The following is a 144,179-nucleotide window of genomic DNA, read 5'->3' as shown; positions in this document are numbered from 1 at the left end:
AATATCCACCAGATATAACACTGGAAAATTCTGCTTCCCTTTGACAGGCAATACTGAAAACATCTGCTGGTGTAAGCAAATTGGCTGAGGAAACTGCATGCTCCCACTTTAGGAATGTTTTCTATTCATTTTTCATCTCTCTAGTGCATAGATCCATCACTTGTATTGCTGACACATATTAGAACAGGAATTGTAACACTAAAGTGCTGGAATTATCCAAAAGATGAAGGCACAATTTTGCTACGTCAAGAGTTTGCAAATGGGTGATAGAGGCTCTTTGCTGTTTGAAATGGCAAACTGTAGTGAACCTAACACAATTTTAAATATTCTAAAATGAAAACTTCCTTTGCTTCAGCACAAGAAATCTTAGCCATAGCTAAGATTCTCCTCAATAAAGATACCTTCCAAATTATGTTTGGCTCTTTCTTGAGATACAATATACAATGCAGGCCATAGCCATAGAAACATAAATATTTTGCTTCCCTTTTATGCAACTATTCAATGGAAGGAAAAAAGAAATCAAACTAGTGATGAAGAGCTGGTGTATATGTATGACCTCACTTCTGGGTGACCATCAGGCCACGCTTGTGTTCACCAGCAACAGGAGAGACTGTAGCTAGAAAGCAGGGACTGCCTTTGATGGTGCACAATAGTGACCTTCTTTAAACCATTCAGAATTATAAGCTGTACAACAGGAATTAGCCTTGTATCTCAACCATTTGTGTGAGCCTGGGAAAAAGCTCTTTCTGGTGTCAGTGATTAAAACAAATGAGATGATATATCCAAAATACTGCTGCCAGCTGACTGTTAAAAAAACCAAGCTTTATCATGAAGATCAGATTTTGGAAGATCAAACCTGTGGATGTACACATTCTTCACATCACTGCAAGAGCAAGTCAAATGTCAAGAAAGGCCACACAAAATCAGTCAAGATGCTCACTTTGCCTGGCACCCTGATTGTAACAGGGGACAAATCAAGGATGCCTGTGGAGCAGTTCAATAAAAAACAAGTATGTAGTGATGTTTTCCTATAATAGTCTTTCAGCTGTCTACAATTCTTGCTGAAAGATTTGCTTCAGGAGAAAAGTCTGGAGATTTAATAACCCTTGATGGGTTTTCCTTCAATGAATGTCAGCCTTTGGCAACACAACATCTTGCACAGAAGAATTCCTTGAAATGAGTACACATCATGGAAAAAAATGCTGCAGAATTAGATCACTTACATTAGACACACATACATTAGAACTACCTGTGTGAAAATCACATCCTTTCATCTTTATTGAACCTGCTGACTGTCACCTTTCTTTGAGATTCCTTGCTTCTTCCACTTAAAAAGGGGAGGAAAAAATTGTTCCTTCCTACATTTGAAGAAAACATTGTCTGGTTCAGAATGAGGATGTACCTAGAACAGCACCCAGTCTTCTGTGTGTGTGACAAAGAACAGGAACAAGGCAAACTTATATACTACTTCCCCTTAGTGTTCTGCCACCTTGCAATTATTTTTAGCATAGACAATTTTGTTTGCTTATTCTAAATTATTTTTGGCCCCTTGAACCAGAACAGAAAATCATGGTGCACATGACAGACAGTATGCATCTTTCTGGCATTTACATTGGTGAAAGATTTTCTTTGATTTCCAAACTTGGTGTGAGTACAGTCAATTTGTAATCACCTCTTCCAGGCTGTAGACCTTTGACACAAATCCAGGTCATTTCTGGCAGGCTGGAGAGTCCCAGCCTCCACATTCAATCCATGTAGGGAAGCCAGGTTGCTCACCTTGCTCATTTTTAGCTGTAAACCGTATTGGAATCAATAACAACTGAGCAGGGGCCCTCAAAGTCACACAGAATGTAAAAAGCTCTGGATTTACCCAGTGGTGCAGTAACTTGGGGTTTTTGTCTTCTCCTGAACCCCTAGGTCTTCATACAATGAACTTTTGTGTTTGAGAGGCAGCTGTGAGCTCAGAGGGCCCCATCTTAAGGGTGAAGGTAAAACTGCCAAATACAGAGTCTTCTGATGCACATCATTTTGCATCCATCTCTGCTAAATTTCATGTGTCATTTAATTACTGTTATTCATACTCACATGGTGCTTTTGCAGCTCTTCAAAGTCAAACCTCGTCTTCGCTGTTTTGCAGAATGGCAAAGTATTCTGCATATCATCTTCAAATTTTATCGCCTGACTTTTTACCTTCCTTTCTAGACTGTTTTATTATGTGGAACCACTAAGTCCCAGTAAAGGCTTCTAGAGCACACAGGTAGCAGCCACTTTTTGCCCTTAAAAAAATTATTTTCCTCTACACTTTCTCCTCATTATTAATACAAGGACCTTCCCTTCTAGGCACCAGCTGCTCAATTGTTTGAAAGGTTTACATTCAGATTCTTCAATATTATTTAGACATCATCAGATATGCTGAACCCAGACCTCCTTCATTCTCATAACTTTTCATTCAGAGGAACCCAATATGCTTTTAGTGATACAATTTACCGCTGTGAAATTTCTTCCTCACTACAAAAATTCTTCCCCACACTGTCTGGTTTATGCATGTGTCCACTAATTCTCTATGGTTCTTTAAGAGCATTACTAGTAATTTGCCCAGTATACATGCCAGGTTTCCAAATTAGTGGCTTAATTTTTCACATTAACTCTCTTCCATTCATTTGGTAGTAAGACAGCTCTAAATGCAGTGTTATACATTACAGTGAGAAATGCAGCACTTTCTGCCTGGAGCTTCATGGGTGCACTTTGGATAAAAACCATCAAGTAATGGGGACTCATCAAGGTTAATACTTTCTGCTTGTTCCAAGACACTTTTAGTTAAAATTGAGATGTCCATTGATATGTTCTCTGCAAGAAGAGGTATCCAGACTCTTCTTCAATGGATAGATCCAAAAAGCATGAATACTTTTTTTTTCCTGTCTGTGGCTTTTTCTTCCCTGCATTTTTCACACTCCAGTCATTGAGCTACTGAAACAAACCCCTGTCAGGCTTTCTGACGTGGTTTTAGGATTTATTAATTAATTTTAGTAAATAACTCCCTGGATTATTTGAATTTGGAAGGGGGATTTAGGAGGAAGTTTTTTGGCCTGCCTTGCTACACTTTTGACCTTAATTACAGCAAACAGATCTTCCCACTCACCCTGTTTGGGCACAACTTCAGCTGCTCAAAGGAAGTCTTCTTGTCTGTAACAGCATTCCTTTCAATGGTGTCTATGTATGCTGCCCTCCTTCTGTGCTTTCTCAAATCTGTTTTGATTAACAGAAGGTATTTGTTTTCTTCCTCTGCTGTAGAGGTACTAAAGTTGTGTGCAGAGATTCAACGCCCTTGTAAACACTTAATAAACACACTCTATATGGCTCCCTTTTGCAAAATTTAAAAGCTGTAAGGTGTTTGTTGCTTCTCTGAGTGTTGTTGCTTCTTTTGATCCTGAAAATGCTGTGAATTCATGTACATCAGGGTCACGATGACCACATGGCACTTCCATAGTAAGTGGCTAAATGCTAATATTGTTCCTTCATGAAGTCCCAGGTAACCTACTCCAGCTGAGGCAGAGTGACTGGACTAGACAATATCCAGAGGTGCCTACAACTGTGATATTATTACAATATCTGTGACATTATTAAGTAATATTATTTATTAACAATAATACATCCAAAAATAATGAAATATGGTGATTTAACCATGATGTTGTTGGCTAAGAACAGTACAATAATTGAAATAAAGTTAAATATAGTGCTACTACTAATAGCAATTGTAATGAAAAGAGAGATGGCAAAAAATGAGAGAAAATAATACAGAATGCATTTACTTACTGCCCATTGGACAATGCCCAAGCGTTGCCCTGTGCAGCCATTGGCCCCTACTCTCTCCCCCCAGCTGGAATTCCATCTCTGTCTCTTCTTGGCCTTGCACAATGTGCCAGGAGCCTTTTAGACAGCGCAGCCAGAGAAATCCTGATACTCATCTTCCTGCTGAGCAAAAGTCACAAGTACCAACACCTCTTCAGTATTTCCTAGAAGCTGGTTCAGATGCACTTTGAGGTTCACTTGGCAAGGAAGCCACTGCTATGAATTCAGTTATTTATATGGGTGATGATCAAACTGGCCACTGCTACAGCTTTTCCTCCCTTCCATGGGCATCTCTACCTCCAGAGAGTTAACCTTATGCAAGCAGCTTAATTCTGATATATAAGACATGGGGGAGGGAAGGGAGTGATGGCAGCTGCTTCATTCTGATTAGTAAGGGAAATACAGAAATATCAGGGCACCCCTGGGAAAAATTCATCTACTTGTGGTTTCCACTGTAAGGTAGAAATATGTCAGTATTAAGTTACTCCTGAAACAGTTATTTAAGGACTTAATAAAGGACTTAATTTCTCAAATTAAAGATCAGGGGATTAATTTTAGCCTGAAAATAATATGTCTGATGCAGGAGAATCTGTTTTTATTGAAACCAGTAGGCCACCTAGTAGGCCACACTTGGGTCATACTGGAAATGAAATGCCTTCCTAAGTGACATTAAAACTCCGTGGCAAAAGAGGGGAAGATTTTAAGACTGAAGATTTAACTGAAAGGCTGTAAGGGGGCTTCTTGAAGCACAGGAAGAGCTAAAAGGAATAAAGGGAAAATGGTAGTTTTGGTGGTTTTTTTCATTTTTATAGCACAAGATGACAGACTCAGACATGTTTAGTACTTGTCAGACTGTGACTGGAAGGGCTCAGAAGATGGGCAGAGATGTCTCCATCTCTCCCAGTGGCATCACTAATCAATAGATAAAGACAGGCTGAAGAGCAAAACACACAGATTAACACTAAAACCTGAACTGACAGAGACAAGGAATTGTCTTGTGGGAATTCCAGTTTGTTCATATCCACGATGCCTGCTTATACTTGGAAAAGTATTAATAAAGTGGGGACAGCAATAGAATGAGGTGGATTGTTGCTAACATAGCTGTGAAAGAATATTGATAATGCAAATGCTTGTTTCTCTCCCAGGAGCTGGGCTGGCAAAGCTGGGTTTGAAGGAACCTTGAATACTATCATTTGAAATAGTGCTGAGAGAGACTGAGGCCTTTGGTGACCGGACATTCATTTGGAGCACAAATCAGGTCCTTTGAAGGTTGTCTTGGGCTTGAGCATCCAATTGCTGCATGGCTAAAATTCAGTCCACCAGGAGGACAAGACCCAAGGTATGCAATTTGCTGAGGGTGACTTTCTAAATCAAGAAACAAAGGAAATAATAGTTTTGTTAACAGACTTCATCCAGTTGTAGAAAGGATATCAAAGAAAGTCTGCAACAGATAGATAGGGCTGGGTACACCAGGAGAATAGAGTGAGAAAAGAAATATCCTCAGCTTCTGAGGCAGGGGAAGACTGTCACCAGGGTCACCAGTGTACTTTGTCTACTGAAGGCTGTCCCTGGGATCTCCTCAAACAGAGGTGAGGAGGATCTAGCAGCAATTACCAACAACTCTGTGTATCTAAGATTTGAGATGAACAGTGAACACTAGTAGCATTTGCAGTAGAAAAAATGCTAACCTTAGATGTTATTTCTGGAAATCCCCCCACGAATAAATCTCATAAATGGATATTTCTAGGAAGACCATGAGTCTGTGGAACAGCTATTTCAACACATGCAGGCTAAAATAAGAAGAATTAAATTATACATGCCCAGAGATGTTCTCAGACGTCAGAAGTGTTCCCAGATAGTCTACATTTCTAAAGGGTTAAAACAATCTGGTACTGGGAATGCCAGCCTGGAGTCTTCCAATTTCCATGTATGTTTTGGAAGTTACTGGGGTCACTACGATGGGTCATTTGGAAAACACAGGGTCATAAACTCTGAAGCAGTCAGGTTTGCAATGTGTGTGTAGGCCATTCAGCTCAGTGTTAGAGGACGGTTCAGCACACTTATTAGTTTAGCCAGAGTCATGGGAATTGCAATAGGTCTGGGAAGTGAGGTGAAAAATAGGAATGACTATAATGTATCAGAGCAGACTCATCTTCCCTGCTAATTCAGAGATTCAGGACAAGAGTTAAGGCATGATCTTGTTGGGAAACAGGAGATTTCTGAGTAAATAAAATATGAGTTTATAAGAAACCAGACAGATCTGAATTGAGGGAGAGGATCCTTGGCTGGAAAAACAATTTAGAGTGGCTCCCAAAGCAGGGAAAAGACATTGAAAAATATACTAACAATTGCCTACCATGCAAAGGCACCAACACTAATTGTAATGAACTGAGCATTCCTACTTTTAATATAATATCTTGTCCATGGAGTAGATTACAAGGAGATTTTACAAAACCACTGCCACTTGGCAGGCATACATACTGATTCAGCAGTTACAGGACTTGAAACATTTCCCATTAAAGGCAAAAGAGAGAAAAACCTACGTGGAGATGTCAAGAAGAAGAGAGACTTTGCCAGAGGAGTTGCTTTTTTGGGAGACATTACTAAATTGTACCTCAGATCCATGATGATGAATGAATTAGCCAGTGAGCCCCTAATCCCCTTTCCCTCAGTGCAACAAACCTGCAGAGAACACTGGGGCTATGAATTTTTTTATTCCACTGCAGCAGAGAAAACAGCATTAGAATAAGCATAGACAATATTCCAGTTAATTTAAAGGATGCCTGTTTTTAGTTTGTTTCTGGTGATGCACAAACACTTGTCTATTGGCATAGAGTGCTGCTTGAAGTCTGGTTAAAGAATTATTTGCCTGAGCCAAGGTAATCCATGGAGCTGGGGTGTGCAAAGCCTTGCAGAAGTACTAGCAAAATGTGCACAAAGGAAAATGATGACTAGTCTTACAACCCACCCATCTATGTCTCTTCTGTCCAAAGACCAGGTATTCTAATAATGTAACCTTGACTCTAGAGCAAGTCTTGAACTGATGCTTTGATGTCTCGTCTTTGTGACTGCACCTCTGACAGGTGATACAATGATATTTCACTAAGCAGGGTACGTGCACAAAATTCACTTGATGCAGATGGCTTTCTTATATAAACTGTTGTAAAATTCCCAAAATAAGCTGAAGGAACAGCCTGAGTTATTGTAGAGTGCATCTGACTGAGGAGCTGGACTACCTATGCTAAACCAAATCTTTCTCTACTGAAATTCACTTGGATATATTTCTGTTTTAAGACTGGTTGTTCTTGGCAACTTATTAGCAAAAGCAACAAAAAGCTTTCAGAAAATGGCCTAAGGACTTTGATCTAAGCAGTCAGCAATCTAAAACTATAAATGCCTAGTGCATGCATGGACTAATAGGAAAGAGTCTTTTTAACTGCAAAATTACCTATGCAGCAAGAAAGATTCTTTGAAGTGAATCAATATGCATTCATTTCTGATACACATTAAAATTATGGCTTCATCAGTGAGAAAATCATGACAGTGAATAAAAGGAAAGGTTATTAATTTTGAAGTAAGTTTGGGCTATTGTCTCATTATGATTGTATGCCAGAAGAAAGTAATGTTCGAGGCACTTTGTAGATCTAGCCTTTCCAGCCTACCTGTGGAAGGAACTCATTCTAAGCAACCATCTTCATAAAGGTACAGAAAATAAGTCTACAAAATACCAAGGAACAGCTAAATTGTATCTATTTAGGGAAATATCTATAAGACATTTCACTTAGAGCTCTTCCTTCCCACACTCTGGTATATTGGTAACTGCACTGCCTACCCAAAGCGTCCAGGAAGATGAAGATTGCAAAATACAGAAGTGTTACTTAAGGTACAGTGACACTGATTCTCAAATGCAGTATTTTCTTTTCAATTGTATGTGTTCCTGGTTACTAGCTATGGGTGAATTATACGGCACCTAAAATAGTCCCTCTGGTACTGTTCTATTGCAAGTAATGGTTGTACTGTGCCCAGCACGTCAGCTCCCAAGCCAAGGCTTGAGGACAATGTCATAAAATGCACCAAGTTCATTTTGTGCTTGATCTCTTTCCTTGCCAGGTGCTAATGAAGAGTGATGGGCTTTGCTGGGTTTATTGTGGCTGAGAGATGATATGTCAGGAATGATCTGAGAGGTGACAAATCCCTGACTGTCAGAAGGGACAGTGTCTTCAAGGATCCCAGGGGTGCTGCAGCCCCTGAACCAAATACCCCAGCAGAGCTAGAGTGCTCCAAAGAAACTAGATGATGGAAGTTGCATGTCAAAGGGCCAAATGTGGATGCTCACCTCCTGAACACAGTGCTCCTTGTATTTCAGGTCGCCTGTTCAATAGTATCTCCATGTAAACAGAGGGAAAAAAATATGAAAAACAAGCCTGAACAAATAACTGAAAGCAGAGTTGTAATCTCAGAAGACATATTTTAATGTATCTGCAGTTTTATGAACCACCAAAACAAGTACAGGCAGACACTGCATTAAGAAGTACTTCAACACCCTCTACAGGAACCAGAAATGAAAAAGAAAGTAATTTATACCTGTAGCCAATTCTGACAAAATTTAACAAAAATACGAAAATTATTTTAGATTACTCAGCCAATCTTGGAACTCTCATTTTCCTGACCAGGTTAATAATTGTGTTATATCCTAGAAGCTATTACATGTCTTGTTTATATCTCAGAAAAGACATTGCCTTGAAGGATACAAACCTTCCTCACCTTGTCACTTGTCACTTTCTTCTTTCTTGGTTTTAGGAATGGTTGTTACCACCATGCACTTCCTGAAGAACTTTAAAATGTTAATGTTTGAAAGTAAATCTAGTCTGATCAGTCCATGCTATATCTAGAAGCCAAATGTGCCTCTTGGTCAGCATCTACTAACAACATTGTAGAGAGTTTCTGTGTAAAATTCTAAGCCCTAACTTACTTTGGAAGGATTTACTGGGAAGGATTTACTTCATTCGTATTAGCTCCTATTGTGCCTCAGCATATGAAAATATTATTTTCACCAAGGTGGCTTCCTCCTGTCACAGAACAAGGGAGAACAAGATCAGGTGGCCGTGAGATAACACAGACACACAGATAAACCACCAGCACGCTGAGGCCCTCTTCTGGCATGGGGTAAGGTCCTGAAGGCCTTCTTCCACAGAAGAAGCTTACATGCCTCAGACAAAAGCAGCACAACTCAGGAGCACCCATGGACATGGCAGACCACATGCCTAGGCCATGGGAGAGGGGGAACAACTGGGCTCAGGGCTTTATACTCGGGTGTGAAGAAGGAGTGGTTTGGGATTTGAGAGCTTTAATGCAACAAGTCAGGATGCAAGGCACACAGAGTAACAAAAATACACATTTCATTTCCACTTCCCCTGCCAGGCTTAACACATTTGTTTTCCTTCCTCACCCCCAGACACTGCAGGGCTCTCAGGGGCAGTGCCCTGAAGAAGCCCTGCAGAAGCCACACAAGCCTGGGCTGCAGCCTGACACACTGAGTGCCCAAGGGAAGCTTGCCCAGGGCACTCAGGCAGGAGACAGGCAGCAGCAAGAGAGCTCCTGATGGCCACAGCCCCACAGCTCTCCCTGCACCCCTAGTCTGCAGCACAGTGAGGCTCCCCAGAGAAAGATGCACAATGCCCTGTGTGCCCAGGTAGAACCTGTGGGAGAAGTCAGATGCATGAACCCTCAACCCACATTCCAGGGGAGATCACCAAGGTAAAATCAGGGTGTCAGCTCTGTTGTTTGGGTTTTCTATCTCCATCAGTTTTTAAATCAGGCCATGTGCTGCAATGCTGTGTGCCCTGAAGGCCCGTCAGTCTGTGCTGTGTCTGTCAAAATGTTGGGAGGGTGATGACACACGTTCAAGCCAGGACAGGCTGTGGCTGCAAACAGCAGCTACTCAAGCATGAAATCTCTTCAGGCACATACCTGTTGTGAGGTAAATTTGAGTCCCTTGGCCGCGGGGCAGCACTGAGGCAGGAGATACCATTAAGGGGTGGTGCAAGGTCTGAGCAAGGCCAGATGTGCCAGCTGTGTCCTACTGGGCAAGTCTGTCCTTGACAGCAGAAGAGAGGAGCTCGGTTATTCTGGAATGTGACAGCACTTGGACAGCAGTCCTGCAATGATGCAGGATTTGGTCTGGGGTGCTGCTGACGGGGTGGTACCAGTGTAAATATAGGCAGAGTGCCAGAACATGCAGCCACAGTGCCCACAGGCTTAAACACCTCACACAAAATTGGATAATTTGTTAGCCACAAGCCTCTTGCTCCTTCTTGTACCTGACTTTATTAGCCTCTTCTAACAGATTTGATGTGATTCAAGACATGGGATGGCAAAGCCTCTATTAGCCAGAGCAGTTCACAGTGAAGCTTCAGTTCATCTTTGAAAAGGTCAGACTTCTCACTTGCGTGTTTGGAAAAAGGAACAATTGTGTTATAGAAGAACTAAAAATACCTAAAAACTGACTTGGAATTACTTCTCAAAGAGGTGTCAATCTGCTTGCTAAGTGAATTTGTCTGAATAGGGAGAATTGGTGTGAATAGGGAGAGCAGAATTTCAGGCATGCTGGTTCTTGCAGTCTCTTAATGGATGCCTATTTGTCATATAATTTTGCCATTTGCTATTTGATTAAGGGGTTTTAAACTTTTCCAGTAATCTGAATTATGTGTGATCTGTGGGTGTGAGCATTCTTTGATCTCCATTTATATCTACAGAGTTAGCAAAAGTCCCTGCCAGATCCTGTTAAAGGGAGAAAGCAAGTTCTTACGTGTAGAGTGGTTCATATGACACTTTGCAATCATGTGGATTAAAAACAGTGCTTTTCTTTTTACTCAAGTGGCTTTAGAATTAAAATTCCTCAATTAAGCCTTTTTCAGTCTGAACTCAAAACTTGCTTTTATATACACTTGTGTTTTCTCTCTCTTCCATGCATGTCAAAAGAGAGACCAGGGAGTTTTGGTCTTTCTTATGGTTGAAGCATGAGGGCTATTTTTAGGAACAGCACAGTGTCACTGCAGGATGGCAGAGGACTGTCATCTTTGTGCTTATGATGCACAGAGAACATTCCAAGAGGTGCACGTGCAGTTCTGTTTGCAGGTTCTGCAGCTGATGGCTGACATCCACACTAATACTGAAAGTTTGTTTTTGGAAGAAACAAAAAAAACACCACAGGAGAGAGAAGAGAGAAAGTGAAAAGTGTCTGAGTGAACAGTCAGAGCAGGAAGGGCAGTGATGGGGACCCAGATGAGAATCCTCCTTTGGTAGCCCCCTAGCTGCAAGCATTGCATGTAAATTACTGGACAATGTTCATTAAGTGTGTAAACTACTTCTATCTACTTTACTAAAAACTATGTTTTAGATTTCTGTGATTCAAACTACAAAATGACATATAAGGAAAAAGGGGAAATAAGGTGGCAGACTCCTGCCAGTGGTAATTGTCCCCTGCAAAAATGCATTATAACCATGCCTGAGTTTGCGGGTACAAAACCATGAAAAGAGCATGAAAAACAACACGAGGATGAGCCCAACAAGGAAAAGGCACCACTTCAGAAGCTCTGAAACCTGCTACCACAACAGAGCACAGGATTTATGTGCCTCATGCTGTGGTGAGAGGCTGTAGAGCTGGGAGTAAAATGCAGGATGCAGGGCTGCAAATAGCAGCTCCTCAGCACTACCAAGGCAGTGGGATTGAGGTATTGAAGGTGCAGAGCAGCACCCATTCTAGGAGCTGGGCAGAAAAGCACCAGGTCCAGGCACAGACACCTGCTACAGCAGGGCTCCCTCTTCCCTGTGCCACCCAGGCAGCTGCTGGCTGCTGGAACAAATCTCAGCCTCAAAGCCGTGAGTCACAGACAGGTGTTTTCTGTTCAAGATTTCCAATGGGGAATGAAATCCTGAAGGAAATCAAAATGATAAAAATTGTTTTTAACCTTCAGGCATGCCACAAAATCCTCCTTCTTCTTTCAACATTCCTACTAGAAAAGCCAGAAAATCCCAGTTCCACTGAGGGCATTTGGGGTTTTGGATGATACATGCTGTAGAAAACCTTGTGAGTGACAGGCATGGATTTTGACTAGCAGAGCAAAATAATAAAAAATCTGTTAGGCAGGGTGGGTAGACAAAGAAAAAGTTGTTCCAGACTTTAGAAAGCAACAACACCCTTATTAAAAAAACCCATTAGTTTAAGGAATAGCTCTTTATACCTAACAGCTCCTTTTCTTGGGCCTTTGTATGATTCATCTAAAGATAAAATGCATCATCTTTCCTTGAAACAAGTGTGGAAAATCACATTTCTTTATAACCAGAGACATTCACCCTGCAGGAAGAACCAATTTAAATGCTTTACCCCCAATTAGGTGGTAAAGCATTTAAAAGTACAGTGATACAGAGAATACAAACTGAACTGCATCAGTTTCATGTGCAAGGATACCACAAACCCCCTGATTTCTTCCTTACACATGAACTGTGATGTCTCAGCACAAACAACCTCCATTCTGCTCTTAGAGAGTGTCTGTTCCTATGGGGCTGCTCTCCTCAGGGCCCAGGAGCATGGACAATTTGGACTAATATCATTAATCTTCTTTCATATTTGTTAAATGGCACGGTCCATTTAATAAGGCATAAAACAGGTGTAAAAGAAATACTAAAAACATGAACACCTGCAGAAAATGTTCTGTACCATAAAGTCAAGACTGTGTGGAAAATAACAGCCACTGGCAAAAGTTAGCAGAACAGGATGCAAACCTGGGTCTTGGCAAATACCTATTTCAGTTCTTTACATAAGCAGTCATTAAAATAAAAACATAAAAATAAGATGCATGGGGAGCAAGGAGCCATCTCAGTAATGAGACACTGGCGCCATCTAGAAGAGGAATAAAACACACATCTAAAAAAAGTGAAGTGGAGCATAAAAAGCAGCTCAGCCTGGTTTACAGAGTATAAAAGGCATTTCCCACCCACAGTATTTTTATGAATGACAAGGACACATTTCAGTGAAAAATGTTCTCCACTTTTCCCACTCTCAGTGATTCTAAAAATACTTAAAAGTGTCTTAATCCTGTTTTTACACATATTTTTCATATGACTTAGACCCTGGATGTTTCTGCCCCATGAAGCAGAAATTTTAAAGGAATTCTTGGTCAGCTCCTACCCCCATTTTCCTGTCACTGGGAGGGCCACAGCAAGGCTGAGAGAAGCACTGTGAATTGCAGCGGTCTGTGTGACTGTGGCTTGCTGCTGGGGAAGCTTAGGGAGGAGTGAGGGAAGGAATGATGGCTTTTTTCTTTCTTTGCCACAGCAGACAATTTAGAACCGATGAGGAACCATTTCCAGATGGGAGAGCAAAGGTGGGAAACAGAATTGGTTTTGCTGGTGTGTTGAAAATCAACTCTTCGTGCTGTCCTTATTGAACACTGGTATTCACAAACATTTTGGACATTATTGAACCTTGTGACACAAGAGTCACCACTCAGATATAGAATGGATAAGTGGAGTCTCTGCCCTCCTTTTATGAGGGAGATATTGGGCAACATTCCTGCAACAAGGAGATACAGTAGATGCAGCTTGTCCTCTCTGCTAATAGAGCCATGCAGGAGAAAGACCAGACCAGATGAGCCATAGCACAGCTCAAACTGATCACCAGAAGCCAGAGGTTCAGCTATCCAAGATGTCCTATTAAGTGGGAATTCCCATCTGCAACTGCCATGTATTGAAAGCACCTACCTGAGTTTTTACACACACATCTCTAATTTTGCAATCCTGTCTTCTTCTTCATGTGTTGTTGTACTAAAGACAGGAACTGACTGCTCTTCTTAGCTCCACTTGCCATGAAGAAACTGTTCTGTCCTTTCACTTATAAAGGACAAATCAAGGGCCTTAGCAGATGCCCTCTTTCAGGTTTAAATTCCATCTGACATCCACCTGGGTTCAAATGACTTTGGGTTTGATTCTGTTTCTTTTGTGTGCTTGAGTCAACAAATTTCATAACTGTGATACAAAGTCTCTAGCATGTTTCCACGAGACTAGACAGGCCATAATTTCTGAGTTCAAAACCTGCCTATACACCCATGTTGCTCAGAGAGTGTATTCAATCCATAAATTAGCTAAAAAAAAAGGAGAAAGAAAACATAAAAGTATTATAATCTGTGGTTCCAGTACAGAACATTTAGACAAGAGGCTACTAAACAAGGAGAGCTGTAAGTGCCCATTTACCAGATTTATGTGTGATTTATGTGTCTGGTGCATTCATTCCCTCAGCAAAACCCAGGGCAGAAGCCCTTAACAAGGTTCATAGTACTGGGTCAAAGAGGTTCACAGACTCAGCACTAGAAACACCAGGGACAGTTTCACCAGCAGCATAGGAGTAGCTGAAGGAAAGCATGCGGGTATGATGCATGTGCCTCTGTGGCTGCCAGATAACTGGCTGGGCAGGGCTGTGGTTCTGAGCTGCACACTCTGGCCAGGTCAGCTGGTCACTGCTCCAGGGCTGCTCGAGAGGCCGAGGGGGCTGAGACCCTGCTCAAGGTGCTCAAGAGAAGTATCAACCCTCTGTCTTTGGAACAGCAGCTCTCAGGAGACATGTGTAAGGTCACTGAGAGCATTCAAGATCCTAATATAGCCATAATGACATAGACATAAATTAGCTGATGCTTGAACTGTGGGAAACAGCCACAAAATAGCCAGAAAATTGCATGATTTGGGCAATGGCTGAGGAATGCTTTTGGAAATGCCCCCCAAGTTCATTGCCCCTACATCTGCTCTTTCTCTTCTCTCTTTTCTTCTTTCTCTTCTGAAAAGCAGCTTGTGATCATGAAAAGCAAAATAAGCTAATATAAAGTAATTCTTTGTGATTTTATTGTAATAGATAGTAACAATTATAAATGTTAACTCTACCTCCTGATTTCTGTTTAACTAAGCTTCTAACTACAGTGTTACACTCTTGGAATGAGTTCTCCAAATCATTCCCAGCTAAAATAAGTTCTGTTGGCACTATGTCCAAACTCAATCTAATCAGATGTAATTCTCTGTGTTTAATTCCAAGAAAACTGAGATTAAATTAAAATCCAAAAGTGGACTCCAGACTTTCCGGTCTCTGAATTTTCAAAACATGCAGACTTGGATCAAGATGTTGATATGGAAAACCTGAAATGTAGGAAAGTTTTCAGTCATGTTTGATTCTGCCTCTGAAATTTGAAGGCTGACAAGCTCTTTTCCCCTGTGGTAAACCTAAAGTAATAGCAGTCATGACATGGCACAAAGTCCATAGGGCCAATATTTTAATGAGGTCAGGCTTTTCTTTGGATAAGAAACCTACAAGCAAAGCCAAAATATGACAAGAAAAACTGTGAGTGGAAGATAATTTATCTGAACCAGAGTCTCAACTCAGTGCTGGAGCTGACCTATGGACTGCTGGATATTCTGTATTTCAGATGTAGCTTCAGACCAGAGCCAAGGTGGTTACTTAATGCCAAGACAATTTTTTAAAGAAGGTTCTTGTAAAGAGCTATTCCTGGACCCTTCCACTGTACTGAGGTAGCAGAGGAAGTTTCCTAATGTGGCTCAGGGGAATGAAAACCCAGACTGAGGTAGCTGGAGAAGTGAAGAGGGCCAAGAGGAAGGCAGACCTGGAGCAGGAAGACCTGAACTAACAGAAATTGTAAGACAACTGATGAATGAGGTAAGGGAAGGAGGAGAAAGCCATGCAGTTCAGCTGACAAAAAGATGCTGTAGAGAAGCAAGCTCTCTTTCCAGAAGACAGCATCCTGAATGATGCTGAGCAGATTGTCTACTCAAGACCCCTCACAGTGGCTCACAAAGTGCATTTTTCTGGGCTTGCCCTGAATCCTGTGAGGTGATCTGGACTTCACATATCGACACAGAGCTACAGCCAAAGGCAATGAGAACTCGCTCTTAATTTATATATAATGCATAGTACATGAAAGCCAAAATTAACAGGGTTTTTTATTGTTATTCAGAATATCAGCTCTCAACAGACAAATAGGGTTTTGTCATCCCCTCATTTTACAGGACCTTGAAAAAATGTTATAATTTGGAAAGCACTGAGATACTGAACCAATATGTATCATGGCAAATCACATAGGGAAATTAACCATTGTTTGGAGAAAATGAACAGAACATTTTCTGTAAACAAGGCTTATGGAACAGCTTTTTTTCACCTAAATAAATGCTGATTTAAAGTGCATGATACAAGCACTTATTCACCTTAAGCTCCCTGCTGCAGAAAGGTGAGAAAGAAAAGCTTCCAGAAAGTAACTCAAAACCTATGCTGAATGAAAAACGCTGAGGAAGCACTCGTGTCTCCACTGACTCCAGAGGGAGCTTTGGACTACTGTCCTCTAATTCCATTGCCAGTAAACTAGGTCAAAGGCTGAAGGCTAAAGCAGGGTAAAATAAACTGAGGAGCAGCTCTTGAACAATCAGCACTCTTCCTCTTTGTGCAGATCAAGGCAGAAATTCTTTGGAGGAAAAGTAACAGCTAAAGCCCACATTATAACATGTCTGTACAATGGGGGAAAATTAAGGCTGCCTGTGCATTTTTTTCCTGGCGTTTCCTAATGTTTTAGAGATTGGGTCCAAAGCATTCATGCTCTTTTAGCACAGCTTGGTGTGCCAGATATGCAGGTAGCTCTCATGCATTCAGGCTGTCTCTGTTGCCAGCTCTAAATACATCAGTCTCAACTTATTGGCCAAAATGGTAACCAAAGACCAGTCATAATTTTTGGCCTTTTTAATTCTAGCTACCTTTTAATTTTTCAGTTTTCAGTTGGATATGGGTTTTCTTTAAACTTCAGGATTGCTCTGTGAATGTTTGAGCTGGGTTTTAGATTACACAATCTATTATTTTAAACACAATATGCTGAGGTATATTTAGGAGTAGCATTAGGTAATAAAAACATGGCTGAATGAAGAGGATTTTTTAAAGAAAATAACAATATCTCAGTGATGACTGTATTCTAGTTTTCCTTAGTTTTTTGTGAGAGGAAGAAATGTGGCTTTGACAGCCCCCTCTTCTGTACCTGTGTTAAAGGCAGCTGAGATAGTCCCTTTGTGAGGCTGAGAAAGAGGTTTCAAACAAGTGCCCTAATTCAAGTACAGATGTTTCCAGAGAGGATGTAGAGTTCATGTCTAAAAAGCAGTGTTGAGCAGCTTTAAAGGGAGCTTTCCCAGGAGCCACAGAAAATTTCAGCCTGCAGCAGCACCACCAGCAAAATGCCTTTGACCAGAACTGCTGGTGAGCTGCCACTTCTCATCCTCCCCTTTTCCTGCAGCTCTGGGTGGAAAAGTCACATCACTGCATATCAGGAACATACCCAATTGCATACGGAAACATTATTTATAGAGTAAAATTATGTAAGTATCACTGTCTTTGGGTTGAATTGCATACAGTATCATTCTTCCTGTATTTCTCCCTACTAAGGGAATTAGCTACTGCAATGTTTTACACACTTGAGTAGGAATATTTGAGTTAAACCTTTGGTTACTACTGTCGTGTTAGGAAAACAGCCATGTTATAGCAAGCTACTTTGGTGAAGTTTCACAGGAATAAAAGATATTTTAGGAAAGGAGGTTTTACTTCCATTTCCAACATCTCCCACCAGATATAAGCAAACAGAGTGACAAATTATAGCTATTGACACATGACAGCACGCACAGGCTGGTACAGCAAACAGTGCTGTGCGTCACAAAGCAAACACAGCTGTACGGTGTTATGCTATCTACCTGCCCTGCTCCTTCTTGTGCTCTTCCAGGAACACAATGGGAATTATCAAATTACAGGCAATCCAGAATAAAATCTAGAACCAATTATAAGCCTCAGTAAAACTAATGGTGACCTCTTCCTTTACTTATTTTCTGAATCTACATCCATCTATGGTCTGTCGGAATTTTTTTCCATGGTCTAATTATTGGCTGATTTGTGGCCAGGAGTCAAACGTCAAAACCATTTTGCTTCAACTCAGTAATTTCTCCCTCTGCACTAGCTCTAAGTGTTGGCACTGCTCTCTTGTTTTCAGTTATTTCAGACTGAATATCTTATTACATCCATGATCTGATTCAATTCATGCAGCATTGGCTAGGGTCACGGGAAATGTTCAATGTGCCTTTTAATTCTGAGTGGCAATTCCAATCTAAACACTGTCTTACTGTAAATCCCAAGCAAGCTGGAAGACACTATTATGGTAATATGAAAAATTAAAATTTGGTTTTAAGGTGCCACTATTTCTGAAGTAGAATTCCTATTAGTGCCAAATTGTACACAGGTTACAATTTGTGTAGTTTTACTTATATCCCATGCTTTCTTTCCAGTAAAAGGAAGTGAGCAGGCATGTCTGAGGCAGTGCATTTATTTCAGTTCAGACATTCAAAAAGGAATCAGGCCCCAACATCACTGCCCCTCTCTAATGACTCACAACCAGCTCAGATGCAGGCATTGACACAACACAGTCCAATCTGCTCAGAAGGATTCTACACACAAAAGCTTTAACTTAAAAAGTCAGTCTATCAAAAGCTTACATCTGCATGAAAATAAGAGCTTGATTGTGCTTATACAACCTGCAGAGAGCACAGGTAGAGTGTGGGTGCAGAGCCCAAGGAACAGGAATGGGTTGCTGTCAGCAGAACTGCTCCTGACTGCAAGGACATGATGGCTCCCTCTTTTCTCCTACATGTCACAGTTGCTTAGATCCCATGAATTGTGCTTTTCCATCCCACCCTACCTGTTTGTTCAGAAACACAGCTGCTGGACCTAGCACCTTGGGCATAAATGCCACCAAACCCAATGTTTGTAATTATTTTTCACTGGCATGTGTCCTGTGAGACCAGAGATGATGAAATACCATGTGTCTGATGTACTTTGCTATGGACAAATGCATACATATTATGTGATTTGCCCTAAGAGAGAACAGGCTCGCAACAAAATTGAAAGCAACAACTTCCTGATTCCTTGGTTCACTTCCAACACATCTAAAATTAGTCTGCAGATTGTCTTAATTTGCAGTAATCAGCCAATGTCAGCTGTACATTGCAGGAGTGGGACATAATTCTGCCACTCCTTGAAATAAAACTGCCAGCACAAAGAGGAGTTGAATTAGGAAGCTTTCTCCATAATCTTCCCTCTGTTTAAACAAGCTAATCCACACTAACTCTCTCTCCAAATATTGCCTCAAACTTTCTTTTCCAATCCAGATGTAAATTTTGAGGTCAGAAACTCATTAATCACACTGTCTGCCTTGGTTCACTGCGAGTCTGGGTGTCCATCAGTCCAACCAAAATGATCTGCCTTACAATGTGTGGTTCAAAACACAATTCTGTGATGGCTGAAGTAATTACAATCTACGAAACTGTCAGAAAAAAATAGCTTGTTTCCATTTTTGGGAAAATAGACAAGTTTTTAAAGTTTAAAAGCACTGTAAGCACTCCCAGAAAAAAACAATAGGAAAATGGTATTTAGACTTCAAAATCCAGCAGCACTTTATTGGAAGATTGTCTTGATCCCACCAGCCCCAGCCACCATCACTGGAGGTATTTAAAAGGTGTGTAGGTGTGGCACATAGGGACAGGGTTTAGTGATAGACTTGGCAGCGCTGTGTTAATGGCTGGACTCAATGTCCTCAGAGATCTTTTCCAACCTAAACAATTCTATGATTCTTTGATTCTATGCTACTCAGCAAATTACACAATCCACCCCCACACCAGGTCATGAACTTTTAAGAGATAGGTTTCGGGGCCTATATGTGATAAGGAAAAAACCCATATTAATTATTAATATTATTTTTCTCTTTCAGTTGCCTCAAGATGCCACAAAGTAGGAATTTCAAAATATCTCATTTTCACAGGCAAGGTGGGTTAAAATCTGTTGTGTGATAGAGTGTTAAAAACTTTACAGGGTTAAGGGTTTTACCCAGTTAGCACAAAATCACATGAGTGCCAAATGCATCATGACCTCTTCCTAACAAAGTGATAATTCCCTCTTACAATGAGATCCCAGCTGGAGTTAGAGCCCACAGAGGAGGTGCTGTCTGCCCCTTCTAGGGCTGTGGGTAGCTGACCCCATGCTTTGCCAAGGAGAAGCTCCCATGACCAGGCTCACATGGATCCTTCCATAAGCAGGATATCCAGGGAGGTGGTTGTGATAAGAGTTCCAGCACTGAGCTCCATCACCCAGTATGTGAACTTCCAGAGAGGTTTTTTTCTTCAGACAGCAACAGGTTTCTGCACAGGGCAGACCAAGCCCAGGAGTTCCTCCTATCAGGTGCAAATAATGAAACAGAAACAAATGCATTTTGTAGTATATGGTAGAGATAATTCATGCTATTTATGTATAAAATATTGTAAGATCCAAGCTATGTCTTTTGACCACCCCAGCCAGGAGCAGAGTCTTATTCTTATTCAACTAGTTCCCGGACAACGTTAAGATAATATCGGGTCTCTTAAAGTAAGAATGGAATCTTCCTGAGCGATGATCACTGACTTCCCTGGAACGTCTGGGCCACTCAAGAGTGGTTTCGCACCTCAAAGATTGCATCTACTGCAGTGATCCCCGGCACCACCCTGTTACATGTGAATGCCGACTTCTCCGGAGGGCTCTGACGACATCTAGACACCTGGACTGGACTTTTGTCTAACCCTGCACATGCATGGCCCCGGTTCTGCATGTGAAGGGACACAAAGGAACATTCGGTCATCTCTGCCTCAGGCGGAATAAACTGTATAAAGAGCTCGCTGCACAGAGCAGCCGGCGTGAGCATGGGAGACTCTGACACTCGGGGGTCAGACCTGTGTGTTCACTCAGCGCCGATCCCGGGGTCGACGCTGCCCTTGGCTGTGGTGGCTTTTTTTTTCTGATCGAAATTCTGTTTTGCTGACAATCTAATAAATCATTGCTAAATTTTCTTATAAATTTGGGTCCCGGTTTGATCATTTATAACAATTTGTACAAAAAGGAGTTTTCATTTCAGATAACTGGCATTTTGTGTTGATAGTCGCCTTGGTGAAAAGATCTTGGCCATGTCTAATCTACATAGAAAACTTTGTTGAATATTCTTTGCTTCTGGTTTGTGTCTCTTTCCGTTTCTTGCGCACATGCACTTGTAAAACATCAAGCTCAGAGGCCACAATCCCATCTGAGGCTTCCACAATTAGTGAGTAAATGTAACACTTAATTGCAGTGTATCCACAGTGTATGTAATTCTCTGGCACAGAAATAGCAGCCCTGATTCTGAGTTCAAGGAGTTCATGTTAAAACTTTGAGATCACAGATCACTTTTCCTGGAATTTTACTTACTTTTCTTGAAAACACCCTGAAAAGCTTATTCTGAGGCACTGAACCAAGGTCAAATGGACTCTGTTTTCAGTCTGTTTGTGTATTTGCACAAGTTTAGAAAGCTCTTATCAGTTCATTTAAACAGGGTAAAGAAAAACAAACCAGAGGGCAAAAAAGGCCCCTTCAAAGAACCTGATTCATGCAAGACACAAGTAATACATAAATCAGATTTCTTGATTTGGTTTGCCTCCTTTTATGTGCACTTAAGTGCAACTACAGTAGCCCAAATTCCCCCCAAGTCCCCTTGGAATCTCTAAGGACCACAAAAATAATTGCATACTAGGACCAAAGCAGTGCCATGACCTAGGTCTGCTTGTTCGTCCACCAAAGCAGCAGAGCCCTTTGTCCAGCTCTCTTTCCTCTTCTGAGCTGTCAGTCTTCACAGATCTGCTAGGAATGTAATTCTGAAAACCTCTCTCCCTCTGTTTCGTTTGGTTGAAACAGGACAAGAAATGTAAAAGTCATTTGTCAAGGGGATGGGATGGGGAGAGGTCAGCAAATGAAGTGGTCATATGGACTTCTATTTTTTTAGAAAAGCTGGTTTAAAACTCCAGGAAAAATTTACACAGTGAGGAACATCCACAAATTAGGAAAAGAGAGAAATAGTACTAGGATTATTATTAGCATGACCAAAAAAGAGAGAGCTAGTCAGTGACAAGAATAGATATCAATAATTAAACCTTCAGGTTTAGAAATTTTCAGAAAGCAGTTTGCATTTTAAGTAACCCAGTACATAGTGAAACTAAAAATATCCAATATCTAATACTTTTTATGTCAATGTTCTAAAGAGGTATCAAGATTTTTTTAAAATTATGTTGTTTAATATCTTCATTGCAATTTAAATGCCCAGAGAAGTTATCAATTTAAAATTAAGCCTGTGGGCTCAAAGATTATGTTCAGCTTTTCCTGATGGAATGACAGAACAGATATTTTTGATTTTTTTGCAAATCAGAGTAAAAAAAGGGTGACTTAAAATGATTTGTCCTCAACTGAAAGCATCAGATATCGTTTGTAGTTCACTACAGCGTTGCACACACTGCCAAAGAGACAACCTCAAGTTCTAAATATCAGAAGATTTTCCAAAATCTTCAGTGCATTTCAGCAGGTTGTCATGCTATTGCCTTGTAAACAGCCATGTTCCCGTGAAGCCTAGTAGCCAGTGATGGATTTACCCCATCAAACAAGGACTCCTTGCCAGTCACCATCCCAAATTCCAACTATTTTAGCAGAGAGAAAGAGTCACTACCAGGATTTAATTCACCTTGTCCTACAGGAGAAATCTAAAATAAAGTAAATCACCCCTCAAAATGGGGATTGTTCCTCACTGATTAGAAGGGATCCATGGGTGATTGTATAGATCTACCCTGTGGATATCTAAAGGTAGGAAAGATGCTCCTACCCACGATGCCTACTTGTGTAGGGGCTGGATCTGGCCTCACCGAGGAACACAAACATTGCTCTCAGCCCATATCACCCTGAACTCTAGCCCCTGCTCAAGAGATCATGGCATTTAACAGCATGAAGGAAGGAATACTTTCGATTCATTAACAAGGGAAGTCATTTACACTTCTGTGAGGCCTCTTATTTTTGGAGAATCGAGCCAGATTCCTCCTGATATCCCACATTATAAAAATACTCACTTTTAGCCTGGCATTCTTCACATAGACTAGTTTCTATCCCTATTTATTTGCTTATGTATTTTTTGCCTGTCTCTGAAACATTTTCCTATAGAGTAGATGGCAAATCCTGCATGTGCTGGGAAGATTGAGGTACAACTTTAACAGCACTTTTTGGTTCATATTTTAATTCCTAATTACCTTGCTTCATAGAACTCCATCCCATCAAGATTCCTGATGCTCGAGCAGAGCAATGAACAAACTGAAGCTTCAAATATAATTTAAAGCTTCTTTAATTTAGGCTGTGATACTGAAGTTAAGCTGCATCCCTAATTTAGTACTCACAAAGGCAAACCAGTATTAGTTCGGTTTTTTGCTTCAGTGTAACTGATTTTTCTCAGTTAAATTTCAGGTTTGATTAGCCATTTGGTTCAAGGAAACAGGTAAAAGAAGTTAAAGTTTGCTTTTAGAAGATTGGGTAGAGGACAGAAGAAGACTTTTTAGATAGGATTGTAACCATACGTCTTCCTTAGAAAGAAATTCCACTAAGGGGGAATAAAAGCCAAAGAAAGATTCTGAAGAACAATTCCCTATACATGAAGCCCCTGTGGGGGACGAAATTGCACTAAAGGAATACTTTTGATAAACTGGAGCTGGGAGAAATGTCTCTTGAAATTTTGAATAGTTCCATCCCAGGATTCTCTATATGAAGCTTGCACCCAATGAAAAAATATCTATTTTGACCAAACCCCATTAGCCTTATTTTGCTTCTTTTTCTGTCCATTGAACCGTGCTAATCTGTACCCTGCATGTTCTGTCACTGGTCAGGCAATATGCTTAAAAGTCTCCAGCCTTGCTTCAGTCCCCTGGCAGCAAGTCAACCAGTCAGCTGGCAAAGCTGGATAATTACTGCTTAGCCCTAAACAGCTTAAAGTTTGTTTGCATGGACCTGTGTCCTGGCAACACCAAAGCATTGAACCAGAGGGCAAATTTTCCTTCCCCTGAACAAGTTCTGTAGGGAAGGAACATGGGGGACTTTCAAACAGATGCTAAATGGTGGTTACCAGGAAGGACTACCAGGGACGGAGATATGTGGACTATGTTTTATGGTTGATTTGCTGTCATTATAAGGTAAAAGAGACCACTGGGGTTCTTCCTTTCTTTTAGGGAAAACTGCAGGTGGTTCCACTGGCCTAAAGGGTTTTTTGGAAACTGCCTTTGTGGAAGTACTTAAAAGACCTGAAAAGTAGGCTGTGGTAGAGACAAGACAAACACAGACATCAGGTTACACATTCTAAGTAAAGCTGGTGTTTTCTTTGTTTATTCAGTACAATTTGCTCATGATAACTTCTGTCTTTTGAGATTCTCCTGATTGTTATTGTTGTTTTTCATGGCTGAAGCAGCTTGACCGCTCCATCTGGAAGAAATAACACACAGGTGAGGATGATAAGGAATGTAATTAAGTAAGACTGAGCCACATTCAGCACTGTTCCTTGTCTGGCTGCTCCATGGTGTCCATGTAGAGTGTGTAGGATGGGACACTGGAGCATCACCAGCAGCTGCAGAATGGCCACCCTTCGTGTCACAGTCATGCCTGAAGTTAGGTGAACCTAGAACCGCGGAATGGAAGCCCTAAAGTACTTCCTTGGTCACTAAACCATCTTGAAAATGTTGGCAGTCAGGTTATACAATCCTGCTCGTGGTCTGAAGCAAAGCATTAAAACAATCTTCAGTATTCGACCCAAGTACCCTCCAGTTTCAGTTGTGCTGCTTGCAGCCACATAACTCCAGTAGCACTCAAGCAATTGCATTTGTATTGCAAACTGATAAGCACTGGGGTGATTCAAAGCTGTGTTAAACATGATGGATGCAGGGAGAGAAGTAGCAAGACACTCTGGAGTCCAGTGTGAGCATCACCAAAATAATGAAGGAAGTTGCATTCTACCTCATTATTCAGCACTGGTCTGCAAAAGCAAACTTGAACTACTTTGGGACCAGATTTGCTGCTTGGTCACAAAAAACTGTGGAAGTCTTCTGAGGCAGCCTAAACTGTATGTCCAGAGAAAAATGTATCACTTTGTCAGGGGATTCTCCAAGAATTTTTCATCCCTACAGACCAGCCTTGCTGTGCCTGACCTCTACAAACCATTTTGGTGTCACATGGCTGTGTGACAAACCACTCTATGTTCTTTCCTGGAGGAACACTGGCCCTGCTGTCAGCCAGAGAGATGGGAAGTATAAGCAGCCTTAAACTGGGATGAGAGAAGTGTAGATGTTCAGGGAGAGGTTTAAGAAACGCTTTAAGCTTTGGGTTTGCAGCAGAAACATAAAGAGATCTTTGGGTTTTTTTTTAAGACTGAGAGGCTGTGGTTTGGTGTGCACCCTCAAACCTTGAGCATTAAGTACCAGAAATGCATTGTGCCTAAGCGTCTTAATCCAAATTTATTCTTAAACAATATTCTACCTGTTATAAATGATCAAATCCATAGCCATTTTATAAAAAAAAAAAAAGAAAAATTTATTAGATCAAATGACAAAAATATAAATTTCAAAATCTTACCACAGCCAAGTCAGCTATCAGTCCCGGGAGCAGCAGCTGGGTGCTTTGGGTTCAGGCTGGCACAAGGACAGCTTTTCCCCCAAATGCACACCTAGTGCTCACTGGGGCCAGCTTATATACAGTTTATTTAGCCCAGGGCAAGGATGACCACATATTTCTTTGTGTTTCTTTACATGCAAAGTTAGGTCTATACATGTGTAGAAGTATACAAAGGCAGAAGTCTGAATTCAGATGAACGTATGAGCACCCAGGCCTGAAAGATGTATTCATATGGAATAGGCAATGTCCGTTCTTGGGAGCTGTCTCCAGGTGTAGGGTCTTATGGATTCCTTTCCAAATAGTCTATTCCAGGAATGCTCAGATAGCATCTCTTCTTCTGCCTAGTGTTACAGGAAATCTCTGATGCCCCAAGCCGATCTCTTCATATGGATTTTCTGGTCTGGGGAGCTGCAGGCTTTGCCAGGAAATCTCTGGTGCCCCGGGCGGGCTCCTTCATATGTATTTCTGGTCTGGGAAGCTGCAGTCTTTATCATTGGAATGTGAAATGAATGCCTTCCCTGGTCTGAGCAGTTCCTCACATAGAGTTTGATTCCTACATATTATATATCTATTTCTATCGTTAAAGCATGAATTAACCTATTATATATAACACTACCTATGTCCCCTGCAATGTTACGGGCCACAACTCTGAGGAGATCAGAACTTATTATCTGGAAATAAATGGCACCCAGCATCTCGGGGATCTGATTAGTTATTTAGAGAAGCTTTTTACTTGAAATTTTTATGTGGTTGTAATAATACTTAATATGCAATATTCCAGTGCAAACTTCTCTTTCAGCAACAATACCAATCACAGCTTGCAATGTTACTGTGTTTGTCCATAACAGCACATTTCTTTTTCCTAATTCAGGTGGGGGTTTTTTGGAAAGGTGTGTATGGGGCAGTTGAATTTTTATGGATAAGCAGTTCCCAAACAAATAAACAAAAAAATTTTGAAAATGTGCTAAGAGCAAGTCTGTTCTCTAGTTACTGATGCACTCCCTTAAATCTGTCTAGCAAAATAGATGGCATCTTAATATTTTTTTGTTTACTTAGCAAATCCTGCAATGCTGATGTAATCTTTATTCTCTTGGCTGGTTAAACTATCGTGGCAGAAACATAAAACTGTAGTGCTTCCATTAATGATGCATGGGAAGGTGTGACAAGCACTTCACTTGGAGAACCTCAGAGGACTTAGGTACTGAAGCTGGGACATGGATGGAATGTCAGTTCCTGATTCCACATTGTTATGAAACCTGCCAAAAAGCCATTGCCCAGCCTCAGACATGAATGTCCTGGGGAAGTGAGCACAGCTGGATACCGGCCCTGTTGAAAGGTCTGGGTTCTCATTTGTTTTTTCATCCTGACCAGCATTCATAGGGACAAGGAGAGACTGGTGTGCTGGGCACAGTTCCATATGGTCATTTCAGGGATTCTTTGGGTTTTCTTGGTCCATCTTATCCCAAAGGGAAGGAGCAATGGACATGAAAGATGAATGAAATCTGGCTCCCTAACATCAGGAAAGAGGTGTCCAGCCTGTACTACCCTGCAATGCTCACAGTCAGACCTCCTTCTCTCACGTGCAATCACACAGGCCAGGTCTGGAATCTGCATTGGCCCAGATGTCAGTTCAAAGAAAGCCACTGGATATACAGGCATACAGATCTGGAAATGGCATTTGGACTCAGGTTGGGAAATACAGTCAAGTCCTTGAGAAACTAGGCCTTTGTGCATTTTCACAAGTTATCAAAATTCAAATATTCATTCTTCTCCTTGCCTGGGGAAAGAGAAGGCTCCTCAGGGAGGAAACTGGTCGCATTAGAGAGTTTCTCTTGCTGAATAAACAAAGTGCCAGCCTCTCCTGGCTGGTGGTCATTGTCCAGGGGAGCCTTTCTCCTCAAATCCTTTCCATCTGCTACAAGGATGGTGTCCAGAAAAGCCTGGTGGCTCTGGCTCGAGCAAGCAGCTAAACTGGGGCACAGCTCTGCTGCTTATCCTCTTTCCTCCAAATGAGAACTTTACACTTTTCTACTTGATCTTGCTTCAGCTCATCCACCCAGACCATGGGACTTGCTGGGAAAGAGCAAATCAAGATGTGATCCAGCTGTATCCTGATGTCCCTGGAGATTGCTGTTCCTATCTGATGGCGCTAAGTAACTTAAGGGCTAACATAAACCATTATGGTGTACCCAGTTACCTGGCAGCTGGAGTCCTACCATCCAGTTACATGTTAGCTTTTATACACATATTTTTAAAATTTAGTTTAGTTTTGCTTGTTTGTTTGTTTAATCTGCCCCCATTACATTATTTCATGAGCTGTGGCCTAAAGTGTGTTCTGTCATTAAAGTCCTCCTTCACATGAACAGAATACCTCTAGTGATGGTAGGCCTGATTTACAGTTAAGAAAGGTGTGGGCATGGAGCAGTGACAAGAACAAGTCTGCCCTTTGAAAATGGAGTCAGCGGAATGCATACCTATAAGGTGAACTGCTGAAATAGATACATGCAGGAGTTCTTAAGGATTTCAGTGCTAAGGTGGTTCCACTGTCCAACTCCAAGCCTTTTTACAAATTAATATGTAGAACCAAAATCTACATAACAAAGCAGTGCACCAAATGTTGATAACCCTTCTCTGAAGTTAGAAAACAAAGGAAAGACTGAACAGGCTGTACTTAAGGCATTGAACTTTCCCCCAGGAGGCCTTATTACATTCCTGGCTGCACCTGAAACCCTCTATGATTTTGATCAATGCATCTCCTAGTTTAGTCTCTGTATGGGATTTGAAAAGGAAGAGAGAGGAAATAGTTCACAGCAAGGATGTTTAACATTGTAGGATCTTAATGTTTCAGACAGAAGAAATACTAATCCACTGATGGAAGGTAAGTTACTTAACTCAGGGTGATTAGACTTCTTCCTGAGAATGCCAATCCATACATGTTCCTTGGATAGCCAGGACCAGTTGGGACCCTTCTGTCTTTATCTCAAAACAATGCAAGAGAGAAACCACTGACCAGAAGTAAAATTGTGGTGAATGCAAAACCATGTGACCTCCACGACTGAAAGAAGTGGAATTGACCATCACTTGTATTCCTTGAACATTGGCCTAGGAGATTTGTGTGCCTCAAACTTGAATCCAAGACTTGTTTATACCATACACCAGCGCTGATGCATGATGCCCAGACCCAGAGGAAGTAGCAAAGAGGAGTGACATCTGAAATGGTAATTCTGTTTTGGTGCTTAATTACAGGTCTGGGCTAAGCACTCTACTGAAAATGCGATTTACATACCAAAAGCACTTCCTGGAGTCCTGCATCTATTGTTCTAAGGGTCAGAGCCCTGCTTTGGCCATTTAATGACCAGGCCAGAGGTGAGATTCAATTGAAGCAATTTCACCCCATTTGTGAGATTTTCAAGAAGAAAAAGGAAAGGTAGGGGGGTTGAGGAAAGAGAAGGGAAGGAAAACCGTTGAACATGTGGTGTATAAATGAGCAGGAGTAATAAAAGAGAAAAACCATAGCCCTTAAAGGCAGAAAAGTTAAGTTGAACAAAAAAGATATGTAATTCACTTTCCATGCAAATCAAGAATTTGAGATTAACTATTCTGTTCCATTGCTAAACTGTAAAGCATGATTTGTATATATTACTCCAATAAATTAATTTTATTTACATTAAAGTTTTTTGACATTAAAATTAGGACAAAATTATCATTTTGGCAAGGCTTCTTTATTCTTCCAGTTTCTCTCGCAAAAGTAAAAGCTCCCCTGAATGGCAGAATTTCCATCACGTTTTTTAGAACCACCTTCATTTTTCCATTGGAAGAGAAACTGACAGGGTGACTGATGAATTGTCACACACCATGACTTGCACTTAGAGAAACATATGAAAAAGCTGTGAAGCACAGTGTGAGCGATTTCCTAGGCTACAAAAAAGAACATTGAACCTTGTGGTGATCCAAAGATTCCTGTCACTGGGAAAGATTAAAGGTTTCAGGAATATTTCAAATGAAGCTGAGAACTCAAATTGTCCGTGTCCAGTTTATAGCTCCAGCTTTTTCCCCTGAGCAACTTGTTAATTTTCCTTTCCCCATGTATTTCAAGAACAAATTGTTACACATCACTTTGGGGAAAACGAAACATGATCACTTCCTCAAGTAGACCCAGATTTGTTGCTTAATTGATTAATATTAATTTCAAATTCTCAGTTTATTTTTTGATGTTGCTGTTTAATAAACACGACCATCTATTTCCCTTATGTGTGGTGCTCTGTAAATCATCTGTAGAGCTGCTATATCACAGATTAGTGTAGCATTTTAAGTGTATCAAGATCTATATATGGAGTAGACTTCATAATGAGCATATGGTAGAATACTACAATGCTGCTAATGGCAATAAAATACATTTATACAGAACATATAGTATGCTTTCTTTTCAAAGCTATTAGTTTCTGTATGCTGTAATATAGTAGTATATAAGACACCTTCAATGTTAGATTCAGTGTGGGTTGGGGAATGCTTGGCTGCCCAGCTGGTCTTACAGAGAATTTCCAACTTGTCCAAAATCTTCAGTCCCTCTGACCTTAACAGAGAATAATCCTTACATCAACAAACAGGAACAATGCTTCTGTTAAAAACAAAACACAAAAAAATACTCCAATCCCAGAAAGCATTGAGCATTTCCTCACAGGAAATAAAAAGTGCATATCAGTGTTATGCAGTGTCAAAAGCTAGACACATACTTCAACATCCTCTACATAAGGACACATAATGGGAAAAGTGCCATAAAGGGTCAGGCCTTCTAACAAAATCTGTTCTCTGGCAGTGAGTTAGAAAAGAACAGGATAAGTAAATACAAAACTTCCTTTAAATATTATCCTAGGCTTTGAACATTCATAGCTCCGAGATTTCTCAGCAGGAGACCCTTGTGAGCAATCTCGAGTGCTCTCCCTCGACTTGTTCATGCAAAGTTTTAGCACTTCCAGAATCTTAAAAGGGAAAGTCCTGAAAATTGAATTGCAGGAGAAAAACTACTTTTTTTGAACTCTTAGGATTAATGCTGTACATTGAAAAATAAAAAGAAAAAAAGGCTTCTTCTGACAATTAATTTTATAAGTTCACATTTTGATAGCAACCATAAATAATGTAACATTGCTCTTGGCTTCTGATAAAATGGGATGGTTCTATCAGCTGTAACGTTCTTTCTAATACACACCCAAAAATCAATTGCTTGATTTTATCTAGCTTTTCAACAGCCCATAGAGTGACTTGCAAATTATTTCCAATGGAAAAAATCCAGACTGGTTTTAAATTGTTTGCACCAAATAACAGAAATCCCACAAAACCTGAGATATCAGTCATTACCTCTTATAAGGTTACTGTGTATGTTCCTTTCCAGAAAGAAATCTGAGAGCAATGCTAAAGCATTTGCTTAAAATTAGCAATTACCTTGTCTTTCAATAACACAGTTACACAACTAAAGGCAATTTGGTGAAAAATGTTACACCTCATCAAACACATGCTACCATAGATTTTACATTTTTAGTACAGGAAACTGCTTTATTCATGAGGGTCAAAGTCAACGCCTGCTAAGATGTCTGCTCCACAGAAAGCAGATGATGATAATGGATACAATACACTATCCATAAATAGCATTCACTTTGCCTTACTTATTATTTATTGCTAGAGTCTAATAATGGAAAATCAATCTACTTTAGCCTCACCATTACTGGATTCAGTGCAACCAATTTTGTTTCCTTTTGGAATTACATAAATCAAGGTTGTGAGTTCATTTTCCTGTTCCACAAACACTTCATATTTTTACACTCATCCTCAGTGAGTGACATGTATGATTACATCACTGTCACCTTCTTTCAGATCCTTAATAGATTGTGCAGTCAGCACTGGGTTGCATGACTGGGACCAACTCTTTGTAAGAATACTTTATTTACTCTCTTCCAGTCTAATAAAAGCAAACAAACAAACCCCCAAAAGACACCATCAGATTCTGTTTCCTTGGATATTTTCCCAAGAATACATTCAGGATGTGCATGCAAAATGGTTATCCACAACAGACCAATAATTTTAATTTTTTTTTCAAATTCAACCCTATGCATGTAGGCTTTTCCCAAAGGCTTGACCTCCAGATTCTCCTTTCCTCAGGGCTTTCCAACAGACAAAAAGCTTAAGGCAAAGTGTTATTTAGACTCCATAAACTCCCCATGCCTGACCACTTGACCTCCGATCATCCAGGCTGCTGCTTAGCTGATTTCCCAGCAGACTTGGCCTGTGCCAACTGGAACAGTTCAAGAGTAGTGCACTTAAACACCATTTCCAGTGGGCTCTATGGATAGCCCTCCTCCAAGTCTGCTCTCTACAGACTCCCTCAATGCTATCTCAGCAGGTGTTGCACCCTCAAATACTACATGTTTTCATTTAAGTGACTTAATTTTTTTTTTTAACTGGGGGAAAGAAAGCTGTGGAAACTTTTAAACAAAAGGCAATAAACAGCCACTTTCAAATACAATGAACTGGATAAAAAACCCTGCAGACATAAGCAAGTTATGTTTGAAGGCCACAGGATGACAAACAGCACAGGGGAGCTCCAGGGCCATTTGAGATGTAGTGTTGATTGGCCAATCTGATCTTAAGGGGAGTATAGCCCTAAATAATATAGACATGAGCCAGGCTATGCCTCCAGGCAGGGAGAGAGGCTGTGTCCTGGCCATCTACAGTTTAGCAGAGGCATAGCTAAATATGCCTTCAATCTTCATGCGACTGAGAACCAGACTGAGCTGTATGATAGTGATGCTCTCACCACTTACAAAGCAAGTAGGTAGGTACAAAAATGGCAAAAGCAGATCTGCTGACTGAAATGATATTTTGATAGCTAAAAATGTGATTCATTTCACAATTCTCAAATGAAGTCTTCTTTGCAAGGACAATGCTTCAAAACTGCTTAAAAGCTAAAATTAAAAGTGGCCCTTTTGTCACTTAAAAGTGATAAATTTCTTCTGGTATTCTTCAGGTCAATTCAAGTCCAAGTCTGTATTAAACAACAAGATCCTATGTGAAGTTATTTTGGAAGCTCACTGAAAGCACTGGGCTCACAGCAGACAATGCTCTATTTGGAATACTGAGGAACCTCCACCCTTCTGGGAATTCCCCATTCCCAGAATGCTGCGCGTGTATTGCTCCTTCATTTAGCGCTCCAGACGAAGATGAAATGAAGGGAAATGGACAATATAAACTCCTGCATGACATTATAATTAAATCTGTGACTTGTCAAAATCTTTGTTTAACAGGATGAGCACACTTAGCCAGATCCCATATGTGTGTTAATTATAGCAAGAAAGCAAACAAAATGTCAATATTCAAAACAAATCCTACCAACAGGAAATGGTTATCAAGCTGTGATAAAATGTTTATCAGGAAATGTTTTTACACTATCCAAAACATTTCCTGTCTGTAACCTTTTTTGTGGGAAAAAGAGTATCTGTGGCACTAGAAATAGAATTTTTGCAAGGAATTAAATGACAGTGCTTATAGAAAATGGTAATAGTCGCAGATCTAGCTTCTTTCCTGTTTTCTTCTTTATACATAGTATGATGTAACTCCAAAAGAAAACTGTTTTCAGAAGTTACATGGGCATCACTAAAGTTTGTACTTCATAGATTTAAAAATAATTCAAAGCAATTTTTTTATAGGTAGTATCTAAGCATGGACGTAGTGGAAACTTAAGCCTTTGCTCCCTGAGACTGACAGTGAAACAGTATTTCTATTAAAATATCCGGAAAAGATCAAAAGAGATTAATTAGGCTAAAAACAGTACTATTGAAGGCATCAAAAGATGATACTCAGGGGGAAAGGGAGTCAGAGATTTTCTGTTGAAATGCTTACTCAAAAATCATGAAGAATTATATTTCCATAATCATGACTTTTCAAAACTAGGAAAATTCTGATTTGTTGCAAACATTATGGGTAGTACTACAAAATGACAAAAGAGCTTGCATTTGAATATAAGCAAATACTTGTCAGGATCAACCTATAAGACATTACCAAAAATAAAACTGCATGACAGACAATTCTTCCTAGATTTTTTCTATCAGCCATATGACATCTAACTTGTACCCTGTTATTCCATTCTTAAAATAGCCCATCCTCCCAAAAAACAACAGTGAACTTTAACAGCTTCTTAAAGGGAATTCAGCCAATAAAACTGGTTGAGTATTTGGAAAAATTAGGTTATTGTGAAATAATCTTTTTATTAAACAACACTTATACAAAAGACATTTTGCTTTGATTAAAAACTGTTATTTGTTCCTATTTTAACTGCAGAGTCTGTACCTCTTATTGCATTTTTTTTCCTGTACATGGAAACTACAATGGAGCTAATTTCTTGTACAATGGAACTAATGATAAAATCCTAAAAGTGGAAAGAACTTCAGCAGGTCATCTGATCAATTTTCATGACCTGAATTAGGATCAGCAAAATGTTACTTTAATTCTGATCTACAGTCTCAAATCATGGAAACTACAACTTCACTGGGCAATCAATTCCCAACTTCCTTATTATCACTGTGAGAGCAGTTTTCCCTATTGCCAAAGCTGAATCTCCTTTGCTTCAATATTTTTCCTGATCATGCAGTGATCAAAAATTCTCCTTGCTCTTTGCAGTAGCATTTTCTCACAACCTGGTAATGTTTCTTTTCTGCCTTAAGATACTATTTTTGGACATCCCAGTATGAGGTTTACCTGTTTTGATGTGATGCTACTGTACAAGCTAAAATTGGACTGCCTTGCAGTGCACCATCAGTCCTTCCTGGCTTCATGTCAAACAGAAATCGTATGAGCATCATCCTAGTCATTAATTGAAACATTGGAAGGATCTACAAGTTGCTTGTAAGATGAGACAGGCACATATTAGAATCATACAATCACAGAATAATTTTGGTTTGGAAGGGACCTTTAAAGGTCATCTAGACTAACCTCCCTGCAATGAGCATTCCTTTCCATTCCAATTCCCTTCCTTTCATTGCTGCTGAGTTCTAAATTTGGCATTACATTTAGGAAAGAAGAAAAACAACCCAGAGATAGTTCAAATGAAAGGAAGAAAACAAGACAGGAGTTCAAAAAATGGCATGTAAGGAAAGGCAGAAATCACTGGATCAGGTTTTTACTTAAGGCATAAATAATGGAGGCCACTTTCCACTTTCCCTGTCAGAAATTTGTGCACCATTTCTCGCTTGAACTCCTGAGGCTTTAATATATCTCCACTGCTTTTTATTAAGGTTTTTGCTTTTCCATTAAATTAAAATGCCACTCAGTACCTAATATTTTCTCATTGTAAGGAAGCTAAAAACTGCAATTACCTTTAAACTCTTTTCAGTAAGCTAAACAAATAATCCTTTTAGCTATGTCTTATTTTCAAGCCATTGATCATCTTCACGCAGCCTATCCAACTTTCAACATCCCTATCCAAATATATAGCAGCATTAAATTCAGCATCCTAATAACTGGCCTAAAATACTAATTACTGGACCCAAATTACCTTTGAATTACTGTTGATTCCTGTCTGGGCACATTCATGAATGAAAATAGCCTTTTTCCCTTCTGGTATTCAGCTGTTGTTCACTGAACTCAATTCTTTAGCTACGTTGCAGAATGCATTTTGCTTGTAGATCCACATCTATTTCTTGTAGATTTAAGGACATCACCATATCAAACTGCATTTTGTTTCAGAGGATCAAATGCACCACCTGTTCCACTGCTTCTAAGAGTGACTTTCAGCCTAACACAGCACACAGCACTACCATGAGTCACATCAAGCATAACTCCTACAAAAATACCCAATATTGTTTTAAAATATGCACTGTAGAATCAATATACACAATTGTTTTAGGGGACAATTACTCTTTGCTTTACTGCCAATCTGAATATTAATAGCTTCAGCTTCCAGCCCAAACCATTCTGTGATTCTTTGATTCCATGAACTGGGGAGCACATCAGAGAAGAGGGGTGGTCGCCACAGCACTGCAGGCACTCCATGTATGATATAGGTGAAGAATGGGATGAAAGGCATGTGTAGCCCATGGACTGAGACTGCCATGCAACTCAGCAAGCATGGAGAACATACAAACTTCATTTTTGGACAGCTTGCTTTGGACAGCTGTACTCAGATTGATCAGAGTACATCAATCTTTAAAATGTCAAAACATCCTTATGAAGCTGTCATTCCCACAAGAAAAACTGACATCTTCCCTAGGTCATAAAAGAATTTAATTTTTGATGGGAGTTCCTTAGCTCCAGAGCCAACTTTCTCCTTCTGAATAGGGTTTCCACAGCAATAATGTAACAATATCATTGGGTATGGCAGCAAGGGTCTCTCAGAATTTCCCACAGCCAAATAGCAGGCAGTGGTCACACTCTAGGTAAGAGACACAACCAGGCATAACATCCAGGTTGCTGCTTTTAGGAAAACTAATCAAGTGTATCTTCTTTGGGGGTGCTTAATTTTAAACATAAGCCATAGGAGATAAAGAATACTTAACATCTCCTCACTTCCTTTGGGAAAAAAATACAAATGATTGCAGGTTGGAACAGCATAGCAATATTTGACATTCCCCTTTGACCACGTGTCTCCCAGTGTGTGGTTGACACGCGTGTTTTGGCCCAGGCAACAGCCTGGAGCGGGCTGCCCAGGGACCTGCTGGAAGCACCGTCCCTGGAGGTGTTTAAGGAAAGCCTGAATGTGGCACTCAGTGTCACGGTCTAGCTGTCACGGTGGTGCCGGGTCACAGGCTGGGCTCAGGACCTCAGAGGTCCTTCCCAAGCCCATTGATTCCGTGATTCGGAGCCGGGAAGGGGTGGTGTCTCCCGCGACGCCGAGCTCGCTCTGGGCATGACTCTTCCCGAAGCAGCCATGTCATCCCGGGGCCAGGCCCTGGGACAGCTCCAGTCTCTCCCGCAGCTCTCCCCGGCAGCCAGCACGGCCCCTCAGCCTCGGGGCCCTTCCCCGCGGGCTCCGAGGACAGCGGCCGCGGCTCCCCCGGCTCCGGCTGCAGTGGGTGGATCCTGGGAGGTGCCAGCCGCTTCCCTCCCCTTCCCCTCTCCCTGCGGGCTCGGCGCTGAGGAGGCGCCTGAGCGCGGCAGCATCTTCCCTTGGCTCGCCGGGGCGGGGGGAGGAGCTGCCGCCGCCGCCTCGGAGAAGGAAGGTAAGGTGCGGAGCACGGGGGTGGGAAGGGGAGGGAAGGGGCTTGGCTCCCCCCCTTCCCTGTGCTTCCCCTCCCTGGGCAGCCGGAGGTGGGGAGCGGGAGCGGGGCCGGGGCAGGGCGCGGCCGCCCGTGCTGCGTGTGCTGGGCCGGGCCGGGGCTGCGCTCCGCGGGGCCTCGTTTCTCAGGCACCCGGTGTGTAAATGGCCGATAGCGGGGATGGCGGTGTGTCTGTCTATGTGTGTGCTGTCTGTGTGTGTCTGTGAGTCTGTCTGCGTGTGCTCCGTCAGGAGTCCCGTGTGTGTGGTGCCGGTGCGCGCTGCCCGCAGGTGCGCAGAGGTGTGGTGGCACTACAGGCGAGCTGAGCTTGGCGACCCGGTTGTGGTTTTAAGGAAAAGAAGGGATACTTTGGAAAGCAGTCACCGTTTGTTTATTGTGTGGGAGATGCGAGAATTTCGTGGCGTTTCCTTGGCAAGTGAAATTGCTAATATCAGGCACAGTCAGCAAAGAGGTTTTACTCAGGTTGTGGATGGGGTGAGGTCTGTAGGAATGATGCTTGTGCACCATCAGAAACTATTTGGGCTGATGAACCGCTGTGCTTTCCAGTACATGAAGGGAACTTACAGGAAAGATGGGGCAAGACTATTTATAAGAGAATGTAGTGAGAGGACAAGGGGGAACAGGTTTAAATTGAAAAGGAGTATATTTAGATTCGATGTTAGGAAAAAATCTTCACTCTGGTTGGTGAGGTATTGGAACAGCTTGCCTGAGAGCTGTGGATGCCCCATCCCTGGAAGTGTTCAATGCCAATTTGTATGGGGCTCTGAGCAAACTGGTCCAGTGCAAGGTGTCCCTGCCCATGGCAAGGGTTGGAACAAAATGATGTGTGTGATCCCTTCCAAACCGCATCATTCTATGATTCCATGTTGGAGGATGTGAAAGCAAACACAGGTAAAGGAAACGTTTAGAAGTAATCATCCTGCTCAGTGTTGATAGAAGAGATAATACCGTCCAGGTATAGGAAGTAAATGTGACAGAATTATGTAGGATGTGAATGATGTGATGGACTGTAAAGTAGCAGGAAGAGACTGTGTGGATAAAGAAAAACAGTCAAGTGTATAATTGCTTTGAGACAAGAAAATTATAAGAGCTTTTGATGGTGTCTGCTATAGACCACGGGAGTTGGATTTGTATCAGAATATTGCTTACTGAGAGATACTGTCAGGAATTATGTCACAGATGGATTTCTTTCCTAGGCTGTAGAATCACAGAATGGTTTGTGTTGGAAGGGACCTTAAAGAACATCTGGTTCCAACCTCCCTGCCATGGGCAGGAATACCATTCACTAGACCAGGTTGCCCCTGGCCCCATCCAGTGGCCTTGAACACTGCCAGGGATGAGGCATCCACAACTTTTCTCAGCAGACCGTTTGTGCCCTCACCGCCGTCTTGAGTAAAGAATTTCTTCCTGGGATCTGATCTGATTCTGTCCTCTTGTAGTTTAAATCCATTCTCCCTTGTTCAATCACTATCTGCCTGTGTAAAAAGTTACTCTCCCTCGTTTTTATAAGCCCCCTTCAAGTACTGAAAGGCCACAGTGGGGTCTCCCTGGAGACCTCTTCTTCTCCTCTACTCCAGGCAGAACAGCCAAGAGATGCAGGTGATGGCATCATTTAGACACACAGTGATCCAGATGTTCTGACATACAGCTGCTGTAAGCTTGCTCAATAAGCACTGAATTGCCTTAGACTTGCTCTCAGGTAAGCAGTGTGAAAATTCTGGGAAAAGGTGGTTTGTTAGTCAGCTTGTGATCTTGGATCATGTTTCTAATTAGATTAAATAAATAGAAATAAAATAGGTGACTAAACAGGTTTGAAATTCTTCGTTTTAGAAACTTGGAAAAATCAAGAGGATTAATTAGTGATGTTGTTTGTACAGGTGTCCTGAGTGCCCTAGAAAGTAAAGGAGGTAGAAAGCTGTTTTATGCTAAAGGTAGAATCCATCTGGAATTTATGTCCAAAAAAAAATTTTAAAAGGTCTGTTGAAAACAGCTTCTAACCATCAAAAAGGATTTTAGAAATAAAGACTAGAAAAAGGATAGTCAAGCAAAGTGAAAATGAAGAGGTAAAGTGCCATTTCGACAGTAAGAATTTCAAAAAAATAGGAAGAGTAATTCTGAGTTAGTTATAGACAATTGTTTTTTTTTTAAGTTTCTTTGATCATGTAAATGAAAACAATAATAGAAATAAGACCACTGAGTAATAAATTTGAGGTAAAATGGCCTTGGCATCATGATGCATATCATCTGTTGCAGGTCGGAGGAGGCTACTGCAGTGGATATACTTAATGTTAGATACTCCAACTTTTGCCTTGAAAGAATGACATTTTGTCTCTTAATTATTTTTAAGGGTTAAGAAACCTCTGTTTGTTATGTCTGATGCTGTTATGCTCTTGCCACTTAATGTCCAGCAGTTCCAGTATCAGAAGACTGGAACAGTACATTTGGGTATTTAACAGTATCATTTATTGGTAGAGGAAGTAGGGTAACTTTTCTTTCTTATGCACATTCTATTTACTGTTTTTTCTCTCTCCTATAACATGCACTATCTTCTTAGGCAGACAGCATTAAGAGTATTAACAAATGGATTAATTATGGATTAATTATGGATTAGTTTCGTTTCCCTAAAGCTGGTTCATTGACCTCTCATGTTGGAAGGTCAGAATTAAGATAAGTTATCAATTCTACCAAATCAGTTGTGTAGTAAATGAAGTTTTATGTAGAATATAAAGTCAGCAAGAGCCAACAATTGCATCAGTTGTATTTTATTATGTTTGTGTTTCTATATGGATTACAGGAACTGAAGTGTATTTAGAGTTTGGGTAACAATTCAGCAAAGAGAAGGAACCTTTCAAGTTCATTTTTTTTAAATACTGGATTAGCCATATCAAAATTGTGAACAGATGTTTTTCTTTAGCACCTCAGGTTAGATTTAGGTTACATTAGATTACATGAGGTTAGATTTTGATGGCAGAAATGGAATCTTGTTCCCAAGAGACTGGGATTCCCAAAAGGTTTGATTATTTTAACACATCTCAAGGTCTAGAGATAATGCTCATTTTGTTTTTTTTCCTTTTACTGGAGAAGTAAACCAGTAATTATGTGAAAGTGACTGCAGCATCTTCCTATAATACTTTTCAGCACTTAAAGTAGTTCTTGCATTGTTTCCATGATCTGAAACACTTGTTTGCCTTCAAAAGGTAGTTTTGGATGTGTAGAAAGAAGTGTAAATATTTCTAAGTGAAAATGTGTTTTCACTGACATTTTCTTATCAGGCTTTTTTAGCTGCTGACTTTGACATTTCAGTAAGTCTACTGGAGGCTTAATTTTAAATAAACACTACTGTTTTATTGTCTTTGTATTTCTGTCTTTTATTTGTTTGCTATATAGCTTCTCTTTCTTAGTAGTTGCCAGCTTCTTTCTTCAAATCTTTTTTTAAAGTCAAGTAGATAGCTAGCCAAAGGTGTGGTATTATTTTTTCCAGAGTGACTCTAGGGTTTGTAGAATGAGAAAAAAATTTGGGATTATTTTTTTATTTCTGCTTTAAATATTTTCTTTCTGGTGGGTGATGATGATTTTTTCCAGTTGCTTCCTCTCTTGTTGCTGGGTGGTCAACAATCCGCCATTCTACAGCGGGGATGGTGATAGACTTTTCTAAAGGGGAAAAAGTAACTGGAATGGGAATGAGAAAAATGAAGAGACTTAATATGAGCACTTGTCTTACCATCACTTAGAATATGGATTTGCATGTGAACCTGAAGAAACTTCAGTGGGGTCATGCTGGATGTCCATCCCTGGAGCCAACAGGTGGAGCTGGATGTCATGCCAAAACACAGGTGGTGTCTGACAAGATGCTTGGCTGAAGTTTTTCTTCTGGAGATGGAGCCAGTAAAGAGTTTCTTGGATCTAGCCTCTAAGCTGTGCATTGATTTACTTGTGTAATGAGTAGGCACACAGTAGAAATTGCATCAAGAGCAAAGAATTTACAATCTGGTGTCATGGAGCAAGAAAGGAAGGAGAGAAGATGATACTTTAGTTGGAGTTTGAAATTTTCCAAACAACCACTCACTGTTAAGGTCTGCAATTTTTTGGTAATGGAAAATGCCACATCAGTGGAGGAATGAATGATAAGCTGATTTCTGTCAATTTATTGTCAGCACTAGGTATAGTACTGGCATTTTACGGTACATGAAAAAAGAAGATAATTTTGGAAATAGTCTTCCTAGAAAGGAATGTGACCTGTTCAAGGAGTGCATGTTGGCAATATTGGTGATCTGATCTCTCCTGCAAAATTGCTTGGACAAGTAGCATGTAATGACTACTCTGGTAGGAAACTGCTGAGAAATCAGGAATATCAAAGAAGGTTAGGTTCCTTTTCTAAAAGTCTTATCAAGTCCCTTTTCTCTGTGACTTTTGCTTTGTAATCCTTCCTAAGCCTGTGGTTAGAGTCCTTGGGGAAGAAGGTGCAGACAGACCTTTGAATCAGCAGATGAGGTTCATAAATGCTCAAGTTAAGTGGGAGGAAATACTAAGTGGAGCTCTGAAAATTTTTGTTTGCTTGCCAAGTTCCTAGAGAGAGACTCTACAAGAATGTTTACATTCGGATGAGTCAGTGAACCTGTTTAAATATTTAGGGTTAAATGGTCTGGGACTGTTAATGAAGCTTGGCTACCAGATTTAGTATTGATGTTCTTTAACTCAGTCTTATGTGTACTGCAGAAGCATGTGTGTCTTACCCCAAGACCTCTCGTGGCTGGACCAGAATGATGATCAAAGCTTCCAGTTTCCAAGACCTAAACTCAGACTGCCAGAGTATGCTGTCCAGATTCTTAATTGTACTTAGTTTCCAGATAAGAGATTTGTGGAAGTTTGATATAAATATTTTTATATCAAAAGGCTGTGCACGGCCTCAAGAAGTGAATGTTTACAATAATGATATTTTCTCCTTTAGATTTACACTTCAGAATCTCTTTTTTTTTGGAAATACAGATAGTGAAAGTTATAAAAAGTTTTCAGGCATGAGAAATATTTCTGGCTTACCTTTTTACTTTCTAAAATAAGTATTGCATTCTTTTTACATGTAGTGGCTAGCTATTTTAAGGTAGTGGCTTTTTGCACTTGTGCACATATTATAAGATCTAGTAGACAAACAATCCCAGTAACTTGTCTGAAATAGCTAGGATATGTTTTTCTCCTGTATCTGATTTACTCAAATATACAGGTTTTTGTCTTTTAATTTTTGATAAAAATACTGTTTTTTCTTTGCTTGACTGCCTTTACAATGGTTACTTTTCTGGGGGAAAATTTGTGCAAGTAGTCAAATATGAATCATTGCTAATATTTTAAAGGTATATGGATAAGAATGGTTCTTAAACAGGCTTAATTTTTTTCTGTCCTTATTTTTGGGATGCCCAGGTAGATATATACTTCTAAATCAATTACAGGTTTTTAGAAAGAAGAACTTTGCAGATACAGATGTGTGGCACTCAGTATGTACTTTTATTAGAAGACATGAATTTGAATAGAAGAATAAACTGGCATAATTTGAGTCACCCTGTGTACTCCTGTGGGGTTGCCCAAAAATAAGATGTCTATGTTTGCAGAGCACACTGAAAATGGAGTTGCAGGGCAATTTTCTCATAGTTATATATAAGATAAAATATGTTCTAACTTTTGAGTTGGGAGGGCTTGTAACTGATCTTTGTTATAGAATAGTCAAGGCAAAACTGTCAGGAGTCTCAAAAGTAATGAAGTGGAGCACTTTTTATTAATTAACTGAGGTAGTTAGAACCTAATGTATCTTTATGCTAACAAATCACCTGCTTTTAAGTGAAACTATGCTTTTGTCTGAACTGGTGCAATTGAAGTGAAATACTGGAACCTGAAGAATCTGTTTTATATCAAATGGTGCTGCAAAATACTGGATGGCCTTGATAGTCAATTTCACAAGAGGACTACTAGCATACTTGAAATTAAATGTTTTAGAACAGTTCAGTAGTACAGGCAAAGGCCTTGATTAGGGGAGTTGTTTCTGCTTTATATAGAGATAATGTACACTAAATCAACTGTTGCATTCTTGTTTTTTGAGCAAGTATGTTGAGGAAAATAAGCAGTTCCTTAACTGCAAGAGCTCAGCAAGTTCCCCCATTTCCATGAAGGCATAAATCTTGGTAAAAGGCTGTGTGTGCTTATTCGGGGCTCTGCTCAGCTGCACAGGCAGAACCGTCTGGTGCCATTTAGGTCTTGGCTGCTGCTCCAGCTTGGCATGGATGTGTGGATATCCCGTGGGTCCTGTATCATATCTGCCAGCACTGTTTGGTGTCAGGGATCCCCAAGGTCATCTCAAATACCAGTAGGTGCTGATGTGTAGGTGACTGAATCAACTCTTTAGTCTCTTCTAGTTGAAGGGGAATATAACTTGGCTTCCAGTTGTTTCAGTTTGGTTGTGTGTCTGAGCCTTAAGCTCAAAATCACCATGGACTTTCACACATGAGCTAAATTCATGCAATGTCTCAAACTAGCTGTATAAAATACACTCTGTGTGTGTAGATTTGTGGGTTTTGTCAAAGCTTAAGCTTAACAGTTGTGCATATTCAGTATCGTCAAGCTGCAGAGTTGTTCAGGTTTTTATTTGCTTCAAGAAAATAATTTTTGGTTTTTTGTTCAGTAGATTACATGTTGAATCATTAACATTTATCATACTTAAGTCATACTAATTTCATGTATTTTGTGTAATTGGATTAGGTCTTATGGCATGAAGTCTTACATAAGATGTGTTTAATAGTAAGTTAGGTAGTTTTATGCAGTTACATTTGATACTTGTTTTAATGTGGTATTAGTCTGAAAATTAATTCAGTAAAATGGTGACTTCTTTGTTGGATGTTATTCTGCCTGTAGTCAGAATTTTAGAGACATGTCATTTTATGGGAGAAATAAACAGATTTTAGCTATGTCTGAACCAATGTACCTCAAAGAAAATGATGAGTACAATTTTCATCACTGTTCAGTGAAAGAGGCCTGTACAGATTCAGAGCTGCTTCTCATTTTTATAGTTTTACTGAAAGCAGAGTTGCATGGCTTTATGTTAGGAAATAATTTTAGGATAGTAGAGTTGTGCATATTTGTGAAGAAACATCTGGTCTGAAGATCTGTTTCTATTGATAATGTACGTCATAGAAATGATACAGGTAATTTACGGGGCTGACAATATTTTCTGAAGCAGAATGAATTCTTTAGCAGCTCTCAGTAAACCTGAAAAGACTCAAATGTTTTTCTAGCATTGGTTTCAGAATGGAACTGGAATAAGTAAATTTGAAGGCTTAAGCCAGAAATTGAATTCTCTGAGCAGTGTGCTTTTTCTTTGCTGAAAGAAATGTCTGAAAGCATTATGTCAGGAAGGTTCTCAATTTATTTCTACTGCAATGAAAAGACATTGGAGTATGGTGCTCATAAAACATCTTTCTTTCCAATCACAATCTGATTAATTTTCCTATTTGTTTTAAAAAGATGTTTTGTCCAAGAATTAATATTTTAGGTAAGACTACAGAAGAGGAGAGTCTGCCTAACTGATCATTGTATAGTTGTATGTAAAAGCAAAGCTGAGAGCTTTGCATTTCTTGTTTTCTTACCCCGCAGAAGAAGATAGTTCTGGCTTAATATTAAGTGTGCATGGTTTCAGAAAGCATTGTTTCAGCAATATGATATGATGATTTTAAGCACAGCTCTCTCTCTCTGCAGGAGGACACAAGCACAAATCCATATGGAGGATGAACCTCCTCCTCAAGGAGTCAGTGCCAAGGTCAGAGTGTTGATTTGTATTGGGAATTCTGTACTGCTCTGCTCAAAAGGTTCCATTTAGCTGTAGCTTAATGTATGCAAGTACTTTTCAAGGTAGACAGAAAACATAAGCTATGGTTAGAAGAAATGATACTAACTAAAGAAATCCTGCTTAAGTCATCCACAAAATATTAGAAGAACAATATGTTCATATAACATCTGAGATTCGTGTCTAAATCTGCCTTTCATGACTTCATGCAATATAATGAGGGAACTGATCACTTACGGGATATAAATATTGGTGGGCTAAGAGTTAAAGCTGATTTTCATATTTTTGAAACAAAATATAATGTGGAACTGTGTGAGGGGGAGAAAGTCTTAAAAAGTGGAAGAATATCTCTTACTGAGTGTAACTAATAATTCCAGAGACAGGATTTAGATTATGGATTTTTTTTGTCTGACAAAGTTTTGGTTCTTTCTTTTTTTTTTTTTAATCAGTATCATAAGTATTTCCTTGGGTGCTTTTTATAGGAGTAGTTGGGGAGTTTTTTCTTTCAGTGTATTATTTTAGCGTTAAGAAATGCTACAGTTTGGTTTTTTTTTAACCTGTTAATTATGAGGGCACGACATGAGTGCTTTGTAGAACAAGGTTACAGAAAAAACCTACTTTTCTTTATAAGATGAATGGGTTCTGACCCACTGAGCGCTTGGAATTTAGAGCCCACATTATAAAGAAACCAATATGTTATTCCAGTAAAGGAATCTGTAAAATTGAAGGACACCCTGACTATCCTTTTGAATTTCAGGCTTCTTCAGTCTTGAGCAAAAGTGGGATGCAGTTTTGTTGATGCAGTTGGAAGAATAGTCTGAGATGCTTTCAGTATTTATTATCATATCTTAGGAGGGCCTAAAATTCTCTGTAGAATGAATGGTAACCTCTTGACATAGAAGAAATTATTCTGCAAGCAGCAGATGAACAAAGACTGATTCCATATGGATTCTGGTCCTTCATCCCTGATAACCCTGCTACGTGTCACAGGGAACAGCGTCTGCTAGGATTAGCTTGGACCTACTTGCTCACTGACTTATTTCATAACATAATGTCTGTTTGTCCAGCTGCCTGCTGCCAAGCTGATTGTGTCAGCAGAATCTTACTTCCCTTTCACTTGCAAATTTGGCTGCAGTTGGTCAGTTATTTGCTGCAAGGAGATGGGGAAAGAACTGGTGTGATCAAAACCACAACTTTTTTTCCTGTGAAGATGGCCAATCCTTCTTGCCCCTCCTCTGAAGTAAATAATAAAGAAATGTGTGATTAGCTGGTATTTGTCTAAAGAATTTAATTTAGGATTAATTTAGTGTGTTGTTTTTGATTTTCCAATGTTATGTATATTCCTGTGTATATTTTTTCAGTGATACTAATTGCAAAAGCAATATTCTTATGGGTGATATAACATGCTTCAGACTCCAAACTAGAATTTATTCACATCTTTGTATAATTTGGAGATAGAAAAAATACATACATGAAAACGAATATACATATTTCTCAAAGATAAGTGTATTCTCAGGCAGAGTTCTTTTATGGTTTCTTTTTTTAACAGCAATTTTAGCATCAAGGGAAAATACACAGATTTCAAATTTTGAATATACACTTTACACTTTATATTGGGATGCTGTCTTACAGAATTCAATGTATATTGAATTCTGTAAGACAGCACTTATGTTGCATGAATATAGTGAATATATGACCTCAACTTTTAACCTCCTACATGGTACTTTTCTCCATTAATGTTGATCCTTTATTTCTGGATCATGATATATTTTATATGTTTATTTAATGTCCTTCCTTTCAAGTATTGTAGAATTAATATACTGGTTTGTGGCTGAGAAAGGAGATGGTGGTGTTTATCTAATTTTTTGCTATGCAAAGGCATATATTTTTTCTGTGCAGATATTTGATAGCATTTTTTGTAATACCAGGCCTTGGAGGCAACACTCTTGTCAGCCCTGAAGATGCTGGATGTTGGGAAATGGCCGATTTTTTCTCTCTGCTCCCCAGAAGAGATCAAGTTAATTCGTCAAGCCTGTGTATTTGGCAGTGCTGGTAATGAAGTGTTGTATGCAACTGAAAATGATGAGGTAATTGTCCAAGAGTGTGTATGAATGTGACATGTTTAATCAGTTATGCATCAAGTTATTCTGAAGGACAGTAGTATAATAGTACACCTAGTCAAAGTTGCATGCAAAAATGTCTGATTGTTTTATTTGCTACAGAAACATTTCTGGTTTAAATTAAACGCTTCTTACCACAATCATAGAACAAAGAGAAGATGGAGTTAGACATTTGCTGCAAATGCATAGTGACAGGATGACAGGCAGTGGATACAAACTGTAAGATGGCATTTTCTGATTCAGTGCTAGGAAAAAAATGCTATAAGAGGGGTTAAATCCTGAAGCAGTTGTGAGATTTGTTTTCCTTGGACATGTACAAGAATCTTTTGAACATGGCCTTGAGTCAACTCTTCTATTTAGATCTTTGGTGAGCGCAGGGGTGAGCTAGTTGACCTTTGGAGGAGGCTTTCTTTTGCAACCTGTGTTATGAGTCTGTGATTCTTTTATAACAGGTTTTTGTGCTTGGCATGAACTGCAGTGGCTGTTTGGGAACAGGTGACATGCAGAGCACTATAGAACCAAGAAGGTTAGATTCTCTGTGTGGCAAGAAGATAGCCTGCCTGAGTTATGGAAGTGGCCCTCATGTTGTTCTTGCTACAGAAGGTGAAGTATGATCTGAATATTGCTTCTTCAGAGAGTCCACTTAAATTCATCCAGCAGGTGTGAAAGGTCTGGGCTGGTAACATAAGAGAGAGAGTTGAGTATTCTGGGCTGTTAAGTCAAAAGTATTTCAGTTGGCAAATATGACATGTCAGCCAGCTTGTTATTTTCAGGAGTTTTTCAAGCCCTGCTTCGATCTTGTTACTACTTTTGGAAGGGTTTTTTCTTTCACTTCTCAGTTAAGTTCAAAACTTCTGATAGCTCTTGAAATGCATTAGTGGCTACATTATGCCCCTGTGTTCTTGTGCCAACACTGTCCTTCAGCTAAAATGCATCTTTTCCCTCCAGTACCTAATTCTGGATGTGCTTTAAAGACCCATTATGTTGCTTTCCAGCCTTCGTGCTTCCGGCACTGACACTCTTATTATCCACATTGTGATAGTGGCTTTTATGTTCATCATTAAGTACATTACATTTGAGGAAAAATTATTAATATTGTGTTCCTAATGAGGTTCTGGTAGAGCCTAATTGATGATATTCACACTTATCTGTCTCTGTTAATGAGAGGAAAAGTTTTTCAGTATTCTAGATTATGACTAAAAGTAGGTGAAATTATATTGTAAATGTGTTCTTTTACATTCAGTTGTGTTCTATCATTTCCTCCAGTCTTCATAGCAGACCATTCTGCATGCTTTTTAATGTATGCATCTGTATTCCTCTGAGCTTTGTTACTGGCAGATCCCACTGACACACTCCTTTACCTGATGATGAAGTACTGCCAAAGAGCAGGTCAAGAACTGATCCTTGATGATTTTTACTCATAACTCCATTTGCATTAATAGCTTTTCTTCAGCACAGCTTTTTTAACTTACCTTTTAGAGGGCTGTTATATGTTACACAATTCTTAATTCTGTTAATTATTGTCATTGCCACATTGCTGTATGTTTCTGTGCCACATGTTTATTGAAATTTGTATTCACATGTTGGTGAACTGAGGAAAGGGTTGTTCACTTTTGATAGGATAAAGTAATTAGATTTAACCAGTTATTGTAGAGAAGTATTGGTTTAGTGTATCGTATTTTGCCTTTGTAGTTCCGAGGGAATCCTCCTTAGGGAATATGCATATTGTAAGGGAATGAAAGCTTATTTTTTGAATTTTCCAAAATGGGAAACCGTGCCAGGGCACAGACAAGAAATTTGATTCTTTGTCAGTAACATAGAAATTGAAATAGGGACTCTGAGTGTCATTTCATCCTTTTCTATATTACACCATCCCTTTTCTTGCAGCAGTATGTTTTTCTTTGCTATGATTATACTGATACTATCAATGTGGATTTGTGGTCAACACTATGTGAGTCTGGTAGCATTGGTATGTTCATGGGCTGAACAGCCCCATAGGTCATATATGTATTTATACACTCAAGTGTGCATATTGTTACTGACTTCGACTTTTTAGTTAGTGATTTTGTGTTGTGTGCTCATTGGAAAAGTAGAGATTTTTCAACCAGCTCTTCACATTTTTCTTGTAGAAGGAGAGGTGTATACGTGGGGTCATAATGCTTACAGTCAGCTGGGCAATGGTACAACAAATCATGGCTTCATTCCCTGTCAAGTCTCTACTAACTTGGTGAACAAGAAAGTCATTGAGGTTGCCTGTGGCTCTCACCACTCCATGGTGTTAACCTCTGATGGAGAGGTGAGTAGAGTGGGATCCAGTGTCTGTCTGTTTTCTCTTAATGAAACTCACATATGTGAGAAACAGCAAACACTGCACCTCTAGATTTAGACCTTGCTTCCTCCAATCCTGGCAGTGCTGATGTAACACAAATGTTTCAAAAAAATTGAAACTTGTGAGGGTGTAGCTGTTTTGAAGTGTGTGCAGAACATTGATTTTGTGCCACTTCTGGTTGTAATAACAAATTATGCAGCCAGTTCCTTCCTATGCTATACTCTAAATGCTTAGTGGCATTAAAGCTGATGTTAATGTAAGTCATATTCACTGTAAGGAATTTTACCTGCCAAAGTAAAAAGTTTCCTGGAATTTACCTTGAGGTGGCATTTGTGCCACTTAGATATTCTAGTTTGGGTTCTGGAAAAGTAGCAATGGATTCTTCCTGCATTAACTGCAGCCATTGTGTTTCCTCTTACCTTCAAACGGAGGAACATAAAAGAATGGAATATATAAATGCTTAGATTGGCATATTTTTGTTAGAAACAGTTCACTTGTGACCTGTGTGTCTTCCTAGGTCTGTAAAACAATACATCCACTTTCACATAAAAAAAGAAATTTTTTATTCATACTGCTTTTTCCTCTCTTGAATGTGTACTTTGAACTGTATATTATAAAGCCATCTTTGATGACAATTCTTTTGCAACAGGTATACACATGGGGTTATAATAACTCGGGCCAGGTTGGATCTGGTTCAACAGCAAATCAACCAATTCCTCGAAGAGTTACCAGCTGCCTACAAAATAAAATAGTTGTTAATATAGCTTGTGGGCAGATGTGCTCTATGGCTGTGGTGGAAAATGGAGAGGTAAGAAACTTCACATAACTATTTGGACTGAGTTTTACTTCATGTAATAACTTGGCATGTAGATAATTTCAAACCCAGTATTAATGAGCTATTATTCAGAAAAGAAGTTTACCTTTGCAAACTCCCTTGAGTCTAGCTGCTTATACTGCTCATAACAACCTTTGTTATTATACCACTGCTGTCTTTAGCATTCATAGACAAATAAATTATTGTCTATACTAGAATCTGAAGTATTGTATGGGGGAGTAGTCAGTGAATGTGAGAATAATCACTGAATGATATTTTAATTTTCAGTGCTCATATTCACATATCTTAAGAGAACAAAAGTACATTGCTTATATTTTTTGTACTGGGGTACCTCTTGAATCTCTCTCATACTTTTTTATCCTTTTTGCAAAGATACAAGGAGGTTGTAGAGTTCTAGATTTTGTTCATATGAGCTGATGGCGTTGGGCAGTATACATCTTGCTAGCCCTATTTCTCCAAACACTTGTGTTTAGAACTAAGTAGGTATTGACTGCAGTAAAACATAATGTCACTGAAATTATCAGAGCTCAGTGTTTTCCCTTTTTCTTATGTTTGTCATGAAGCTGCCTACTCAAACTGTTGTGCACAGCTTCCATTTTATAATTGTTCTAGTATGTTTTCTGTTAGAAGATTTTGGAATGAGAAATCAGCTCTTTGAAGAAGGGAAGTATTGTGCTGGATTTACTCTGTGCTGGCAAGCAGCCATATGAGTCACTGATTTTCTGTTCTTCCTGTTAAAGTATTATAGTCCTACATAATCTAACTCCTAAAGAGCATGAATGTGGAAGAATTCTAGATGAGTTTGTAACTGGCATTTTAAAGAAAAATGTGTGTATATATATGTGTTTATATAGGAAGGTATATGTGTGAATATGTTTGTGTTTACCTAAAACAACAAAAAGAAGTGAATAGTAGCAAGCAGCTAACAGTCCCTGTCTCTGTTTCAAGGTCTATGTCTGGGGGTACAATGGGAATGGCCAGCTGGGACTGGGCAGCAGTGGCAACCAGCCCACGCCGTGCCGGATCGCAGCCCTGCAGGGCATTCGTGTGCAGCGGGTATGTCTGTGCTGCTCTACCTCAAACCCTCCAGGAGCCTCTGCAAGACTCCTGTAGACAGCATATGCTGCCTTTGAAGGAGACAGTCCTTTGTTTAAAAAGTGGCATCAGAATAAAACACATGTCCTAAAGTGGACCTCTCCCAACAGGGGAGAAACTGTAACCCAGTGGAGTTTCGTGGAAATTTTGCCATTGACTTCAGTGAGGTCAGGATTTTACTTAGAGGACTAGACTGTTAAAATTGTTTGTTCTGTTTTCTTTTTTTCCTGTTAAAATTAATTAAAAAACATTGCTGTTATTTTAGTAAGCAACAGAGTCTTTCTAGGATATTCCATTCTTCATTAACCTCTGCCTTTTTTTTCTGGAAAAATGCTGCAGTTTAGCATTTTGTCTGTCTTGTGGACTGAATTTCATTTCAGAATGCACTCCAGCCACAGTGACTTACTGGTGTTTGGAATCTGAATAAATTGCCTCCCACTGCATTTGGCTAACATTCGGTATGATTCCACAGTTGGTCTTGACCTTTGGAGATTATTGCCCTTTACCAAGTAGTGGGGCTGCCACCAGTGTAACTAGGAAACTGATAACTTCGTTTGTATAATAAGACATATTTAAAGTTACTGCAGGACTGATTCTGGAAGTTTTTAAGTGATTCATGCAAAATAGAGGACACTGACAGGAAAATGATATGAACTGTTAGAAAACATTGGTTTTGTAACTAGTGAAAATTTGCAAGACCATTTTGGACTTTGGATCCTATTTATTGTGTTTACTCAGGAAAGCTATGAATTTTTTAAGTATTTTAAAAGAAACTTATTTAATGACATCATTTTATATTCAGCGCCTAGGATGTAGACAGTAGCTTTACTGGTAGCAACTACTGTTGGATAATAACATAATAAAGTGAGTATTATGTTCCCCTGTACTTATTCTTCTATTTAGAGAGTGAATGCTCCAGCAAGTTTGGATTAGATTCTGTTTCCATCCACTTCCTTTACTTGATACCGATTAATACCATGTTGTAGATCTCCACTCAGTAAATAACTTGATGGTTTATTTCACTTAAAGTACATCACATGCTTCATGGATGTCAGTGGAGTATATGTGTTTATGGTGTGTCTTTGCAGATCATATAAAGATAGGTGAGCTAGTTATGAACAATGTGAATTGGTTTTTTGGAGCTGTCTGTAAGTTACACAAACTCCTGCAGAGCAGGACTGCTGCTGGTAATTTTGCCACTGTGCATCTGTATGTGGGGCATGTGCTGCATATATGAAGTGGATTTTTTGGACAATCTGATGTGAGGAGGCAGCTCAGCAGGACCAAGGGAGTATCCATGAAGTTATGAGTTGATACAGTTGTGGGCTGCCATCAAAATGGAGAGTTTTGTCTCTTCCCTCTCTTTCCTGGTTGATTGTTCTTGTTGCTTGTCTTGTGTGGTTCTCAGACTGTACTGTGAGAGTTTTCTTCCAGTAATGGAAGTTCAGAGAATTACAGAATGGCCTGGGTTGAAAGGGACCCTAAAAACCATCCAGTTCCATCCTCTGCCATGGGCATGGACACCTTCCACTAGACTGGGCTCGTCAGAGCCCCAATAAACCTGGCCTTGAACACTTCCAGGCATGGCGACTTATCTCAGCAGAGGATCCTCTGAGCACGAGAGCTGGCACAGGGAGGGGGCAGTTTTTTGTGGCTGTCAGTCAGGGATGAGAGGATCAGACATGGAGACCTTAGCTGTTTTTCCAGTGGTGAAGCTATTCATATTGGAGCAGTTGTCCATGGAGCAAGGTCACTGCAAGACAATCTTCACTTTTCTGTGTATTGTTCAAATTTGTCATATAGCTTTCCTTCTTTCTCAGTTTTTAGCTATTCTTTTTGCTCTGCTCTTGCTGTCAGGGTTTCTCATTGGTAAATTTTTTCCCCAGAGTCACTTCATTTACTTTCCTTCCATTTTTAATAAACTTATCTGTATTTTTAATTTTTACACTAGCCTAGAATCAATGGCATTAACCTATAGCATAAGATGTATCTATCTGTATTAACTTACTATTGCATAAAAATGAGGTTTTCTTCTTTTTATTATTCCTTACAGGTTGCCTGTGGCTATGCACATACATTAGTGCTGACAGATGAAGGTCAGATATATGCCTGGGGAGCCAATTCATATGGCCAGTTAGGTACTGGGAATAAAAGTAACCAGTCTTACCCTACAACAGTTATTGTGGATAAGGACAGGTAATACTTACAGTCTTGCAATCAGACATTGGTTGACATACTCACAGAAGAACTACATAAAATGATGGTATTTTTAATCTTTTTTTTTGGGGGGGGGGGGAGAAGGAGCCTAAAATTTTTTGCAATGGTTCATCTGCTAAATGTGAAGAGAATTTTCACTGAAAATGCTTGAATCTGTCCCATAACCATCCCTGCGAAAGAGAAACTGAACATTCTGAGCCTGAATATGCTATTTTCTGCTTCGGCTCACACTATGCTTTAAAGACCTTAATTGCAGTTTCCCTTCAGTGGTGTAGTTTCATTGCTTGAAATCAACAGTAAAGGCTTTATTGTCTGTGAATATAAATTGTATTTTAATATGCTACTTTTGACAAGAGGTGTGCTCAGAAAAAGTGAAGGATGGACATCTGCAATTTGTGTTATTTCTGCTATTAAATCTGGCCCATAATCCAGGAAAGAGAGAAAGGGAGGAGTTCTTTCTTGGTATTGTGGCCTAAAAATAAAGCTTCAATTTTTGCAAGTTAAATATTTTCCTCTAGGTCCTTGAGAGACAGTGGGGCAGTTGTTTCTGTTGTAAAGCCAAGTATATATATGATCAGAAATCCTAATTTTGGGCTCCTGTTGTGAGTAAGAAGGAAAGTGAGATGTCCCTCTTAACCCTGTGTCTGAGTACATCATTGTGAGGAAGTGGCATCTCTGCTCTGGTGATGAGACATGGCCTGATCTTGAGCATTGCTATTTCTATGTGTGTACTTGTGGTTTTGCTTCAAATGTTATTGATTTTTTTTTCCCAGACACTTTTAAAATGTTACAATAAGAATTTAATACAAGTTTTAATGTTGCGTGCTACCTTTGGCTTTTGTTGGTCAGAATGTTAATTCTTGGTGTCAGTGAAAATACTGCCTCACTAAAGCCTGCAAGATTTGTGCATACAGCTTTAAACAAGTTGTTTCCCTGCCATTATCCCCAGGCAGCTGAGAACACAAGTAAACAAGCAGTAGCTCAGACTGCAAAACAGTGGATTGTGTAATGCTGTACACAGTGGGAGTTTTGAAGTCCTAAATCAGTCTTGGGATTAGAGACATAGCCTAGCTAAAGGACACTTAGAAACAGCTTTAAGTGCTGTTTGGTTCTAAATTTTAGTTTTCAAAATGGAAGTCCTTTAAACATAAGTTATAATAATTACGTGAGTAAGAAGAAGTATGTTTAACTTGTTGGTTTATAATTGTTACCAATAAGCAAACAGAAAAAAGACTTCCATTGTCTTTCAATTATAAGCTAAAATGCAATTTCAATTATTTTTTAATGCATCTTTATTTCCTCCTTCATCTTCTCCAAGTATTTGTTCTCTACAGCTTAATACAGCTACTCCCCTCACTGCCCAGCACCACCAAGGACATTCAGAGACTTGAAACTCATCATAGCTTTGCTTGAGAGAGCTGATGGGTCAGCAGAGTATGTGCTGCAGCAGATACAGGGCTCTGCTGCTACTCTGGCTGCTCTCTCCCAAGATACTTTCCCAAAGAGAAACTTGGAGTGCCCGCTGTTTGCAGAAACACTGCCAGCCCTTTTAATTTTGCTGTGTGTGACCAGAAAGCATTCTTGCTTACATGCACGCTTAAAAGCATGTCTTGCACTAGAGAAGGACAGGAGGCAGTGAGCTGATTCACTGCATTTTGTTCTTAGAGTGACTTGCTTTTCTCCTTTTGTTTGCTTGCGAATTCAGGGTGGTGGAGATTGCCGCCTGCCACTCGGCGCACACGTCGGCGGCCAAGACGCAGAGCGGCCAGGTGTACATGTGGGGGCAGTGCCGGGGCCAGTCCGTCACCTTCCCGCACCTCACCCACTTCGCCTGCACCGACGATGTGTTCGCCTGCTTCGCCACCCCCGCCGTCATGTGGCGCCTGCTCTCCGTAGGTGAGCCGGAACGTTCTTTGTTCTACACCTTCCAAATAGAACTGGTAGCTCATACAACAGTTGCATGTGTTTGAAGCCTAAACATAGTTGCTCAAAAAAAACTTACACCGGGAAGCATAGTCATAATGACATGTTATGTATGTGTAAGTGGTAATATGGCATGGTAAAAAATTGCTAAAGCCTGATGGCAGGGCTAGACAATTGTCTGTTTTATTAATGTGGCTCATTGTCGAAACCCAGGAAATTCCTCTGGCTGCCCTGGAGGGCTCAAGCCCCTGCCCAGGGAGCTCAGAGACCTTGGCACAGAGCCCAAGACCCCTATGCCTTTGATTTAGCCCTTGGGAAAAAAAATTATCAACCTTATATGAAGGATTGCAAGCCATGACAGTTTAAGTAAAATGATAGTGAATTTATCACAGGGTGAAAAATAGATTTTTGGGGTTTTTAGAATGGGGGTTCAAGGGACAAGAGGAGGAATCTGGGCGTGTCCAGCCTTTCTCCTTCTTCTTCTTGGCCTCCATCTTCTGCTGTGATGTTGGCACTTTTAGATTGGTTTAGAGTAGAAGCTCGCTGTCTAACGTAGGTGATAGGTAATTGTAAGTAATTGAAAGCAATTGTAAATATTGTATACATAGTTTTTGGTATAAAAAGATAACACTGCCCTGGGGGAGGCAGAGTGCCTCTGACTGTCCTGCTGAAGGGACCTCAGCAGGCCAGGAGAAAGAATTTTATAGATAAGATACAATAAACAACCTTGAGACTGAGAAATGAAGAGCTCTGACTCCTTCTTCAACCTCCAGGCTGGGAAAAGAGACTTTCTAACGCATCTCGGGGTCACTCTGACCAGCTAGAGATCCCGAGAGCTCATTTCTATGGTGAAGTACCTCAGATTTGGGGAGGCGTTTTTTGTGTCACCTCTGTGTGTGACTGTCTAGTGGCTCTGGGTGGAAAATCTGAGTTTGAATTTGGAGATTAGAGTTGAGGAGCTGTGAAGCTTTCTTTGATGCCCTTAAGTAGACTACTAAGAATTGAGGGATCCAAATTCCCGTGTTCTGAATTGGCCACAAGCACTCAGTCTCATCACAAGTGATCATGACCTGGTCTTCTGAAGAGAGAAGTTGCTGGATCTCAGATGTTTGAAAAGCATTAAGATCTGTGGTTTCTTGGGTTTGTTTGGTTTTGGTTTTTTGGGGTTTTTTTGGTTGGTTTGTTTGTTTGTTTGTTGTGGTGGGTTTTTGTGTGTTTGTTTTGGCTTGTTGTGGGTTTTGAGGTTTTGTTTGTTGTTGTTCTTGGGGGCTTTGTGAATTTGTTTATTGTGTGGGTTTTTGGGGGGTTGGGATTATTTGACCCTGACTTCAGGGTCCCTTTGGAAATAGAGCTACAATGGTCTAGCAATGTTGTTCCAAAGCATAAGGTAAAGCCTTACAGGAGGAAAGATTGCTTTACTTTTAAATAAAACAAGTTTCAGATTCACTTTCAAAGCCACTTTTTCATATTTGCCAAGTAGTCTCTCCAGCATCCTGGCACTATTCAGGAGGACTGAACAGGGTTCCTTGTGATGACACAGGAAAAAGGATGGTGGCTATCAGGCCCTTGTCATGTCTCCTGGGTTGTTTTTAGTTAGGTGACTGTGCTGGTGTCAGTTGTGCCTTTTTGCACACTCCAGGAGCTGAGGGTGACTGGCCTCTTCATCCTGTCCCACCCTGGCAAACTCTCAGGACTGACTCACTGCTGTGTGTCCATCTGATGTATGCGTGGTGAGAATCCTCAGGCAGCTGTGTCCTGGCATCTTACATCTGCTGACCTGTATGCCATGGACATCTGCCATGCTTACAGCCCTTCTCTGTCCCTTTTAATGTGGTGCTTCCACACCCAGGCATTCCCATTCTCTCCATGTTTGTGGCAGTTCTAACATTTCGAATACAATTCTTAGCACTGGCTGCTGAGGAGTTTTCTTGGCTTTGTGCCTTGTCAGTTGGAACTGCCTCTTCATTTCCTTCCTCAGGCTCCCCTTTCACTGCTGTAACAAATAAAAGCAGCTGGTTTCCCTCTAAGAGTTTCAAAGCTGAACCCCACTATATTCAGTTTTCCTCTGATGGCTGTAAGAAGTCAACTGGAGATGTGTCTTGGTAGACACCTGGATTGCCAGTTAACTTTGAATCAGAGGTCAGAATAAATAAACCACACATTGTACAAAATAAGAACTAACAAAGTATTTTATTGTATCATTGTTTCAGAAATATTTCTCTTTTTTATCATCACTATATTGGGTTTCTTTCTCCCATCCATTTTACATGTAGCTACCCAAATTGTGTATACCTGACATTCTCTAAATGAAGTGCAAAATGACTGTGCTAAACAAAGTGTAACAGTATCAAAGTGTATGTGTGTGTTAAGCTTTTTTAGAGCTTGTGGAGAAAGTCTTTCCATTTCCAGCAGAATACTATTCTAATTTCTAGTTTGATAGGTTACAGGACCTAGCATTTATGTAATTTTCTGTAGAGAACAAATAATTACTGACCCACAAGATCTGTCTAAACCCATAACATGTATTTATATGGTAAGAAGACAAAATGTTGTCACAGTTCAGAATGGGATTTGGGGGTAGAGTGGGTTGTTGATTTTTTTACTAGTATTAAAGAAGATGGTTATCTGAGGCTGTGTGATAGAGATTTGGATCAGTTCAGTAGGTAAAAATTTGTATGCAGATAATGGAGGACTTTTCAAAGCTGTTTGGTAACTTTATAATGCAAATATCAGACATATACAGACATATGACACCAACAGGACCATGCACACCTTGACACATTGTGCTTCTAACACCATTAAGTCTAGGGAAAGCTGCTCTTTTAGAACAAACTTGTAAGTGTTGGTATTTACTTTTAGAGATATTGCACTAGGCAGTTTCACTGCCAACCAATATGTTGTTTCTGTAATAGATTCATTTTTGCTGTAATATAATGCCTCCTTATGGAAGCATTTCAGAAAATTTTATTATGATTTTTTATTGATCTTTTGAGGCTCTTACAATAACTAAATTTTATATATTTAATTAAATAAATATTATAAATAAATATTATAAATAATTTTTATATATAGTTTAATTTTTAATAACTCAATTTTATATAATTTACTCACTAATGGGTGATAGCATTTTCTATCATATGGAGCAGTAAACTTCTGAGATTAAACTTTTTTTTCTGGCCTTATATAGATGAGTTAGAGGAATGGATTTCAGAGGTTTTTTAATAGAGATATTTTCTTGGAGCAGGAAACTAGAAAGGACTGAAGAAAGCTGTCCTTTCTTTGCTTTTCTGGCCCAGACAGAACACGTGGGCTGCTGGGGGGTTTTGCTAGCTTTAAGGAGATGTATTTCTTATGACTGTTAATTGCTGACAGATACCCAGAATGTTGTAGTGGGAGATATTTGTATTGTTCACTACTTTATATAAGTCCCCTATTTATTCTAGAGCCTGATGACCATCTAACAGTTGCCCAGTCACTAAAGAAGGAATTTGACAACCCTGAAACTGCAGACCTGAAGTTCCTAGTGGATGGAAAATACATTCATGTTCATAAAGTTCTTCTTAAAATTAGGTAAGAAACAAACAGTATCAATTGTATAAACTAAACTGTGCAGTGTGGCCCACGGTGCCGAGTCATCACTGCAAAAAAATTCTTGACTTACTCTTATAAATTCCCTTTTCCCTAAGTCAGGGACTCATCTGCTGTTCTTCACTGTTACTCTCTTTGTAATTATCAAACGTGTTGCTCTACTACCTGCCTACACTTCCCTCCACCTGACATTTATCCTCCTTTGTGCTCCTAAATGGTCTTGACCTCAATTTCCAATAACCTTTTGCTGCCAAGGAAAAGGCTCACTTCCTTCTGCTGTCTTGTCAGTAGTTGGAATCAGTTTTTTCCTCCTTTATATGCTTGGCTTTCTCCACCAGAATGATTTGAGTGGTTGTGTTTATTCTTGGCACTCTTTCCTTCCACAGAACACTTCAGTTGTTTCAGCAACTTCTGTAGGTGCTATTCAGATGATCTCTTTCCTCCTTTTATGACAGATTTCTTGTTCTATGTGTTTTAAACATTCTAACCCGTGAGTTTGACTTTTAAGCTGGCTTTTTTTTCCTGTTTTTACAACTTTTTGCAAGTTAAGACCACTTTACGGTGAGATTTTACGTAAGCAGATCTACAGGATGATCTCATTGTTATTAACATGCAGAGAGATTAATTTGTTACTGCTAATGTGGTTTCTCCTGTGATATTCTAGAGACACTGCTTTAGATCTCTTCTGCCTTGTCAACTGCTTCTGCTTCATCCTTCTCATTGTTATAATATTTTTTTCTCTTTGCTATTTTTTTTCTCAAAATGCTTGGCTATCTCACTCAGCTTATCACCACTTTCATCTTGCTACTTTTGCTCCTGAGTCCTCTTAGTGATTTCTTGTATATTACTGTGTGAAATTAAAATTCCCTGTTAATTCTTGCCTGTCCTTGTTTTGTTGTTTGGGTTTTTTTTTCTATCATCTTACTGCTCTGATTACCTGAATTACTTTTGTCTTCCCTTTATGGTTTCATTGCTTGTTCATTACATTCATGCCTGTAGTCCACCCTCTTCATTTGGAATGCCACGTGTTCTCCATCAGATACCACACCAAATCTTGTGTATGCCCAAAATGTTCCTTGTAGGGGGATAGAATATAAGAATATAAAGATAGTGTAGAAAGTAATCTCACCCCTAAGGAGTTGCAGCTGGGCCAATTATCAAAGATTAGGAACAGCTGTGACCAATGAGAAGAAGAGTGCTATAAAAGTGGGGTGGCTGGTTGAGAAGGGAGCTGGAGTCGGTTGGCTGCTTTGTGAAGAAGAAAGAGTCAGTGTTCTGAGGAGCTGCCCACAAGAAACACCAAGAAGGTCTGAAACTTTTGTGATAGGAGACAACGGTTCCTGAGGTTCGTTTTCCTGATAATCAGCCTATATGTAGCTTTCCTGTATTTCCTTTTTCTTGCTCTATTTTTCTCAGATTATACGGCATTCTGTGAAGGAACAGTTTAATTCTAAAATGGATTTACATATATGGTGTTACCAAAATACTGTGAGGGAATAATAAAGCATCAGGCACAGTCTTTAAAATTAATATTTTCTTTACTCTCATGGTGCAATTGGATCAAAGTATTTTAAAAGGTGTTTTGCAACATTTGGCCTGGAGCATTGTCATGAAAGCAGTGCTGCTAAAAGTTCCTTTTTATTGTTTAGTCATTTCTTCACTGCTTATGAGGATTTCTTTCCATCTTGTTCCATTCCTGTTCTTGAACTGCATCCCATTGTTGGTGGTTACTGGCTGGCAGCAGTGGAGGAATGTCAGGGCACACCTGGAATGTCAGTGAGAGCAGCCCAAGGCCAGTGCTGCCGGCAGGAGCAGGGACATCCCAGTGCAGGGGTGGGATTTACCAGCCCTGCATTCAGCCAGCCAGAGCTGAATGTGTCTGCACTGGGCCTGCTCAGGGATAGTGCCAGCGAGAGAGACACTCCCAGGGATCAGTCACTCCAAGATAATTGCAGACTGGAGGATGTGTGCTAACCAGTTTTTATTTTCATTTGCTTAATTTTTCAGGGATCAATGTGTACCACCTTCTCTCTGACTTTTGTGTGGTGCCATTGGGGCACAGGCTATTCCCAAGGTCTGATCTATGCTGGATGGATAGCATGGTCACCACTACTTAACATGGGGCTCTGGGAAGCAGAACAATGAGGTTTTGTCTGCCTCTTCCAGTGCCAGAATGTGGTAAAAGATGTGGCAGAAGCTAGATAATGACTTTATGAATTAGACAAGAGGTTCCATTATTTTATTAAAATTGCCAAAATGATAAGATTTTTTTAAAAGTCATTAGTTAAATAATAATTTTTCATTTGGATTTAAGTGATACTGTCTTTAAGTTGTAGTTTTGTTACAGAGACATTAAAAGGAAACCATCTTACTTTTTACAGGAACATTTGAGTAAAAGAAGAGAAAATTCAGATGTGGGCGAGTTACAAATTAGTGTAGTACAAAGAAGTATGATTAAATTGCGGTTGTTGTAGGAGAAGTTATCAGAAGTGGAGATGTTCATTTTTATCAACAAAAAATTTGAAATCAATGTGCATGTTAGGAGGCTTTTTAGGGAACAGTAAGTTACAGTGCATTGTAAATTACTGTGGACTGGAAGTTGCAGATTACAGCTACCAAAGGCAGTGCTTTGTCCTTTTTTGTATCTGTCACAAAATTGTTCAGACTTGTAATGAAAAAATGAAAGATCTAAGTGAGAGTGTCTTCACTTTCAGTAATTTAATCCTTGAATGTCATGATTAATACTAAATTGTGTATGGACTCTGACACTGGAATAAATGATATCTAAAATAATAAATTTCCCTCTTCATTGGGAAATGCTAGAGAAATCACGGTCAAATCTCAGAAATGTCTAAGTTAATTGTAAACTTTATGTGCTACGAGACAGGTAATAAAATTTGTTGTTAATGTAGAATGTATTTTAAAAAATGGCACCAAAACCAAATGGATAATCCTTGTAGATATTGTAAGTAGAAATGGATTCTGCCATAAAATATTAACAACAGGAATAAAATTCTGAATTATATGTGTCAGGCTTATAAGGCTTAAAGAAATGAACGTGTTCAAAGCAAGAAATCATGTAGCTAGAGGTTCTGCTTTTGTATTTAGTCTGTAAGACTGACTTATTTTTTTACCAACTTCTTGCTGCTGCAGCTCATCTTTCAAGCTTAACTCTTTGCCATGTACAATCTTTGTTCATATTTTGTAGGTGTGAACATTTCCGCTCCGTACTCAATAATGATGATGAAATTATAGAAATGAGTGAATTTTCTTACCCTGTTTACCGAGCCTTCCTGGAATATCTGTATACAGACAACATTAGGCTCCCTCCTGAAGATGCAATAGGTATTTGCCATGAATGGAAATTACTCCAGACTATTGTTTTTGGCAAGTTCAATCCATGTTTCATTAGAGAGTAAGGAAAGCAGGGCTTGTTGATTTTAGTTTCTTCAGCACTTTAATCTTGAATTTGGCAGGTGTCAGGAAGAAAGGATGCAGTAGCAGGAAACATGCCCAAGGAATGAGTGGTGGGCATGCAAAGAGATCAAAGGTGAAAAGTTTTCAGAAATAACTCATTGTTGCTCTCACTAAGAACTTTCTTTTATTTAGAAAGGCACTAATGCCATCCTGAAAGTTTACTTGTTTGAGTAGCTGTACTGATTTTTGATCCTGAATGAAAAGGGAGCTCTTCCCCTGGGATGTAACTCAGTAATTGATGTCCAGAATGAGAACAAGAGAACAGAACATTTCCATAGTAAATAAAATGTTTCCTTTTTTGATAGGTCTGCAGGGGACCTTAAAAACGCATACATCGTGTAGGGAAAAAAAGAGAACAAGTCTTTGATTAATTAAGGCTAAAACAAAAGGATGATTGATTAATTTGAAAAGCCACTTTTATATTTTGCACCAGAATAGTTAAAGCTATATAAATTTTCACAGGGCTGCTAGATTTGGCAACACTGTATAGAGAAAACAGACTGAAAAAGCTTTGCCAGCAAACGATCAAACAAGGCATTTGTGAAGAGAATGCCATTGCTCTCCTCTCTGCTGCTGTCAAGTACGAAGCTCAGGTAAGATCTTCTCAGGTAAGCAGATGTTTTCTGAGAAATGAAGCTGCCTCATGTAAACATGACTGTATTTAACTGATGAGGCATGATTACTGTAATTTCCCTTTCTAGCTTAACAAATGTTTTTTTTTTCCCCTTTATAAGCTGTTAAATAAAAATTTTAAAACTCCCAGTTTAGTGTTTTCTTCCTGCCCTTTTAGCTTGCCCCTGTGAGTCAGTGTTTTTAATCTGCTTCCTTCCTTGTCATGTGGCATTGCAGGGCATGGCATACAAATTTCTCACTGCCATTTACATCTCTGCCTTTGGATTTTGCCCTTTCACTTCCTGAGTTCTCCACCTGATCATTTTGTCTGCGGTGTCTGGTACAATCATTCTGGTGCTGACTTTTACAGGCAGTGGAAGGAGTCAGCTGTAAAGTCCCTGCATATTTACACTTCTGCTTTTATTAAAAAAAATCCACTTTAGCAGTGCTGTTTACAATGAATTATGCTGACATACAATAAATTACCTATTGTTAATACTCCCCCCATATCCTGTCATCTGCTCTGCCCTTGGTTCTGGAATGAGTCACAAGCACTCAACCTGTTATCCGTGCTTTTTTGGTAAAGAAATACTTTCAAAGATATTTTCCTTTTCTCATCTTCCTAGCGCTGTGATGATTGTGGAAATAACTGTGTGGTGGGTTTTATTATGCAAAAAGTCTGCTTATGTATTTCATATGTAGGGGATGTTGTTATAAATACCTTTCAGGTATGGGAGGCAAGTAGAAGAGACTGAAACAAACACTGAATTAAGAATATTGCATAAGTCAGTACTGTATGGAGACAGCAAACTACAGGAGACGGATTTGTGTAGGAGTTGCAAAGAGGAGACCGGAAGTCAGTGAGTTCTGTGCCTTGAAAGAGAGGATAACGAGATGAGTAGATAGTAAGAGTGCCAGCTGCCAGTTACCAGACATTTGTAACCCAGGTAGCAGAAACAGAGGGTGTGGATGGCTGGATCAGGAAGGACTTACAGTGTGCTGTGCTGCTACAAGCCCAGTGTGGCAGGGAAAACTCTACAGGAAGGCATGACCCAATGGTTTGGTTCTCTTAACAGCAGATTTTTCATTAAAATTTTATTCTTTAGTTTCTCCTCTTACAAGCTTTCCAGAATTTTAACATCATCAAAGCAGAAGTATTTTTGGTTGGTCTGTATCTGGTGAAGTAGTTAAAGATATGTTTAGGTGTCTTGTGAAGTAGTAAAACAGCCTGAACAAAGCCTGAAGTAGTAAAACTAGTCTGAACAAAGTACCAGAGTTTGTAAGGCCTGAAGCACAATAAAAAAGGGATTGGCTGGATAACTAAATACGTGTTATCCTCCTCTTCCATGATTCAGTGTTTTGCTCTTTCAAAACATGTAACAGTTTAGCACAATTGTCAAATGAGGAATTGGTTCACTTGCCCTGGCTGCAGCATGTGCCAAACTCAGGAGTGTATTTTTGCCCTCATTCCTACACCCACAGCTCAGAAATGGGTGGAAGTGCAGCAAAGATTTCTTTATCAAAGACGTGGGGATAACCTCTGTCTAAGGAATCATGGAATATACCAGGATCTTCTAGTGTAGTACATCAATGTAGTAACTCCTGGTTTGAGAACCATGTGCACTGTGTCAGGACTTCAGTAGCAAACTGCCAAAAGGAGGATTATGAAAGAGGCCTCATATTTTGAAAGTTTGAAAAGATAGAACTCAATTTTTTTATCATTAAACGTGAACACTGCAAGTGAAAGATTATAGTGGTGTGTGACATGCCATTTGCATTGCAAATTAAATGAAGACTAACTTGACTACTGCATACATCTGTTAGGATTTAAGATGTATGAAAATATTTTTTCCTATTGTCAGAAAATACAAAGAGTTTCTGCTACAAGTTATTTTAAAGCATATTACTCATACACACTGTAGCAAAGTTTAGACTAATCATTTTCTATAAAACAATAAAAAGGCAGTATTTCTTGAAACTGCAAAATGAGTGACCAGGATTCTCTATAATCTATGGTCCTATTCATACCAGCATCAGAAAAACTGGCTGCTGATAGATTTAGCTAGCATAAAAATTTACAGATTGACTGTAAAGCTGCTCAGGTTCTAACAGTACCATTTCAGAAGTCTGCTGGAACTTAAGGTGTCACTGTCTTTGATTGTCTACATGTTTTATTTCCTATGTGTTTTTGCTTCTTCTATTCTCATTCCTTTTCTACTTTGCCAGTAGTTGTTGATGAGAGATACTTGCTATACCATATTTCTTCTTTAAGGATATTTTGTGCTTCATTTTATGCTTTAGTTACATCTTGAAACGTGGAATGTAAGGAAAAGTTTTCAAAAGGAGATGCACAGGTAGTCTGCTGAGTATCTTGCTACTATTAATCCCACGCTGCAATGTTTGTGTAGTTGACATAGAATCAAATTGGCATGGGTTACTCTTTTTGCTGTAACCCTTGAAGAGTTTTATAGTTTATTGATTAATTCTGACTTCCTTGCTGCTGGCTCCAGCTCTGGCTGCAGAAGGTAATTAATTTTTCTTCACAGCAAGTTGTTGCATAGGAGCCAGGTAAAGGAAACTGAGCCAGTGCCTGGAGAGAAGGATTGCCACTGTTGTGAGGAGTTTGAGTGGGAAGAATTTGCTGCATGCAATCCTGATTGTTTGGCTTGATGGCTTGTACCCATCCTGTGCTGAACTGCTGAACATCTTCTTACAGTGAGACCAGGAGAAGACAGAACCTTTTGTGCTATCTGGGAATCCCATCAGACAGAGGGATTCAGTTCCTAGGTTTGCCATGAAAGACACATGTATCCTAACATGCAGTTTGTGTTCAGCAAGCATCATACCCCTTTTTATCATATTTTGCTTTTATTTCCAGCATGACTAGCAGATCTGTTTTTCACAGGACATTCACTACTGAATGCAGCACAGGGAGGACAAGAAATGAGTTATTGATGCTGTAGTACATCTGTTTGGGGCAATTTGATGGTTTCACATGTTGGTAACTTTTCTAATGAATGTGTAGTAAATTCTAGTAAATGTGATGGAGTTCTAGAGTTGCTGTAGGTGACTACTGCTGTTTTCTCAAAGTGGGTTTATTGAATAGTTTGTATGAAAAAAATTTCATCCTGTCATTTGTGATCTTATCAAAAGGATTGGAAAAGGGATTGATAATGGACACAATCTGGTATATTCTCTGCTAATTAAACAACAGATTTGAAACAGAGTAATGATGTTAATAATTTTCAGTCATTCATATTACAAATTACTCAAATTTGTTCCTAGGACTTGGAAGAATTTTGCTTCAGATTTTGCATAAACCATTTGACTGTTGTTACACAAACTCAAGGCTTCGCAGACATGGACCACGACCTCCTGAAAAACTTCATTAGCAAAGCCAGCAGAGTGGGAGCATTCCGAAATTGAGGTCTGGCTACTACCAAGCTGAAGAGCACGTCCTCTTCCCTTCTGGAAATACTTTTCCTTTGGAGAACTCCTCCGTGGTCAGAATGTGCAATGGTTTGGAAGGAAAGTCTCGGTGTCCATCAGCTTAGGGAATGTGCAGAAGTCCACTAACATGTAGGCTTTGTTGTAAGGATGGCTACAGTGTAGGTGTGTGGTAACTGTTCATTGCCAACAGCCAGAATTTAACACAAAAATCTAATGCAGTAACTACCCTTTCCCACCCAAAGTCAAGCAAACTAAGCTTGTCATTATCTAGTCTGTCTAATTTTTATTTTTTTAAACAGTCTGTGTTTGGATTTTATGGGACAGTGACCTCTTTGCTGCTAAAACTTTCATAGTGTATTTTTGTCTCAAAACTCAGTTAATATGCCATAATGGGCTTCTTTTTATGATCCAGTGAAGATACAAACTTGTTTTTCTGGACATATGGTAAAGTACCATAAGTTCTTTAGGCTGAGAAGCTTTATGGTTTGTAGGAGGGTATGTCTCACTTGTTATTTGGGAGTTAATTTATGAGGAGCTTCAGCAAGATATTACAGTTTTGAGTTCTTGTCTCATTGTTTAGCCAGAATGAAAAAGGATCTCCCTTTCCATTACACCAGGCCTGTCCCTGGCACCCCAATGGAAACACTCTCTAAGTTTGTCTGGGATGTGAATTGTCATGCTGTGAGTTTTACTACTAAGAAAACCACCTAGTTACAAACCCAAACAAGCTTTCTTCAAGTTCTGCTTAAGGCATATTTGTTCTTGTTTTGCTATGTCTCCTCAGACAGATCAACTTCAGAAAAATGGAGAAAAAGGTGATTTTGAAGCGGTAACTTCAAATTAATTAAATTTTAAGAGTGAACTGACATTATATTCCAAATGGTGATAAAGGTAACTTGTCCAAATAGGGCATTTCAGAGTCTCCTGTGGTCAGAGCTGTGAGGTGACCACTCCACTTTCCTTTCAGGGCTGTTCAGGAGAGAGGAGATGCCCTCTGGACATGCCTCTCTCCCAGCACTGAGGTGGAGTAAATGCTTCATTCCTAACTGGCTGAAGTGAATTAAGGTGAAAAACCCACCCAGTGCTGCACAGAGAGAGGTTTGCCCCATTACAGAAGATGTGGCACTTATGGAGCTTTTACTTGAATTTTCTAACAGGTAACTGTGAATTAACTCTGAGAATTTCAGATTTTGACTGAGTGTAGTGACTTCAAGTGCCTTTTGCAGTATTTTATAAACGGGGGAGACAAAAAGCTGGATGACCAGGCTCAGTATCTAATAAAATTGTGTAAGTAGTCATGCAGTCTTCCTGCAGGTCCCTGCTGTGCCACAGCATCCTTCACTGATGTTTTCTAATCCTCAAATGTGGGTTCTAAGAACTTAATTCCCTTAAATTATCACATCTTCATGCCTAAGGTGGAAATAGCTGTTCTTTACGATACTGGAGGCTCATTTCTCAAACAGTCCTGTTCTTTGAGGGACAGGAGGGAGGAAAACAAGGAAGAGGAGTAGTGAGTAGTACCCCCTTCACCCCAGGCCCTGTGTGAGTGGAAAGGTGAAGCACACAGGTAGCAAAATTTACTTAGGAAGAGGGTGATGAGCAAATATTTTAGAAAATGTTGTGGTAAATATCTAATTGTCTTTGAGACATTTGCCTCACACCCTCACTAGAAATATATTGGATTATCTACTGCTAACAAGCACATTCTGCCACCCCCTCAGTGATGAGTACGACTTCCTCCAGCAGCATTAAGTCTGTTCTTAGCAGCTGTGTCAGTATTTTGTATTCAAACAGAAGTGGTCAAAACCTTTCCTATCCATAATGCAGATTCATCAAAAACACAGCTTTGCTGGGGGAGGAGATCAGTTTTGTTAAGTTTGTGTTGAGAAGCACTTGGCACCAGCACACAGCCAGAGGTTACTGCAGACAGTGGAAATGTGTCACTGTAGGGCACAGTTGTACTGCCAACCCTGTGTGCTGTAGGCCAGCACTGATCATACCAGTGTGGACACAAGGGATTCCATGTAAGCCAAGGCTGCAGATCCCTGGCTAAGCCTGAGATGCCAGATTCACATGCCAGCGCTTCCTTCAGGATAGCAGTGCATGGAACAAGGGTGTATGACCACATCCCAGCCTGGGGCAGCAGCTGGCACCACCCCTGTCCCACCCACACCCATGGCATCACACATCCAGTCCCACTGGGAAATGGAACCAGCTGGGAAACCCCACCCCTGCTGCTGGCTTGGCAGTGGTCACTCCAGCTTTCCTAAGGTGTGGATTATGAAAGGTCTCGCCACACGTTTCTGTTGTTTTACTCAGAAGAATCAAACAAAAAACTAAACGTTAAATGATGGGGTTTTTCTGACTCAGCATCTGCTCAGAAACCTTCTCTGGCTCTTTGGGGACACTACTGCATGGAATGATAGCACTGGAGAGAGGCACCACTCTCCTCCATTAGCTCAAGTTCATAACAAAGTAGCTAAATAGGGATTGCAGCTGAAATGGCATGCTGCTTGGAACAAGACATTTTTGGCTTAATAGATCAAAGTGTCATTTTTTTTTCCAATTTACTTCCTTCCTGCTCATTCTTTCCAGCCAACCATACACATTAAAGCCTACTTGCAATTTCAGAATAATTGACAAAGCCCGTAATTTTGAGAAAAAGCATCTCTGGACTGAATGAGGGTGATTCTAAAGGTTCATTGTGTCAGCGTTGACTTTTTATTTTGTATCATCTGACCTGGCTGGGATAGTGTTACATTCATAGAAACATTTATTTATTTAATTTTTTAAAATTTTCATTGCATGTGTTCAAAGAAAACCACCCTTACTGGCTTAGGTGGTTAAATGTGGGTGCATGGATGTAAATATTGAAACCCAACCGTGGGACATTTCAGAAGAAATTAGGGATGCATTTTACTGTGGTGAGATAGACTGCAACAGCCTTGTGTTTGTGTATCTTGCAGACTAAACACTTAATAAAGTATTGTTCTGTTTTAGAATACCACAGAAAAAAGGTATTTATTAAAAAGTGAAAATTTGGTCAAGCAGAAACTGTGTCTGGGGTTTAAATAAAAAGCAATGTTCTGTTTTCAAGAAAGGAGTCTGACAAGAAAAAAGAATTTCAGAGGTAGGATCATTTGAAGGTTCTCCTAAGTTACTGAAGGTAAAAGCCAGCACTGCCTTCTCATCTAGTATCCACCTGTAGAGTTCTGTTACAATGCTTGGTAACTATGTAAACTGCTGTTTTTATGTGATCTGAACACTTTCCGTGGACTTTCCTTTAAAAACAAAGCATTTATTTGCCCCAGAGAAGCAGGATTCACTGGCCATCACCCAATGATGTACAAAGTTTACAGCCTGATTTTACATAAATGATTTCTTTGTTCTATATAAGCTTACCTGGTTTAATAGACCATTAATAAAAATGCCATAATATTTAAAACAGTTTGAATGGGACTTTTTTCCTTTCTTTTCAGTAAAAATGAAGAAAGTTTGATGCTTGTAGACTGAATTGACTGTATTGGGGGGGGTTAAAGTAAAGCAGATAATATTTCACAGAGGTACCTTGAAAGCTATTTGTGTTCTTAGGAAATCACTGCCACCAGATAACACATTTGTAAGCTAGAGAATTTCTTCAAGTGTATTTCCACCTTTAAAAGAAATCATTGCCCTGGTGACTTAATAAACTGTGATTAATAAAATGATCCTCAGAACACCAACCATTGTTTCTTAAGCAAATGTATATTATGACAAGCTTGTTACATTTAAAATAATTCAGCTTGTACTGTGTGCTGGTATCACATGATCTTTTTCAGCTGCTTCACATTTGACGCAGGTGTTTTCCTGCAGCTACTCCTGTGCCTGAAAATGTGCACTTGCACATTCCCTGTGGCTGTTCTGGTACCTGTGAGGAACCTGCTGTTTAGTACAGCCCCTCTGCACAAGCACTGCCTCGGCACAAAACACTTCACTTGCAAGTCCAAAGGCACAGAAGAAGAAATAAGCTCCTATGACATAGAAGAACAAACAGCATTTGGAAACAGTGGACAGCAGGAAGAGATTAAGGTATAAAATATCAAATGAAGAGGCTGGAGGTCAGCTCATCCACCTTCACATGGCTACAGAGCCAGGCTGATAGATTCCATTCCCTTAAGCACCAATGGACAGAAATGGGCCTTTAACAGATACAATTTACCTGACCTAATCTTACACCCAGGCTTCAGCTTTCTACAGAAATTTATGCTTGGTGTTAAGCACCTAAAATGGCCATCACATTTTGTGCCCAGTTTCTGCTGTGATTCCAAATTTTCTTTTTTCCTGGAACAGTTTCAATATTCCAGGCCATTTTTAGTACAGCAAGGTCTCACTCTTAAGAAAAGTGCTGTCAAACATAGTGGGATTTCCATATCTAATAAAAAGCCATTAGTTTCAATATGTATTTAGTTGGATAGGTACCATATGAAATCACCTAATATAAGAAAATCAGTGACTGTAAATCCTTTAAAAGCTATTTTATTTATCTTGATAGGAAAGAAACTGATTAGTTGTATAAAATAATATTGTACATTTGATGTAAAGCCTTCAGTCTGTTTGAACAAAAAAAAAAATACATCGTCATAGTAAAGAAAGAATGAATTTGTGTAGATACTGGACTCTGTATCATCCCTCTAGCCAAAGGACTGCTGTAACAGAGCTTACAGTCCGTGCACCCCAATGTTAACATAGATCCTGTCGGTAAAACTGCAAAAAGTGAGAAAATAAACATGAGGTACTCTGGAAAGTTCTGTACATTTTTCAGTAAGGAAGTTGGAGCCATACTGAGTCTAAAACACTCCTCAATATTATTTTTAAATTAATTTACAATTTTTGCTGCTCAGAGAATTTTTAGTAGTTCTAGGGTTAGCTTTGAATCAACATAAGAACTTTAAAAAACTTCCTACTCTAAGTACTCTACGATCAGCTAAACACTCTGTAAATAAGCTCCCTGGAAGACACTGGTTTAAAACGTTTGTGTCATTAATAGCATGCTTTTTTACTGTACCTGTTCTTGACTTAAGAAGCTGCAAAAGCTAAAACTCATAAAAATGGGTAATTTTGAAGCAGGACAATTGATTTGCTTATATTTTAATCCACTAGAAATAAAACGTGCTTTTGTTAATTGGCTATTTTAACAAAACTTTCTTGTTGCAAGAAAAGTTCCAGCATCTGAATCAGTAACTTACAAATACAAAATTTGAAAAAAGTATTGGATGGTTTTGTTTGGGTTTTTTTGCTAGTTGCAACCATTGACAAGTTCCCCAATTAACTGCCTTTTCAGTAAAGGCAGGTGGGTTTTCCCAACATGGGTTCACCACATTCAGGTTTTTGCAGATGCTGCAGTAAGGCCAAAGGGGGATGCCCTGTGCTTTTAGAGACCAGGCTGCTCTTACCTGAAACCCAGCTGGAGATCCTCAGCTTCCAGCTGTTTCTCAAGCTCTTTGGCTTTGCTACAATTAAGTGAAAATTTGAAGAAATCAAGAAAATTCTGCATCATTAGAATTTTGAAATCTGTGTACCAGGTATGGTTTAGGTTTGTTGGGGGGTTTTCTTTTTTTTTTGGTTTTGGTTTTGGTTTGTTTGTTTGTTTTTCTTTTAATACTTGAGATTTCCCAAGATAAGAAAGGACACATCAATTACTCTGCATATGGGAAGAAGCTTCAGCTTCTGGCAAGTTTCAGTGTGGGATTCTGGGATGAATCTCTATGGGATTCATACTCCATGAAATTCAAGCTGAGGGACAGTGTAACTGCCTTCCAAAATGACACTGGCGTGGGAGCTGGGGAAGCAAAACTACAAAATGCCAAGTGTTGGTTTCAGTAGTAAGGCTGTTAAATGAGTTCACTTTGAATTCAGGTTGTACCCCTGAGGTGAGGCCCCTTCTCTGCAAGGCCCCCAGCTGCTGTCCCATTTAATTTAATGGGAATTTGATGTGCTAATTATGAACAGAGACAGGAAATCTTTGCAGTAATTGGCCCACCATTTTCAAAATCTGCAAGTAATGAAAATCTAATAATCAAATCTAAGAAACAAAATTAGTGCATTTCAAATCATTCTAGCTAACATTTCATCTTCAGACAAAAAATTCAATCCAATGAGACTGAACGGGCTTAAATCAGTAATGCTACAACAGGAAATTCAGACACTTCCCAAGACTTTTTAAAAATCCTCAAAAAATATATAAATTAAATTCAGTGGCTTACATTGTATATATGCTACATCATAAGGCAAAGTATAATGGAAAACATTTAACAATTTAAAAAGTACAAATGTTTTCAACTAGCAGTTTGGAATAGAAAGCAACTAAAAAGCAACTCTATTAATGAAGGCTGCAAAACCTAAACAAACAAGAGGGCTGGCAGTGCAGCCCCTGGTCCTGAGAAGAATCTCACTTATCTTCAGTGGCTGAGGTATCATTTCCATCATTCAGCTTCTGCTTCTGCATTCTTGTTCGAGTAGATGCTACAAGAAAACCCAACAAAGAAAAAGAATGAAATATTTTCTTCATAATTACTTTGGACTGATTATTGGAAAAATTTGTAATGACACAAGGAACAGAACTACATTATTCTATTGTAAACAAACCGAATCCCTCATTATAGAATGGAGACCTGATTTTGTGCTGTTTCAGCCATTCTTGCTCAGTCTTACAGATCTTATGAAACTCCTTCCACCTGTTCACTCCAGTTCTCATTGTCTCTGTCCCCTCACTGTGTCCATTTCCACCCTCCAGGTGGGCAGATGGTCCGTGTCACATCAGGAATCTCACCAGGCAGAGGCTGCGGGCTGAGCAGTGCCCACATCCCAGAGACAGCCTGCCCAGGAATGCCTTTTCCCCTCAGTGGCACACACCAACACCACTGCACACGAGAGAGAGCTCTCCTTCTTAACCCCTGCCATGAGTCAACACTGAAACATTTTCACTACCTTAAAATAGAGGTGCCTGGATCCACACTCATACCTATCTTGATGAGCAATGTAAGAGTTTTTAATGGGCAAATCTACTCAGCTGCAGAGCTCAGATTCTCAGAGAGTGAGAATGCCTGGCCAGGCCAAGTGTGCTCCTTCTTACAAGTGGAAAATACAACTCAGACATGGGGGTGGGGCTGGTTTTGCTTTTTATGAGCTAGATTTGAATTTCATTTCAAAACAGAAAAGTGATGCCATAAGATCTGAAAGAAATGCTGACCCACAGCAGAAGAAAAAGCAGTCTCAGACTTTTCCCTATAAAAGCAAAGCAACAAAAAAACCAACATACAGTTTTCCTGTGTACATAAATTTCCATTTTGTAATATGCATTTTCAAGATTATATGCAGGAAGTACAAAAGCTAAGAAATTATCCAGATCACATTGGTGTTGAACAATGTTTTCATCTGAGTGGGCCCAAGCTCTCTTATCCAAGGCACTCAGGGCTCTACAGATTATGAGAAAAGTAATACTCACTCATTTCTGCAAGCTTTTGTTGGAACTTGGACTCCTGGGGTAGGTGTTTGCTACAGAAAGAAAGCACAAGGTTAAGTTAATGAAAATAACTTTTTACCTTCATAACCTAAACTTTAAATAAAGGGAGTCACTTTTTGACATCAAAGCATGTAACTGAGGAGCTTCATGCTTCCATCTCTCATTTGATTCAGCTGCTAAAGCTCACAAATTAACACGAGAGAGAGTATCAGGAGGAAGTCAGGAGGAAGGCCCCGAGACCCCAGTATATGCAAGATCTCTGAGAAGCCCAGGGCAATCTCTCTCTCACCTTCCATCCGCCTCGTCCGTCCCCTCTATATCGAAGCGCAGCCTCTTCAGTGGCTTCGGGGCAGCAGCTCCCACGTCTGCACTGCGCTTCAGCTGGCCCTCACTGTTGCACAGCATCTGGTTTATTTTTTGAAACTTTTCAGAAGTCTGAAGTGACAAGAAAATAGGGAAAGAGTTGCTAATAAATCTTGAAACCACTCCAACTTTCCAGATTATCCAAAAAAATTAGGAGTTCTTAAAACTCTGGAGTTTTATGAACGCTTATCTTGTGCCAAAGCAACTAAAATAAAATGCAACACATTTTGAAGGTGAAGTCTAGATATTTGAAAGGAGTTAACAGGACTTCTCTGTAATTACTATATTAAATCAGAAGACTCACTGGCCTGCTCTAGAGATGTGAGCAGGCTACCCCATTCCTCCAAAAGTTATATGCATTTAAGACCAGACATCAAAGATGTTAGAACTCACCCCAAATGATTCTCCAATGGACACCAAAATTCTGCCAAATGAAGAAGAGAAGTTTAAGCTCCACTTAACAATGACAGAAGCATTGACTTATTTGCACGGGTTAGCACAAGGCATTAACAAGGTCTCTTTCTCTCTGTGTTAACAGTGCAAATCCATACTGTGCTTTACTGTGTTGAGACATTTCTCTTTGAGCCACTGAATACTCAATTCACCAAATGAACTAAATCACACAGACATGAAATTGTGGCTTGAAAGAATCAGAGGCCCCCATAGTCTATCCTGTATCATCAAGAAGAGCCTTCAGTGCTGGGTACCCAGACAATTATCCTTCAGGTGTCTGCTAATGAAAGTCATGCAGGACTTCAACCTAAAATACACAATAATATTTAAACTTTTGTGCACAGTGGGACTGACCTGATCCTAGTCTGAAAAGCCACTGGAAACTGGTACATTTACTGTCATCCTCATCTGCTAAGAACCAGTAACCAACAGTGTGAAATGTTCTGTTCAGCCAGCTAAACAAACATTTTGTTGCAGAAAAGTATTTTCTCTTTAAAGAAGCTGACAAAGCTCATCAGTGTTTTTCAGGAGTATGATGCAGGGTCAAAGCCAAAACATTTAGAGTAACTAGGTCAGGAAACTTTTCTTTGGTGGGGAGTAAAAAAAAAAAAAAAAAAAAGGAAAAAACCTCCTTGAGCACAACAGAAAAGCACTGAATGATGAATAAAAATTCCAAATACAGGGAAAAAACTATTAACCAGAAATTATATGATAGCCACAGACTACTGACAAACTAGACTGCAGTTTTCCAATTTGCTTCCACTATAATCCCCCAAATACCTTAAATCTAGTCCAAAAAATGCTTGTCAACAACCTACCTAGACCTTGGAGTCATCTTTGTGGGTGACTGAAACCCATCAGAGAATTTGTATGGGCTCTTCAGAGGTGAGATGTAGATGTTATTGCCAGCAGGGACACGCCGAGGAGAGTTGGAGAACTGGTAAGGACTGCGAGGAACGTGTGGGATTGGTGACAGAGTGGGAGGCTATAAAAATAATAAAATAATCATAAACTTTTATTGCCTATATATTTCTAGTCTATTGAATAATGAACAGAGCCAATGGCTTACCCTGCTGGAAGCATACTGCAAAATGTTTGTTTTCAGCTTCTGCATAAACACTAAGTTGTAAAAGACTATGATGGAGTCATATTGTTCTTCTCGGATAAGAACACGTTTGAAAGTCTGCACAGAGGGAGAAAATCATACACAGATTTAAAAAAAAAAAGGAATGAAAATTTTACATTTGACAAACTCATGAAGCCACTCAAAGTCTGTGTTAGATTAAGAGCTAGGATGGCACATGAGTTATATGCAAGCCATTGTAATTTCTCTAAACTGGTTGGAGATTTTTTCAAATGTGTTTGAACACCAGCACAAGCACCTACTTCATTAACTGGCACAGTCCCTTGGTGTGAACATAGTTCTAACATTTTCCAAATTTAAGAATTATTTGCTTTCACACTCATGTATCAAAAAGTCTAGACTACTGTGTATGCCTTGGAAGGCTAAAAAACTCATTACTGACCTGATGGGGATAAAATAGTTCTATAGGCTTGGAGACAGAAGTCTGGAGTTTAGCCAAGATCCACAAATACACTATGAGAAATTCTGCTACTGAGGGGGTACTACAGTTCCATTAACTGGTGAGGGTTTTTCTATAGATTTCATTACTGTGCTGCGCAAAAATTTCAGTACATTGAAGTTCCTGTGAAGGAAGGAACTTCTTCATGTTAGAATTAAGCCTGCAACTTTAATACATACACAGCTGTTTGATATATAGCCATACATCTCTATTTGCTATCAAACTGCATATCTGTTGAAAGCTTCTGTAGAAAGTAATCTGCTTCTCTTCCCCCTGATGCTCCAGGGAAGTTAGACAACTCATAAAGAAACTTGTGTTACTTTTGAAAATCTTACTAGCTCTAGACATAAATTTGTCATCTAGACTCCAAATACATAAACCATTGTTACGTATTTTTCACAAGACGGAATGAAATTTGTTTTCTGAGGAGAGTTACCAAACTATTTATGCCAGATGCTTAAGAGATATTTAGTATTAGAGTCAGTTTTCTCCTCCACAAAATGGAGATGCAGTGAAGCAGAAATTTTCTGGCTTTTTTATGGAGGAATAACATTTAAGAACTTCCATACCTCTTGATTTGTGTTGCAAAGCTCCTTGTATGCTGAAACTATCATTTTAAATCGAAGATCTACATTCTTTACTTTGCATATGCCATACATGGAACACATCATGATCTATTAAAGAAACAAGACATCTGAAAATTAATTCAGCTTCTTCATTTCAAGTTAAGACAAAACTTTATTTTGCTGATTTTGCTCTACAAACTAGCAGACAACTCAACTTAGAAAGGACTTCTAGAACATAAGTTAACATAATGCTACCTCCATTTCTATGTGACAAACAACTAATTGGAGCTGATGGTACCTTCTCAAACTCCTATCATATGCTGCAATTTTAGGGTAGAATAACAAATAAATTTATCAGCCACACATGTCGTCTACCCAAAGAAAATCACTATATTTTTATGCAAATTATTAGAAATTGTGGTCTGTCTTCATTATTTTGTAAAAAGCTCAAAACTGTATTTGAAGGTGTCATATCAAGTAATTGCCAGTGCTTAAAAAACTGAGATGACAGACTTCAGTCTAAACTAAGTTCTCCTTTCAGTGATCATTAGATTAATAAAAACTCCAGAGTACAATTTCTAATGGCTAAGAACATACAAAGAACATTTTGTTCAGGAGAGTCTTTTTAACTTTTTACAACTTTTTGTCAATATTACCTGGTCCAGGTGCCTGTCTCTCATTAGCTCATACTCATTTTGCAGTGTGTGCTGGAAGAGGGTCCAGATCAAGGGTTCCAGGTCAGGATGGTCAGAGAGAAGGTGAAGGAAAAGGGTATGGAGTCGACGATAGGCCAGTAGATACACTTCAGAAACAAAGCAAAATAAACTGAAATTGTTGTAACAGGAGCATACAAAATGAAAGAAATGCAATGAAGGAGGGACACCATTGTACTCTTCACTGTCTCCAAAGAAAAAAACTACCAGACATCAAGTGAAGGTCATAGAAGCCAGGCTCAAAATAAATGGAAAAGGTTTTCATACAAGAGACAGCAGACAACATGGAAGGCCACACCAAGCACCACTGCACATGTCTATGTCAATTCAAACAAGCACCTGGAACACGATTCTGCTGAGAGTTACTAAGCAGACACAGCACAAAGGTTCAGCAAACGCCCCAAGTGGGATAAAGATCAAGCCTGGGAAAGCACCAGCCATGTTTGCCCACTTGTCCAGCTTCACAGGACATCTCTGTATGGTCACTGCTGGGAAAAGGATGCTATGACAGAAGAACCCTCCATCTGAGCCCATATAGACATTCTTGCAGCCAGGATAGGGAAGTTTTCACTTCTAACTCGCAGAGTGCACACAGGAATCACCTGCTGGCACCATTTTGCCCTTTCCTCCAGAGGTTTGCCTAGTGTTCACTACAGATTCTACAACAAACTTTTCAGGAATGCTGAGTGCCAAAACCCAAAAAGGATAAAGGGCAAGAAATAACTTTGCAATGTCAGCACATGCAGGAGGAACAAACCTTTCTTGTAGAACAGAGAGAGGGAGGTAGATTTCTGTGGTTTCTGCGGTGTTTGGGGGGTCACAGCAGGTGGAACATCTGGAGGGGAAGTAGCACTTAGAGGAGGTCCAGATGCTTTCTTCTTAGGAGATTTCACAGGAGAAAGATAGCTGGAGGTTCAATATATATTAAGCATTTAACATCACAGAATGAAGAAATTTCATTGTTCAATTCTATATGAATAACACTTGCAGGATCTCTTCCCTCTTCCGCATTAGAAGAAATAAATTGCTACTGTGACCTGTTATTCCCAACACCTGACACAGGGACTTATTTTTTCCTAGGCAAGTAATGAATGTAACAGTTTACAATTACATATTTTATAGGGGTGGGGAAAAATATTTCAACATTTGATTTAACTTTCAACGTATAATAAATATCTGCAAATACAATGGTTTAACAAAACTTAAGTACCAAGCCTAAGATGTATGAAAACGGAATACAGCTGGATTTGAATATTAAGAGTAATATCAATTACATTAATATTAAGGGTAATATCAATTTCACATTTCCCTAGACCTCAGGCATTCACTTACAGGTCTGCAGCAGTGTGGTTATGCTGGAAAGGTGTACTGGGAGTAGAAGTGGGTTCAGGCTGATCAGCTTGGCCTTCTCGCTCTTTTGACTGCTTGATAAGATCAAAGAGAGGCGACCCCTGGAAAAATGACAGGAATCCTGCATCACACTAAGAACAGACAACAACTCTGAATGGATTTCATTCCTTCTCTAAAACCAACCACCAAAATGTGAACCTCAACAGAAGGTTAAACCTTTGAAATACCTCAGAACACTCATACTTTGCAAGATGAATTTTAACCATTTAATTGAGTTATTGAATACATCAAATGTTTTTTTCCTGTTTCAGCAGCAGTCCATTAGGTATAGGTTAACTGCAGATTTGAGACAGTTGTATTAGTTGTATTCTAGAGTCCTTTACTACTTCTTATCAGAGCCATTTCTGAAAAGAAGAGTAATAAATACAAGAAAGCACACAAAAGGTCACATTTCAAAAAACACAGAACAATACAAAGAAAAAATCCTCCCAACTACCCCAAAAAAATCCAAACCAAAACCAACACCCAAGAAACAGCTAAAGGAAACCTCAGCCCAGTGGTGACTGAAAGTTACTGCTGTACCTACTGTCAATCCATTTTTGCTACAACATCTACCCAATATTTTACATTTAACAATATATAATATATAAAAAATATATAAGCCACAGTCACTTAACTGCACTGGGGACTATTTAGTCTCTGCATATCATATTCCAGAGCCACCCCTGAAAAGAGTGAGAGTGACTCTGGATACATTTAAAGTCTCTGCTCACATGGCCCAAAGCAAACCCTGATTTTGATTTGAGGCTAACTACCAGTACTTTAACCAAGTCCTCTGGAATACATCTGAAACAAAGAGCTCAAGGTATGAGGTGAGAGAGAAGGAGCAGAGAGAATGTGAGTGTAATGGAGGAGGTTCTGGCTGAAACCACATCAGCCCTTCTGCTGACATCAGTAATAAACAGCAGTCCTGCAGAAACAAAGTCTCAGCCTGCCTGCATGTCACACACAACAGAATGATGCTGAGACAGCAAGACTGCATGGGAAAGTATTTTGACACCTCTCACCAGTGCAGCATCAGAACTCCTGAAGCAACAGAGGTACATTTGGGTAGCAAATATGTGCCTTCTTGAGAGTGAGAGGCGGGGGAAGCAGCGTCCATAAAACTAAAGGTTAAGTGGGTAAAACCAGACATGCAACATTTTCCTCAAATGATCTTCCCAAGAGACAGCAGGAACATCTGTCAGCTCATTGCTCTGTACATAATGCATTGTCTCATGGTTCCTGGTCTGTTTGATCTTCCAAATGCACATTTTAGATATTAAAATGTACTGGCACAGATGACAAACCTATAGCTACGAACAGGAGCAGAGCATGCATGTAAAGCATGCAGCATCACCTGGCTAAGGCAATAAGAAATAGCCTAGTAAAATTAGACTACATTTACTAGAACTGAAACTAGCATTAAGATATTTCTTATTTAGAGTTATTCCTAAAAAAATAACACCTTTTTTTAAGTGCATCAAATAGGAATTCAGAGTAACAAGAAAAGAGTGACGAGATTTACAATTTTTCACATTGCAATTTTTACATTATGATTTTGGCAATACTGGAGCTGTTTCATCCATAGCAGAAAAAAACAACAGTTAGTGATTCATAACCACATACTTGTTTCTCCATCATTTCTCAACCAGTTCAGCTCTTGGGCTGGTTTGCATCACTTTTCTCTTCATTTAGGAGGGCAGGCACTTCTCACTTGTGTGTCTCAGTGCTGCCCTTGCTGGAAACACAGGCACATGACCTCCATTTCTCATTCTTCTGGCCACTTGGCCTCTTCCTTTTTTATTACTCCCACTAGCACTTCACTTTGCTCTGAGGAACCCAAATTTCTTTCCCCGAGCAATCATTGCTGAGATATCTTGACTAAGAGTGAACCCTGCTTCATTCACATCACATTTTAGTGAATAATGAGTGGAAAAGTATTGTTTTTAATGAAGGAGGAAAAGGGGTTGATGAAAGGGAATGAGAGGTCTAGAAAGAGACGCAAAAGTTACTATTCTTGAGTTAGCACTTGAGACCAGCAGTTCCAGGTCCTCTCTCACCCCTGCTCCAATTTTGCTCACATTATTCTGAGTGTGATTCCACTAGATAAGGTTTGGGACACAGCAGTTTGCTACACACAGAAGGATCCGCCTATTTCTGCATCATTTCCACTCCTCTTCCACCTGCCAGCCTCAACAACCAGACAACCCCCACATAAGTCAACTAAACCATCAGAAAAGCTAACAGAGAAAGCAAACCCAGATTTAAATCTGCTCTGCAGAGAATCACAGAGTCAGAACAAGCACTAAGAACAGACAGGGCAGCCACACCATGAAGGCTGGGAGCAGAGCAGAACACAAAGTGCAAGATGCTGTGCATTTATTGACAACAACCTATTCCACAACCTGAGTAGCGTGTGGAATTTTATCTGACAGGAATGTAGAGAACTGACTGCTGCTTTCCATCAGTTAGATGGAAAGGGGCTATCTTCAGCAAGAGGATATTTTTGTGTAGAAACATCTACCCATAGAGCCCAAACAGCAAGATGCAGTGAGTCCAATACAACTCTTTTGGTTCCCACAAATACTAATTGATGCTGTGGTTAAAAAGGCAAGACAAAGAGGGTGCTGCAAGCCACCTGGCCCCAGCAGTGCAGAGCTACCAGCACCAACAATGGCAGGGCGTGAGAAAGCCCCGTTCAATGTATGTCCCTGGGCTAACCACAGCCTTGCCACCTATGCTGGCTGCACACACTTGTCAGCCCTGCAGATGCATGAGCAGGAAGAGGTTATTTAGCTTTCAGATCTCGTGACATTTAAAGTAGGTGTTTTGCTGATCACTATTTCCACCTTCCTCTCAGACTTTAGGTGCAGCCCCCTCTGCTCTTTCCCCAGGGACCCCCAGCACTCTCACGGGTACCTTTCCAAGTGCATGGCCACATAGTTGGAGAATTAGGTGCTGCCCTGACAAGACTGATGCCTCACAAAAACCTGTGTGTGCCACAATGCAGCAACACAAAGAGAGGGGTTTTATCAAGTGCAACTACCCCCATGTTGTAAAACTGATGCATTTAATTACTGCCATTTCTCCTTTCTTTATACTTGAACACAAAAACCGCTTCTATTCCATGAATTCAAAGTGCATTCTGCAGCTTGCAGGGCGTTTCCAAGCTTATCAGGGCAAATTTCAGCTTCAGTCCACAATTTGGTATTCAAGACTCAAATGAGAGAAATACAACATCATTTACCAAGCAATTACCAGTCCACTAAGTAATAATCACAGAAGAACTTTAACCCCCAGGTCCAGCTTAATCGAACAGGAATGTTTATCAGGAACTTGTTTCTAAAGCCATGTTATTCACGCTATCTTTTACAAATTTCATATTGCTTTTTAAAGCTTTTAAGCAGCACTTAAGGTGACCAGGTCACCTCCAATGCATTGCTTTAACATGAAAGAATATTTGCAATTTGTATGTTAATTTAATGCTCAGTAAGTGATTAATGTTACTAGATGCAGCCACAGAACGAATTTCAGTAATTAAGCAAAACGTTGATTTTCATTCGAGACTTCTCTGTGATGGCTACAGAAACCCCATTTTATTAGTGCAAAAAGTGAGAAAGCAAGAAATGAAGAGGTAAAATTTCTCAGGGTCAAAAGGCTGCTGGAATCAGAATGAAGAATAAGGCTGAAGTTTGACTCAGTTCCCTCTCAAAACACCCAGGGCTAACTAACTCTCCAAGGCTAAACTCTGTGCATTAAGTGGGGCTTTGTTAAGAGTGGCTTTGCAGGATGCCTCCCTGCAGCAACACTTACATCACAAGCATCTGCAGTGATTTTTCCCCATCTGAAAGCTCCTTTTATGGAAAAAACAGGCAGAATTTCTTATTTGCTACTCTTTATTTGGCTACAGTTAAACTACAGGACACACAGGTGCTTCCCTGCTTCCCAATCTTTGTATATTGGCTTTATCCCAACTACATGTTTAATTGGACTTTGGTTTCCGTGAAAATATTTTTAAAAACTCTAAATCCTTATATATGGGGAAGAACCACCCGGGGATTTGGCTGTATCCACTGACCACAGAGGAAAAGCCCTGAGCAGCTTTACTCTAAACAGTACTACTAGTAGTTCACTAATAAAAAAATCTGCTTTTGTCTTTGTTTTCTATATGCTTTATGCTTTTGTTCTTGGTAATAATTTCCTAATATATTTTCAGGTTTTAGTCATCTGTTCACATTAAATTTTAATGCAGTGTTTAGCACTTAACTATGCATATATCTCAATGCCAAAGTTCCTCGGGTGCTGGGTTTTTTTTTGCCTCGGGCTTTCTTTTTTCCTTTTTCAAATTATTAAACCAGTCAATACAACACATAATGTTAAGACATGTTTTTCTTCATAATGTCATAAAAGGTGGCAGTGATTTTGTAAGGCAAAACAGAGCCAGTGACAGCTTTGGAATGGAAGTGCAAGGACTGGTTCAGCACAAGCTATTTCCAACCCTTTTTCCCAAGGAAAATTGCATTCCCAGAAAGTTGGCTTTTGTTTGCAACTGTGTTTTCAGAAGTTTCATGTGACAATTAGTTACCAGAATTCTGAAATAATTCAGACCTGCTAAAACAAAGTAGATGTCACAGTCTAAATTGAAATAGTATTGATCATGAAAAAAAAATCTACAAAATTAAGGATTGTGTCCTAATTTCACACAAGAGTTGTGTTATATAAATTATGTTCATAGTGGGGCTTTTTTTACAAAATTTATAAAGAAAAATATTAAAAACTACAGTGTTAATAGTTTAATTCATTTAAGAATACTGGCAGATCTGCTTTTAACTCCATACAGTGTGTGTATGTTTAATACACGTCCTATTCCTATCCCACTCATCTTGAGCATTTAAGAGTCATCCAGCTTTGTGACGATCTCCTTTTATCTAGTGATAAAGGAGTTCAAATCTCCCCAGAGAAGGAAAGCCAGGCTGGCACAGCCTGAATATACAACTTACACTTCATTGCTTTAAATGATGCTGCAAATCCATTCTCCTCACAGCTTTGCAATAATCTACTCTTCCTTGGAAGTCTCTGGAAAGACCGGGCAAATCTTGATGGAAATCAGACTTTATTTCAGAATAATCAATACCATACTTTTTAGCCCCTCTGCTCCTAAAATTACTCTTCACCAAATGAACACCAATTAACCAGTTCTCTATGATTTAGAGCATCTCTTAGCAAAGGTCCTTGGGACCTACCTCACTCTACAAGAGCAGTAAAAAAGCATCATGAAAATACCTTCCTAGCAATGCAGAAGGAATTATGTGAAAAGACTTTTTAGCCATAAAGACGATAGAACTTCTGTCAACATAGTGGCTAAAACTATTGGTTATGTTCAAAAATATTACACAAACCAGTGATAATGCTTGGCAAATAGGGAACTTCTGACACAGTTACTGGTTTGTGTCTCTGCAACCAATCACCAGCTCAATACTGAAGGGAAAAAAGAAACTCTGTTTGTTTGCCAAGCCTGTGAGACTAACCTCTTAAAAATCACTTTGAAAGGAATTTTGAAAGACAGTCTACAAGCAGAAGTATCCTTTCATACAACTGTTTTGTATGCACTGCTCAGGGTGACTCTGGGCAGGCTGCTACTACAGGGTTTGCAGCTCTTGCACCACTTTCTTCAGCAGTTTTTCTGCTCATTTAACACAATTGCACATGCAGGTACACAAAGCACTACAAAATACAGCAACCCTTGCTTTTTTGCTGAACATTATCCAAGAAAATATAATTTTAGGTTCATTTACCACACGTTTTTTTTCCCCAAATCAATTGCTATGAGCATCTTCCAGAGGGATCTGTGTACTGCACTGGCAGTGCTGCTGCAGAAACAATCTGTATCTGAAGTAATTAGCAAGTTCATCATCTAGCTCCCAGGGCAGCCAGGCTTCAGTATGACTAATTCTTGGACAAATCTCAAGATTTTTGGGCAAGAGCCAGAGGTCTCAAGGACAACTGAATCAATACCAGCTTCCCACCACCATCTGCACAGAAAGTTGTGTGCAATAAACCAAAGCCCACTTGATGTGAACCACTTGGCTGCTGGAAATGACAATAGATCAAGAAAAAAATCTTGAGGTTGAAAATTTTTCAGACAGCTTTAAGCTCTGGAAAAACTACAGGGTGTAACGATTTTCAGCAGAGGAAGTAGAGGAGAGATGCTTTAAGGGACCATTAGGTTAACAAACATCAGGCAGTACTAGAAATAACAGTTCTACAGTTATTTCTATGCAGGAACAATTCTTACACTGGGGAGCAAAATAGCACTCAGGCACTTTCTTCAGAGGAACTTCTGGGTCACAAAATGCCTATCTTGGTAAAGACAACTTATTTACATAATTACTATAGTAACAATCAAATTGTCATAGTATTGCTTCACATTTTCCATCAGTTTCATTTACACAGTCTCAGTCCCGAGAAAAACAACTAAGAGCAGTTCTGGGAAATACGTTCACAAGTACAAGTGGAACCATGACAGTGAAGTGCCAGCTCTGAGACTTTGGGTCAAAGCCCAAGATTCAGTTTCAAGTTTAGTGCTCTTTCCAATTTCTCATTAGCTGGACAAATTTAGGTACAATGTACCATAAACAATTCTCTTAACAACCTAAAAGCACTAAGTGTGCCAAGAAACTTTGTAGGCAGCAGTTTTTGAAAGAGCAGGAGAATATCTTTTAGCAATGTAACCAAGGAGCCAACCAATTACAGATTGAGCAAAAGAAGATATAACAGATAACCTGCAGAGGATGTGACCAAGCTGCATGCACGGAACGAGCAATTCCCCCAGAAAAGTTAATACTAGATAGGAGCTGTTACAGGTCTTCAAACCATTCAGAGCTGACTGCTTGTGATATTTAAAAGAAAAAAAGGACTATAAATATCTTGCATTGTACTTCATATAATCTAGAAGAGGAAAATGGCACATTGTTTTTGGAACTTCATTTTGTGCCATGTTTTGTAAGAAAACATGCCAACATGAGCATGCAAACCATTTTATGTCATGGATTTATCAACCAATTCTGGAAAACATTTCAATATGAAGAAAATTACAGGTGACAAAGAAGAAAAACCTGAAAAAAATCCATGTCACAACATTCTGGGTAGAAACTCACCCTCTGAGAAGAGTTTTGATCTCAATTTAAGCCAATACTTGTATGACTATCATGATGAGCTATCTCAAGCTCAGTTGTCTATACCCTGGTATGAGCTCAAGGCAGACAAGACCTGGCAGCCACCCTGCTGTGCTTGGCTTTAAGCAGAAGCACATGCAGAGCTTCTGAGTGCTCAGTTGGCAGAATTTAAGAAGATATTTCCAATTAAGCATTTCTGCCTTACAAGCAGTTATTTGACAATCAGTCAAAATGTAGCATAATAGAGGTAAGGAAGACTTCACTGGAAATCAAATTAACAAGAGAATGTTAAAAAAGGTCTTGGGCTATTATTTATAGTTCATTAAAAAACAAAACAAAACATTCTCCCCAAACTGAAAAAAAAAAAAATTGACAGTGTGATATAAAACAGTATAAAAATCGCTAGAAACACCCTGAACTTTTCAATAAGATGTCTTACCAGACCTGAAATGAAAACTTGGAAAAGCTTTTTTTTTTCTGTTACACCTATTTCATACTCACTTTTTACTAATTGTATACATCTATTATTTTATCAATTACTAAGTGTTTTTCCACTCTGCTTTCTCTCAAAATGTTGATTCTGAGGGAGATCACAGACTGAGTTGGGATTGGAAGGGACCTTAAAGGTCATCCAACCCCCTGCCATGGGCAGGGACACTTTCCACCAGACCAGGTTGCTCAAAGCCCCATCCAGCCTGACCTTGAACACTCCCAGGGATGGGACATCCACAGCTTCTCTGGGCAACCTGTGCCAGTGCCTCCCACCCTGACAGTAAAGAATTTCCTACTCATATCTAGTCTAAACCCAGCCTCTTTCAGTTCAAAGCCATTTCACTTGTCCTGTCACTGCATGTCCTTGTCAACAGGAATAAAAGACAGCACAGAGCTTTCTACTAAAATAAAAGAAAGAAAAAGTGCTGCTCTCCTTACCACCCCAGCTTTTTTCTGGTTATTCCTTCACTTCCCACCACTCAGCTCAAGGGTAATTTCACTGATCTACAGCCTTCGGTGGCTTCCATAACTACAAACCATAAATTTGCATAACCATAGGAGAAACAATGCAAGAATTACTGTGTCAGCAGAATTACTAGGTCATCATTAGTTTCACATGGGTCTGAAGCAGAGAAACAATTGTTAACTATTATTATCAAATGTAAGAGTATCCTTTAGCAAATTATATCAGTCAGAAGTATCTTACACTGAAACATGGAATATTTGAAATATCCATATACATGGAATATACATTAAGTTATTCTAGGATCCTTAAAAAGAAGACTAAAGAAACCTTAAAACAATGCAATATACCAGCTTTAATTTTTTGTAAGACCAAAAAAATGTAGCTAAACTGGCAAAGAAGGGTTAAACCAATAAAAAGGTGCAAAAAAATCTAAACTATTTATCTAAGATCTAAGTGAGTGTGTGGATGTGGTAAATGCAGACCACACTTGGACAACATCAACATCTGCAAGAAGTCTGAGCTCACATTTCTGCAAACTAAGCCAGTACTACTTTTCAGAAAATAATGTAAGCTGTGATATTCTGTGCCTTTTCTCATGGCCACACAAGAATCTTTTATGAAGACTGATCAGTGACGGCCAGCTCAGGCTCTGGAAGAACACACAGAAGGTGCAACATTTTCCCTTTGGATATTTAGAGCAAAATTATGTGGGATATTAGAGAACCACAGAATGGTTAAGGTTGGAAGGGAACACAGTGGGGCATCTGGTCCAATCTCCCTGCTCCAGCAGGGTGTTTAAAGTCCAGTGCATTTCTATTTGGATGCATTCACAGGGATGTAGGAAAACAACATTTACCTTCTTCAAGGTTTAAAATCTACAGTCATAAATGATAAAGATCATATTTGAGTGGGTTTTTTCCAAAACACCACAAACCAGATCCACCACCCCCCTTCACACTTAAGAAGCACCAATGCAGAAACTTCCCTCCCCACAGGAAACCTCTGCGCTACACATCGCTACACATCTGTGCAGTGAAGGACCCAGACTCAGCATCCCACCTGCAGCCCCTTGCCCACCCACTGCAGAACCTGAAGGCAGAACCCGGGTTGGAGGCTTTGTGCAGGACCCATGAGGGCAACCAGTTGCCTCAGAGAGGCTCTACAAAAGCCATGTTGAGAAGTACACACCCAGCTGGGGACTAAAAAGCCAAATCTTGCCAAGGCACAGGCATGTGGGTCTTGGGCCTTCGTAAAGATAATGAGGAAGCCAAGCCTCCTTTTAAAATAACATTTCAAAAGAAAGGATTTCAAAGACTGTCAAGACTTTTGATGCCGCCCCCCCTTTTTTTTTTTTTTTGGTGCTCAGATTCCCCTGAGTAGGAAGTTGATTTAAAATCAAGAAAATGTTATGCCCTCTGCTCTCCCCTTCCTCTGTACAATGATTGCTCCTTTTAATTATATGACCTTGGCATACAATTAAAAACTGCATCATGTACATAGAAAGAACTTATGAGACTCTCCCTGAAGCAATAAATCAATGACATTAGGCAATACATGAAGAGTACATATCAATAAAGCAGTACAACTGACTTAGGTGATCAGGTGCACTCAATTACTAAATGATCAAAACATGCTTCCCTGATCTCATTAAACTACAAATATCCTGCTATAAAACACAAATGAAAAATGTGAAATCCTTCAATAACAATGTACTTTTCTATCAAAGTTCTGCATTTTTATTGTGAGAAATTCTTGGTCATTTGTAAACAAAGCAAGCACCAAGTTCAGTGTTTCTGAGGCAATCACTATGCTTTGCATCCTAATTTGAGAAAATTCAAGTCTTTTAATCCTGTTTTTTCTCCCTTAAATTTAAGAAAAGCTTAATCAGCTTCTTAAAACTTTTCTTTTACTTCAGTCAGTCTTTTTGGAAGAAATTTCATTGAAACATATTCCTGCAGAAACCCTACATTTTGCCAATGTTTTCCAACAAAAGCATTTCAAACTCTCTGCTAGTACTAGCAATCTGGTTGTAGCATCTCTTTTAGCAATTTCAAAACAGAAGATCCCCAAGCAGTGTTTTAAAAGGCATCATGTGCTCATTTTAAGTCTTGATCACTCCATGAACTGTCATTGTGCATGACTTAATCAAAGTATTTCACCTCTATTTTACTGAAGTTACAAACAACCACATTGAACTTGTTACGGTTTACTTCCTGTGGGGTAAGCAGATGCAGGAAGGTTGTGATGACTGGGAAGATATCCTCTCCTGAGAAGGGATTTTCAAGTGCTGAGCTTACAGAAACCCCCCCAAAATGTTTCCCTTTAGCTCTCAAGCTCCAGAGTGTGTGAAGGTCTCACATTATGCAGACAATAATGCAATTCCAAGTTCTGTTGAATTTTACAGCTTCTCATATTTGCTCTAGAACAAACAAACCTGAACTGAGCTCAGCCATTTCTCCCAAACTTGCCTCTCACATACTTTCACGTGAGATTAAGAAACCATAACTCTCAAAGACCTAGGTTGAATTTTATTCAGGATAATCTGCCTGCCTCAGAAAGTATAAAGAATAAAAAGAAGACTTAAAAACACAAGCTGACCTTGAGATTTCACCACATTGCTTCTGGTAAAGAAACAGACCTTTTTCACACTGACTTAGGTATACGCACTTAAGTTTTTCTGTGCATCTATATGCACACTCCTGATTTTTCAGAGAAAGATGGACAAAGAATACATTGAAATAGTTGTCAAATTTAAAAGAGTTACTTTGATTTGAATGCACTTTTACTCCGCTGTCTTTACTTTCACTGTAAGGAAAATGCTTTTGGTCAGTGTGGGCAGCTCCACTGCCTTCATCACAAACATACTGGTGTCAAACTCACGGAGAAACCAAAACCCAAAGTGAGCCCACAAGCACAGCAGAACAAGCAGCCAGAAGCCTTACTTATAAATGACTTGTTAAGAAAAGCTCATACAAGGCACATCTACTAAAATATTCAAATCCAGTAGGAATTCTGCTATGTAGACTTCTGTATTTTTTTTCTTAAGTATCCAACAGGTTCTTTATTTGCCATTCAGTGGGCATTTTCTATAGCTACTCTGAAGCATAGAAACCAAATGACTGAGCTACAGCAAAAACAAAACAGGTTTTATAATTTACTTCCAAGGAAATAAGAGGCTGCAAATTAATGCATTTCTGAGGTTAGACCCAGAAATTACAATCTCAACCTGAATCCATCTCCCTGCTACCTGACTCTCTATTTTGTCCACTTTATAACTGCAGGTGATATGAGGTACCAGTAGCATATTTATTTGTCTGTGACTTTCTAATTCTCTAGACTGGTTGGCCTGAGACAATGAAAACAAAAACCAAATATTAAGAATGAAGACAGTTGGTCCAAAGCATCCAACACCCTTAAATCAGTAAGAAAACTTACAGCATCTTCAATGCACTCTGGATTGGATATTTGCCTGGAAAGCTGTCATCCTTTATCACCCCATCAATCTTATGTAAGAAAGCATGACTATGCATACCCTGTCTGCATTACTGCTCATTTTTATCCTACTTTGTGGAAAAATCAATTAGGCATACATGGCTCTCTTTTAATACATTATAAATATCATAATTCTAAACAGTTTACATGAAAATAAATTAGAGGGTAGTAGACCAAGAGCACAGATCTCACTCTTTGAGTTTAGCTGAAGCTTTTAAACCTCACACTGCCAAACACCAGGCTAATGTCTGGCCAAGAGTCAAAACAATACAGATCTGAAAGCCTGAAAGTTGAACATTGCCCCAACACTTCCAGCACAGCTTCACCACTGCCTTACATCAGTGTAAGCACGATGGTGCTTCTCCAAGTTACACATCTGCACTTTGTGCCTCATCCCGTGCTTCAGCATTAGCACAGCTCTGACTGCAAATTATGTATTTGTTAGCACTAGTTTTAAACCAAATATCTGTCCTCATTTGCCGACTGCATGTGTACACACAGCACAAGGGAAGAAGCAGAGGGGCTTAAATGGACAGCAGTAGGATTACTTTGAGCAACAGCCCACATTTAAACTGTTTAAATCAACCATAAAAAACTGCATCAGAACCCAAGGAGTTCAACAAATAGAGTGAAAGTTATGGGAATATTTGTGAGCAGAAGTGGGACCTTTGTGATCCTTCCACAACAACAGGTACCTCATACCTACTAAACCACCATGGACAACAGCTGAAGAAGTTTGGCAAAACCCAGAGACTCAAGCAAGGGGTGAGCAGGACATTGTAGGCAGCACAACACTACTTGGAGCTTCCCCTACCACCTTTACTGGAGGAACAAAGTACTGTTGCAAGGATATCTCACCAGGAACTGCAGCACAAAGCTTCTGTTCTCAGTGTAGAGCCTTTTTCTGAGGCCAAATACATTATCACAGAATGGTTTGGATTGAAAAGGAGATTAAAGATCATGTAGTTCCAAAACTGTCACCAGAGGCAGGGACACCTTTGCCTAGACCAGGTGGTTCAAAGCCCCATCCCCCTCGTGGACTTGAATACTTCCACAGATGGAACATCTTTCCTTCAGAGGACCCACTCCCTTACAGCAAAGGACTGGAATCTCTCATAACAAGAGCACTTGCTCAGGGCACGAGATGTGGGCTCCAGCCTCCCCTCTCCTGCCAGGGTCAAATGGCAGACGTCTCCTAGAAAATGTCTCCCAGAAAAACACCTTGCCACTTTCAGGAAGGTTATTAACAGAGATTCAATGAAAATGGGTCATTTATGTTTTGCATTTGAGAGCATCACTCCATTTCTCCAAGACTGCAGCAGAAAACATCTTAATTATCACATGAGAAGAATGACCTTTGTCCATCCTCCAAAGTTTTGACATTTCCTTTCTTATGTTCTAGGTATTAGCTGATTGCCACATTGAAAAAGCAACAGCTAAATGTGGTCAACAGTGCAGTAAAATGGTTCACAAAGTACCAAGTTGGTTCCATAAAACTTCAGAATACGGGCTGGAAGGAAAGAGCAGTTCTAAGGGAAAGTCAGCTGAAGTATTTGTAATTGCTGTTTACCAGTACTAATGATATGCTAAATAATCATTTAAGTGATCTTATCATGCAGAATTTAAAGAGGTTATTTGCTGACTTACACATTTAGAAAGTAATAGTTCTTCACATTAATCAAGCCCAAGTTCTGCTTTTTGGCAGCAGTTTTCCCCTGACAAGCGTTTTCATGTCAGTATTTATCTAAACTAATTAGCTTACCAGCTTGAATAATTCTTATGAAACTTTTCTTCCCCCCTTAACTTCTTATGTTCCGGTTTTGTGAAGGAAACCAAATTAATATCATAGGGTTTGGGTTTTTTTAAACAGTATGAACTCACACAGATCTTATTGAATGACTACAGCAAATTCTTTCAATAACTTAATAATGTTATACTTTATAAAAAGCAGTATTGGAATGTGACTGTGAGCTTCCTGCTGCCTCTGACAAATAGAGGTTAAAATCATGTGTATATAAAGTCAGAGGCCTCCATTTGGCCAAAACTGAAAGAGACTGTAAACACTGGATGTAGTATTTGCAAATAATTTGGCATGAAAATAAAACATGTCCTCAAGAACCAGTGCAGTGGCACTGGTAATCCTGACACAGAACCAGACTACCTTAATCCTGCTGAGAAAACATATGTTGGGCAAAACCTTACACTAAAGATATGAAAAATAGTAAGCAATTCTTTAGAACTACACAAATTACAGATGTTCTTCTACAAGTTCTGTTACCCTGATCATTTCACCCCCTATGTTTGGAAGAGTTTCCAAAATAATTCACGAGGCTTCTTCTTTCCTACCATTTCTAGTATTTGCCTACTATACCAAGTGTTTTTAAAATTTATTTTAGGTTTCCTTAAAACAGTCGTGGTCTGCACTTGAAAAGTATTTTGAATAAAAAAATTTAACCATGGAACATCTGGCAAATTTCTGCCAACTCAAACTTTGAGTTTTTAATCCCGGGACTTAGAAAGTATAAGAATGAGAAGAGCCAGAACTTGCCACAGTGTTTGGGAAAGGCATTTAACTTATTTCCTGCATTTACAGCAGACAGAAATTTCAAGTATTGATGTTATTTCAATCACGTTTGCAGAGTAACTGAAAAAACCACTTTTTTTGAGTTAGAAAAAAATGCAAATGAAAGTTTAGGAATTCAGGTATTTTGTTCTAGCTAAGGCATTTCTCTTCCTACCTAACATTTTAGAGATTCCTTTCAGTCTATTCCTATCCACTGAAAATCATGCTGTTAAGATTGTTTATAGTCTTTTTTGCATTTTTCTTCCCTCTGAAGAACATCAACATCCACTTTTCAAGCTTTTGACCTCTAAGATCCTTTCCTTCACTCTTTAGTCCATCCCTTTTAAACCAATCAATCCACAGATAAAAGCCTGGAAAGATTTCATCTTTCATCTAACCTCTACTAGCCTACCATGAGATCAACTAGACTTACAGCATCAACCCAAGAGTAGAGGGGGGAAAAAAGTACTATAGCAGCCTAAAAACTCATACAGAAAGAGAGAAATTGTTTCCTCTATCTACAAGCAGGAGAGGAGCAGTTGTGTCTCTTGTAAAGGAAACTGAAACTATTTCAAAGAGGGAAGAGAAGCATTTTAAATGCACGAGAAGAAAGAAGTCTGGATTTTTATTCTGAGCTTCCTGTTCCCTTTTTAAGCAATTACACAATCAACTTTTACCTGTAATTTGTACAGATTTCATATACATTATGCTAACAATGGAGGAGCCTGACATGGAGGAGCCTTTAACTGCCTCTGCAACAGTTACAAGGGATTAGGCTGGCTAAACAAAAATACTCTTGTGCATCCTAAGTTTTACAATGCTCATTTGAAGACTTTTCTGCCACACCAACACAAAATAGGAAGTTTTCAGTGCCATAACAGCTTCACTCTATCTTCACAGGCGGAGACCACCACTGCATTTTAAGATGGCAGTGAGCCACTTCTCAGAAGCAGTCTTAGAGTGACTTTGGGGAGGCTGAGCAGGCAGCCCCAAAAGACAGCTGAGAGGGTCAAAATACCCAGCCCTGCTTCCTCTATATCTGTTCTTCCAGAGACTTATGGAGGTGAAACTAATGAAGTCTCTTAATGGATCCTTTCGCGTGGCTGGAATCTAATCTAAAAGTACAAATTTTTAATGTCAGTATTTTTGTCACATTCAGTAGCCACAGTAATTACCTAAAGATTATATTTAATAGAGGGTTCTCCATCCCAGGGCTTCAAACTATAGAAATCAGGACAGCCTCACATCATCCCAGTGTGGAAGTCAATGAGCCCTTATGTGTAGGGAAGCTTGAGGACCAAGTCATAGAAAACTTTGCCAGGATTGGAACAGAAAATCTGTGGCACAGCCAAAAAGACTTCCTGGCTCTCAGCCCTACTTCTCAACCATAACAAATTCCTTCCAGCACATACACATGTTCAAAGAGAAACTCCAGTAAACAGACCCAAAAAAAGCTAAAATCCATTAAAATAACTAGATAAATAACAATACTTGGTCAAAGAAAATATTATCCTGCCAGGGCTTGTCTTCCCTGCACCAGACAGCACAAGTTCTTCTGCATAAAACTGCTTAACCCAAGAGAGAACAAATGCCTGTACCATGGCAGAGGTGTGCCTCTAAAAGCAGTAACAGTAGTTATTGAATAATGGTCTTACACAGACCTTTTTGTGCACCTGACAACCCTCATTTAACAGGGCATACTCTGGCCTTGGAAACACTGTAAGAATTTATTACAATGCTATTGATGTTGAAGTTGCTCTTTTCCCCTCTAAAGAACTTTCAGTATTAGCATGGGCACAGACTGAGTGCTGTACATTAGACAAGTTCAAATGCATTTCACCTTTGACCACAACTTTGGTTTAATTCCATCTCTGAAGGTAAGGGTACCACCAGAGGAACATACAACACTGGTCAGCACAACTCCAAAAGCTTGGAAAGCCTTCAAAAGCTTGTGTTATTTCAGTGAAATGGTTTTTGCCACTCAGCTTGGGACTTCTGAATTTAAGGAATCCTGCCCCCTGGGTCCTAAATGACAGCAAGTAATCAATTCTATGGCATCTTGGGGAGGAAGGAACAGTGTCCTACAGCCACTCTCCTAGGACACTACTAAGGTTATAAGCACTTCTCCTTCTGAACCCCTGAGGTGGAGCAGGCTTGCCACACAAATTCAAAATCACTTAAATAGGTATCTAAACTCAGAGAAGCAGAGTTATGTGGTAACTGCCTGAAGCAGTGCAAAAAAATTGCTCGCTGCTGAAGTGAGAGATGATTTCAAGCATCTCATCAGCTCCTGGCTTTAAGGAGCCCATTCTTACTCTGCCTTTGGTGCCCTTTCAAGAGCCACAGGAAGGCTGTTGATGGAAATGCAGGCTTTGCTCATATAGCACTAGCAACAAATGACAGGTCCTAACTCATTCCCATCTCTGGTGCAGAAAGGCAGACAGACTCACATATGCATTTCCCTGCAGCAATAACATTGTTTCCTTTGGAGACAAAAAACCCCTCAGTGTACAAGGCCCGCCCTGCAGCTGCTTCCTCCTGCCTACCCCCTCCTTCCCATCCTAAAGCAAAATAGCCTGTGGTGAAGGAGTATAAGCAAGGCCATTACTCTGTCAATTCTTCTTCCATAACTGTTAAACTTCTTAAAATTTAAGGGGTTGGGGGCTACTGAAGTATTTTCTGAACCTGTCAGCACAAAGGCCAACATCTTAAAACATGATCCAACAAAAGGAGAGAGCAAAATGAGGCTTCCCCCTTGCTCGTGCTGGAGCCTGGCCAGAAGGGAAGCCAGTCCTGACTCCCAGCTGCTCTCAGTGCACTAACACAAGTTCTTCAGCTTGGACAAGCTCACAGAAATTAAAACACTGCTTGGTAACAATCAGCTACATCTAAATTAAGCAAGTGGATATACAATTCATCTTTGCCATTCACACTTTTACACTAAAAAGACTCAGCCTGCCTGCTCACTGGTTACTCTCCTTGCCGAAACAAAAAGGGAAGGAAAAACTTGTCAATTCAGGGGTTTCACATTTTCATCTGCAGGTGGAGAAAGCCTGCAGCTGAATGCTGTTTCTGGACATACACAAATATCACTTAGGTCATCAATTAGCACAAAGTGCATGTACTGTACTGCGCCAGAAGGGTTCAGGGGCAACAGAGCCCTAATGACAACACAACCATACACATAAAGCCCTAAAATAGGCTCTGAGTAGTATCCAATAGGAGCAACAACTAGGAGCCACAGCAAGGCAGGAGCTCTGACAGCAAAGGCTGAGGATGCACCTTCACCACTGCTTTAAAGCACATTTACAGTGGTAAAACAGACCAGACATCCCACCCTGCCTCTGTGCACCCACACCTTTGTCAAAACGCCAAATCAAGTTCTAATCAGTAAGATACACACTCACTGCCATTAGTTTCTCTCCCTAAACATGAATTATTGCTCGAGGCTTTAACCTGTGACACCTAATTTCTGTACTGCAGAGATTTTCATTCCAGTAACTGAGCCTGCCCCACAGAGTCTTCATGTGCAAACAAAGTTGGAGCAGTAAAACTGAGCAGAGCTCCTGTGACCTGATGCAGAACGTTTGCAGGAAAACCCTTCTTTTACCATGCAAGGTTGCCAGGAACAGAAACAAAATTTACTGTGTGATGACTGCTTTCGTGAGAAAAGCCAGGAAAACCTTTATGCTAAGGTACATGTTAAGTGGGACATGAGAGACTCTGCCAAGCTCTCATTTTCATTTCCAACTGACTTAGAAGTCCCAGATGCACTGTGCTTTACATTTAAGCATGGATTGCAACAGTCAATCCACAGTTTCTTGTGGTTATAGCCTATTGAAGTTAAATTGCTTGATTTCACCTCAAAATCAAGGGGAAAATGTTTCACAGAAGACTATAAAGAAAACTTGAAATAAAATAAGCAAGACCCACTTTTGCATGTTTCTGAATTTTGTCTGATATACCTTGCGCTAAGAAACTGTGCCAAAATCCTGCAAAGCACTATTATTTACTCTCCTTCACAGAAGACTAGAAAGGTTTTGCCCAGAGCCTTGCTTAGGTGCAACTGATTAAAATACAGTTCAAAAGAACCATGCCACCCAGTCAGATATGAAGAGATTTGTTATTCTAAGACTTAGAAATAGACTGGGTTTGATGCCAGGAGTCTATCCAAGTTGTTGTTTAATAAATGAGTCTGTCTAAATTGAGATTTATCTCATATCTGCCCCTAAAGGCAGTAAGAGCTGGTTTTTTTTAATATTTACTTAACAGTGTAATTAGTTACAACATGTTTTTGTTTCAATTATTAGTGACTAATGGGAGTATTTTGTGCATATGTGGTAACTGTCCCCCTTGAAATTACCAGAACCAATTGCAGAGTACACTATATGCATTTTGTTGTATTAATTCTTTGCTTACATATTCAAGAAAATGCTTTCTGTATCACAACATTTCAAAAAACCACTGAAGTAAATTTTTTTAACAAAAGAACCACCTTTCTGATTAGAAATAAAGCTTGGGGTGTGCCTTCTAATATGGAAGAAGTTAAAAAAAAATCTCTCCTCCCACTGCAACACATCTCAGTCCTGTGAATATCCAAGAGCAGCCCTCTCGTTTTCAGTAATTATTTGGTGCAATTATTTAATTACCTATAGTGTTACTTTGTCCCTCTTGAGGTTTGTACTGGTGTATTGGGGGAATTTAGACAGAACCACCCAGCTGATTTCTGGTGATTAATCTAGTGTTCTCTATTACAAGCAAAGCTATTAACAAAAGGCACAATGTTAGTTCAATCCTATATAAAATCTCACAATTACTGCTATTGCCAAAGAAAAATCAGAACTGAAGGGCATGAGAGTTTAGACACCGCAAAGTCTCCTCATAACTGGAGAGAAAGGTTTCCAGACTCCAGCAACACTGACAAAGGACCTCTCAGGGGGCATGGAAAGAGTTAAGAAGCAGCTGCAGCACTCTACAAGCTGCATCTGCAAGGTACAGCAGAGACAGGGGAAGGCAAACAAACCAAACTGAAACCATTCTTCCGCGCCCAGCCTCTTCTTCCTGTGATGTCACACTACAAATTGCCCGGGCGCTCTGCTCTGCTCTCCACAAGGAGCTGGGCTGGCAAGAGCTGCCGAGGGCTGCAGGCTGCAGGAAGAAACACGCTCTGGAATTCGGTCTCTGCCCCGGCAGGCAGCTCCCTTCTGCTCCTGCCTCCCGCCCCATGGGGCCAGCCAGCGAGCTGACAAACTTGTTGTATGGAAAAAAGGGAGAGGGAAAAATGCAAGCACCGGCACTTCGCAGCGTCCAGGAAATCGGTTCCTAAAGTACACTCTCCCAGTAAATTCGGATGGACGAGGCTTTACCGGCACAATCTGCAGCCAAGAATAAGGCAGAAAGTCCCACAATGGCTTCATTGAATCGAAGTGGGAAATAGAACTAAGCAAGCCTTGGGGTGATCTCATCTGCCACAAATGATGCGTTTTCTAACTTTTGCAGACTGGCTATGTGATTACAAATAGAACTGGGCACAGAAGAGAGACTTCCTGGTGATTTCTACTGGAGATGTACTCCCCTTCCACAGAGCTCACCTTCCTTCCCTGAAGCTTCCCAGCGTAACAAACTTGCCAAAGCACACCGTTCAAATACATCTGACCTGCAAGTTCTTCTGGAATTTCAAAAAAGTTGCAATAAAAATACCAGAGAAGACATCAAATCACAGGAATTTTTAACATACCATTATAATGGTAAGCTCTAATTGTTCCACTGAGGACTCCTTTAAATACACCCTGTATGGGTGTATCTTTAGCATGGTGTTTGTTCTTGGCCTCATAGCGAACTGTGTAGCAATCTACATTTTCACTTGTACTTTAAAAGTGCGAAACGAGACAACAACTTACATGCTTAATTTAGCCATATCAGATCTGCTTTTCGTGTTTACATTACCGTTCAGGATTTATTACTTTGTAACCAGAAACTGGCCGTTTGGAGACATTCTCTGCAAGATTTCTGTCACCCTCTTTTACACGAATATGTACGGGAGCATTTTGTTTCTGACTTGCATCAGCGTGGATCGCTTCTTAGCCATAGTGCACCCCTTCCGATCCAAGACTCTGCGGACCAAACGGAACGCAAAGATTGTCTGTGCTGCAGTATGGATAACCGTGCTAGCAGGCAGCACACCAGCAAGCTTCTTCCAGTCCACAAACCGCCGCAACAACACGGAGCAAAGGACGTGCTTTGAAAACTTTTCAGAGGACACGTGGAAAACCTACCTGTCCCGGATTGTTATCTTCATTGAAACTGTTGGGTTTTTCATCCCGCTCATCCTGAACGTGACCTGCTCCACCATGGTCCTACGGACCTTGAATAAGCCACTTACGTTAAGCCGGAATAAAGTAAGCAAGAAAAAGGTACTCAAAATGATTTTTGTCCATTTGGTGATATTCTGCTTCTGCTTTGTGCCTTATAACATTACCTTAATACTTTACTCCCTTATGAGAACACAGACCTGGGTCAATTGCTCAGTGGTGACTGCAGTCAGGACTATGTACCCCATAACTCTGTGCATCGCTGTTTCAAACTGCTGTTTTGACCCCATTGTCTATTACTTCACATCAGATACCATTCAAAACTCCATAAAAAAGAACCGGTCCACCAGACCACGGGATGTCAGATTCTCTGAAAGGCCAGTTTCAGAAAGCTTCATTCAACACAGCCTTCAGACCATAAAAATGAAAATATTTGACAGTGACTCTACAATATAAACTATATTAAAAGACAATTGGGACTAAACTGGAATTAGAAGCCTGTACTTTTCTTCAGCTGTGGACATATAATCATATATGTAAAGGCTGTGCTTCCTTCACATCTGAAAAGTTTATTACAAGGCTGTAAAAGTGTTAAGCATAATAGCACACAGAAAAAGTATTTTCAAAATCTATGTCAAAGGTTTGTTCTGACAGATTGTATGTTAGAAATGAACTTTTGAGTTTAGAGGTTAACCAAAGTCCAAGGACTGTTTCTCAAGTCAAACACAATGAAAAAGTAGGTTGCTTTCCTTCCTGAAGTTGAAACAGTTGCTCAATTTAATAATGATATCAGTTTCCAAGTTACTGAGGATGGGGGTGAAGTTACCTGCTCCACACTGCAGGAAAATTGCCCCATGTTGTCATATAACTTCAACTACTGTGTCTTCCCCAGTTTCCTCTTGCTCCTCTCCCCTACTTTTCCCTTCTTAGGGACCATTATGTTCACAGGAGGCTTCAATCAGTGGGTTACAAGAACTTTGTTTCTCCCAGGTTAATCTGATAAAAATACATGCTCTCTCCACAAGCCTAACCCCCATAAAGCAATTATGTCTCCTGATAGTTTAGAGCATTTGGAAATGTCTCAGACAAACTGGTTTTTCTTCTCACCTCTCTCTCAGAAGCCTGCGTGATTAAAGCAAAGCAACTTGGGATGACTGAAGTTAATGCTGTAGGTACAGTACCACTTTATTAAACTCCTTTGTGAGGAGGAGTTAAACTCAGCATGACTTGAGGAAAAGAACATCCTCTGAGTAAGTCAATTTGATCTCAAAGTACAGTTTCTTAGTAAAACAAGACCTTTTCTAACTAGAAATATACGTGTGCATCAAGGTGATTATTTCTTCCAGGAGACTATTTGATGTCCCATAAAGAAATTCAAGATGCTGTAATTTTGGAGTTCAACTTCCTCTCAATTTTTGCATTCTAGAAATCATTTTAACATGAGCATTTAAAACTTCAAATGCTATTTCCTTTCAACCTTTAAGTATAAAAACAAAGTACTCGGGGCTACATGCTGGCAAAATTAATCAAGACACTTGGAAAAGTCAGCAACATGTAAAAGGAGAAATCTACATATATTACTGTCACAAACAGGAATACATAGACAAAATTGCCTTAAAACATCCTGCTATATATGTTTCCCAGCTACCAGAACACTGTGTACATTTTCCTCAGAATTAATTTAACATCACTGTAAAATAAAATAAAATTTAAAAGGTAAAATAAGTGTTGTTTTTTCCTCCCCAAAAACAATGAGTCAAGAATAAGAACTGATTCTAAACAAATTTGCACTTAAGATTTAGGGCAGTCAGCTGCAGCACACATACAGCACCGAGACATTTTTGCACCAGGGCTGTACACAGAGGAGTGAATCAATGTGGGAAAAAAAATGCATATTGAGCCATCAAACTATATGATACGTTGTTATCTATTTCCCTATGCAAAGCTTCTGCTTAACTGTTATAAATCAACTATACATTGCCTCCTACTACTGGGAAACCGAGTTACTCAATGACTGCTAGGAGCTAGTACTGATTGAATTTTAAATTTAACAGCATTTTCAATCTTTATCCACATAATTTATGAAAGGAAAATTCATATAGTATGGGCTTGAGCTACAAAGCATAGATACAAATGTCTGCATGACATCTGAAATAAACAATTATCTTTGTTGGGAATCCTAAACTCTTCTGATTCATATCCAACTTCAAAAAAGTGCATGGAACTCTTGGCATGACTCTGTTTTTCATATGCCACTGACAAATCCAAAGCCCAAAACTAGACATGCATCTCTAAAGTCTCAATGCCTCTCTCTCTCTAAGGGTGTGTTAATATTAGACTCCCTCCAAGAAATGTGACACAAAAGCCCCTAATATCACTGCTGGGCTACGTTTCCAGGGTACTACTCCCCTGAGCTTCTCATAGCTGTTACTCAATTGAGAGACAACTTGTTAGCAACACACCCTCTGCCGTTACAGCAGCGAGCACCCCAGAGCCTCACCCTGATAAACAGAACCAACTCTGAGACTAAAAAACTGCAGGGGAAAAATAAAATCCCATCCTTGACTTAAAAGCAGAACAAGCAGACAAAGCCACATATATGAGTACTTCCCTTTTAAACCAAACTTTCCTTGGTTTATTACCTCAAGTAGTCTGCAGAAGCACAGACAGCAGCTCTGGTTTGCACTCACTGTCCAGGGCAGCAGCTTCTGTTTTTTGAAAGAGCACAGTGCAACACAGTACAAAAGCTTTCTGATCAGTTAACAGCTCAGTGTCCAGAAGCTATTTGAGGAAACTTTTTATTTTTTATTATTAAACATTTCCACTTTTTCCACAGGAGAGGAAAAAAAACCCACAACAAATACCCTAACAAAAAACCCAACACAGTCAAAAAGCATCATCTGTAATGCTGAGAATCAGACCATTACTTGAAAAATTCCTGATCTGACTGATTCAGAAGAGGGGGAGTAAAACTGTACCTCCCACAACAAGGTGATATCAAGACAGGGTACCAGATATTCAGGATTGGATGAGGTTTTCCCTGCCTTTTCTGGTTCTGCAACAAAATTATCCTGGAGAGCTGTGGATGGAGCAATTCCTCAACAGATGCACTCCCTCTCTCTGCTCTTGACTTTGATACCAACTCTTCTGTCTCTCTGGTAAGGTCTTATGACAAAATTTAAATGTAAAAATCTAGATAAGAAGTTACATTCCTAAGTCATGCCAAGACATTTCAAAGAAAAAAAGGCTTACATTGTCAGAGCTCCTGAGTATCTGAATGTGTTGCAACCAGTACTTCCTAAAAGTGCATTATTTTTACTCATATGCCTGCCCAGGGAGAGCTAGAAGTTTAGTTTTAGGATCAAAACTTTAAAAACTGTTCTTTGTAGTGTGGTTTCTTCATCTACAGAGTGCAGAAAACGCACACCTCCTATAAAAATAAAAGCAGGGCAAATTTCACTGATTCCAAGCTTTAGCTCTAAAGGCAGGCAGACATTGATAACTAGTTAATTAACCAGCAGTTTCAAAAGATCAGGAGAAAAAATTTGCTATAAACACCTTAAAATTACTTCAACATATCATTACTTCAAAATCAAAAGATGTCCTATTTTATACTTTTTGCATTCAGCTTGAAGTTTTAATTTTTTAATTGCCAGGCGATTTTTTTTACCTCAGTATGCAAATATTTTACATTTGAAGAAATACCAATACCAAGCCAAGTATGTCTTTATATTTTTTTAAGTGTGTAAAAAACCTCTATATTAAATACTTCAGGCAGGTAAGGAATCCTTAAATGAAATCAACCTCCAAGCTTTGGTTTCTTAAGGAAGTAACCTCAGTCACAGAATTGCAAAAATTGAAAAAGAGCTCTTGAGACCAGGTAAAAGATAAGGATAGCTGATCAGACCCCAAACATGCAGCTAATCTACAATCCTGACTCCAACAGCAGACAAGGCTGGATGCCTGGGGAACAAGATAACAGCAGAAGCACACAAGGCTTTCTCAAGTGCTGCCCCTCTTCATCAGTCATATGTCAGGATTTTCTGGGTCAGATATATTTGTGTGTTCAGGAGAAATTTTTCTTCTGCGAGCTTGTTCTGTCTTCCTGTAAATGTGTGTAAAGTTTTTAAAATTCACAGTAGTAAAAAGCTCACATTGTGTGCGTGCATAACTAAGAACAAAACTAAGAAACCCAAACATCCTTTTGTTTCAAATCTACTAGTTTCATAAGTGCCCCTCTCATTTCTTTGGAAAGAGGCAGGGAGCACTAGACTGTCATTCAACCTTTCCATATCACTTCTGATCCAACAGTCTTCCATCATCCCTTGCAAATGAGAAAGAAATTCTCACTTGCAATTTCAAGCACCATCATAACCAAAGATGAGATTTCTAGAATTACACTAAGAACTCAGCTAAAATTAGAGAACCCAGTGAGGTTCACTTTGAGACTAGTAATTTTGAAAATCCCACCTGAGCACAGTATCCTCTAGCCTTATTTATTCTCTCAAGTTATTTTCTAAGGGCAATTTGTTTATACTTTTCCAGCAGTAAATGTAATATTACAAGGTTCTTGCATCTAGGCAGACCTGTGAATCCTGACAAGTTCCCTTTCTTACCAGACTATCATCATTTAGACTGCAGGGTTTCTGACATTTGAGCACCACTGACAAAATGAAACATGATACATTTCAAAAGCTAAGGCAAAATGTAAATCAGAATGATTCTAAATCTAGAAGACAGAAATGCCTGGGCTGCATTTGTTACCCAATTACCAGAATATTGAAAACATTGTATAAATACAACTATCACTGCATTAGCACATTTACAGAACATACTCAATAGGGTTTATTTAAGAGGAGCCAAATTCAGAAAGCCAAGCTTGCAAAGTCTAACACTTTTGCAAGAAGCTGCATGGAGAAGTTTTGCTTTCACAATCCTGGTTTGATACTGAAACCTTTCACATTTATCACTTCACCCCCATCCAGTTCCTGTCATACAGCTGCTTGTAAAAGCAAGCACAGCTCTTCCCGTAAGAAAACTGAACTTACTACAAAATTAAAACAAACAAAAAGAAGTCTTCACACATTTTCCGGTCTTTTATAAAACCTATCACATTGTTGGAGAAAGAAAATTCCAGAGCTGGTAATTCAGATTTCAAATAATTCTTTTTTTCTACTTAAGAAGCAGCCTGCCCTCTCTAGTTCTATCAGAACTAAAAGCTGTCCAGCAATAAGAAGGGGGAAATTTTCTGTAATTTAAACCTGAGGATCAAACCACAAGCAACGGCAAAGGAAGGCCACTAGAAAGAAGTTCTTTTATGATGAGATAAAAAGAATATTTTTGCACACACATAGTTTTAATATTTCCCCTAACTCTATCTTTTTTAAACAGTGAGTTCCTGCCTTAAAGAACAAAATTCTTAAACAACAATGCTAGCAACAGGAGGCACCCAAAATTAATGCAACCATCTTGTGAATAATATTAACTCTACCTCACATGAAAACAACTTAGGCTAGGTTAACTCTGCTTTTCAGAAGAATTCTGCAAATCCTGCTGCTTTATGAAAGGAAGTCAATTGGAAAATTTTATTAAGTACATAGCAAAATATGGACAAAAATGAGAATACTGACAGTGAAGCAAGTATCAAAATATCTACCTTTTCAGCCTAACAAAAAATGTTTCATTAATGAAATCAAATCCAAAAACTGCTGGTCTACTTAAGTTATTTCACACTTCTTACACATGAAAGAAAGTTTACCATGTATACTGCACGTTTCTGTATTTCACACACTCCCCTGGGTAGCAAATGGGGGAAAAAAAAAAAAAATCAGTACTGCCTGCTGTCCAGATAAGATCTGTGAGTTCCTCCTGGCTGCTGGAAGGTGCAACAGGCATGCAGAGAGCGTGCCAAGCACGGGCTCTGCTGTGGGCAGGGTGACTCCCAAAGGGAAAGCACAGGCTGCTGGCAGTCCAGGAATGAACCTGAGCCAAGTTCAGACCAGGCAGAGTCTACGTGGGTGAGCCTCCAGCCTGTGCTCAGGAGAACACCAAGGATGCAGCTGCAGAGGCTCCACACTCAGCTGTACCACGGGCACTTACCAGCCTGCACCTACCCCCTTCTGACAGGCAAACCCACCCCAAAGGAAAAGCTGTAGAGGGATTACCTTTCTGGAGGGTGCTGAACACTATGCCTGCTCAACAGCTGTGAACAGGGGCATCCACATCCCCCACAAGGGCTTTTTATTACTGGAAAGTTACTGTAAGATGGTGATACAAACACATAACTGAAGTGCTATATATTTACACAGTATAAAACCAGGCACAAAAGCACTTATTTGGCCTACAAAAAAGCAACTCGACCCCCATGCTTTTATGCATGCAATAACTTAAAGAAAGTGCAGCAAGAAAAGAAACAAAAACATCTTCCAATAATATATAATTTGACAGTTTGACACAATACTAGTATCACCTTGAGAGCTTGAAAATTGAGCACACGAACCTCCATATTAAAATGTTTGTTTGGCACCCACCTTGCTTCTTAACATAAACTAATTTTACCTTCCATAGAAAAGTTAGCAAGAGTGAGTCAAATGACACAGCAGTAAGGAAAAAAAGAGTAATAAAAGGTTGTGACAATTATTCAAGACTCTGGCTCAGATAAAATAAGCCAGACCAAAGCAAAAACAAAACCAACCTATCAACAACAAAATCCCAAAAACCAAACCAAAACTTCATTTTAATAACTTTACCAATTTCACTACAGAGATTCCTAAAATTACAAAGCTGGAGAGCATAGTGCCATCCAAGGAATGAGCAACAGGGATACAAGTCACAGAACTTAACCCGAGCTTTATTTACATTTGTATTTAAGGAGACAGTTACATAAAATTTGCCACAAGTCAGCAAGATTTTGCAAAACTGAAGAAATGCCAAGATACCTCCCTGAATTCTAATACATTTTTCCCTCATGGACAACCTTTAAACATTCCTGCAAAGTATTTACAATGCAGAAATAGCAGTGTTGCAGGATGAAAAGTTCAAACTACCTAAAAACATAGTAGGACTAAAATCAAATTCCTACAGCTGAAATATGATGACCAAAACATTGAACAGTATTAAAATAAACTTGAAAAAATTTTTAAACCCCCAACAACTTGAAAAGCAAGGATTCCCAGAAAACTATTGCACTATTCCTTGTTACTTTTAATCAGCCAACCTTAAAGAAAAGCAGACTTAAAAAAGTCTACCACGCTAATGCAGACATTTCTGTGACTAAATCCGTACTTAGTACTGGTGTACAGACAAGATATCTTTATGGGGCACCAAGAAAGCTGGCAGCTCCACTGAGCACAGCCTGTAAGTCCCAGCTCCCTGTCACAGCTGTAAATCTATAACCAGAACAATCCTGACACAGCCTGGGTACATGACCTCCACGTGAAAACACAACAGCAACTACAGGCAAGATACAGCACAAGCAGCCACCTAAAGCAAACCGAGGCATAATTACACAGCCATCTCTTGCTAATCTCCCTTTCATGCTTTAAGGAAGGGGGAAACACAGTTATGAAAAGTAGAATTAAGCATATGACTTGCTAACTTGCTAAAGTAGAATTAAGCATATGACTCCTAGCCTTAAAAGACAAAACTATAAATCCAGTTTAGGTTTGTCATTGAGGCAGATGACAGTGGAAAGTGAATAATCCCACTGTAAAACACCTGTTTAAAATAAATAGAATGAACTGCTTCCTGGAAGTACAGATCTGTCTGAAGTGCAGAGGAAACTTAAATATCTAAGTTATAGAAGTAGGATTCATATTCTCTTAATTAGAGAAACTCTATACCTTAAAGCAGCAGGAAAAAACATTCCTAATCAAGAATGGCATCTAAATGTCACAGAATGAAAACTCTGCATAGTTGCTGTGTCTTAGGTAATCCCTTTGGTCGTGTTTGTACTTGAAGCAAGAGCATCTTAAGGGTTGGGCTGACTTGGTATACCTACAACAGATAAACCTGTTAACACTGCTAAGATAATCAAAATCCTATAGTCCTAGTGAGTGCTTTATGCACTTTGAGAGTGCCTACCAAGAAGTGAGCACACTGTCAACACAGACAAAAGCAGGAAACACAGGACCTCAGCTTTAAATGTTCTGGCTTCTCTTCCAGTAGCCTGGAGGATTTGCTCAAATGGTAACACCCAAGCATGAATAACAGCTTGAGTCATCCTCACGATAAATAGGAGTGGCAGGGAAGATTTTCAAAGTGATGGGAGAGACAGTGAAGACTATAATTCGCTATTCTTCCTGGTTTTTCAATTTGCCTTCAGCTGTTAAGGCAGATAAAAGTTTCAACTCTCAAAAAGCACAGCATGGTTTTCATTAAAGGAAACTCCTCAGGAGTACTAGAAAGGCAAGCATTTATTAAAGAGTGTGTGTATACATATAGCCAAAATAAAAAAGCCTATAAACATAAATATATTCATATTTTTATTACACCATGTGCTGTTTTCACAAATACCCAAAAAGCAATCATCTTACAGACTCCTAAAACTGTGCCCTGTATGATAAAGGCAAAATCATAGAAGGTTTTCCAGCCACAGCTGTGACAACTGAAATGTCGTAGCCTTAAAATAATTTAGAGCACATTCAGCAGAATCAGTGTGAGCCTTTGGCACTATCACGCCGAGGAGCAGTGGTGGTCGTGACCTCTCTCATCCCACATGCTTCTGGTACACACTCATGATGCAAGCAGAAATATATTTAGTATGTACAGACAGAAAACCTCAAATATGTTCTCAGTTCCTTTCTGAAGGTTAAAGCTGCATTCTCCTAATGTAACTTTGTCAAAAGGAGCATGGTGAGCACATGCCAAGCCATCCTTTGGTGACCCTTAGCATGTTTTGTCCCCTGCAAGAAAAACCCCAGAAAATTCCATATTACAAATCATTGCCCATTGCAACTTCCAAACTGAGACAAGATCCTAGGTGCCTACAATCCAGAAACCCACAAGACATGAGTGATGTCTGCACGAGCAATCTGATGCCTGCAATTCCTGAGGTGCCTATCTTTACACCAGTGAAGCTCCCTTGCTAGATTGCATCCTGCCAGTGAGCATGCTTGCAGATGCTGTCCTTCTGGACATGCTCAGCGCTTTTTGTGTGCCTAAGGCTGTTGTCCCCCTGTCCTGTATCTGAGGAAAGGCAAACATTAGCAGGCATGGAAGGAGTGCGCCTGACACAGAGCAGCTTTCCCAAGAGAAGCCAGCTGCTGCACAGAAGCAGGCATGAGTCCCAGAGCCCAGAGGGAAGGCGGCACAGAACGTGTGACTCATTTGCCAGCGCTGGAGTCACTCGTGGCTGAACCCGCGACTGCATCTGGGCTTGGAAGCACAGCGAGCCACAGCCTGTCCTCAGGCCTCGTGGGCAAGTGGCAAAGCACAGCCTGCGCCCACACAACTACACATTCTCCTCTGCTAATCCATACCAGCAGCTGAAAATAGTCCCTGAGCTGCATCATGCCCCAGATCTTGCCTAGGCATTGTGCCGAGGAGAGCTGACAAAGGCCAAAACAGGCCAGGGAACACGTTACCAAGGAAACACTCCTGATGACTGTGGGGCAATACTTAAGCCCAAACTATTGTCCCTTTGAGGCCAGTAGTACAAAGTCAGCCCCAAACACTCAGCCCTTGCTGCCTGGCCTTACTTGGCTGCCTATCAAAAAGATTTTGGATTAATTCTTTTAATACAACAGCAAACCACTTATCCAGTAACCTAATGTATCAAACGTTAACAGTGTGACCATTCCTACTTCCTGATTTAAAAGGAATCACTTAAGACGGCAAAATGAAGGAGGGTTTTAAACTGCATGTAGACACCTACCTTCAGAGAAGCTGTAGGACTTCAGACATACCTAAGAGAAATCCCTACTGAGAAGGATTCAACCCACAAGAAAATGTATTAACTGCCCTTTCTAGATGCTCAATTCCTCCTTACAAGGAGCACAGAAACCTAATTTGAAATTGTACATCCAAGGAAACAGATACTAAACACTTGAGAACAGTGAACTCCACAATAACTGCGTCCTTGTACAACCAAAGACCAGGAGGTTGCATAGCTAAGCCTGTACTATTCCAAAGTACTAAGGAGAACTTGCTGACCCATAACTGCTCACAGCTTTACCCTGACCTGGATTTGTCTAACACTTTTTATGCAAATCTTAAACATATTATTTAATTTTTTTTTCCTTAATGCATGATCAAAGTAGGTCTGCTGTTATTCCAGCTCAGCAAGTTCACCATATTAATGCAATAATATATTCTTTGGGAATATATGGTTTTGAGCACGAAGGCACTCTGCTGCAGTGAGCTGCATAATTTAAAACCAACAGAAGTCTTTGGTGTGGGATGAGGTATTTAAGTATAAACACTGACTACACAGTTAGATGACAAATACTTATTGCAAACATCGAGATATTTTAAATCAACACTGCGTGTACCGTAGATTTCATTGCAAATATTGAATTGACAATAGAAACCACAGAAAAGAAGCTACACAAGGAGAAGCATTATGGAGCACAGTTTAGGCAATGCTAGATGAAAGAGGTTATAAATAAAGCAAAGCACACTTGTCTACTTCTACTCATATTTTAACCATTAAGAGAAGTAACTTCATGAAGCCATGTTTTTCTTGCATCAGTCATTAAAACTCCAAAACATACTACAATTCCAAATCACAACATATATCAATACTGGTGTTCCTCCCTCCTTATAAAAATTAAAACACTAATTAGGACAGCACATATTAAAAAGCAGTACAACCAAAGAAGGCTACAGTGTCAAAAGCTGCAGTGCAATGCACTGCTTCAGTTTCCCCTCTGTTTGTTGTTCACACAAAAACAAACATGAAAACCACAGCTGAAGTTACCAGACCAAAGCAGGCTGGGAATCGAATTCCCTTTAGCCTGCCACAATGAACCCTCACTTTCTGTTCTGAGCTGTTGGAGGGTTGCAGGTGGTGATGCAGCGGACCCTCACCCCTGCTAACGGCAAGAGCTACCACACAACCTTTTCAAACTCCAGTCCTAAGAGAAATACCACTTGGAATAATCCTAGTGCTCACGTGGAGGAGCTAACAAGTTAACAGAACACTTGGTCTGTAGAGCTAACCAGGAAAGTGTGGAGAGCTTCTGTCTCTAACTTGCTTTACCTCCACACAAGGCTGAGGTTGGCCTGCAGCTCCAGTGCAAAGAACAAGACCCTTTCACTACCCCAACAACGCACATGTGAAAGGGCATTTGCAAGGAGCACATTCTCTAAGCAGCAGCATGAAAAACACACTACCTTGCTTGTACCTCCCCATTCAGAGCATGTGAGCAGGATGGAAGCTGAGAGGCAGGGAAATACAGCTGGATTGCTTTTCAGATACAACAAACATACTCCACAGGCATCTACTTCCTTGAATGGCAAACCCAAAAACATCCCACAGGTATTTCACTCAAAATAGATTGAAAACTGAGAGACTTTGTGTTTGATTTGCTTGCCTGAAAACCTGCTCTTCGTTGTTTATTCCTAACAAACTGCAGCAAATGGCAACAATACTTCAGTGAAAGATGTGACATGGCAGTTGACAGGGCTTTCTGCAAGGGAAATTCAGATATTCTGGAATTCATTCACATAACCTTCATTGGAGATATTCGAAACAATTACTTTTTTGGGTGGCCACAAGCGAGGTCAAATGGATAGACTTATGGAAAAGGCTGAGCAGGAACTCACAGGCTGACAGGTAAAAAACTTTCCCTTTCAGAGGAAACAGATTTTAACTGTGGAAGGGTTCAAATCATATTTCTATAAGTATGATAAAAGTGAAACAAAGGCTATTCAGCATCTTTGAGTCTAAAGTAATTTCAGTTCCCTTTAAAGTTACGAAATCAAAATAGTGTTCAAAATATTGTAAGCGAGCACAAATTCAAAGTAAAGAATATTGTAAAGTGTATTTCTATTTTGCAAATAAAATTATGCAGCATTATTAATATATTCTAAACTAATCTCCACATAATCTTTATCTGGAAGCATCATAACCTCACTGGTAAATATTTGAGTGGTTAAATAGGACTTCTCTCAGGGTTTGATAAAGATTTAAGAAAAAGGAAGTACTTTTCACATGATTTAGTCAGTATGTATTTGCCCCTTTTAAAAATCAAGAATTATTTAATTATTTAAAAATCAAGAAGAACCTTTAACTGGTTTCCACCCTTTATTTTGTCTAGCTATACTTTTTTTGTTGTTGTTAAAAGAAAGGATGACCTAGAAAAGTTTCATTTCCTTCCTAAAGCACAGATGACTAAATCAGCCAGCTATGCAAAAGCCATAAACATATTCACAATGAGTAGCTAAGGAGTAATATATTCTCTTCAGAAAACAGTAAAAAACAGAATCTTTTACATTCACTTGATGCAGCTTCCCAAGTCAGGTAAAGGTCAGATGCATTTGAGACTTTTTTCCCAGAGAAATTATACAAGGTATTTTTCCTCACAAAAGCTCTGTGACAAGTAAAACTGCAATAAATTCAAGCTATTTGGTATTAAATTGCTCAATCCTTTTAAATCTCTCATCAAAGTCTTCCTTTTTAAAGCAGTCAGGAGAATGAGCAGCAACTGAAGCAGACAAGCCCTGTAATGAAATGCACTACCTGGGAGGGTGGAGGACACAAGAACTAAGCAAAAACAGATAGCAAGCAAGTGGGGAAATCAAAGTTGCATTAAGCAAATATTTGTAAATAAATGTTTCTCAGAAGTTTATATTCTTATTTACTAAGCTAGATGGTTTTGGGGTTTTTTGCATAAGCTTTACTTGTTCCATGCTTCTTCATTTCAACACTTTTTTCTCGGGGGGGGGGGGGGTGGGGAACAATTAAAAAACAAAACCACTTTCTAACCATATGAGGACACTTGAACTTTCTCAAGATTCCATCTTTCTTGGACTGTTTACAATTAACCCAAAGAAACCACTTATAGTGAGACATTCTTTAGGAGTAAGAAGAAGGCATCTGGCTTTTCTCTACGCCTTTATCAAGTGTTTGGAGGTTCAGAGGTATTTACTGGTATGAACTACACTTCCCTAATTGCCTGCCCATTCTCGAGGGAATTGCTAATTAAAGCAGACACTTGCAAACCTTGTATACCATTGCATGGAGGCAATACCCAGATAAGGAATTGCAGAATACAGTAAACCATTCTTTTGTTCACCAGCTAAGCCAGGATACCTCAGCAACATCCTGAGTCAGCCATCTAGGTATTTTCTCCTGGGCTTCACTCCACATCCTTCTCTGGCACTAGGTGATCTTTGTAGGCCCCTTCTAACTGAAAAATCACCCACCCCAAACTAGTACCAAATGCCCCTCTAGAAACTCAAGAAGAAAGAGTCAAAACACTAAAACACATTCAAGCAGAGCACTAAAAAAAAATCCTGGAATAATCCTGTGCTTGTTGATGATATTATAATTTGTTTCACAAAAGCCTGCAACATCCATAATTTTTGAAAACAAAACTCTCTGGATTTTCCAGCCTGAAAGTCCAGGTCTAAATTAGATTATCCTGCGTTCCTTGTTTGACTTATTGGGTAAAACCTGGTGGATTTGGTGTACTGCTGATCAGCAAGCTTGCTTCAAGCTGGTCTGTAGAAGGTAGCAGGAGCCACTTCTTGCTTGTAGAGAGTCAAACCCAGGTATCACTTATCCTCTTAAGGTTACAATTCCTAAACACCTTTTGCATGCTTGCAAGTTTCCTAAAATAGTGTCTGCCTCTTAAAATAGCCCTTCCTCTCCAGAACTAAAGGATATGGGATTGGTTCTAAAATGGTTCCTTTATGTCTGGTCAAAATTACCAGCCTCTATAGTCTCCTGCTTTGTGGCATAAACAGCCTATTTCTGGTTTATAAGTAACAAACAATGAAAAGAAACAAATGTTTGATTTACTGAAATACAGCCTAAAAAAACAACCCAACCTTCCAGCATTTTATTTTAATGGCATCCAAAAGTACCAAAGTGACTGGAATGCAAAGAACAATGCAAAATAATATTTTAAGTACTAGTAGCAAATATATCAGATGTCCAGAACAGAGGCCCTATTGCCAAGTAGGAATAGCAACTGGATAAAAATTAACTTTCAAATAAAACCATGGAATTTATTGCTGACTTTGGTACCAAAACACAGTTAAGGATATTACCCTTATGATTTTTGCCAGACTAGTAAAATGATGCTGGCTTACAATCATGTAAATCACCAGACCTATGTTGACTTCTTCCTCTGATATGTTCCCTTTTCCTAAAACCAGAAGACATGACAAAACTAATCCTGTTTTGCTTTTAATTTATTTTTCTAGAACCAAATCTCAGCAAGACCACAACTTCTTCTGTAGAGTTGGGTGTGACTTTTTTTCTAGGCAAGCACATTACACACGAGAAAATTCTACTTTAAAGTGTTACTTACAGACTGCCAAGCGAGAGACTCCATAATTCGATGTTCACAGTGTTCTAGATGCTTTATCATTTCCCGTGTTAGGTTGGGTTCTGCTCTAATAAAGCTTTCAATCACCTTGTAGAAGTCAAAAGCTTTTAAATCAAATACATTGAGAATCCATGGGAAAGACAAGTCTGTTTCAGCACTGGTACTGTCACTTTGTGAAGCATTTCCTGAAGGGAAAACAGACTAAAATTATCACATATTCTACATTCTTCCACTTTTGAGTTTTTTTTCTTTTTGTATTTATTGAATCATTGCTAACTCAGACATTTCAGTGAGTTGCTTTTGTGTTTTGGGCAGGTTTTTTGCTATTTATATTAGAATAGATAGTAATTACTACCAATAAGTAACAATGCAATTAAGGACTTTAGATTTAACTTACTGCCATATGTAGCCATGACAACCTCAACAGCACATGCCAGAAGAGATGTGTGGAAGATGTTATCATTCAGAAGTTTGCTGAAGAGAAAGGAAGTTATTAGTACTTGACTCAAGACTTCAAATAGCAGACTTCAATAACAAGTTAGGGGCAAGTACCTGAAATTCTGCACTGAGAGGCGCTCTTCCTCCTGAAATAAATAAATCAGACCAAACTTGTGAATATTCTTAGTAATTCCAGAGGTACTGCCAGTACTGAGATAGTAGCACTAAACTTACCGACTTCAGCATGGACTCCATTACTCTGTAATAGAGACGCACTCCAAGCTTGTACCTCTGTTAGAATGAGAAATTCAGGAATATTACAAGAAGTTTTGACAGAATACAACAGGCAGACTCTTGTGTTTTAACAATCCAGAACATTCCAGTTTTTGACAGCGCCAATATAAACAAGTTACTGTCCCGAGTTCCACTGGCCAGTAACACTGGACAGGCCTCAAGGGCTACTAAGGTGTGCGACTACCCCAGCCACATGAAGATTTAACCAAGTGTAACAACCTGAATTGTGTTCATACTGATTCACAGCTAACAGGATAAAAAAGCAGTGCTGACAGACAGGAAGGAGACTGTCGAGTACAAACTTGGTTGGATTTATTTTCCAAAATACTTGTTGAAAGCACAGCTGCTCTCCTGACTTTATGAGGAAGTGAGTCACCTTTGGCAGTTTTAGGCCAAGTTAGCCTAATGAATGTAAATATATGTTTCACTTAATGTATTTTGCCCCAGAAATTTTTCCATTCTTCAGTAAAGAACTTCCAACATATTTCCACACAATTACTATTGCTCCTTACATATTAAGAGGAATTTCTTACATGCTATCTTGACAGTGCTTCCTTAATTTGAAAAGCATACTGTTACTTTTTACCTTTACTGATCAACACTGAATGAGGACAGTCAGTAAGTCAGGTCTCACATCAGCTAGTGCTAACAGAGCTCAAGTGAGTGATATTCAACCCAAATACTTACCTGTGAGCCAATTTCAGCCCATCCCTGTCCAACTGCTTCAGCAAATTTCTTTTTGAAGATGTGTTCAAAACTTTCCACTCTTTTCAGGATACTATCCTTAGGGTTCACTGTGCAATTCTAAAAAAGTAGAGGAAAGAAATTAGGGGAAGGAAAGACAAAAAAAAGGCATTTTACTTCAAAAACATTTCAATAATTTAAATGATTAAAAGTCCTGCTTCCCTTTGTAACACCTTTCAATAAGGTCATCAGCATAAATAAAAATGGAGTATTTAAAAGAGTGCTGTACATCTTTTTCTCTTTTGATTCCCTTCTATACCCCCTTGCTTTTCCATTCAATACACACAAAAAAGAATTTTAATATGTTGCTCAGTAACTGAAGTATTTAAGCACTCAAAAGGTTCCACTACACAACAGTTAGCAAGAAGTGCTTTCTAAAATGACTGATGACATTTAAACCAACCCAAATAAAATGTACTTTTTCAAAAACACGTGCATCAGATCTACAGGTGTCTATTTTGCTTGAGCGGTAATTCCAAGAATCCTACAAAAATCTTCTTTGTAGTCACTTACATTGAAGTACTTGATGAGAGTATCTGATGGTTTATCAGTTGCTGAGTTTAAAATCATAATCAACTGCTGAATGTTATTCATTGCCGCTCTGGAAAAACACAATAACATACATAATAAGCATTAAGGTTGGCTTGACAGTTTCCAGAAAATGAACAGCAAATCCACACACCAAAAAACTATGATTCCTGTTCTGACTCCATTTGTCAAACAAACTGTTCGAGAAAAGCTACTGCACTGCGGTAACAACTATGAATTCTAACAATGCAATTTATCTAATTACTTACACATGGATTGTGATAATTTTAATAACCAAAAGAATGGCTTAACACCTAAGAGATAGCTTGATTCTTCTATGGTATTGTTACTTCCTGAATTCTTCATTGCTGTTTTTGGTTTTCAGCAGAATTTTGTGTGCTTGTTGTTTAACATAGTTAAACGGTTTAACGTAGTTTAGCTTTTAGCTAAGAAAAAAAAATATCCAGGAATTACAGAAGTGATTCCCTGTAAGGACCTTGGCAGCTTCCTTTGGACCTGACAGAATCATCAGTTGGCTAGTTTTGAATATTGACACTTTGTTAAACAACTGAAGAGAGCTGAATACGCTTATGTGAAATCACATTTAAAGAAGAACAAGCCCCGGGAAAAGCTCTCTTGCTTCCAGCCTTTGAACAGGTGATTGGGACAGTGGCTGGGTCATGCATCGCTCTGCTGCTGCTGCTGAGTTCCAACCACAGCCAGAGGGCCAGGCTGGCTCTGCTTGGCTTTGGGTGGAGCCAAGCCAGGCCCTGCTCTGGCTATGAGCTGCCCAGCCATCCTGCTGGCACCGCAGAAAACAGAGGCAGCCCAGCAGCCCCATGGCTGGAATTGAGTGTGGCAGGGGCTGGAAAACAGCCATGCAGCCAGAGCAGCCACCACCCGGCAGAGAGCACATCACCATCTGCAGGCCCAGGTGAAAAGTTAACTCTCTCAGTGCACAGACAAAACTTGCAGGCATCAATTCTCTCTCAAGTGACAGAAAAAGGAAAGGGTGAAGACACATGGAGAAAACGAAATGGAGACACCAAGGTCAGTGAAGGATTCAAATCCCAGATGGGAGGAGAATGAGGAGATGCCTTAGTCTAGGGCTGAAATTGTCTTGTAAGGCTATGGTGAAGATATAGCTGATACATCAGACTTTTTTTTTCCCCTGTAATTCATGGAATGCATGGGGAGAATATAGCATTCTAACCACAGCCATGAGCACCCAAGCATATATTGAAGTAGCTGTGCTCCAATGAGAAGCTTGAACCCAGAGAGATGAAAAAGATGAGAAACCTTGCCCCAGGACAGAAGAAGAAAATCTCTGTTCCTAGCGATAAAAGAGAACTTTTTGTTTCTATACCAGAACAGCCCATCCTTAAAATTGTACCCCAGCAAGTTGAAATGCCCCATGATGGTAGCTGTGGGAAGACTACCAAACCATGGCAGGGACTTCACAAATTTTTCAGATTTTCCAGGTGACTGTTATTTGTGAAAATTAAAACCACAAGAGAACTATTTCTTGTGGAAAAGTCTCCATGACATGGCAAGAGAGACTCCTCCCCCTAAGTGAACTGAAAAAAAGAAGACTATTTTAAAGGCGGCAAACTGACTGAAAGTTCCAGGTTTTGTCTCTTTACTTTGTTAGTGGGAAAGGAGAAGTGTTCTGAAGGTTTATTCTGATTTTTTTTTTGTAGTTCTGTTAATAAAGTTTGCTGTATACCCTTTAGAGTTTTAAGCCCGCTTTGCTCTCCTCCTAATCCTTACCTTACAGCATTTAGAAAATGAGCAAATAATTCTAGTGGGTGCACTGGTGTTTGGCTGGCCCACTACAGTTTGTCTGTTTCAAATTTCTGTATCATTTAACCTCAATATGGCTCATGTCACCAGTCAAGTAAGTGCAAACCCAACAAAAATGTGTTCAATCATTGCAACATAATGCATTTTTCTTTAATCTACTTTTTACAAAGTATTGGTAAAAATCACTTCTGCCACAACTCTCCTAATGATAAGGAAAAGCGTAAGAACACTGGAAAAACATAAAATGAAAACATACAACCCATTCTCATTATGCTCATAACTAGTACCTGCACCCTTTTTATACACTAATTTCTACATAAATGACCAGATACAAATCCACTGATAAAAATCATTAGATTCTCTGTTTCAGGAGGCTTTAAAGCAGAGTCCATGAGTCCAGGTTCAAAAATATGACACTGTAAGGTAACTCAAAGAAATAAGCATGGTCATTTCAGCATATGCTATACAGGGTTCTGTTTAATCAGGGAGAGAAGGATTCACTTTCCACTCTAAGCTGGTGATCAACCCTTTGCTGCCATCTACTGACACTTCTGTGGTTTCATGAAAAAGTTACTACAGACCAAATTCAGTGCTAGTGAATAGGCCTTCACATGATTTGCCTTAAAGAGCATCAGTTTTGGAAAAATCAGAGCAAAGCCCAAGTGAGAATGGAAAGAATCTAAACATCACTAGACTTTCTCTCAAGAACAAAGCTGGTTTCGCACATTTCAAATTTTTAGCAATGCAGAAACTTCATACTCCTGGACTTTCCTAATGTCAAGAACTTTAAGGAAGCATCTTTGCCATCTTTATATCTCCTATAAATAAAAAGTATCAGTGATCAGAACTACAGTATAGTTTATGGAAAAAAACCAACAAAACCCAGGCCACAGTTCCTTAAAAATTAAAAAAAGACTACTCTAATAATAAATATTTTTAGATATGATATTAAACAAAAGAACACATTCAAGAGAAAAACTCATACCGAACAGGAGTCTGTGGAAGTACAATATTGATTTCCTCATCTGCATTGTTTTTTAGTGGTGTCCTCTCCAACTGCGAGCTACAGAAATGGAAAACAAACTTATCAAAGACTAAGACAATTCAAAAGACAATGTTTTCTATAAAGACTTATTAATCTGAAGAGAAAAATGTGTAACAGATTTTTAGAAGATCTAGACGCCCAATTACTTGAGTTGTTTAAATTCCCAAGTAGATCTGCTTTGAGCAGGACGTTGGACTAGACAAGCTCTAAAGTTTCCTTCCAAGCTTTTCTTCTTTTCTAGAATTCCACTTACAAACAGCTTTATATATATACATATATATATATATATTTATAGAGATGGTATTAGTTGCATTTTAATCCCATTTTAAATTTGTGTATTTTCATGGCATAAATAAATTCAGACTCACACGGTCAGCTCACATTAAATTATAGAGATGTTGAATTGTCAGCAATTGCTAGCATACAAGTGTAGGACTTAAAAAAATTAAATCAAACAATCATAGAATGGTTTGGGTTGGAAGGGATTTTTGAAGGCCATCTAGCCCCATCCAGCTTCAATGACCAAGGACAACTTCAACTTAATGGGGGTCCTCAGAGCCCTGTCCAGCCTAACCTTGAATGTTTCCAGGGATGGAGCATCCACCACCCAAACCATTCAGTGCCAGCTGGCTCAGAGCCATAACATCACCTCTGGCACATCCAATCAGCTAGCATGATATGCCTCCTCCTCATGATTCCTCAGCTTTCCCTCAATGAAAAGGGCCTTGCACAGAGTAAGTGTTAGAGCAGAGCTTCCAAATCAGGCAGTCACAGTCATATGTTCCCTCATTATTTAAGTGATGACATAAAGCAAGGCTGGTGCTTTAGCTGAACTACTAAGCTAGTAGGTCCACAGGACAGAGAGATCTCCATTTATAACACAAGGGGGCAGAGAGCAACACAAGTTTGCACTCTCTGTTATGGAATGAAAGCAGTAAATGGAAATATTACCATGCAATGACAGCAGGCTGCAGAGTCTCGTCGTGATTCAGAAATAGTCTCGCATCTATATCTTTGTTCTTGAGATAGAGCTCGTCATACTGTTTCAAGATAACTTCAACCTCAAAAAGACATTGAAAAAACACAGAATTTATTATACAGGAACAAGTTCGACAATCTACTGAATAACATAAGTTATTTCTACTTCATGACTGCAATGCTGAAATGCTAAAAGAATGACCTTGGACCTCACAAAGTTACTTCTTATACAACAGTTGAAACACACCCAGAGGAAAATTACTGTTTATAAGAGAAAACAATCCCAGATCATAAGAATTTTTTTAATGAAATGTAGGTCTTGACACTGTAAAAACAACTGGATTAGGAAACAGACTTGCAAATCAAACGAACATTTCCACATTTTTAAATCTTTCTTCTAGAAAAAGGGTTGTCTCCAAGAGCAGGAAATGTAAAATGCTTGCTGCTCTTAGAACAGCTGTTGGGCAATTGAATCAGTCCCCGTCTCTGCTGGTTGGACAACACGGCCTAAACTCAAACCTTTTTTTTTACCTCAATAGGAGTTTCCTCATTTTATATTAATATATCTGCACTGGAGTAGCTCTTAAGAGACATGCCTATTGCTACAAAAATAGACTTGTTATTTCATGGCCACACTGTAGTTTTTTAAGTGACTGTTAAAAAATTCTTAATTGACAGAAATCCCAGATTGATATGACTTCACTTTGCATGGAGAAGCTTATTGGATTTTTCTGAATGTTTTTTTAATTACTTCTTTTTACTTTGAATGACTAACATTAACTGGAAGTCTGCAATTTTTTTATCTGGCCCTCCAAATCTGCTGCTGCGCTCATGCAGAAGTATGCAGCCACCTCAATTATCTGCTCCCTAAGCCACTGAACTTATTAAATGATGTTGTGCTCTGGCAAACTCCTGCTAGGAAAACAGGCAACAATGCATATGAACACAAATTAGTCCCCTCTCAGTCTCACAAGAGAGAAAGCTGCAAATACTTCCTACACAGCTTTGCTCCTTACCTTCTTCTTTACCTTTGCCAAATGGATTTGCTCCAAACTGATCTCACAATTAAAACTTTGAGATTAGGTCTATCTATTAAACCAAAGATTATATTTCAATTCCTATTATCAATATTCTTTTTATTTAAAAACTTAATTATATCTTCATTTTTTGTTATCTTCTTAATGGATTATGTGTTCTTTTCATCTAAAATATTTCAGTATTTCATAAATTTCTAAAAAAAACAGCAGCTCTTAGACAAGATGGCTACACTGGGCTAATTTGGAAGAAACCTTCAGTCAAAAATAAGAGTTCTGTATCAATCTATTCATTAGTGCATAAAGCCAGACCAGCAAACACGTGAAAAAGACAAAATACTAACATTAAGCCTCAGAAGCTTTTCTTGCTCTGGAAGGAACATTACAATTTTTCAAAAGCTTGGTAGTTTTTTATCAAAGTCAATTTAAATGTACTACATTACTAGCTATTGTACTGATGATCTCATCCATGATTTTTGGTTAGCTGATTACATGCATGAACCAACTACCTCTGAAATACAGCTCTAACTTTCTGCTCTGGCACTCAAGGTTAGGGAGCAAAGATCATGTGACTCGATTTTTTCTTCAAATGCATCCTTTTGTAAAAGTTTCACCAGCAAGTCTTATGCTTACATTTTGATATTGTGCTTAAGTTGAGCAGTCTTGGATGAAAACCCTCTGGTTTGAGAATAAGCTGTATAATGACCTCTGGCTAGAAGTTCATATAGGGTTTCCCAGCTATACATACACACATAAATTAAAAAGTCTAAACAGGCTACTGATACCCTGGAATTAATTTAGGAAGAGATTAAGATCTTCAGTGAGTCCTGTACTTTGTTCCCCACCCAACACACTATGACACTGAACAGAAGATACATTTGATTGAACCCTGCAGACTCACTGCTCTGATCAGCTTCAGAGCTGCTTATTTTCAGGTTACCACATCTATTGGCGACACACAGCTAAACTTACACTTTTAATAATGATGAATGTAAACACACTGCAAGAAGTTACCTATTAAAATGCACTCTGGATGCAATTGCACAAAGATAGAGCCTGCTGCATCCAGGCAACAGCTCAGCAAGATGAAAGTAATTCTGCACAGACACAGCAGCCCAAACTCTGCCAAGTTGTGAAACTGAGACTAATCTTCTGGATATCTTTCCAACAACACTACAATAACATGTCTCATTTATATTTAAATTAAGGTGTGTAATTTAAGACTTTAAGCATTTATAGAATGACTTCAGAGACCTTGTATTGTAATAGCTGTATTTTAGATGACTGGCCTTAGCAAGGTCATGGATATGCAACTCTTATGTTTTGCTTGGAGTAAAAGCTTTTTGCTTTGAGCAAAGCCTGGTTTAGCCTCAGGAGATTAATTTATTAAATTTAAAAGTATAGGCTAAATATACTTTATGAATACTGGATTCCCTGCTAGCCCACATTCCTAAAAAACAGTTCATTTTGCCACATGATTTTAGAAGAACCTATTAGAACTCCACCAATAGGTAAAGGGTATCTTAAGCAATTTGGCATGAAGTAAAACACAGCTGACTGTCTGTACTGGGTTTGCACGGGAAGGTTTTGGTAGCTGGGAGGGCTACAGGGGTGGCTTCTGTGAGAAGCTGCTAGAAGCTTTGCCCATGTCCACCAGAGCCAATCCTGATGGCTCCAGGACTGACCCTTTCTATTGGTCAAGGCTGGGCCAACCAGGAATTACAGTAGTGCCTCTGTGATAACATATTTATGAAGGGAAAAACAGAAACAACTGCAATTACACAGAAACAACTGCTGTCTGAGAAAAGAGATGTGAAAGTATGTGAAAGGAGCAGCTCTGCAGACAGGGAGATCAGTGGACAAGGAGGGGCAGGAGGTGCTCCAGGTGCCAGAGCTGGGATTCCCCTGCAGCCCCTGGTGCAGAGCATGGTGATGCAGGATGTGCCCCTGCAGCCCAGGGAGGTCCATGGGGATTCAGGGATCCACCCACAGCCTGTGGAGGAGGTGGGTGCCTTAGAGAGGCTGTGACCCTGTGGGAGGCCCATGCTGGAGCAGGGTCCTGGCAGGAACTTGCAGACCCATGGAGAGGGAGCCCACACTGGAGCAGGCTTCCTGATAGGACTTGTGACCCTTGGGGGGGACCCACACTGGAGTAGTTTGTGAAGAACTGTTGCCTGTGGAATGGACTCGTGTTGGAGAAGTTCATGGAGGATGTTCTCCTGTAGGAAGGACCTCCACTGGAACGGGAAGGACTCCACTCCCTGTGCAGTGGCAGGAACATGTGATAAAGTGACTCCCCATCTCCTGGCACTGCTGATGGGGAGCAGGCTGAGCCTGGGAAGGAGGCAGGGGTGGGGGGAAGGTGCTTTTAACATTTATTTTACTTCTTATTATCCTGCTCTGATTTTGCTGGCAATAAATTCAACTAACATCCCTCAGCTGAGTCTGTTTTGCCAGTGATGGTACTGGGTGAGCAATCTAATACCCATGAACCTTTTGTTATATTTTCTCTCCCCATTCTGCTGCAGAGAGGAGTTAAAAGACGCTTTGGTGGGTTCCTGGCACCCAGCCAGGGTCTGCCCATCACAATGTCTTAAATTCCTCCACTTACCTCTGGTAGTCCATTGGAAGCTACAATACCAGCAGAATTTAAGAAAGGAATGAAGCTTGTGAAATACACATTTTTGACCTAAAAAAAAAAAAAGGAAAAAATGTAGCATTTCCAAAGTAGAGAGTCAGTCATGCATACACTGCTTTCACATCTTTAAATCAAGAAACTGAGACAGTTCTGTAATGCACTGTGGTTTGTTTTCAATACAGCAAGAACAAAACTTGCTATACATACAAGACACAGTGATATGTAAGCATCCAAATACATTCGTTTGCTGGAATACTAAGTGATTAAACTGGAAAAGAACTGCACTCTGTCTAGACCTCTCACATTTCTGCTTCCATCATCCATTTGGATATTCAAAAATCAGTCCTTTTTACACAGAAATAGATTTAACAGCAGAGGGGAAGGCGAATGGGGTCTTTTAAGATCTTCCACAGAAGCAATGTGCTTTCTGCATACATTTTCTCATCATGGGATGCAGCTGTGAAACTCCATCAGAGCAGCCCTGCATCCATATGCTACATGCTGTGATCAGCCTGTAACTTCATATTGTATTCTTCACAAATCAGTTACCCTGGCAAAATTATCACCCATACCAAAGGGTTTGTTTTGGGTGGTTTTTGTTTGTTTTTTACAATACTGACTAGAGAAACTATAAAATGGTAAAATACCTTCACTACTGAAGGTAACTACTTGACAGAATACTTAAGCTGGCCCAAATAATGACACTTTAAAAAAAGACCATTTAAATAAATACATATTCCAGATGGAGTCTAGCAGCAAGATCTATCAGACTTTGAAGTGCAGGCATTACCTCATCTAAATTACAATCGTGCTCTTTACAAAGGATTTCGATAATTTTTGTGTCAGTATCAAGCTGCTTGGCAGTGCGTGAACTCCTGCTCTGACCTCTTCTTGGAGTGCGAGCTGAACCATTTACAGTCACTGCAGACACAGAAGACTCTGCAAAGAGATTCACAACCATCACAAGGTTAGAGCCATCTTAAGAAAGAAGAAATTCAAGTTATTAATCCTAGAAGATGCTACTTCTTATATGCTTTTTTCAGGTCTTCCCGTTAAATATATTTTCTTTCTCATCCGTTCAGCTAGGTAAGAAACCTTCATTACAGAAAATGTATACAAAAAGAAAGTTAATTTTTAAATTCCTGTATCAGTATTTGGACATTTTGTTTTTAAGAAGCCAGTCTACACAGAATGTAACAGCACTTTCTCCAAGTAGCTTTAACTGAGAATCTGTTTTGCAAAGCTAGGAAAGCCTTATCTTTTCACAGATGAGTAACTATTTTTCTATTTTTAAAGAAGTATGAAACAAGAAGCTGAAGATCAATAAATCAATCCAGGACTTAAGTGATAGTAGGAACCTGAAATATGGTCCTGGAGGGAATTCCTCCTTTCCCCAAATACCCCCAGACACACAAGAAGAAACAAACAAGTCCACCTAGAAGAAAGTATCAAAAAACCTTAATATTGTGAGGTAAAAATATTTCATTTTGTTAAACTCAAAATAGGTGTCTTAAATATGTGAATTATATTAATAACATACATTAATATGATTAAATAGTGTTGGTTTAAACCTAACACTGTAATCAGCATGCTGTTCTCACTTGTAACTTCATCTGCATTTGACAACTGTTCTGAGAAACCCTGACAAACTACACTGCAGAGGTGGCTGCATCATAATCCCCTCAGTCTTAGTCAGATCATAAAGCCTGACATCATTTATCACAACATGAAGCCTCTTGGTCACAAAGGTTTGAACAATACATTATTTTCCTCAAAGAATGCAGAGCTGTTTGACAGTTCATACACAGCTTCACATTAGAAACCCAGTGCTTTGCACTTCGGACAGTGACACTCATATCTGCAATTCAGTCTCAAGTGGCAGAATTCTTTTTCAAGGTATGATGCACAGAACCGAACTGTTTCTAAAAATGAACTCCTATTCTGCACAGTTTCACTACAAAAAAATAAATCAGTGTGAACACAATTCAAAACCAGGTAGTTTTAATTCAGTGGTTTTTGAAAAGGATCTGCTTTATAACACCTGAAATAAGCAGCAGTATATGTCTGTCCTACAAGGAATGACAAATTTAAATTCAAAATAATACTGGAGGAAAGCAGGGATCTGCTTTTCCCAAGTCCATCCTTTATTCACATTAGAATAAGATCAAGGTTGTTTTTCCTTACCTGCAACAAATAATCACTGGGTCAGATAAATATCTCCAAAATACAGAATTTAAAGAATATAGTAGTGAATACCTTATCTGTTGTATGACATTACAACCTAGGTATATGTTTAGTTACCAAAGAAAGAAATAAAGCACATAGATTTAAGCTAAATATACTAGGGTTGCATCTTAACCCACCAGAGGATAAACTAATTACTAAAAAGCTGAGTCACATCCTCCTGTGGCTCCAAATATTTCAGTATATTAATTCCATAGCTTGCTGAAGAAAATAGTTAACTCAAATAGAATTCTATCTTTGAAAGTTTTTATAAATATTTACTTTAACTTTTTTGTGAGGTTTTCCAGGTTTTAGATATAAAAACTTAATGGGTAAAAGCTTACTGTTGAATAGAAGTTTTTTATAGAGAAGACTCATTATATTTTTACTTAAAATAGTAACACTTGCAATAGCAAACAGGATGTAATAAAAGCAAAGCTGTCTACATTTTACCTCTACTCTTTTATTTTGAGCTGCTTTCTACTGCGTATTTGTTTTAAATATCTGTACAGTCCAGTATCTTATACATTTCTGCTGTTGCCATACTGTTAAACATCAATAAAGTAAGAGTCCACTACACCAATAAAGTAAGATACCACCACATTTCCCTTTTCTATCTCAAGGCTAACATAAATAATAGTTCTCAGTTATAATCTACCCAGAACCTGAATTCTTTTACCAACTCAGACTTGCTGTTTTAACAAGTCCTTAAACAACTAGTACGGGGAGAGGACATAGCAAAAATTATATTAAATATACTGACACATTCAGGTAATTGAATTCAAGTTCACTATCATGTAAATTTGACTAAAACAAAAAAGAAATGCATTTCAATAAGCTTAAGAAGTTTAATTATGTTAATTATGAATATTAGCACGGCTAATAGAAATATAATAAATTTACTTTCTACTTGAATGAGAAATACAAAAAAAATCTTACTGTATGGTTCCTTGAGCATAGCAGGAGGTGACAGTTTGATAAAATAATCTAAGACACACAGTAACAACTGGAAAGAAATCACCAGGTCATCTTCCACTTGCAACACTTTACCTGCAAATATTTAAAAGGGTAAAGAAAACCTTTTTGAGAATGGCTGACTTAATTCTAGAAGTAATTCTGCAAAACAAAGATTTGAAGTTCATATAGTAAAACATAAAAAACAGAATTCAGGAAGTATCATACAGGATGCCGCTGCTCTTTAAAGGTTATTGATTTTATAACTCATGGCACTTCAGTTCATGGCTTTAGAGACAGCCTACACACAAACAAAATTACTGTGTACAAAACCCTGCCCTCAGTGCTCAATCTTCATTCTTCTTTTTACTGTAAAAGAATAACCTCTTACTTCTGTGTAATTCCTCCCTGCTTTCTTTCTCTGTGGTCTCATGCAAGCTTTTTGAAAGTTGCTAAATATTCAGAAAGCAGGAGCTGCTAGTACACAGTGAAGAGGAATTCAAAGCATGCTGTCACACTGTAGGCTCAGCCTGTCAAGTTTTCATGAAATTACTTAAAAGTCACACAAGTAATAGAATGAAGAGCACTTTCAGAGCTGCATAATTCCAGTTTTTCCCAAATTATGACTCATATGCCAGAGAAGATCTACAGAGCCATCCTGAGATAGCGTGCATTGCCACAAAAATTCAGGAAGTTGATAGTGGTTTTGAACAGGCACAAATCTATCCATGCTCTACTTACATGTGCAACTTTTGTATTTATTTTCTATCAGAAGTAGCAAGCATCACCCAGGCTCTTCTGCAGCTCCAACTCTTTTCTAGTAAATTTCAACTTTCTTTGTTCTCAAGAAAAGGCAAGCTAAAGAATCTTTTGTGGGTTTTGCTTTATGCTTACGCTTGGAGAATTTTAGCGACAAAGCTCCAAAAAACTCAGCTGATCCAAGTCTGATTTTGATATCAGAGATGCATACACTTCACTGATAACACACACCTGAAGTAAGCAGCACTTGAGAGACATGATTCACTTCTTTTAGTAGGAGTACAATGAGACAGGAACTCCATGGACCACTATAAACATTTCATCACTCAACATTAACTGTAATTTACAACTTCTCAAGAACGATTTGTAGCATTCAAAGGACGTGCTTTCAGAGACTTACTATAATACCTTATAATTAAACTTGTTTTATTAAATATAATTTATAATATATATAAGCTTATTTTTGAAAATATGTCAGTTTTTAAAGTAATTATCCATTATTAAAATGCTGGCAGACTACAAAGCACCTCAGAATAGACTTAAATACAGAACAGCAAGCTTTAAAGAAAAAGGAAAAAAATCACAGAAATTTTAGAAAGCTTAAATATATGTTTATATACAGAAAGTGTATCAGTGAGAAGAACAGCCAAACTGTACATAAAGAAATATTATTGAGCAGTTACAAAAGCCAGGCAATCAAAATGTTCTGGCTTGGTACAATACTTATTTGTAATAATGATACTAGTCTCGGGTTGGACATGTAAAGCAAATACACTCACTTCAAAAATATTCATCAAAATTACTGTGTTTTAACCAAAACTCACCTTTTGCCAGCAAAAAAGTAATCCAGTAATTTTTTAGGACTAATACAGAACTGAGTTCAGCAGAAATCCTGCAGTGAAACAAAAAAACTTTGCATTGATAGCTCTGTAATAATTTAAACTACAATGTTTGAAAACATGCTTCTGTCTATGGAACTATTTAACAACATGCAACATTTCCCATGGTCTTAAGTTTACTAAAAATCTCATCCCATTCCCTCTGTAATTATGACTACACATTTGAAAAACTTAAGTCCCTGTAAAGCCATTCAAGAATCAGGAAATATCTGTATCATCCTCAGAAAGAAATTGAATGTAGACAATTCAACTGCTCTGAGCTGTCCTCTCTTGGGTCTTTGACTAATGCCCTACTCTCCAGCCCCAGAATGAACTCAAGCTCACTGGGGGGCTGTTAAGGCATCTCTTAGTAACTCATTTGTTGCTGTGATTAGAAGGTCACTCTCCATGCCAATGTTCATTTCCACCATGCCAAGATATATGCCATTGGGTGGCAATACTACATGGATGAGGGATAGATAAATAAAAATATATATAAAGACAACATGATACCTATCTACTTATATATACATACACTCTATATGTTTTTATAAGAATATACTTATATAATATGCATAACCTGTATAAATCACATACATAGAGATATATATGTAACATATATATAATTTCTGCATCTCCCATCATCTCATTGAAATTCAAAGTCCACACTAAATCTAAAGTAAACACACAGAATACTACAACTTAGGCCAGTCCTGAAGGGTTAAAAGATAACATGCCATCATGTTTTACATCTTATCTTGACAAATGCAATTTAGGAAAAATCAAACTTACTCACTACTAGGTTGTTCCAGATAAATAAGGCCACAAGTCCTAGAAAATAAAAAAATTCTTATTTTTGAACATGCTTTTGTAAGCAAACTATGCAATATCTTTGACTTGAATGTAGTTAAAAAAAGACATCAGTTCACAAAACATTTTTCTAACTTTAAAACAAAAAGCTGACTCAACAGTTAACAACAGATCAACTATAGCCCTGCCAAGCCTGAAATGTTGTTGTTTGCATATTTATGTCAAAGCTTAGACAGCAAAACAATTTTAACTTGGTAAAATAAAATTGCTTTCTTCCAGACAGAAAGATAAGATTTGTACATACATTGTTACTCGGTGTTTTGTACAATACAGTAAAGTGTGCTACAGCTGCACAAAACACACTATAAAAGGGCATTTAAAAATCTTTAGTATTTCTTCAGTACCACTGCAAGCCTTGTGGTGTAATGTTGCTTCCCAATTATTCTAGGTACATAGCATTTCAATAAAAAAATTCAGTTTATGCAAAAACAAATTAGGATATATATGCCTTCATTCTATAAACTACCAAAGGGTGATCTCCTACCCCTTTCAAAGGTTATTTAAGAGATATTTGAGAGTCTTTTGTGAGTCGGAAGGCAAAATGTTAAGTAAAAAAATATTTAGATAGTAAACCAATCCTCTTTATATCTGTAAAAAGTTTAAAGTGAGTAGTAATCACTTGTCACGCTAGTCTTACTACTGTTTGTACTGCAACAAGGGGGTTGGTTTAACACAGCATTGTGATAGTTATGGAGTAAAATGTAAGAGGTGTTTATTTAATGCATGTAAACAGCTCAATTTCACTGTTCTGCAAATATTAGCCCACACAGTTTAAATGGGCTCCTATAACACACAGTTTGAAAAATTCAAATACTTAAATGTTGACAGACAAAGAAATCAATTTCAAAATGAAAAAAGCATACACTACCTTTCAAACTTGTGGTATAGTGCAAATAATACATCGTATTTCTTTTTCAGCCTTGATACAGTGCTATCAACTTTAGTGCTTACAGTATCCATGTTAACATCCACCTCTTTCAGAAACTGAAAAAATGTGCCTACACTGAAAAAAGGAAAAAAAAAGATGACACATTTTCATAACTTGTGAAAACAAGTATTCTGAAATAGCTCTTAAAAAAGAGAAAATAAAAACACATCTCCATGAAAACTCATTGCCTTACTTCACTAGACTCCAGCACGTTCTTACTACTACTACTTGACTGAACCCTTGCCTTGGGAAACATTTGTTTACCTTGAGCCCCACCTTCACATTTTCCAGACAGTAGGAATACTGTTCAGAGGTATCTCATGATACAGGCTCTACTACAGAAAGAAAGTTTTCCTGCCTAGCACAGATATTATCTCTGTAAGTCAGAATTTTCTAACTAGACACACCTTTGTTCTTGCGCTGCTGGTAACACCACAAATATCCAGCACACACCTCTGCTCTCCTGTTCTGCTTTAGAAATGCTCCTACTACTCTAAGAACATGAACCTTGGCTCCATCCATGCTAAAGAAAGATCTAGGAATGAAAACTGAGATGAATGCATTGAATTATACAGAATTTCAAGTATTTCAACAGGACATCTTCACCCTTTGGAAATATTACATAAGGGATCAAAGTTCTCCTAGTCATCCATGTAACATTATGGCCACCAAGGAAGCATGTTGTTACATTCATAAGTAAAATGAGCAAATTGCAAAAATTAAAGAGGAGGAAGCTATCAAATATTTTCAACTATTTCAATTGTATCAAATATATTTTGATCCGTTATGGGAATATAATATTCTGAGAGACTTTTTGATCTTTGTCAGATTAAAGACACAAGATACAAAACCAGTCAAAAGCTCATTTAAGAATGTTTATGATGGAATAAAAGATCTTTCCAATATATCTGAAGGCTCTAGAGAATGACTAGTAGCAATCTCTGCCAGTTTGACCTTATAGCTGAGAAAAAGCCCAGGGCTAACAAGCAATTGAGTATTGCATCACGATCAGCAGAGTAACAGCTTACTCTTTGAAACGCTAAGGCAAAAAGTCTCTCACTTTTCAGCGCAATTGGTCTGTGGAACTAGCGTGGAACACGCTGGACACTGCTGCACAAATGCAATTGGATTTCACACAGTTCCAAGGCAGTCAACACTGAAGAGATTAAGTCAAAACATAGGACCTGACCTTGCTCTGGGAGATGAGGGTAGAAGAGGGCATGGAAAAGTCTAACCATAACAGACGACTTCAAGGAAAATTATATTCTGGCCCAAGCCTGAGGTTATAGCCGAGCCTGAGGTTATAGCCAGGACTTGGCCTCCTGCCCTGGAGCATCAAGAGGCTCTGCTCCTGCACATGCTTTCCACACACGGCACAATTCCTAGGCAGATGGCACTGGAATCCTTTCCTTAGATGAATGTAACACAAGGTTGCTGTTCCCACCTAAATTTACCTTAAAAGCAGATACTATAATCTTAATTTCTGTATTATGAACTTAATATACAATAGAACAGTAACACACTCCCAGCAAAAAGAGTATATGAAAGTGCAAAGTTTAGCCTGGCATTAAAATGTTTGAGAAAGAGCAGCATGCTGGTAAACTGTTTGAAGAGTAATGTTTCTTTTCCCCACTTCTTGGTTTAGCCTAAGCCTAATGCTAGGAAAAAGGTTTTATGGAAAATCATCATAGAGGGAAAGAATGAAAGAAAGAAATATTTTAAGTGCAATTCGCACCGACCTGAACCGATGAGTACTTTAGGAAGAGCAAGAACAACAATGACATGAGTGATACAACCAGAGCCAACCACAGATGAATCAAACAACTATCACTGCTGCCTCAACGTCTAGTTTACCAATATATTCATAATTTCCATAAGTAACTTTCATTGTAAAATCAACTAGTCTGATATGCACAAAGATTCACTATGCCTTAAAAACATGCCCTTTATAAAAATGTTGACAAGTTAATTGTTGAAATCTAAATTCACACACTTAAACTCACTTACCTCATTTTTATACTTTTCAAAAGCTCAGTGAAAGTAAATGTCACTTCATCCAGATCAATTGCTACAATAAAGATACATACACCCCATGTTTCCTTTTTCTTTGTGTCGCAAGCCTTTTTGAAAAAAGAGAGAAAAGAGTTTTTATTAATCAACAGAAATGGCATGGAAGGCAATAATTTGTCCAAACATGATTAGAAATGGTTAAACAAAACATCCTCAAACAAACATTTGACTATGACAGACAATTATTTTATAACAGAAAAGCATTCCAGGTTTTACAATACAGGTAAAAGACTGAGCATTTCAACTCTTATTCCTACAGTACAGGATCAATTTTACCCATACAATTCAGTAAAGCTTTGAAATACAAGCTTTGGTTCCATGGAATGTTTTCGCAGAACAGAAGTAATGATTTCTTTTTTTTTTTCCTAAATTACCATATTTGATCATAAAAAAACACTGAAATTTAAGGAATAAGAAGCCAAGCCATAAAAACATAATTGAAATCTTTACAATGACAGGCAATAAACACTCATAAATGAGTACAGCTGTGTCAACCACTCATCACCCTGGTTTGCTGAACCACAAACCCCTCTCTGCTTAGTAAAGTGGGATAGTAACAAGCACTTCCAGCCATTTTCCTACCATACATCTACACTTAAGTTCTACCTTCTGCTATTTAGAAAGTGCAAGTTATAACCAATCATCCTTCATCAAAAGAAGCCAACCCACAATGATAGACACAGCATCCACACAGGGTAGAACTCCTGATGATGGTTCACAAGCCATTCACTTGAAGCCAGACAGGTATCACTTAAGATTCCAATACCCTTCCCACCAAAACAGCAACTCAGCGGGAAACTCCTGAAGAACAATGACTTGTAGAATCATGGGAAAAAACCCTTAAGCAGGTATATCCCAAGTTTTGGAAACAAAGCGACCTTGAAGACTGAACTAGGCATGGGTGCAGGCCAAAACTGCAGAAACAGCAAACTTGTAAAATACTTTTTGGACACACAGCATCCTTGTAAATAAAACTGCAACACCACCCAGGCCCACAGCAAGGGAGCAGGATCTGAACGCATTCTCCCCAGCTCTAGGTTGGACATGACATGTTGGAGGACACAAGCGAAATGGAACACCAGGGGCAAGTGAATGGCAACAACACTGCATTCCTGCTCTTCCACACTGCCTAGCTTTAGCCCACTCCCCAGCCTACTTTTTTATCCTTTCTCTGATCACTCCACCTAGCTGCCTCCTAGACAACACCAATGTGAGTTGCAGGGGCCTGCTCACTCTAGAAAATATTCCCCAAAGGCAGTAAGAGTAAGACTGCACCAGACCTAGCTCACTCCATGTTATGCAGTCTTCCAAACCTGCTCCAAAATCCTCTGCACTGTCAGCATCCACTCACGTCCGTGCTTATTCAGCAGTGTAACCATGACCAACAATCCACTGTGCCCATAAATGATACAATTTCACTAATACTGCCAACATTTTGTTTTGTTTTGGTGATAGCTGTCCTGTGTCTTTCTTGGGCAGTATTTATACATCAGGGAAGAGTGGCTGGGGGGGTTTCTCCAAAGAAGAAGAACTTTGACGGGCTTGTGCAATTGTTAATAGTTACAGAACAGGCTTCAATGCAAAACTAACCAGCCACCCTCAACAGTGTGACAACTGACAATTATTTAAGTCACTATTTTCTCCCAGCATTCCTATTTGAGTGTTTCTACAAATCGTGATGCCTTGCACAAGAGAAAATTACTTTGAAATAAGCTATTAACAGACTGAGATGCATTTGTTGATACACAAAGGGATACAAAAAATTATGCAGGTTAATGCTAGCTAGTGAACTACCAAGAGGGAAGACTACTTGCACTGAGCATACCCCTGCCCCTGGAGTCAGCTGACTTTGTTTATTAAATAAGTTCCTTTCACTCAATGCTCCTGCAAACTCAGGCCATGATGTTGTCCTGTAAATACAACATCTTGTAGGGCAGGAGGACTGAGTGCTTCCAAGCGATGATTGTTCCTGGTTTGTTGCCTATGCAAACAAGAATAGCTTTCTGTTGAAGTGTAATGTAACCAACAGCTTTCCTGAGCAGCCTAGCTCAACTCTGGCAGGATGAGTGCTAGGAGGCCACAGCAATGCTTTATCTGATAGGAGAGAGGTCTGGTTTTGCAAGAACAACCTTTAAACTCCTTGTCCAGTGTGGTGGGGGTAATAACTCATTTGTTTCTAGCATTAAACAAAAAGGCAGTCTCAGAGGCAGCCTAGCCATCCATGAGATCCAAACCATTACAGAAGGCCAAACTCCAGTATCAGGACTACTCCCACACCCATTGCTGAAGGCACAGGATGCTTTGGACAACTTCTCCTCAACACAAGATGGTGGATGACTGCTGGCCTAACAAGAAAAATTACACACAACCCAAGATAAATAGATTCTGGATTGGGGTTTTTTTTCCTAGTAGCAAAGAAAAGGTGAGCAGCACCTCAGCATGCCTGCCTTATAACATAGCTGAGACAGGAAGGAGAGGAAAACATGAAAGAACACCAGGCTGGGACTATCGCACCAGCTGCTGCTGGTTAAAACAACCAAAGACACAAGTGAACTGCAGTTTTCTCAGAAAATAAACTATCTGCCATAGCCATACATGAAAATTCCAGTGATTTTAATCCATAAATATTGTCATGGTTTAACCCCAGCTAGCAACTAAGTACCACACAGCTGCTTGCTCACTTCTCATCCCCACAGTGAGGAGGCGTGTCAGAAACCAACCATCACAGCTTGAGAAAAGGACAGCTTAATAACTGAACAAAATAAAATGCAGCAATAATAACGATGACATTAATAATAATTGCAATGGGAACGAAAGACAGAGGCATAAAATTCAACAGAAATAGGGGATGCTCAATCCATTTGCTCACCACACCTAGACCATTCCTGAGCAGCAACCAGCAACTCCCAGCACAACTCCAATGCAATTTATATAGTGGGTATGACATTCTTTGGTATGGAATACCCCTTTGGCCAATTCAGGACATCTGTCCTGGTCATGCTCCCTCCAGATCTTTGTGTGCACACCCACTGGCAAAGCATGGGAACCTGAAACGTCCTTGACTTAGGGCAAGTACTACTTAGCAAGAACCAAAACATCAGCATTGTCAACATTCTCATATGCTAAATCCAAAACACAGCATTATACCAGCTACTGGGAACAAAACCAGCTTAATTCCAGCTGAAACCAGAATAAATATAAACATCATGGGGCAGGGGAAGGAGAGAAGAGATAAGAAGATGTCTTCTGGCAAGACACACTCATAAGAACTCTCCTCTTCACACCCCTTCCCTCCCCTCCCCGGGTTCTCGAATTAAAGTTGACTGCTGAACAAAAAACACAGCAGCATCACTTCTTCCAACTATTTTGCTTTGTTTACAGAAAGCAGATGATTCATCTCAGAGGGATTTGGATGCATGGGAATGCATTGGAGAAATGAAATGAAGGGAATTAAATTAAGACAAATTCATAGACAGAAATTAATTTCTGAGGGTTTTCTTCTTCACCAGTCTGACTCAAGATCTTTGTTGATACAGCATCACTACAGAAAATGGGCAGGACAACAGCTCAACATCTGCCCTTGGCTGTCCTTCAATTTCAGTAAGATGACTTGCAGTGACCTTAATTCGACTCATCGCGAAGCAAAGCATGCCTACCAATCACTAGCCCTAAGATTATTTAACATCTAGTAGTCCACATAGATTTCTTTCTCTTTTTATCATCTTTTATTTAGGATTCCAAGGAACATATGCTATAACTTTGGCAATGTTCTGTTGAATCAAGTTTTCTGCAGGAAAAGATCTAAAACTCTCACACAATCTTTCAAAATATTTCTCATTCTGGACTTTCTTCAATCTGATTTTTACCAGATGACTAGTTTATTTAAATCTATTGAAAACAATCTGGGAGGAGTCATTAGCTTAAAATGCTCATCCAACACTTAATTATTGTAAAATGGGATTATTGCCTCTTCTTTCCAAATGTAGCTGAAAGGTGTTAAAGGCATTAACAGGAATAACGTCTGTTCCCTGCCTCCAGAGGTGCTCCAGGGTTAATCAGGCCCAAGGAGGAGATGGCCACAGGAAGTCTCAGCTCTAGTATGTAGTTAGAGATGTTTACTCTTCTGACAACACTGATAACAATTTTGATGACAGCCTACAAAAGTGACCCAGGAATAGAAACTTCAAATGATGTTGTGTAAAAGAAGGTCAAGGGAAACGCACACGAAAAATATGCAAACACAGATGGACACTTGAATCAAATGGGATATAGGATGTCTCACTGCAAATATCAAGCACCTGATTTTTGAAGAGGAAGATATGGAACTTGGCTTCCTAACATAAAATCTCAGTTACTACATTCCAATCAACATGGAGAACTAGCTTGATTGTACAAAAACACAGACATGTGTTAGAGATAGTCCAAAGGAAGTTACAGAGATGATCAGGGGGCTGGAGAGAGTTGGGGCTGTTCAGCCTGGAGAAGAAGAGGCTTCAGGGAGATCTTACAGCATGTTCCAGTACCTCAAGGGACCTGTAAGAGAGCTGGAGAGGGACTTTTTATAAGGACACGTAGTGACAGGACAAGGTGAAATGGCTTCATACTGAAAAAGAGCAGGTTTAGATCAGGACTAGGAAGAAATTCTTTACTGTGAGGGTGGTGAGACACCAGGACAGGCTGACCAGAAAAACTGTGGATGCCCCATCCCAACAATCAACTTGGGCCCTGAGCAATCTGCTCCAGTGGAAGTTATCCCTGCCATGGCAGGGGGTTGGAATGAGATGACCTTTAAAGGTTCCTTCCAACCCAAACCATTCTGACTTTACATGTTTATGATTACAGTGGGTGAAAGATGACTGGAGAGTAGACTCAAGAAGCTCTCACAATAGAAAACTATTCAGAATAAAAACCTGCAGGAAGAATACCCCAAGGGAAAAAAAAAAATCTGTGACCATTATAAGCCCTGTCTACATGTAAGAAGTTATGTGTAAAGACAGATCCTTCATTTTTTCAGCAATATCAGGTTTAAATTTTCTATTGAACATAGCCTGGGATGGAAGATTATTATTAGTTCACAACAGAGATTTGTTGTCATTATATTACAAGAGTTCTATTGTCATTACATTGCAAAGGTTCCATATTGCTAGAGTTTCATACCTCCTCATGTTTCTTGTAGGCAGCTCCTCTAGGCACTGCCTCTTCCTTGTCCTCGCAGCAGCCAACTGACTCCCGTTCCCCTCAACCAACCAACCTCCAATCTTTTATAACACGCCTCTTAGTGGCTACAGGTATGGCCTGTTAACATCAGGCCTGCTCCTAATCCTTAATAATTGGCTCAACTGCAACTCTTTAGGGTGTAAGATTACTTTCTATACTACCTTTATTTACTTATGTTCTATTCCCCTACAGAGATCAAATTCAAATAAAATACTAGCTGAAAGTAATGAAGTCAATGGACAGTATTGAACTATTAAAAATAGTTCATCTGATAAGCAAAGTTCTCATTACACTTTTACATGTGGCAAGACTGGAGAGGTCATCAATCTCCCCTCAGGACAGGCAGAAGATGAGTAAAAAAAGAAACTCTATACCAGTTGCTTGAGCTTTTAAAGTCCAAAGGCACATACAAGCAGGGCATCTGCTGCTAAGATACTGAATATCATCAGCAAGAGGCCATGGAGATGATTTGTTTGTTTTGGGACTTTCAGTAGCTCTTCTTTTTTTAATAACAGAGGATCCTAAAATATCAGTAATTTTGCTCATCCATCCAAAGCTTCAATGGATTCAGGTTCAGTTCAGCTACAGTTCTATAAATTAGAGACAAAGTCTAGACAAAAAATACTTTATTAGCTCATATGTGTTTCATGCTTTTGTCAAAAGCAAGAGGCCTCTCTGTCTTTTAACATGAGGATGAGGTGGCTTACCAATTAAAATATTCTCTTTTTATTAAGAAACCACAACCAAAAGGAATTTATTCAATTTAAATGTGAAATTTATGGACTAGGGACACTTGGCCTGCTGAGCATGAACTCTTTGGTCTATGCAGACCAACCTTCCATATTTAAGTAGTCTTTACTTCATTCTTCAACTGAAGCTACAGTTTACCTGGTACATTTTCTTCACTAAGAAAGCAGTTTAACTCCTGCACAAATTAAGTGCTCTGCAGTATCTGCATACCAGTGTAAGTCACCAGTTAGGTAGAATTTCAGGATGTAAGAAAAGTAATTAGAGACAAGAAAAAATGCCTAGAACATCTTCATATGCTACAGACTTTCTGAAGGAAAAGGCAGCAATAATACATCTCTCATGGGGTACAGAATTGGCTGGTACAGAATTTTACACCACTGGCTTGAATTATAACAGAAACAAATTAGTACAGTACTTGGGGGAAAAAATAAATGGGCAAATAAAGCTAAACTAGGAAAACCTAACTATGCAGACTACAGATCTTTCACCACGACAATTTTTTAATAGCGGGTTAGACAAATACTTGATAAAAATGGCTCAGAAATTCCTGACTCTGAACAGCTGAGCTGTAGCAGGAGAACAGTGAGCCACATTTCCCAAACAGTGCTATGAACAGCCAACAAAAAAATGGAGTTCCTACCCACGCACCACATATTACAGCTAACTAAGCTGATGAGCTCGAAGCATACCAGACCCTAATGCCTTAAGGTCCTTGGCAAATTCCAAATTCTATCAATTTCTTAAACCACTTCAATTTTCTTTGGAGAAGTTTGGTTCCAATTTAATCACCAAATCATCTGCTCCTCAGATGGGTTCTTTCCAATATAATATATTCAGCAACAATTTGCTGAAGCTTTTCTTTCCTGTTTATATCACCCCATATTCTACTTCAGATTCTCATTTTGTTGTTCTCTACCAAAACAAACAGTAGCAGAACATAACAAATGCCCTGAGCTTCTTCACAGCAGTATTAGTATGGCTTCCTGGACTACTTCTAATATCCCTTACACCAACAATCACCTGCTGCTCACCAAGGTACATTAGTAATTCCACTAAATCTATTCATTCCATCTAGAATTTACAAGCATTGTTGGTTCATAATACAGATTTCAGGAGAGTTACAAAAAATTAAGAGCACAAGAGAAGCAAGGATCAGAGCCAATGTTAAGCCAACAAAACTCGGTGTGTAAAAGTTTTGAAACTAAGACTGTAAAAACTACAACTCTCAAAGATTCTGTTCATCTAGGTAGCTTGGTTTGATAAAGCAAAGAAATTATAGAGAGAACAAAAATATTTGTATGACACCAATGAAAAGCTCTTGTTTAGATAAACACTTCCATGTTCACAATAAGCTGGTGTGGGAGTTCACCAGATATCAAAAGAATTTTAAAAGAAACATCTTTCTGATTACACATCAGATACCTTCCTTCAGCCCACACACCAAGAGCGCTGAGTCAGCATTTGGCGTTCTAAGACATTTTGAGTTAACATTTTATTGTAGAAGAATGTCATTAAACTTGGCTGTCACAGAGGGAAGCTTTAATGTTCTCCCACTATGAAGGAAAACACCACCATATTTAACAACATATTTAACAGACAGCTGTGGTGCTTTTGAACAATCCCACTCTGCAGACCTGGTTTTCACAACTACAGGTCAGCCACATTTTCCAGAAAAGTTGTGTTACCATCTCTCTCTTGTCACCCTCCTCCTCCTCCACACCTCTCAAAGAGGTTCAGCTGTTTCAAGGACTCACAGCCCAGCTGCAATAGGGTGCATCTGTATATTCTTGACTCACATGCTGTAGAAACAGATAACTGGAGAGCTTTCCAGCACTGCAAGGAAAGCTACAGAGCACAGAAAGAAAGTGCAAGATAAGAAAGCTGAAATTTCAAAGTATCATCACTAGTAGCTCAAATGCTCAAAAGAAAAAATATCTGAGTGGAAAGGTGTGACGTCCCGAAGGAAAAAAAGCAGTAGCTCCAGTGGGCATTTGCATTCATTCCAGGGAGTAGCAGATAACAGGTTCTCTCCTCCTGGTTGATGCCTGCCTGGCCAGTAAAATATCTCACTGAAGCACAGGCACATTTAGGCTGGTAGGTCACTACATTCTTGCAATTTTTTATGTATATGCCTGAAAAAATAATTGCTTTATACTTTTAAGCCACACGTACCCAGTTTGCAGAATCTCTGCACACACCCCCTTAGGTGACTCAAAAAGGACAGCACTACAAGACATTTTCATTTCAAGTCACTAAATATTCACTGAGCAAGGATACAGCAGATGTTCAGACTGCATCCAAACCCACATCTGCACCCTGAGTATCTGCCAGTTACCACAGTACCTAAAGTCTGGCCCACGCTGCTTCCTAGTTACCACTACAAGTGCCCTTCACGTTCTCAGAGATTTGGCAGGCACAATTCTAACAGCAACCACAATAAAATAAGGCCAGTGAGCCAAGAAAGGCAAGGTTTCAGGTCTTTGTACTTTGTAAATGGCTTGAGAGGGGGATTCTTAAATGCTACCTCTATTTCCATCAGCAGCCTTTTGATTTAAGCTTCCTAAAGTCAAAGCAACTACACTGCTAAACATAAGTGTTCTGGTAAGTATTTGTCTCAACTGGTGGCTTGCTGTTTAACCTTTTGCTTGACACCAGAAAGCGGCTACATAGCTTCTGCTCCAGCTCAGAGTTGAACAGGTTACTGAACCTCACTGATTAAAACATGTGCAGCTGGTGCTTGCAGGACAAACCCTGGGACAGCCCCTCCAACAAAATACCTTTATCATAGAGAAGAAAAGAGCAGCCTGCTCCTGAATCCTTGCAACTTGGACTAGAGAGTCATCCTGAGAAGCCAGGCCCACCACAGCAGCTTGACTTGGGAAAAGAAGCAGCAATTAGCTAGGCTGTAAACTTGCTTGACTTCAGAGTCAGATGAAGCCTACTCTCAGCTAGAAGCAGCAACTCCAGCGCCTTCCAGATCCCCATGGAGGCACACACTTGACAGCTTACTCATTTCAACAACCTGCAGATACATCTCTAAGTTTGAGATTGGACTGAAATACAATATAGATTTTTTCCCCTGTACATTGAAAGGCTCTCAACAATCAATTTTACTTGCAAGACAACAAGATATTAGTTATATATCATAATGAAGATCTGGTTCTGAATAGATAAAGGAAGCAATCAGATGCTGTAAGGTTTCAAACACCATTTATCTTATCTGGCCATTGCTAAGTAATAATCAGTGAAAACAAAACTTTACCAGTAAATGAAATTTGCAAGATTATACTGCAACCTACCCTGCTGTTTTTCAGTCAAGGGAACTGACTACTCTTGTTTTCATTCTTACAGGGGAACTCAACTGTGCTTTTAGGTAAATGCTTCCATGAACATCTGTGACCAGAAATTGTATCTGTTACTGAAAGAGCTGTGCACAGTCTCTCTTCCAGGCTATTATTACTCTGCGATGTGAATGCATCAAGACCTGGTATAGCCACACTGTAGTTTAAAAAACACAGACTACAAACTATCAGTAGTGACAGCATAGCTGTGACAGGTCAGCTGAAGCTGCAGAAGGGTAAGCAGAAGTCAGAACATGTACATCAACGCAAGTGCCCACAGGGGGAATAATACCCCAGAGCTGGTTATTATAAAACTGCATCCGGACTCTTTAACAAAGCTTCTGCCATGATTTAGCGGTATTATAGCTGTTCTCTGAGCCAGCTTGTTGACACAGCAGTCATACTGAGAAGAAGGAAAAGCAAAAATCAAGAAAGGCCCTAACACTTTATTAATTTGTTTACACATGCCCAATGACTAACTTTGAACGGAAATGCCTCAATGATAAGCACAGGTTTAACATTATGCAACAAAAAAGGAAATGTTCCTGTCTCTGCAATAGTCATCTCCATACGCTTTCTGCAGCCTCATGAAGGATACAGAGGGGAAAAAATACACAGAAACACGTAGTAAGACTGCCTGTATAAAGCTGACTAAGACATATTTGAAATACCTTGCAGTTCGAAGAATTAGCTGATCGCATGGTGCTGTTTTCTACTGCCACTTGTTCGTAACCTACAAGGACTCCTGAGCACGTACCTTTATCACAAAATATTAACAAAAAAGGGCAATCTACAGAAGCTAGTTTACACAGACATGAACATGGCAACATGCCACTTATTTCCAAATCTACCTTCACTTGGAAAAAGCTAAGTCACAGTACATGAGCTTTGGCTGTGGGACCCTCGGCGGCCGCAGCAGCGAAGTTGCGGCTCAGTATGTGAGCTGGGGCACAGGACAGACTCTGCTGCCGAGCGATACTACGAGCAGCACTACTCACCAGAGCTCCATCCGCTGCCGACAAGCTCTCGTATGTCTTCCACGCTTTCTCCCTCACGCTCTCCGACACCTTCAGCGCATCACAGAGCACGACGAAGTCCGCCTCGCCGACCTCGACCCTGGGAAAAGCATAGCACATCGCCAGCGGGAACACGGGACCGCGGGGCGGCCGCGGAACCCACACCACCCGCTGCCGGAGCCGCCCCGGGTACCACCGCCCCACAGCCTGGACCGCCGGGCGCCGAGAGCCCCGGGCGGGCCGCCCGCCCCCAGCCCGCTCCCGGCCCGGGCGCCGCTTACCGGGGGCGGCGGGCGGCGCGGAGCCGCCGTCGGGGCTGGGGCGCTGCGTCCTGGCGGAGCCCGCCCTGCGCGGGGGCTTGGGCGGCATGGCGGGAGCGGCTGCCGGGAGCGCCCGCCGCGGGCGGCACTGACCAGGGGCCGCCGGCTCCCGCTCCCAGCCCCCGCCCGCCGCCCGAACCGCGGGAAAACGGCGTCACCGCCACTCTCTCCGTCACTTCCGCGCCGGCGGCCGCGCCCCCGCCCCGCCCGCGGCCCTGGACACGGGGCGGGACCGAGCGGCAGAGGCGGCTCCGGGACCCGGCCTCACGTCACGGAGCCGCCCGGGCCCCGCGGCGCCGCCGTGTCTGGCGCTTCAGGTACTCAGCGGGTAACATCTTTTCCGTGAGATGGGAAGGAACGCGGATCTATGTATTAGAATAACTGTACAGAATGACTGTACAGGTGCAGAGCAGGGCAGGATTTGCAGATCCTTTAGGATCTGCTGGTTCAGCCAGACCAAGTGCCGGGTCCTACACTTTGGCCAAAACAGCTACAGGCTGGGGGCAGAGTGGCTGAAAGGTGGCCCAAGGAAAAAGGACCTGGGGGTGCTGGTGACAGCCGCTGAACGTGAGCCTCAGTGTGCCCAGTGGGCCAAGAAGGCCAATGGCATCCTGGCCTGGATCAGCAATAGTGTGGCCAGCAGGAGCAGGGCAAGGATTGTGCCCTCATACTCAGCATTGCTGGAGTTGCATCTTAGCTGTGTCTGGTTCCTCATAAGAAAGTTCAGAGAACGGCAGGGAGCTGGGGAAGGATCTGGAGCACAAGTCCTGTGAGGAGCGGCTGAGGGAGCTGGGGGTGTTTGAGCTGGGAAAGGGAGGCTTGGGAGACTTCCTGCTCTCTGCAACTGCCTGAGCAAAGGCTGTCGTGAGGTGAGAGTTGGTGTCTTCCCCCGGGTAACAAGTGACAGGACAAGAAGACGTGGCCTCAGACTGCACCAGAGGAGGTTTAGGTTGGACATCAAGAGGAATTTCATCACGGAAAGGGTTGTTAAACATTGGAATGGACCACCCCGTGGGCAGCAGTGGTGTCATCATCCAGGAGGTGTTCAAGAAACAGCTAGGCATGATGGCATTTGGTGCCATGGTCTTGTTGACAGGGTGGTGGGTGACCAGTCAAAGGCTGGACTCGATGAACTCAGAGGCCTTCTCCAACCTAAATGATTCAGTGATTCAGTGACCTCTCAATCTGACACTCATGCAAGTCCTAACTGAAATATTATTTTTAACACTGTACGGTAAGATTACATTTAATGCAAGAAGTTCAGGCTGTGAGAATCTCCTGGATTTTAAGTCAATGACATTCAAATTGCCAGTACTCTGATTCAAAGATCTTAATAATCCGCTTTGTTGTCTGCAGTTGCATACTCACATTTAGAAGGCCAATCTCTGCTGCAAACAAGCACATTTATTTTCAGACGTACATGATGAAAACTTGTTAGAAAAGGAAAAGTATTTGTATGTAAGGATTTTTACTACCTGCACATATCTGTCATTCACCTGTAAAGCAACTGCTTTTAGTGAGCAGTTAAAGAAAAACCCAAATAAAAATCAGCATGAGCATTAATATGTTACACAATTAACATTCCCTAGTATTTTTATATTCATACATTC

The 144,179-nt window shown here is 39.6% G+C and overlaps 3 protein-coding genes across 4 annotated transcripts; 2 read left to right on the top strand and 1 right to left on the bottom strand.

Moving 5' to 3' along the window:
* The first annotated feature begins 36,394 nt into the window (after nucleotides 1–36,394).
* Nucleotides 36,395–69,627, top strand: LOC115911816 (RCC1 and BTB domain-containing protein 2). Of its 2 annotated transcripts, none has more exons than XM_030963032.1 (13): nucleotides 36,395–36,648; nucleotides 44,440–44,500; nucleotides 46,456–46,614; nucleotides 47,100–47,250; nucleotides 48,777–48,943; nucleotides 49,626–49,784; nucleotides 50,760–50,867; nucleotides 52,960–53,102; nucleotides 54,829–55,019; nucleotides 58,490–58,616; nucleotides 61,843–61,979; nucleotides 62,574–62,704; nucleotides 66,009–69,627. In XM_030963032.1, exons 2-13 carry the CDS (start codon nucleotides 44,462–44,464, stop codon nucleotides 66,147–66,149), a joined length of 1,653 nt encoding a protein of 550 aa, XP_030818892.1. In that variant the 5' UTR covers nucleotides 36,395–36,648; nucleotides 44,440–44,461; the 3' UTR covers nucleotides 66,150–69,627. The 2 variants fall into 2 exon arrangements, with proteins under 2 accessions (XP_030818892.1, XP_030818901.1); XM_030963041.1 differs by lacking the exon at nucleotides 36,395–36,648 and adding an exon at nucleotides 36,786–36,840.
* A 1,049-nt stretch (nucleotides 69,628–70,676) lies between these two features.
* Nucleotides 70,677–142,633, bottom strand: RB1 (RB transcriptional corepressor 1). The gene is given in 28 exon segments (XM_030963018.1): nucleotides 70,677–72,674; nucleotides 73,657–73,706; nucleotides 73,964–74,109; nucleotides 74,431–74,461; nucleotides 75,309–75,475; nucleotides 75,560–75,673; nucleotides 76,643–76,747; nucleotides 77,296–77,441; nucleotides 78,110–78,258; nucleotides 78,685–78,803; nucleotides 113,724–113,926; nucleotides 114,139–114,215; nucleotides 114,294–114,325; nucleotides 114,414–114,470; nucleotides 115,161–115,277; nucleotides 115,731–115,818; nucleotides 118,534–118,611; nucleotides 119,545–119,654; nucleotides 123,217–123,294; nucleotides 124,034–124,182; nucleotides 126,406–126,516; nucleotides 128,004–128,071; nucleotides 128,850–128,888; nucleotides 129,796–129,930; nucleotides 131,863–131,975; nucleotides 142,232–142,349; nucleotides 142,531–142,579; nucleotides 142,582–142,633. Coding segments are annotated over 28 exon segments (2,760 nt in total). The 5' UTR covers nucleotides 142,619–142,633; the 3' UTR covers nucleotides 70,677–72,600.
* LPAR6 (lysophosphatidic acid receptor 6) lies at nucleotides 98,052–101,052 on the top strand. Its single transcript, XM_030963056.1, is given in 2 exon segments — nucleotides 98,052–99,556; nucleotides 99,559–101,052. Coding segments are annotated over 2 exon segments (939 nt in total). The 5' UTR covers nucleotides 98,052–98,676; the 3' UTR covers nucleotides 99,618–101,052.
* Nucleotides 142,634–144,179: the final 1,546 nt, after the last annotated feature.

The sequence above is a fragment of the Camarhynchus parvulus genome, chromosome 1 (assembly GCF_901933205.1).
Source record: "Camarhynchus parvulus chromosome 1, STF_HiC, whole genome shotgun sequence".
Taxonomy (NCBI): Eukaryota; Metazoa; Chordata; class Aves; order Passeriformes; family Thraupidae; genus Camarhynchus; species Camarhynchus parvulus.
This window is presented reverse-complemented; position numbering and strand designations above follow the sequence as displayed.

Bases quoted from the DNA above. Each gene is read 5' to 3' on its own strand.
- LOC115911816 (XM_030963032.1), top strand. From the start codon at position 44,462: ATGGAGGATGAACCTCCTCCTCAAGGAGTCAGTGCCAAG. The intron at 50,868-52,959 runs GTATGTCTGTGC...TATTCCTTACAG, and splicing joins AGGGCATTCGTGTGCAGCGG to GTTGCCTGTGGCTATGCACA. The intron at 53,103-54,828 runs GTAATACTTACA...TTGCGAATTCAG, and splicing joins GTTATTGTGGATAAGGACAG to GGTGGTGGAGATTGCCGCCT.